The sequence below is a fragment of the Rhodamnia argentea genome, chromosome 6 (genome assembly GCF_020921035.1).
Source record: "Rhodamnia argentea isolate NSW1041297 chromosome 6, ASM2092103v1, whole genome shotgun sequence".
In the NCBI taxonomy this organism is placed as follows: Eukaryota; Viridiplantae; Streptophyta; class Magnoliopsida; order Myrtales; family Myrtaceae; genus Rhodamnia; species Rhodamnia argentea.
The window spans coordinates 14,470,855-14,603,110 of NC_063155.1; the positions used below are offsets into that span (position 1 = coordinate 14,470,855).

General features: G+C 40.1%; 9 protein-coding genes and 1 long non-coding RNA gene across 18 annotated transcripts; 4 read left to right on the forward strand and 6 right to left on the reverse strand.

Annotated features, from left to right (window-relative positions):
• The first annotated feature begins 19,564 nt into the window (after positions 1–19,564).
• LOC115748427 (protein HEADING DATE 3A-like) lies at positions 19,565–20,998 on the forward strand. 2 transcript variants are annotated; one of them, XM_030684905.2, is made up of 4 exons: positions 19,565–19,860; positions 19,957–20,018; positions 20,499–20,539; positions 20,686–20,998. In XM_030684905.2, the coding sequence occupies exons 1-4, from the start codon at positions 19,657–19,659 to the stop codon at positions 20,907–20,909; spliced, it is 531 nt and encodes a 176-aa protein (XP_030540765.1). In that variant the 5' UTR covers positions 19,565–19,656; the 3' UTR covers positions 20,910–20,998. The 2 variants fall into 2 exon arrangements, with proteins under 2 accessions (XP_030540765.1, XP_048137180.1); XM_048281223.1 differs by lacking the exons at positions 19,565–19,860; positions 19,957–20,018 and adding an exon at positions 20,094–20,427 and having other exon boundaries at positions 20,460–20,539.
• Positions 20,999–25,669: 4,671 nt separating this feature from the next.
• On the forward strand, positions 25,670–32,422 carry LOC115748359 (chromatin assembly factor 1 subunit FAS1). The gene is given in 13 exon segments (XM_030684822.2): positions 25,670–26,397; positions 26,817–26,916; positions 27,962–28,109; positions 28,185–28,308; positions 28,547–28,902; positions 29,019–29,348; positions 30,386–30,467; positions 30,549–30,683; positions 31,242–31,652; positions 31,794–31,931; positions 32,050–32,095; positions 32,173–32,237; positions 32,240–32,422. Coding segments are annotated over 13 exon segments (2,451 nt in total). The 5' UTR covers positions 25,670–25,908; the 3' UTR covers positions 32,267–32,422.
• A 441-nt stretch (positions 32,423–32,863) lies between these two features.
• Positions 32,864–43,295, reverse strand: LOC115748362. Its single transcript, XM_048281221.1, has 2 exons — positions 43,252–43,295; positions 32,864–33,622 (listed from the first exon to the last, which is right to left on the reverse strand). Exon 2 carries the CDS (start codon positions 33,604–33,606, stop codon positions 33,025–33,027), a length of 582 nt encoding a protein of 193 aa, XP_048137178.1. The 5' UTR covers positions 33,607–33,622; positions 43,252–43,295; the 3' UTR covers positions 32,864–33,024.
• On the forward strand, positions 36,661–46,679 carry LOC115748361 (beta-glucosidase 42). 2 transcript variants are annotated; one of them, XM_030684823.2, is made up of 13 exons: positions 36,665–36,848; positions 36,978–37,044; positions 37,140–37,198; positions 37,463–37,538; positions 39,886–39,960; positions 40,038–40,125; positions 41,169–41,394; positions 42,229–42,344; positions 42,908–43,122; positions 43,213–43,247; positions 44,989–45,091; positions 45,770–45,878; positions 46,368–46,679. In XM_030684823.2, the coding sequence occupies exons 1-13, from the start codon at positions 36,738–36,740 to the stop codon at positions 46,561–46,563; spliced, it is 1,476 nt and encodes a 491-aa protein (XP_030540683.1). In that variant the 5' UTR covers positions 36,665–36,737; the 3' UTR covers positions 46,564–46,679. The 2 variants fall into 2 exon arrangements, with proteins under 2 accessions (XP_048137170.1, XP_030540683.1); XM_048281213.1 differs by lacking the exon at positions 46,368–46,679 and having other exon boundaries at positions 36,661–36,848; positions 44,989–45,127.
• A 2,856-nt stretch (positions 46,680–49,535) lies between these two features.
• LOC115748381 (sister chromatid cohesion 1 protein 4) lies at positions 49,536–62,148 on the reverse strand. Of its 2 annotated transcripts, XM_030684854.2 has the most exons (16): positions 61,350–62,145; positions 59,655–59,916; positions 58,827–58,924; positions 58,684–58,733; positions 58,073–58,122; positions 56,291–56,393; positions 56,039–56,183; positions 55,870–55,944; positions 54,986–55,768; positions 54,697–54,841; positions 54,455–54,591; positions 52,897–53,942; positions 51,928–51,964; positions 51,661–51,766; positions 50,257–50,386; positions 49,536–49,904 (listed from the first exon to the last, which is right to left on the reverse strand). In XM_030684854.2, exons 1-16 carry the CDS (start codon positions 61,471–61,473, stop codon positions 49,806–49,808), a joined length of 3,390 nt encoding a protein of 1,129 aa, XP_030540714.1. In that variant the 5' UTR covers positions 61,474–62,145; the 3' UTR covers positions 49,536–49,805. The 2 variants fall into 2 exon arrangements, with proteins under 2 accessions (XP_030540714.1, XP_030540715.1); XM_030684855.2 differs by lacking the exon at positions 55,870–55,944 and having other exon boundaries at positions 61,350–62,148.
• Positions 62,149–64,700: 2,552 nt separating this feature from the next.
• Positions 64,701–86,403, forward strand: LOC115748380. Its single transcript, XR_004016214.1, has 3 exons — positions 64,701–64,713; positions 66,483–66,487; positions 86,268–86,403. It is a non-coding gene; the product is annotated as an uncharacterized LOC115748380 (long non-coding RNA).
• On the reverse strand, positions 64,798–72,438 carry LOC115748372 (mitochondrial proton/calcium exchanger protein). The gene is made up of 15 exons (XM_030684840.2): positions 72,203–72,438; positions 71,249–72,033; positions 70,860–71,172; positions 69,531–69,677; positions 69,360–69,448; positions 69,157–69,249; positions 68,821–68,947; positions 68,260–68,324; positions 68,010–68,184; positions 67,392–67,586; positions 67,245–67,292; positions 66,093–66,239; positions 65,908–65,990; positions 65,673–65,788; positions 64,798–65,272 (listed from the first exon to the last, which is right to left on the reverse strand). The coding sequence occupies exons 2-15, from the start codon at positions 71,824–71,826 to the stop codon at positions 65,190–65,192; spliced, it is 2,259 nt and encodes a 752-aa protein (XP_030540700.1). The 5' UTR covers positions 71,827–72,033; positions 72,203–72,438; the 3' UTR covers positions 64,798–65,189.
• On the reverse strand, positions 74,651–77,307 carry LOC115748378 (2-alkenal reductase (NADP(+)-dependent)). 3 transcript variants are annotated; one of them, XM_030684849.2, is made up of 6 exons: positions 76,857–77,307; positions 76,361–76,550; positions 75,777–75,974; positions 75,610–75,695; positions 75,432–75,514; positions 74,651–75,250 (listed from the first exon to the last, which is right to left on the reverse strand). In XM_030684849.2, the coding sequence occupies exons 1-6, from the start codon at positions 77,085–77,087 to the stop codon at positions 74,872–74,874; spliced, it is 1,167 nt and encodes a 388-aa protein (XP_030540709.1). In that variant the 5' UTR covers positions 77,088–77,307; the 3' UTR covers positions 74,651–74,871. The 3 variants fall into 3 exon arrangements, with proteins under 3 accessions (XP_030540709.1, XP_030540708.1, XP_030540710.1); XM_030684848.2 differs by having other exon boundaries at positions 75,610–75,974; positions 76,857–77,306; XM_030684850.2 differs by lacking the exon at positions 75,777–75,974 and having other exon boundaries at positions 75,610–75,776; positions 76,857–77,303.
• Positions 79,011–81,378, reverse strand: LOC115748379. Of its 2 annotated transcripts, XM_030684852.2 has the most exons (4): positions 81,164–81,378; positions 80,992–81,073; positions 80,763–80,871; positions 79,015–80,049 (listed from the first exon to the last, which is right to left on the reverse strand). In XM_030684852.2, exons 1-4 carry the CDS (start codon positions 81,333–81,335, stop codon positions 79,333–79,335), a joined length of 1,080 nt encoding a protein of 359 aa, XP_030540712.1. In that variant the 5' UTR covers positions 81,336–81,378; the 3' UTR covers positions 79,015–79,332. The 2 variants fall into 2 exon arrangements, with proteins under 2 accessions (XP_048137173.1, XP_030540712.1); XM_048281216.1 differs by having other exon boundaries at positions 79,011–80,049; positions 80,992–81,378.
• Positions 84,788–118,834, reverse strand: LOC115748376 (benzyl alcohol O-benzoyltransferase). Of its 3 annotated transcripts, none has more exons than XM_048281215.1 (3): positions 118,301–118,834; positions 116,998–117,905; positions 84,788–84,939 (listed from the first exon to the last, which is right to left on the reverse strand). In XM_048281215.1, exons 1-3 carry the CDS (start codon positions 118,736–118,738, stop codon positions 84,900–84,902), a joined length of 1,386 nt encoding a protein of 461 aa, XP_048137172.1. In that variant the 5' UTR covers positions 118,739–118,834; the 3' UTR covers positions 84,788–84,899. The 3 variants fall into 3 exon arrangements, with proteins under 3 accessions (XP_048137172.1, XP_030540707.1, XP_030540706.1); XM_030684846.2 differs by lacking the exon at positions 84,788–84,939 and adding an exon at positions 116,441–116,505 and having other exon boundaries at positions 116,963–117,905; XM_030684847.2 differs by lacking the exons at positions 116,998–117,905; positions 118,301–118,834 and adding an exon at positions 86,312–86,834 and having other exon boundaries at positions 84,788–85,832.
• Positions 118,835–132,256: the final 13,422 nt, after the last annotated feature.

Consider the following 132,256-nt stretch of genomic DNA (forward strand, 5'->3'; position numbering starts at 1 on the left):
ATTACCTAGCTGATTGCTACAGCAAAAGGTCATATCTCAATGCGTATAAGTTTATGATGCAACCTATTAGAAGCAACAAATACCGGGAGCCAACCAATCATGATGCCTCTGCACCTTTACCATTAAAGAAGCAAGTAGGAAGGCCAAAGCGGAGACGAAAGTTGCAAGAGGGAGAGATTTCAAGACAAAAGATGAGCAAGGCTGGTGCAAAGATGATGTGCTCGTACTGCCGTAAGCTAAGACACAATAAGAAAGCTTGTCAAGTGAGGAAGCAACATGAAGGGCAAGGGGTCGCTACAGATCCGACACAAGAATGACCAGAATGCCACACTGTGCAGCCAACCGAAGGGTTGCCGGAAGAGGACAATGAGTCAACCGTTCACCAACCGAGGATAAAATATCCGGTAAGATATTACATTGTTTGTTTTCTTTGTCCTCCTATAAGATGTGCAATAGCGTAACCTCATTTCTACATTTCAAGTGAGAAGAAGGGCAAGAGTTGACCAAATTGCCCAACCGCCACCACCCGAAGAGCCAACACAAGTTGCTACACCAGGGTATGTTATACGGCTACCTCAAGAGTCAACACAAGCTGCTACACCATGGCATGTTGTACAGCTACCTCAAGGACCAACGGAAGGACAAGTTGGACAACCAACCGAAGTGCCAATAACTCAGAGAACAGCCCGACCATCTCCACTGCACCACGCTGAATCTACCGTTAAGCAAACGAGGAGAAAATATCCAGTAAGATATACATTCTTTGTTTGTGTTACTTTGTGGCTCGTAGTGTAACTTTGTTTTCACATTTCAGGTGAGAAGAAGACCAACTTAAAGAACAGTCCACCCACTACCACTACCACCACCGGAGCCAAAAGAACCCGCCGCACACCCACCACTTCCCCGACTAACAAGAGGGGCTCTTGGAAAGAGGTTGAAGGAATATGGTTACGGCCTATTCACAAACGAACGCACCGAAATGACTATTTTGCATGTAAGTTTTGTAGGACTTATCCATTTAAGGATGGCAATTTAAAAATTTCTGAATCATTTGCTTCTGTTATTATGTTGTTGTGGCCTGGGAGAAGCTCGGAGATGCTTATTTCTGAAGGTGGGCCAACCCAAGAATCAACGGTTACCCCAAATAAGAGTTTGCGAAAGATGAGGACAAAAGCTGCAACTCTGAAGCAGCCACCAAGGAGGAAGCCAGCAAGAGTTCCATCTCAACCAGCACCAAATACGCCACTTGAAGAGCCAGAATCTGCACATGTTAGAAAGAATGCTAGGATAATAAACCAAGTCAAAAAGCCATCGAAAGGAAAATGAGCTAGAGTGATTGTTAATGTTGACTGATATGAATATAGGATTGGAGTGGAACTTGTATTTAGTGTTGTCATTTTTTGTTGGGAACTCGTACCGGTTTAGTGTTGTCATTTTTTGTTGGGAACTCATACTCATAATTTTTTTTAATGTAAACTGTAAGCTTAATGACGATGGAACTTCTTATTGTTGAATTATGCATTTACACTGTTGTGATTCCACTTCTTATTGTGTTGTTTGGTTGTTTGCAAATGGCGGCTAGTTGTAGTTCTTGGTTGTTGGCTGGTTATATTTAGTTGTGGTGGGTGGTTATATTGTTGAGATTTTGTTTTAGCACAAATTTGAAAACTGCAGGTTTTGATGCACCAGCAACTTGCTGGTACAATTTTAATGCACTTAAGTGATTGCTTTCAGAGCAAGTTGGCACTCAAGTAACCAATTTTCAGAAAAACTTGGCACTTAAGTGATCACTTTTACAAAAAGTTGGCATTGAAGTGATCACTTTTTAACCCCGACCGGCACTTAAGTGATCAGCATATACAACTTATAGCACTTACATTATAACCGATAACCAGCATTTGCAGCAACAAAAAATTACCCGCAAAAAGATATTTCCAACCTTTAAACGGCTCCAAATATAAAAGCTTACAAACATATGTGTCCCCAATACAACTTAACATACTAGTTGCTTCAACTCAAACAAAAAATGCAATAGCAAACCTTGAGCTCCAGCAAATTGAGCACCCAACATAGCAATGACCAAACTTTGTAGCAAATGAGCATGGTCACAACACAAAATAGATTTCGGGCTTCAAAAAATGGAGAAACGATTTCGACTCAGGTTGTAGTTCCATGTGAAGCAAATCGTTCACCTCAACATATGAACCAAAGTATTAGCAAACAAACATGTCAAAACCCTCTCCAACTAAATGCAACAGCACTAATAAAAAACACATAAAAAACCCGCAGCAAACTACCAGCCACTTTTGCAGCAAACCAAATAACTAAACGAAAAACTATGCAAAAAGTATTGACAATACACAGCTAGTCCAAAAACTAAGCAAACACTGCATTATAACCTCCCATTTCCAACAAAATACTTTAGCAAGCTCCTTCATCCATAGAAAAATCGTCAATTACTTATACATTATGCAATACAAATACATATCGAACTCAACTTCACCTACGAAAGACTGAGAAAGTTCCTCTCATCACACACCTTACACTTGAACATTACATAGGTTACACCACATAACAAAATGATAATTAAGGCTCGGTCACGCTTTCTTTGTTTTTGCATCGTTGACATTTCCTTCTTCAATTGATTCGCTAGAGATGTTACAACCTTCATCTCAGCTTCCCTTGAATCGACATCATCCAATTCGTCCATAAATGTACGTAGAGGTTCATGTCGTCTTTCAAGAAGCTCCAATATCACCTCTGTGGCTCGATCGGAGAATTTTTTTATCAATCCATTTGAAATATTTGCACTTCGACCCCTCTCTATACCTGCCACATCCCATGAATCTTCTCTCAAGATTCAACCGAGTCCAAGATGTTTTTATTGGACTCGGTAACCCACAATAACAGTAAATCTCAACATTATCTTTGGTTCGTCAAACGGAATTTGAGCTGCTATCGAAGCTCCTTCCTTCCATTTCGACCTAGGGCTATCAATTTTAGGACGAAATGAAAATGTGGGACTCAAATTTCCCTCACAACCGCGAGTAGGGTTTCTATAGGGTTCAATTTGGGGATTTAGGATTTATGTTGGGTGAAATCAATTGTAACGATGTCGTATTGCTCTTCAGAATGCTGAGTCGGCCTTCGGCGAGCTACGTTGTCCTCCTTTTTTATATAAAAAATCCACATAGGCTCCACGTACACTTTCCGGCGGCCACGTATGCACTTAGCACTGAAGTAATCGAAGTTACAAAAACTTAGAACTAAAGTGATCGATTTGAAAGTTTTGGCACCAAAGTAAGCACCGTACGTAACTTATGGCACTTGAGGTGTACTTAAGCCTTAATTAACTATACAAATGGACCAATTAAATAAGGATAAGTGGCTACCCTAGAGACCTAAGTTAATAACCTAAATAAATGGATCAATAGGAAGCAAGCTCATTAATAAAACTTGAAGATTAAGTTAGAAAAGTCAAATGGCATGAATGTTCTAAAAAATAAGATCAATGTCACTTTCATGCAATAAATAAGGTTCATTAATTAAGCAGCAAATGGACCAATCGAATAACAATAAGTGGCTACTCTAGGAACCTAGGATAATAGCTTAAACAAATGGACCAATAAGAGGCAAGCTCGTTAATGAAACTTGGGAAATAAGTGAAAAAAAGTCAAATGCTATAAATGTATTCATATATATAGAGAAACTTGGTAAGCAAGTTGTTAATAAAGAAAATTGAAAAAGAAGTAGAAAATAATAAATACATTCCTAATTGCCATGAATGAAATTACATTAGCTAGATCAGTAAAGATAATATGCTCCCTAATATAGTAAAATGAAATATCATTAATAACTGAATTGAAATTCTTTTTTAGAAATTTATAAAAGTGACGAAACTTGATGACATGAGGATGGATTACGGCACCTCAACCGGCTTGCCGGTGTGAGGTAACCGCCAACCCACATCATTATGAGGGATGGCATGAGATTGGACGGCGCCCTATGGGCAGCGCCGACGGCCATTGTCCCTTGATGGAGGTCGATCGTATTCCAAACTCGCTAGTCGTCTTTAATTAGTTAAGGTTAATTTAGAGATAATTAGCTTGATCTAATTACTAAACTAGTTGATTAAGATTGTAATTAAGATGATTAAAGCCTCTTGAACATTTGGACCAATGGAAAATTGCCAAGAACTTATCCCGGGACCAAGATGACAAGTGGACCAATAAAAAAATGATAAGTAGTTAGAAGACAAGCCTATGTGATTAGGCTTGCTAGGTGACCTCTTATTGGAATGATAAGTGGCTATTAATAAATAAGGTCTTGAATTCAAGAAGCTTCTTCATTAAGATGTTTGACTTTTAGGGAAAAATCTCATTATTATATCCTTGAGAAATTTCTAGAGCAAGATCATGGGATTGCCCAACTATCAATAGGATGGTCTCCTTCTTGACAAAGACTAGCCAACACTTTCTCTCTTCTTGCTCTCTTTTTGGCCGACCACCTCCCTCTCTTCTCTCCTCTTGTCGCTTCAAATTTCATCATCCCACCGCCTTACCGCCTCATCGCTCCGCACGCCTACACCGCCTCACCATTCCATCGCCTCAAGCCGCACGCCCGCCGCCTCATCGGCGGCCACGCATGCCACCGCCTGTTGTCATCATCATTCCATCACCGTTCCATTGTTATTACTTAATTTTATTAAAGCGGTAATCAAAAATGAGGTAAATGGGATTTCTAGATCTAATACGGTAATATCCGTTTATTACTTGATTTGGTGTTACATTTTCATATGATTGCATGCGTGTATGCATTTCATGGCATTAACGACAAGTTTTTAATTAAAATTGCATAGAAAGGAGTTCGAGAACGTCGAGCGGACAGATTGGGAGTTGACAAGGCCAACTGGATCGACAAAGGACCGATCCCGGACTTAGTCAGGCCTAGAATCAATCCCCCCTGGCCCGAATAGAACCGGTTCGGTTCTATCGGGCGGAACCGAGTCGGTCCGGATAGGGTCCGCACCGGACCGGTTTAGTTCAGATTGGTTGGACGCAAACCGGGGCTGATCGGCCCGATCTTGGATGGTTCCAATGTTCAACTTGGTTTCAAGCCCCGCCAAAATGGTTTGTATGATTTGAAATGATTCGATTAAACCATCGTCCCACCTTTGTCCCGATGTTTTGCACGTTGGATAACATGAAAAGATAATAACCAGCGCATGCGTGTGCTAGATTGTGGATTAGCAATAAAAGACATCTATGCACCTCTGTTAGCTCAAGAAGATATGGGGTAGGGGCTCGAGGGTAAACAACGTATTTATCAAGTAGCCATCGCTCGCGACAACGGAAAAGCAAGTGCCATCATCCGCTAAAAGTTTACTTGAGGTGATGGTGTAGACGTTATTTATCATTATCAAGTGATTGAACTCATGTGCCGTGGTCACGTAAAGTGTCGACGTTGCCCGGCATCAGAAGTCTCGATATAACCTCGGGAACAAGGATGCCCGACCGGTGAAAAGAAAAGTAAATGCATTGTTGCATATTTTCCTTACATGAAAAAGATTCGATTAGGAAAATTACATGCTTTATTGCATCTTTGCTTTACATGAAAATGATTCTATTGATGATGCTTGCCATTCTTGAAACTGATCATAAGATAGTCTCATGGCAAATGTTTTTACACCGCCGAGTTGAGTACTATTCTGATATTCTTGTCTTGGGCCTAGAAATTTCATTTACTAGGCTATTTGCTCACCCGAATATTTTTCGAGAAAGAAAATGGAGTTTCCACGGGATCCACTATTTGGTTATCCTACCCATATGACTCATCTCCGCCAAACTATAATTAATGTAGAAACCGGCATCACATACGTCCCTATCACTACAACCGTATGGATCGATGTAGGACTGGCACACCGGATACCCATTCGGTTCGTTTTGTGGAATGAACAAATGCGAGAGGGCATGACGAGAGGACCATTACGAAACCTTAATATCCATGGCCCATCGGGACCTTAAGGTAGAGCAACGTCTTGAAATGGATCTTGCTGAAGAAATAGGGTCATCTTGTACTCTAATGAGTAGATGGTCTAGCGGACTAGTGAGATGTATGAATGATCGGATAGCCTTCAATAATTTTTGGTGTATAAGATAAGTTGAATGGTGATACATTGTGGGTATACTAGGATGTGTGGCATGTATAGCTTTTCTAGATCTTGGGTTGTAAAATAGAATATGAGAGCTAAGTTTGATATGAGAAGTATTAAGCGATGTACAAATGGTATGGGGTGTCCACTATATATAACACTAAGAAAGTTTGTAAATGTTTTGGAAGCTGCTATGTCTGCTAAGTGAATGGGATAGTAAAACATCTACATTTTAGAATAAAGGTTTGCAGAAAAAAAAGGAATTAGTTAGAATTAAATTTAGTGTCCCGTAGTTGATAAGTCGATGGAACTAACACCTAAGGGTCCTTAGGCAACTCTATAAGAGAAAGAGACTCTTGGAAATTGAATTGGTAAATTAGATGTCTAAGATAAATAAATAATGGGGCAGGTCCTGGAGTTGTTACATCCCCACCTTAGAGTGGTATCAGAGCAAAGGTTTAATTTGGAGTAATAATGAGGCAATATTCGGAGCAATAAGGAGGCTTAGGTTGGAGCAATAAGGAGATTTCATCAATAAGGAGGCTTTTAATTGACATAATTTGAGGAAGAGGTCTAAGGTCATGATACGGTGTGCCACAAATTGACGAAATGGTGGGTGAATCATACGACGAAGGCTACATCAAATAGACGGCTCTCCCGTAAGTTGTTGTATAATTCTTGCATGCATTGATGATTGTGGATTGCATAAATCATTTCTTGCATGCATTAATAATTATAAATTGTGTAAATTGTCTAACGTTAGCCGAGTGACAGGGGAATGACATGGTCCAAAAAAAAAAAAAGACGACTAGGGTTCGATCCTCGAAAATGCTTTTGCAAATGAAAGTAATAATGAAAAGCATATTTTTGCAAAAAAAAATTAGGAAGAGTATTGGTTTTATTCATTGATTGGATAATTGTCTAACGTCGTGTTCTAGTGCTAGACACATTTATTGAAATAATATTTGACAAACGTTGTATTTAATGAGTTTGAGAACATATCTATTTTTTTTTAATATCGGACTTGATAAATTGTAAAGCTTGGCATAGGACGAGCTAGACGGTATACCTAACAACCGCAAGACTTGATATAGGACTTGTCAAGCGGGACTCCCTTTTTTGTAGGTGTATGATTTGGAAACGAACCAAGTAAAGACTAAGTGATCTTGCAACAAGTAAATCCAATGAGGGCGGGGAGTGATTGCCGGGGCCAAAAAGGCTCGGACAAAGTGCGGCTCATGGTAGGCTTCTAGGATAAAGATAAGGTAGGTAAGAACCAAGTCATACACTCAAAAATGTGAGTATAGGTATTGTGTTAAGCCTGGTTTGTTTTTCAAGAAACCCGTGTCGAATTAAATTTTTAAAGAAAGTCAGTACTATTTTCAAACTTAAAATATTTTTATGGGTTCAGTTACAAATTTTCAAAAATAGAGATGTTCTTAATCCTAAGATAAATTGATTCCAAGGTTTAAAACAACTTCAGTCCTTTGAATTACAATGATTCTAAGTTTAGCTTATTTGTGTTTTGGACCAAGTTATTTTCAAAGGTTAAGGTATTTTACACTTCCGAGCTAAATTGTTTTTTATATTCAAAATATTTTACGAATATGGTGTTTTAGTAACTGAGACGTTTTCAAATCGGGACTTTTCTCTTAGAAAAGTTACAGCATTTCTCGAAATTGCGAAAGTTTTTGAACTAAGCATTTTGAAATTTCTAGACATTTTTTTAAGTGCAAGACGTTTTAATTTTAAATTGCATACCCAATTGGAAGTTTTTGAATCAAAATATTTTGTATTGTGTGGACGAATGATTTTCGAAAAATGGAGTTGCAGTATTTCATAAGTTTAAAACGATTTTAAATTCGAAATGAAATTCCAAGATTATTTTCGAAAGAGGAGCCGTACTATTTCAAAGATTTGAAATGATTTCAAGGTTTGAACTAGAACTTTAAAATGTTTTCGAAAATGGTGTTATATCATTTCAAGATTTGAAATGATTTTCAAGTTCATATTGAAATTTCGAGTTTATTTTCAGAGCAAATTTATATTGTATGTGATAATTGATTGATTTGGAAGTTTAAACTAAAAAATTTTAAATTCTTTTCGATAATAAAATTTTGGCAATTATTTGAAATGATTTCGAGAACTTTAAAATTATATTGAATAAAACAGTATTGTGAGGATTTTAGAAGGTTATATTGGCGGTTTTTGCAACTCTTTAAGTAAATGGAACAGTTATTAAGAATAATGACTGTAAATGAAGTTCTAAGAAGTTTTGTAGGCATTATAACGGCTAGCGAGGTAAAGGTAAGGACGGTCGAAAACGGTTTTGTTCATATAACAATTGATTTTCTAAGATCAAGGAAAATAGAGGCAAAAGAATATTTATCAGAGTGGTGCAGCAAAGGCGTGGTGATTCGGCTAGAAGGAACGTTGGACTAACGAGAGGCAAGTATTTATAAGGTACCTAGGTATGTTTGAAATTTCGATGACGAAATTTCTTAAGGGGGAAGAGTTGTGACATCCCGAATTTTCATAGTTAAAAAGTAAAATAAACCCCAATTGATATATCTTTTGAGAAATTCTTCAAGAAAGCTATCTAGAAATTCTACATGAGTTATTTTGATATTTCATAAAGAAACGATTGCTTGGCTTTTTTAGGAAATTTTTGGAAAAGGGTATTAGAAAGATATAATAGGATGATATAGCTCATGAATTGTTATTCTAAATCAAATAAATCAATGTTAAGCTAAATTGAACTAATAGTAAGTCAATTTTCTAAAGAATAAGAACGGGATCAATACTATGTCAAGGATAAATTAATTTTCTAAAGAAAAGGATGAGGTCAATGTTAAGTCAATGCTAATTCAATAATAAGTCAATTTTCTAAATAATAAGATCAATGTCATTTTCACATATTAAATGAGGTTCATTAATTAATTATACAAATGGACCAATTAAATAAGGATGAGTAGCTACCCTAGAGACCTAAGTTAATAGCCTAAATAAATGGACCAATAGGAAGTAAGCTCATCAATAAAACTTGGGGATTAAGTTAGAAAAGTCAAATGTCATAAATGTTCCAAAAGATAATATCGATGTCACTTTCATGTATTAAATAAGGTTCATTAATTAAGCAACAAATAGACCAATCGAATAATGATAAGTGGCTATTCTAAGAACCTAGGATAATAGCTTAAACAAATGGACCAATAAGAGGCAAGCTCATTAATGAAACTTGAAAAATAAGTTAGAAAAAGTCAAATGCTATAAATGTGTTCATATCTATAGAGAAACTTGGTGAGCAAGTTGTTAATAAATAAAATTAAAAAAGAAGTAGAAAATAATAAATACATTCCTAATTACCTTGAATGAAATTACATTAGCTAGATTGGTAAAGTTAATATGCTCTCTAATATAGTAAAATAAAATGTCATTAATAATCGAATTGAATGCTTTCTTAGAAATTTATAAAAAGCGACGAAGCTCGACGACACGAGGACGGATTACAGTACATCAACCGGCTTGCCGATGCGAGGCAACCGCCGGCCCATGCCACTATGAGGGATGGCGTGAGCTTGAACGGCACCCTATGGGCGATGTCAACAGCCATTGTCTCTTAACAGAGGTTAATCATATTCCAAACTCGCTAATTAGTTTTAATTAGTTAAGGTTAATTTAGAGATAATTAGCTTGATCTAATGACTAAACTAGTTGATTAAGATTGTAATTAAGATGATCAAAGCTTCTTGAACATTTGGACCAATGGAAAATTGCCAAGAACCTATCCTAGGACCAAGATGACAAGTGGACCAATAGAAAAATGATAAGTAGTTAGAAGACAAGGCTATGTGACTAGGCTTGCTAGGTGACCTCTTATTGAAATGATAAGTGGCTATTAATAAATAAAGTCTTGAATTCAAGAAGTTTCTTCATTAAGATGTTTGACTTTTAGGGCAAATCTCACTATTATATCCTTGAGAAATTTCTAGAACAAGATCATGAGGTTGCCCCACTATAAATAGGATGGTCCTCCTCTTGAAAAAAACTAGCCAATACTTTCTCTCTTCTTGCTCCCTCTTTGGCAGACCACCTCCTTCTCTCCTCTCCTCTCCTCTTGTCACTTCAAATTCCATCATCCCACCGCCTTACCACCTCATCGCTCCACACTCCCACGTCGCCTCACCGTTCCATCGCCTCAAGCCGCACGTCCGCCACCTCATGCACCGCCACGCACGCTACCGCCTGTCGTCATCGTCGTTCCGTCACCGTTCCATTGTTATTACTTAGTTTTATTAAAGCAAGAATCGGAAAAAAGGTAAATGGGATTTCTAGATCTAATATGGTAATATCCGTTTATTACTTGATTTGGTATTTCATTTTCATATGATTGCATACATTTATTCATTTCATGGCTTTAACGATAAGTTTTAGTTAAAATTGCATTGAAAGGAGTTCGAGGACACCGAGCAGGAAACAATCAAAGACGGATTGGGAGTTGCCTAGGCCAATCGGACTAGCAAAGGACAGATCCCAAATCTGGTCGGGTCTCGAACCGATCCCACTCGACCCGAACGGAACCGGTTAGGTTCTGCTAGGAGGAACCGAGTCGGTCTAGATGGGGTCCAAACCGACACTGTTTGGTTCAACTTAGCTAGATGTAAATTGGGGCTGATCGGCCTGATCTTGGATGGTTCCAATGTTCGACTTGGATTCGAGCCTTGCCAGAATGGTTTGTTGGATTTGAAACGATTCGATTAAACTCTCATCCCGCCTTCATTCCGACGTTTTACACGTTAGATAACATGAAAAGATAATTACCGATGCATGCATGTGCTACATTGTGGATTGGCATTAAAAGACATCTACGTGCCTCCATTAGCTCGAGAAGCTATGGGGTAGGGGCTCGGGGGTAAACGACGTATTTATCAAGTGGGCGTTGCTCGTGACAAACGTTTACTTGAGGTGAAGGAATAGACCTCGTTTATCATTATCGAGTGATTAACCTCTTGTGCGATCGGTTACGTAAAGTGTCAACGTTGCCTGGTACCGAAAGTCTCGATATAACCCGAGAACAAGGATGCTCGAAAAGTGAAAAGAAAAGTAAATGCATTGTTGCATGTTTTCCTTACATGGAAAAGATTCGATTGGGAAAATCACATACTTTGTTGCATCTTTGATTTACATGAAGATGATTCGATTGACGATGCTTGGCATTCTTGAAACCGATCATTGTCGCGACCTAAAAATAAAATTTTCAAGTTAATGGATTATCAGGCTAATTTAATGACTAACCTAATACGGACTCTCCCAAACCCTACCAATTCGCAACTTAGGTGAATTCAAATGATTTTATCTTTGGAGTTGCCACTAACCATTTTTGGCAAGTTAATTAGAAACCTAAATAAAATAGCAGGAGAACTATTTTATTTCTACGAACTAGAGATTTAAGGATTCGGGGACTTGATTACATTAACTAATGAAGCTAACGCCCTTTCGGTACTTTAATTCCATGAAAATCCTAGGTTTGGCAACTCAAGCTTGATTGGTCTTTACTTTAAGCTCAAATGAGGTGTTTTTGTATTTTCATTCATTTGGAATGAATGCAATGGTATGAATGAATCAATGAATGCAATGAGACCATCTAAAATGACGAGATATGCAAAGCATGCAAATTTAGAGTCAAGTTACCCTATATGCAAAAGTTAACTACTCAAATTAAGGCACGCAAATGATATATGGCCTACATGCAATAACAATGGCTTTAAGCAAAAATCATGGAAGACGTGGATGGTGTGCAAGCAATCATAGAAGCGAACAAACTAAACGTGTAAGTTTAATTTATTAGCTTTAAGTGCATGAAGACTAAACATGATTTCTACATAGCATAACACATAAAAATGACATATCAAGTGATGCACTGCATGGTTTTCAAAAATTATAATGAATGATTATACAATTTTCGAAAATATGGTAGGTGAAGCATTGTACTCGAAAACATGACATATCATATAGCATGAAAATATGCATGGATGATATAAGATATGCAAAGGAAATATGATATGATAAGATATGCAAGATACGATATGGAATATGCAGAAGATAGGACATGAGAAATGGATAGGCATGATATATGCAGAAAATACGCAAGATACGTATGAGATATGCAAGACAACATGAGCTGATTTTTTTTGGGCTTTATGATAATCGAAATATGCATGAGATCAAATATATGCATGGATATAAATGATATATTAAAAATATGGAATGCAAGATATGATACTCGAAAATATGAAGTGGATATGCAAGATATGCATAAAATTTGAAATATGCACGAGAATGATGTGAAACATCCAAGATATGCTAAATATGCAATGAGATAATGCGAGATATGCATGGCAAAATTTTCTGATTTCCGTCCCTTTTCTTTTGAATTCTCAGCCAGATTAAGGGTATTTTGATTTGATTCTCTTGATTTAAATATTCAAAAAAAAAAAGATCCGATAAGATAAGGTTTCTAAGAAACAATATCTTCCTAAAACTTTAATTAGATAAGGCTTCTAAGAAACCGTATCTACTAAATTTTTAGGTATCTTAAATATATGGAATTAAGTCAAGACATATCAACCAAGAGGGCATATTCCAAGTAAAGAAAGATAGCATCAAGATCGACACAAATATCCACATCTTGTATTTTTTAGAAAATAGTGATATTCATAAATCTAAATACGGCTTTTTGAAGATAGCAAATCAGATCTAAACGGCGATAGATCAAATTAACTAAATTTCCATCTTTACTAAGTTGGAGGGTCGTATCCGAAAGGCGACGGATAAGTTTATCCAACTTAACATAGATGTTGCCTATTAGGAAAATAAAATTTCCTAATTTAGATTTAGAATTTTTTTTAATTCTGAAATATGTCCAATGAGTCCAATTAAAACCCAATTTTCGAAATTTGTGATAAAATTGGGGTTTTGATAATTAGATCATACAAAAATAATTGTTTCTCGAGTTTCCGAAAAAACCTGCGTTTTTGCCTCAATGACAATATCAAATAGCATCAAACGCACACAAAACAGCAACAAAAAAAGTCAAGGACTCACCTGTTTAGCTCCCGCAAAATTCTGCATAAGTTAACGATATAAAACATGCAAAAACAGCTCGATTCAGACAAACACAGCATGCAGAACAACATAAAACAGTATTAAAACAGCGAGTAAATCACCCAGAATACGTGCTTGAAATGTCCTACAAGTGTACTTGAGGTTACCTTGATCCGTAGGGCGAGACTCGAGCTAATTTGATGCAAAAACTCCACTAGACAACATCGAAATAGACCCAAATAGTAGCGTATTATCCTTGAGCAGCAGTCGATATTTTTAGACTAAACGGCCGCCAGTTTTAGGCACCAACCAGTAAAAAAAAAACATCACTAAGCAGATCGAAATGGCAACAAAACAGTATGGACAGCAGTTGAGTGCAGGTGCAGCGGGATCAACCACATCATGGGGCTAAGCGGAAGCAAGCGAGGCAACAGGATCGGACTCACAGCAACGTCGTCTCACCCTTTTGGAATTGCCTCTCTTCGCCTACCTCACATGAATTCTCGGTATGTCAGCTGTGTAGGCTCTCTATTTTTTCTTTTCGAAAATTCTGCTCCCCTCAAACCCTAGGCTAAGCTTCTTATTTATAGAGAAAATTGTTGTAAGCTTGGGGCCTAAAGTTTCTTAATTTTTGCAAAATAGTCCGGATTTTAAAACATGACTTAAATCAAGTCCCAAATGGCTAAAATGCATCAATTTGACTTCAATTTAAATCATAATTTTCGGCCCTCTCCTATGGATTGAGCTTGTTGAATTTCAAATCTAATTTTGGGCTCAATTGCACAATATTTTCAACTAAGTATGCATTTAAATTAAACCTTTTCCTAAATTAAAACATTAAAATGGATAGAATTAAGCTTAGAATAAAGATTCGGCACACACATTCTTACCATGGTCAAAAATTTCATGATGCATTCCAGTCGCCCATCAAATAGAGCACAAACCCGCACCACTAATCCCGATAATGCAAAATGTAATGCGTGATGATAAAAAAATAAAATATGCTATGCATGATGATTTTTTTTTTTTTTTTGCGAGAACTAAACTTAATTCTCATTTTTATGAAATATGTATGATTTAAGGAAAGCCAAAATTTAGGTGTCAACAATCATAAGATAGCTTCGTGTCAGATGTTTTTACATCGCCGAGTTGAGTACTATTCTGATATTCCTATCTTAGGCCTAAAAAATTCATTTACTAGGCTATTTGCTCACCCCAATATTTTTCAAGAAAGAAAATGAATTTTCCATGAGATCTATTGTTTGGTTATCCTGCCCGTATGATTCACCTCCACCAAACTATAATTGATGTGGAAACCGGCATCACATACGCCCATATCACCGCAACTATATGGTTCGATGTGGGACTAGCACACCAGATATCCATTGAGTTCGTTTCGTGGCATGAACAAATGCGAGAGGGCATGACAAGAGGACCACTACGAAACCTTAATATCCATGGCTCATCGGGACCTCAAGGTAGAGCAATGTCTTGAAATGGATCTTTCTAAAGAAATAGGGTCATCTTGTCCTCTAATGAGTAGATGGTCTAGCATACTGGTGAGATGTATGAATGATCGAATAGCCTCTAACAAATTTTGGTGTATAAGATAAATTGGGAGGTGATACGCTGTGGCATACTAGGATGTGTAACATGGATAGCTTTTTTAGATCTTGGAATGTAAAATAGAATAGGAAAGCAAGGTTCGATAAGTATTAAGCGATGTACGAATGGTATGGACTGGCATTATATATAATACCAAGATAATTTGTAAATGTCTTAGAAGTTGCTATGTCAGCTAAGTAGATGGAGTGATAATTATACTAGAATTAAATTTAGTGATCTATAGTTGAGAAGTCGATGGAACTAACACCTAAGGGTCCTTAAGCAACTCTATAAAAGAAAGAGGCTTTTGAAAATTGAATTAGTAAATTGGATATTTAAGATAAATAAATAACAGGGCAGGTCTTAGGGTTGTTACACACACCACATGCACTGCATGGAATCATATGCAATCCCGCTTGAAAATGGTCAATCGATATTCATCTCGGGTGAGATTGGGGTAGAGAAAGAGTCCACTTTTTGGGGGGATCGTGTGACATCCTAGAATTTCAATATCCATAGGAAATATTATAAATTCCAGCGTTGATAATAAATTTGGATTTTGAGGATTTAAGAGATGATGATTAGTCGTTTCGGAACATTTATCGGAGAAAGTCAAGTTTGAATAGTCAAACGTTGATTTGTAATGTCGAGAATCGTCGTGCGCAAATTTATCTTTGATCGAACCCTAAATGTGAAATCTCAATTTTACCCTCAATTGATTGAGCTAAATGACCGTTTGATATTTATTTGTTAAATTACCATTTTGCCTCTAGGTTTTATTTGTGTAAAACAAAATTATTAATGTTTGTTTTGAATTAGTGAGCCCCACTTCTCATTTTCATTATTCGGCCGCCGCCCCCCAAAAATTTGTACAGCCACCCCACTTTAGCTAAGGTGACATCATTGCCCACCTCATCACCCTCTTCCCCAAGTTTTCCCCTCCCCACGTGACTTCTTCCCTCTCTCCTTTATCTCTTCTCTCTCTCTCTCTCTCTCTGTACGTGGTCAAAGCCCCCTCGCCAAGTTTCTTTTCTTCTCTCTCTCTCTCTCTCTCTCAGAGAAGCCCCCAAGGACGTGACCCCACCCTCTTTTCATCTCTTCCTTCTGTCTTCGTCTTCTTCATATTCATATTCAACCTTCATCTTCTTCTTCGTTTTCCCCTTGCTGCTACTAGCGCGACCGCCCCCCTGCACACCAATGACCGCCACTCCGCCTCCGCCTGTCGTTGCGCCATCCGAGCATCACCTGGTTTCAGCCGCTGGTTCACACTGCGTCGGCCACCGCGAACCTCGACATCGGACCAGTGAGATCCTAAAGCCGTGAGCCACTCGAGACCAGTCAAGAACCCGCGACTCCAAACGGCCGAGAGACCCACTGCAGCCGTCCATTTCGCTCGTCGCCAGCTACTTCATCCCAACGCGTAGCGCCCTTCGCAGTTAGCCACGACCCGAGCCTTGACGTCTCCGTCACTCGACCGCCGTTTTACAGCCGCACCCGCTGCCCATTGTCGCGTCGTCAGCCAAGTTGGACTCGCGAGCCTACCGTCCTGAGCCCTGTCGAATACCCCCGCCGCCCATCCGAACCAACCCAGCTAGCTCAACGGCCGCCCTTCGCGACCCACAAACCAAACCGCCGGTCCCTCAACGACCTTAGATCCGAACCCACAGCCCCTCCTCCGTTCCCTCGTCTTGCCATCGTCCAGGCAAGCTTCAGTCTGTGACATCGTTTTTCCTTCGGCCTCCTGCACCCAAAGCCATGTCTCGCCTAACCGAGCCTCCAGCCGCTGCTTGTGAGCTGTGAGCTCCGTATGAGGTCCAAAATCCCAACCTGTAATCCCTAAACCTGACCTTGGACCCCAATCCATGAGCCTCCAACTCGATCCGGCCCAAAGACGTGTCGATCCGATGCTCGAATCGTTAACACCGCGCCGATTCAAGAACCCAACTTGCGAATACCGTTGGTTACGACGGGCTTGAACTTGACCTTGAACGTGGATTTGAATCCGAATTCGCGTCACCATCGTGCCTAACTCAACATCGACCATCGGAGTTGGTGAGTTAACCCCTAAACTCTTAATAGGGTGTTAACTGCGTTTAAGGATTAGATTAATTATTGTTAATTGTCAATTTGAATAATTGACTAGTGTCAGATATATTTATTTAAATCGTGATCGAATTAATTATCTGAAACCGAACTCGTTGTATATTTTGATATTATTAACTGGAATCTGGATTAATTAATCAAGTCGGATTAATTAAATATAGTCCGGTTAATTAATTATTGTCAATTAATTATTATTTTACGATTATTATTATTATTGGGTGATTATTGTATTTTTTTATTGTTGGGTAATTGTATAATGATTGATGCTTGTCTAGATTAATGTGATTGATCACCCTGTTTATGGTAGCAAAGTTTTATGGATGATATGTATATCTATGTGACCACGTGTGGACCGAATTTTAAGCATGAAAATGGTCTCGAGCCAAGTTTTGAGTACGATTGTTTGTGTATGTGCATTGAATTAAATGCGAAGATATAAATTGGCTTGATTGTTTGGTGTGCTTGTATGGTCACATGAGGGTTAATCTGATAAGCTCATGCCGTGACGATCGGAATCACACGACTTATTAGATGCACGCCGGTTCGTGACGCCGGACCGATCGAATGCCGGTCGTAGCTTGTGACGGACCGATGCTCCTTACAAGAATGCTTGTTAGCCGTACCGTGACGATCGGAATCACACGGCTTAACGGTCGCCGCCGCCGAAGGAATGGGACGATGTCCGATCATGCCAGTAGAGCACCAATCGACTAGTGTGCCGGGCACCAACCGACTAGTGTGCCGGACCTAATGGCCTCTAATAACTGGAACACGTGTGGTGCATTGCGTATGCGAGTTGTGATAAGTGTTCTAGTTATTTGCCTTAGCCGTATGCAAATGATTGCATGTACACATACAAATTGTTCGTCGTGTGGACCAAGGCAAGGTAAGTTTGCATGTAATTGAGGATTCACCGTGATATTGTACTTGATCATGTAGTAGTTATAGCGTGGCACGAGTTGCACGCTATTGATCCGCCATTAATATTATTTTGCATGTTTAGGATGCCTTGAGCGAGTCGGTGTCCTATTCGAACTTAGGCGTTGACTCACGGAGATTTTATATCTCACTCGTTGCTGTTAACCATTTTTTAGGCCTTAGTTGTGGAAAGCTGGACGTGAGCGTGGTCTTTTTTAGTAGTATGGAGTAGTGTTAACCCCTAACCCCGAACCGGTAATTTTTTTTTTTAAGGACTGTAGGAAGTGGCCCAGAGGTAGGGTTTGTGTATATATATTTTACCGGGATTAACAAGATAATTAAATAAAAGTGATTTTTGGTTAGTGTTGATTGATTTGACTTCCTACTATTCTATCCCCGCTTTTAATTTATTGTTTGGGAAAATTATACGTTCCACATGCGTTATTAATAAGATAAAAATAATGAGTCGATGACGTGCTTGGGACGTCGTCCTTTTTGATCCGATGCGATTTGGTAGGGTTGTTACGGGCTCGGGGATCGGGGCATGACAGGCTGGATGCATCCAACCCAGGAATGTGGGTCCACTTGGGAAAATAAAAGAAACGAAAGGGGTGAGGAAAAAACAAAAAACAAAAAAAACTATGCAGTGTCCGGATAGGAAGACGTCAATTTCACGAGGCATATATCAAAAAGAAAAGCGCTTGTTTCTGGCGCTAAGAAGCAACACACCTTTTTCCCTTGCTTTGCTTTTTGGAGGGAGTGGCCCGGGACCCCGCGCCCCACCTCGGGCTCGCAGAGGTCAGTAAAGCGGGGATTGTCGCCTAATTACACTGCCCAGTGGGCACGAAACGGGGATTCGATCACCGTCATCGGCTGTCGTCGAAAACTCTAACCTGACATGATACCCTAAGCACAGATACGCATGCGATGAACCCGAATGCCATGAAAGAATTTACTTTAAGATTGGGGAGACTGGACTAATATGTGCAGCGAGACGTGTCATTTATCCATCTCTTAACTTGAAATGAAACTGGGTTTGAAAAAAGATCTTAGAATATCTAGAGATTGATCAGGAGGGTCTCTCTATTTAGCGCCTTCTTTTGTACTTCTTCTTATCTGGATTATTTCACAAAAGGCTTGCCACGGTACGGAAGGCGGGGGAGAAAAAGCACCCCTCCTTTTTAGCTAGCAATTCCAAAGTGACCCCTACCTTTTTCCCATCCTCGGACCGTGCAGGGTTAAAAAGCCTTTGGTGACCCTTTTGCTGTACGAGGTACTTTCGCGAGATGCTCAGCTGACAAAAACCAGCCTTTGGATGTTATTGCTCTTTTTTCTTTTTCCTAACAGCCGAAAGGGCAAAGATTCAGGCAGCAGGGCAGAATAATGGGATGCTCTCTGACGGATCCCTGGACGGTGTTTGTGTTCAAACGTTACGCTCCTCCTCCTCCTCCTCCTCCACGGTCTCAGTTGTCTGCCTCGTCTGGGGAATTTTAGCGAGGGACTGACGTATAGGTCCCCGCAAACTTTTTGCCAGCAACAGCTTTCAATGGCTGAAAAAGACACCAGATGTTGGTAATGGTACCTGGTGGGATACAGGGGAAAGATACCATCCATTCTTACTACATATAAACCTGGGAAGTGCATCTTAGCTTCATTATGTATTCAGAGATAGAGCGACATAGTGTGTCGTGCGAATACTTCACCATCCCCCAACAGATCGCGAGCCGTTGTTCCGTGTGTCCATATATAGATCCGAGAGAGGGAGAGGGAGAGAGATGGCGAGGGACAGGGATAGAGATCCATTGGTTGTGGGGAGAGTGATAGGGGATGTGTTGGATGCATGCACCCGGTCCGTCCCTCTCCGTGTCATCTTCAACAACCGGGAGGTCAACAACAGCTGCGAGCTCAAGCCCTCGCAGGTCGTCAACCGGCCTCACATCGTGATCGGGGGCGACGATCTCCGTACCTTCTACACCCTGGTGGGCCAGCGACTCTCGGCGCTCGTCGCCTGCTCCGTTTTGAGTATAGATTTAACCCTTTTGATATCATGCGTTGGTCTCCGGGTTGTGTTGCAGGCCATGGTAGACCCTGATGCACCCAGCCCTAGTGATCCTAATCTCAGAGAATATTTGCACTGGTGACACAATATCTCTCTCTCTCTCTCTCAGACGCACATACAAATTTCTGCTGCATATAGGTAACTTTATCAAGTGAGAGACTTGATCGAGTAGGGCGAGAAAGAGAGATCGGCGAAAGAACCCGGGATTTCATATTCACCTTTTACCTCTGTTCCTCAAATCTTTTGTGAGCTTGAACTTAGTCTAGCGATCTGAATCATCTGAGAAAGAAGAAAAAAGAAAACCCGGGACTAATCATCCGTCCAATATTTAGGCGAGATACGTGTATATGCGCCTAAACATCTCGGATAGCAGCACTCAACATTATGTGTATTCTGCATGGAAGGAAAGAAACTTATGCGTGATTCCTTTGGTCCCTCCTTTTGATTCCTTTCTCACTTATTCTTGCCCTTTACTTTCTGCGACAGATATACCGGAATCTTTCGTCTTGTGTATATATTTATAAAGTCCTCACTTATCTCTTCTGGATCGCCTCTCAGGTTGGTTACTGATATTCCAGCTACGACAGGAGCGAGCTTTGGTGAGTATGAAAATTGCACCAACTATTCATTTTTATCTGGAGTTCGTCATCTGCAAGTGACTTATCTGTCCTACGTATTGCAACACCTGTGGAGGGAAAAAACCCCAACTAGAGAAGGGGATGCTGATGTAATTCGGGCCGTGCAGGGCAGGAGATTATGTGCTACGAAAGTCCGATGCCGTCGATGGGGATTCACCGGTTTGTGTTCGTGCTGTTCAAGCAACTGGGGCGGCAAACCGTGTACGCCCCCGACTGGCGCCAGAACTTCAGCACCAGGGACTTCGCGGAGCTCTACAACCTGGGATGTCCGGTCGCCGCTCTCTACTTCAACTGTCAGAGGGAGAGCGGCTCCGGCGGCCGACGAAGATGACTTCCGACGTGTTACTCGAATCGAATCCGTAAACCTAGAAGCTCTATATATATGTAACGAGGCAGGAGTCCCCCTACGTGGTTATGAACTTAGATGCAATCAGCCATGCATGGATAAATGGAGCTGTAAACCTAGAAGCTCTAAATATATATCTGTACTGTATTTACACATATAATCAATGACCGTCTTCGTATTATCTTCTAATCTGTGTGTACTGCTTCGCCGGTGGACACCACCGTTTCGCTATGAGACGAAACTATCATGGAATGCATGGCTCGTCCACACCATCATGTAGGAAATGGAAAACGGTGCTTTTCTACTTTATATTAGAGGTGTCAATATGGTTCCATAATTCATTTTTGACCCATATTTTATATAAACGAGTTCTATATGGATTGTAGACTTTTAGAAGGGCCCACTAAAAATGGATCCAAAAAATTGAAGCTAAACTGATGGGTCGAAAATGGGTTCCATGTATAACTTATTTTTTACTCATCAAAAGATTAAGTCATCGTCATACTTGGGTAAAGTCACAAGCCGCCAACTACCACCACCCACAGCTGCCACCCGCCAACTACCACCCACCACCGCCCGACCGCCAACCACCGCCTGCCCACCGCTCTCCACGTAAGAGAGAAGACTCTCTCTTTCCCTGAAATCCTCAATACCCTCCTCAGAACTGCATAATGCAAACCCAAAAGCAAAACACAGACGCCATCCCAACTTCGTCACTCTCAGGTTCAGCTCCATTCTTGCTTTCGCCTCTCTCTGCGGAGGTCCTCAAGAACCATCCTTTGCTTGGGTACTTTTCACTGCTAGCACCTCACTCGCACCTGGGAAACAATCATTCTTCACTGGATTACTATATGGGGAAAAAAATGGAACCGAAGGCGTGTTTTTTTTTTTTTTTATATATATCAGACAAGGCTGGTCTAGGCGTGGTTGTCTTGTGGCTACTTCGATACTTTCCACCACCGCACGACTATAAACAGGATTTATTACAATCTATTAAGGAAACTGGCCAACCGTTCGACAACGAGCTCAAGGGAGGAGAGAGTGAGGCGTTCCACAAAGAGGAACGCATGCAGGGAAGAAGGAAATGGGCAGCTGCTTCCGACCATGTTTCGACGGCCAAACTTTGTCACGGTGGACCACGGTAGCAGTGGTGGGCGGCAGGCAGAGGTGGGCGGCGGCGGTGTAGAGATTTTATATTAGTGTGTTTTGGTAACATGAGTGAAAATGAGTCGGGTCGAGCATGGTCAGGTGCGGGTCGGGTTGAATATGTGTCGAAACGGGTTGGACGGGTCAATATGGGTCGGACCATGTTCGACCTAACCCAAATCCGATCCAATCCACTCATTTGATACATTTACTTTCTATATATGAACATACACACATGTGCGTCGGAGCTAACACTTCATTCGAGATGGGCCCATGATACGACATGTCGTCCCAAGATATTTCTAGCACGGCACGAGCTGTGCTAGGGCTACCAAAAAATGTTGCAAAACTTATACATATTGCTAGACCCATCAAACGGGTGGGTGGGGTTGGATTTAGATCAAAAATAGTCCGATACATATAGATCTATTTAATCCGTTCTCATGCAATTCAAATTTAGTGACACATATCTGCTCCAACTCATATTCTTAAAATAATTCCATATTTAACCAAGTTTAGGAAAACTCATATCCAAACTAAGGTGAGAGTGCAAAGGAGATAATTACCACAAAAGTCCTACAATTGTGCCAATTCAATTTTAAACTTTTTTTTATTTTTGTTAATTCAATTCAAACTTTTTGCATTTATGTCAATTCAGTCCATCCAATCAATTGTGGGTGAAAATCGATTATGTGAAAGTCGGCTGTCTTACATGGCACGACCGACGGTAATGTGGATTTTTTTAATAATAGTTTTAGTATATTTTGAATTTTCTATGCTTTATTTCTTTACCTGTAGTTAGGGCCGGTGAGCCCTCACCCAAATCCGGCGAGGGCCAAGACGCCCTCGTGAAATTTGGTCAGGCGAGGGTGTCACGGCCCTCGTCAGCCCCGATCAAGGGCGTTGGGGCCTTCAATGGTTCTAGACGAGGGCCACGACAACCTCGCCCTATATGGGTGAATGAGGACGTCATGGCCCTCACCCCAGACCGATGAAGGCCACAATCCCATTGCCAGTTGTACGCACAGGCGATGGCATGAACTTATGGCCGGTGAAAAGAAATAAAGCAAGGAAAAGAAAAAATTATATAAAAAATATTCAAAATTATTTGAAAAAGTTTATGTCAGCGCTGGCCATGCCGATGTGCCATAGAAGGTATTCATGTATGTGATTTTTAGTCAAAATTGATCATATAAATTGAATTAGCACAAATGCAAAAAGTTTATGATTGAATCGGCCAACAAATTATGATTGAATTGTCTCAATAACAACAGGTTTGGAAACTTTTTGATAATTTTTTTAAGCGTGGAGTGAGTGAGCATGAGATCGAATAAAAGCTAAAGAGAATGAAGAGAGAGAATTATAGAGGTGGATTGGGTTTAAATAAAGAAAATTGCTAGAAAAATCCTAAATCTATAGCGATTGTGTCAATTCAATCCAAATTTTTTTAAGCAATTCATTTCTTCCGACCAACTTTAGTTTCCATGACATACCTCTCAAAAAGTAAATCAAAACAAAATTCGCCAAAAAAAGTTTTCGGAAAGATAAATTGCGTTGTCCGTAAGATTTTCCCTATGAAACTGAATGCAATAGGACGAAGAGTGGAGAAACGCTCGAATAACATGGTTCCTTCTATTTTCGAAAAATTTTGTGCTTTTCATGACATCCACTCGAAAATTTTAAAAAAATATACATATATTTTTTTTTTCAAGCTTAGCTCTGGCCCTAAGCCAAAAAAAAAAAAAAAAGGTAAAGAAAAGAAAAGAAAAAAGAAAAAAATTATGAAAAAATTCAAGATATGAAAATATTAGCATGAATTGCCATTTTAGCACCGGCAGAGCCACGTCAACGTCAGCCAGTCAAAATTAGCCGGATAGACTGAATGACATAAATGCAAAATGTTTAAGGCTGAATTAGTAAAAAAAAAATTACGACTGAATTGCACAATTGCAATAGATTTATGACTTTTTTTTGGTAATTTTCCCTATTTAAGTGAGTTTTAAACCCATTCAGGATCCATTAAACATATATATTATATTTAAACATATTTATTGACTATAACTAACTAGTATAACAACCCAGTCTATCATTTGGGGATTAAACAAATTGAATTCGCGACCCATTTTGACAACTCTGCGTTTCAAAAAAAAAAAAAAATGGACATAAACTTGTGTTTTTCAACGTAATGCGTGCGGCCCATCGGTCTCGCGGAAGAATAAAGACACGTAATTTTCAATAGGAGATTGTCATGGACCATAGTGAGTCCAATGTGATCGCTTGAGAATGGGGATCACAATCACTCGTGAGAAATTCGTAAACGGATTGTCCAGGCGGGACATAACAAAAGTGATCAGGTCCCAGAGAATGAAAGATGTTTTCGTGGTCGATTCGATTAGGTGACTTTGTAAGAATTTGATTATGCAAATACAAATTTATGTGAATTTTGAACTGCGAAGTTGGATTTAACCTTTGTTAAGCTGTGAAAATTTGGGAAAATGGTAGTATAGAGTATTGTGGAACCGTGGAGTTTAACGGTAAGTAATTTGGAATTACGGTTTAATCGGTTTTATATATATAGTTTCGCTCGAAAGCTTGGCATAATGATCGGCAAGAAATATATGCTTTGGGACAAGCATTTTGTTGCCGCGTATGAGTGGTTTTGTCGATAGTAATTGAGGTGTCGTTCTACTTGATTTAGATATTATTTTCTGCTAAATTGATAGGATTTCAAGTTCACCGGCTTAAGATAACTTTCGAGTGCTTATCTCTTTTTTTGAATTAGCAAACTCAATGTGTTATGTAGTGACCATGGTTAGATATTAAGCACGACACTAATCAATGGATTCAACCATTAATGTTTGTTCCGACATTAATGATTAAATAAATATTTCGGACACATATATCTATAGTCATGTCGAAGGGATGTAACTCATCATGAATTCATGATTGCACGTGTATCTTATATTGGATTTACGATAAGTCGGTTATGATAAATGTGCGTATGACCGCTCAGTCTACTCGGAAGAGATTTGTATGACTCGCCGAGATGTGATTGCTCGCCCCATTCGTTCAAAAATATTAACTCGGGTCATTTAGTCGGCAGTAAGCAAAACGAGAGCGCTATCAACTAGGCATTTTGTTGATTGGATTTTAGACCGAGGCAATTGTACATACACGCACGCCGATAGCCATTGCAAGAATCGGCTTTCTATCTTATCACACATATAGACGGATATATTACTTTGACGGCAGGTTTTATCTAAAGCTGTTATGACATTGCACATTGGATCGAAGTTCGGGTCAGTGTCAGCTTTTCCGGTGACTTCGTCTCGTTTATTATCGGGGTTATCCCATGGTTGGGCCTGTGGTCGGAGCTCGTGATGGGCCTTCTCTTTCTTTCCCCGCGACGGCGATGGCGAAAAAGGCGCGAAGCCGAAAGCCGCCCCCCACTGAAAAATTTTCGCAATCTCCCGCGCCACCTGGCGGGAACTGCAAATGCATCCGCCCTCCTTTCGAAAAAAAATTCCCACTTTAAAAAAAAAAAAAAAGAATTGGAGAAATGAAGCGATTTTCGTTTTCCTTTGGCTTTTGATGCGGTGAAGAAGGGAGTGGAAGTCGTGGCGGCGTCTTCTTTGCCTCCAAATCTTCCCAGTCGTCGACACGCTTCGTCTCCTCCTCAGATCGACACCTCCTCCAAACCCTAGATTCTTGCAGGCCGACGACCACCCTCTCCCTCTCTACTGCATCTCTGGGTCGCAGGCTCTTTGGGTTTTCTTTCCTCTGTGTGTGCGCGTGTGTGGGTGGGTGGGTGTTTTTTGGGGGTAAAGGAAGTGGGGAAATGGTGGATGCTGGGCCGACGGCAGTCGACGCCGGCGACGGCGCGAACGGGCCGACGCTGGCCTCCCACCCCCGGGAGACCCTCAAGCGCAAGAGGGGGGTTTCTCGTTCTCTGCTCAAGAACCTCAGCGCCGACGAGCGGCGGGACCGAGTCGCGTCGCTCAACGCCGAAATCCAGGGGCTCTTCTCTTACTACCGCGAAATGATGGGTCAGAAGCTCGCCCTGGACTTGAGCTCGGCGGAATGCGGGTCCACCAACGGGGCGATCGCGTGCTGCTTGGAGGAGGCCGCCACGCCGCTTTCCAAGCTGGTGGAGGAGGTGTACGGCAAGTTGAAGGAGAGAAACGCAGGAGGAGGAGGAGGAGGCCTCACGCTGGCGTCGGTGAAGAGTGGAGTCGTGTTCGTTGGGCAGAGAGTGATGTATGGTGTCCCCAATGCCGACGCCGACGTTCTGGAAGATGATTCTCCCTCCTCTCTCTGGTGTTGGGAGGTGCTCACTTCCTTCCCTCATTGCTTATTCATGATTTCGTTTTTCCTGTTTTGTTTCTTAAGCTCGTTAGAAAGGTCACGTCTTGGATTGGATCTCTCTCTTTTGCTTTAATATCCAATGTTTGTGCAAATTTAGTTCCAACATGTGCTATGGTAGTTTGAATCATGATTTTGCGCATGACCCAGTTGCATCAACCAGGTTTGAATAGTATAAGAGCACAAATATGGGTCAACGCAAAGTCCCTCATTTGAATGAAAAATCGACACAATCTTAGCTAAGTCAATTCACCGCGAATCCACATGGTTTGAGACACAATTATGTCACACTAATGCAAACCACGGCGACTTCTATCTTGCTACCCTTTCAATTATCCAGTCCTTTCTTAGACTGATGATTTTTATTTTTTTGTACATGTCCAGACCAGAGAGCTGAAGTTGTTGCCCAAGTCCGTGCATGGTCTTATCAAGATTCGACGCACATGTCGGAGAAAGATTCATGAGAGATTATGTGCTGTTTCTGGTGATTGAATCGCTTCCTTTTTACATTTTTCTTTATTTGGCGCAGCTATTAGTTTTTTAACTTAACGTGGTATAGAGCAGTTCTAAATATTGGACACTTAATGCTTATGGTGAAGCTAAGAAACTTCTTTTTTTTATTTATTATTTTGCTAGAATAAGTTGGAACTTTTGCCTTTAGGAACAGAAAAAGCATTTAACAAACATGTCTCCTCCTCCTGTGGAGTTAATTGTCTGTTGGTCCATGTCATCGCATTCACGCCACACATAATTGTCATTGGATTTTTAGTTGGCAAAAACAGAGAAGTGCTGGGTCACTCATTGAAGAGGAACAGAGGAATGGTGGGCTATCTTTTGGCAACTCTTTATAACATTCCATTTGATTCCGTAGCATAGCTCCATTTCTTTACATCCATGGGGATTGGTTAAGTTTTCCATCTTTCTGTATTTATGTTTGTATCGTGATTCCATGTGCTGTGGTTAGCCTCTGGCTACTGCCATTTTTGCTGGATACATCTTTTACAATATGCATTTAAATTACTCTTTATTTAGTAAGGTGGTCGTTATTATCTACAGCAATCTAATGTAGCCAATTTATTGTACACGGGAAGTGTTACTTGGCTGCTCAGAATCCTTTGTCGTTATGCTTCATCTCTGTGTCTTTCTAATAGATCCTTTGAGACTATCTCTCAGAATCCATTCCCTCTCTATTCTCCATGTTTCTGGAGTTTTATCTAGACTCTAGAGTGGTGAAAACAAGACCTCTCAGACTTGTATTCTTATTATTTAAAATCTCGTCAGTTGACTGTATTGGCAATGCAGAACTATTGCTGCGTGGATTATTACAGTGCAGTTGAAAGTAGAATCCTGTGATTATGCAATTTGGCTTTTCTTCCTCTGTGCTGTACATAATGGAAACTTGTTCCTCAGATCGTATTTAGCATTTTAGTTAAACAATCATGGAGGCGGTGATGGAGGTGCAGCTTTGGGATTGTATCTCTTGCTTGGTGACATTTCTTTGGCTGATTATGGTACACGTCTTCTTTCAGCAATGTTAAATGCATTAGAGAAGTCAGAGTATGATCCGGATAGCGAGCTTGATTTGTTGAAAGCCTCAGAGATGCTCCGTAAAGCGCTAAACGAGACAGATTTACGCTTGTTACAGGACAGCTTGCTGCAGAAGAATCGTGCTGACACGTATGCATCTAAAGATGGTCTATTAGATTCACTGCAGAGTATAAATGTTAATTAAAGCATTTATATAATTTTCAGGGCTGAGAAGGAGGCAAAACTAGATCCTAAAGCTTACATAAGGCAATTGGAGAGAAATAAACGAGAAATTGAGAGAGAGAAAAAGAGAATTGATCGTGAAGTTCAGAAGGAAAAGTTGAAAGCTGTAAGTTCGATATCTTTTTAGTTTCTCGCTTGTCTTTATGATTGAATTGTTTTACTATGATCTAGTTGTTATTCTAATGGATGCATCACAGTTAAAGAGTTGTGACATAATGCACTATGGGTTACCTGTTTGGAAAACTTGTCCTCCCTAGATCTTTGTTAATTTTGTGTATAGACAACGCATGAGTTCATTTGCGCCTTAATGACCGCATGGCTTTTCTGATCCATGTCCATCATAGGAAAAGGAATTGAAGCGCTTGCAAGAGGAGGCAGACAAGGAAGAGAAGCGTTGTGAAAATGAAGACCTTGAGTTGAAGAAACAGCTTAAAAAGCAGGAAGAAGCTAAGAAAGATCAGCGTCGGAGAGAGAAGGAGGAAGCTGAATTGAAGAAGCAAGTTGCCCTGCAGAAGCAAGCGTCCATGATGGAACGGTTCCTCAAAAGAAGTAAGACTACTTCACCTGTCCTGGATGACAAATCCTCACCCGGTTTGCCTTTGTCCAGTAATGCAAGAGAATGGATCCATGAGTCAGTTGCATGCTTGATGGATTCTGCTCTTACCTCAAATCAAGAAATTACCATTGGCCAAATCTGGAAGTAGGTTTCAACGTCCTACTGTTTCCTTTCTATCTTCTCCACATTCTTATTTTTGTTGTTTCTTTCTTCACTATGTCATCTAAGTGTGTCGAGATTAATGTTTCTGTGGTTGGCAGTTCTCATTTATCATCTTGGCGTTGTCTGGGTCAGTCCATACGCTCAAATCAAGAACAGCATTGGGGAATACGCAGGAAGCCCAAAACTGAAATATTCAAGGAACTTAAGCTCACCACAGCTAACTCCATTAAAGGGGTAGCACAGGATGATGAGTTGAACCTTGAAAAGCTAGTGAGTGGATGGAAGGAGAGGATTTCTGATGACATGTCAACATGTAAAGCTGGAGATAAGTCTCATCCGGGCATGAGGAAATGTGTCAGAAGGAAGCAATTATTGCAGTTTGATAAGAGTCATAGACCTGCATTTTATGGTATGTGGCCAGCAAAAAGGTAATTCTCTTTTGTTGTTTGAGACTTAGTCCTCCCTTTGTAATTCATTTTAGTTGGTGGGTTATCAGATGTTAGCTTTCTTTGATGGTTCCTTTTTTATTTTATTTTATCAAAAGATATTCATCAAATTTTCCTTTGAACCTTTTCTCAAAAGGAAAAGGTTTTTCTTTTTGTGTGTGTGTGTGTGTGTGTGTTTTGGGGGGGGGGGAGCAATTATTGCTATGTCATAAGTAGAAAGAATGCAGTTATATTCGTGCAAAAGTTGGATGTACTTCATGTCTTTAAAAGTTTTCACATTTCTCTTGGAATTTTAGAAGATTAAAGGGTGGAGATAGCAGTAAGCAGTTTCTGTTTTTTCTCCTGTTCGAGCATAGTTGCCCTCCAACATTTGATTTGCTCTTAGCATTTATGTCGAGAAGACACCAAGCAGCTCCTATTGCTTCATGGTCAACACCACAGAACAGTCTATCCCTGAGAAGAATATAGATAAGATTGATTTCTCCAGCTAGGAAGCTGTAGATGTATCTGCATTTGTCTTCAAATTATGTCTTGGTTGACTCCCTCCTTTTCCTTGATGAAAATAGTGAAGAAAAAAATGAGACACTTTCGTAAAATTCCTGCTTAAAGCTCTGTTGCCCCTCCTCCCGCTTATTTGTGGATGAGGCATTTTTCACTGCCTATGAGGAACACGATAGCCACATGATCGTTAAGCAATATTTGGTTCAAACTTAGGCAGTTGGTGAACTAGATTGAACATCAAATTATATTGGGTGACTTGTGCAAGTTGATTTCACAGTGACACATCAAGTCTTGAAATGTAGTTGGTGGTAGCTGACATTTCTATTGCAAGAAAATTTGGGTTTCTACTAGATGGTTGGATTGATTTCCCCTCCCCATTTCTAGGATATGTTCGAAACTGTCTGAAATCCAAGCAAAGATTGAGCTTCTTGCAAATAATTCAAGTTTTTTTCTGTCGCTGCCCTGCTGTGTCATGTGCTGTTGCATATTAACAATTTGTGTTTTATGGATCTCATCAGTGAAGCTGTTGGGCCGCGCCACCCATTAAGGAAGGATCCAGATCTGGATTATGATGTTGATAGTGACGAGGAATGGGAAGAGGTATGCATCTTCATAAAATCCTTAACTTTCGTGGTATCATGATTGCATCAGCTTTTATTATATGGATGCCATGTTGCATAGGAGGATCCGGGAGAAAGCCTATCTGATTGTGATAAAGATGATGAAGAAAGCTTAGATGAGGGCTGTTCCAAAGCTGATGAAGATGAAAGTGAGGATGGGTTTTTTGTACCTGATGGTTATCTCTCGGAAAATGAGGTACAATACAAAACACCCTAATTTTTAGCTTGTATCTTCTTTCTCTTGCAATTATTTTGTTTGCCAAAGGTATGTCTTCATTAATGGTGCTGGGTGATCAATGAAGTAGCACTTTGCCAGTGGTTAATAATGATCACTGATATTTCACCTGGTCGTATGCTTAACCCTTTTCAACAAGTTCTTTTGTTTCTGAATCTCTTTGTCCGTAAGAGGGTTCAAGGCTGATGAATTTACTATTGCATAGCGCATTAGGTTGGGATAAATGTTTATTAAGTTGGGAATTAGGATGCATTTTATATTGGGATAGCTATGCCAAGTCTGGATAGAGGCCAATTTTTCTGGTTTACCATGTTATATAGTCGATGCCATTAGCTGAACATTCGAGAGTGTCTTTGCTCATTTTTATCTGAACTCTCGGGTAGACACTATCTTTGGGCATGTGAGGTCGATAACAAATAACATAAAGTTCCTAATATGCTGGTTGGTGACACAGCGTAAATAAACCCAAATTCTTTCATTCTATAGAATGTATCGTCTAAAGAATCTGTTTGATGGAAGGGTGTACAAGTTGACAACATGGAGATTGATGATATTCCAGTTGAGGGCATGACTTCATCTTCTGAGCAAGACTTGGGGCATGTGATCTTCTCTGCGCTGCTTCAACAGCAGAAGCATCTACGCAATGTGACAGAGCATGCGCTTCGGAAAAATCAGCCCTTTATAATTACTAATTTATCCCATGAGAAGTCTACTAAAAAAATGGCTGGAGAAGTAAGTGCTGCTCAAAAGCTGGAACAGATGTGCTTGGAAGTGTTAAGCATGCTTATCTTGCCAGGTGCCAAACTTCCAGAATGTCTAGCTGACAACATCTTGGATGAGGATGAAGAGGATTGCCCAACTAACAGCAAGAGCTGCTCAACACCAGCAATGCACGCTGTAGATGTACCTGATTCCGAGTTGCCAACCATTGTAAGCTTACTCTATTAAATGATTTTAGCTTCCTTGTTTGCTAGCACGACTTGAACAGACTATTAAGTCATCTGCACTATTCAAGTGATACTATTTTGTGTTTCCTTGGGTTTAATTAATGGTAGCTTGTTGATAATTCAGGTATCTGCTATACAATCATGTTCACAAGGTATTAACAAGGTGGTAGACTCTTTGCAAAAGAAGCTTCCTGCTATATCTAAAACATCGTTGCGGAATAAAGTTCGTGAGATATCAGATTTTGTGGATAACCGCTGGCAGGTCTGTTTGAATTTCCAGTGGGTCTCTGAGCATATTTGATTTTATTTTGCTTTCTGTCTGGCTTGCAAAAGCTTCAATTTAGTTTTTGTTGCTTTAAAGCTGCTTTTTGTTTTGACAGGTCAAAAAAGAAATCTTGGACAAGCTTGGTTTGTCTGTTTCACCAGGTATAAATCAGTCTGGACTTGTTACAACAAGCTCTCTTTATCGTAGCTTAATCTGTTTTTTATGTTCAAATTGGTAGAGAGGAGCGGTGGAAGGGCCAAAAGTGCTTTTTTCTCGAAGAGGTGCTTGCCGCCTGCTGGTGGGAGAGTGTGAATGCAGATGAGATTTTGTAACCATCGTGGAGTTCTGCTGTCTGTGTGAAGCAGATTGCACATAAATCAACTCATCTTACTAGGATTTCCCATAAACACGTGTTCCATTTTTGAGCTATGTGATGTATCAGTTGTGTAAAATGGTCAGAAGTAAGACTGGCCAAGTCTAATTGTACTGACTACTCCTTGACTATATGGGGTGAAGCAGATTGCATATAAATCAAATCATCTCTCAATAGGATATCCCATTATTCATCTCTTTTTGTTCCAATTTTGAGCTATGTGATACATACCGGTTGCGTAAAATGATCGTAAGTCAAGACTGGCCAGGTCTAATGTACTCCAAGAGGATTATGACGGTGGTCCAACTGGCTATTGTATTGTCAATGGTGTACGAATGCCAAATTTACCAATGGCTATTGTATTGTCAATGGTGTACGAATGCCAAATTTACCAAGGGGCCAAGGGGCGCTGCTATTGAGTTCATTACTAGTGGGCTATGGAGCTGCATTTGCCATTTGGGGTCCTGCACAACAGCATCGGTTTTTCCATACTAAAGAAGAGTCGGCGAGTTAATAAGAGCAACAAAAGTGGATCGGATTTCACATCGACATATGGATGTTATGAACAAGGTTGAATAGCTAAACCGATACGGTATTAGCAGTGACAATCACCATATTACTGATAAGCAGAATGAATAGAAAGAAGATACATGGATCATATATGCGAAAACAAATGAACGAATGAAGGGGGGAACAGATCGGATCCCCAAACGCTTTTTAGACCTGGAAGGGCCAGGGCCAGTCACTCATGCTCTCCTCCTGCACCTTGGCACTCCTCTTCAGAGGGTTGCTGCTGCTGTTGTAGTCGCCTTCGACGGAGGCGTAGTACTTGAGGAAGAAGGCGAGCGTGAGCACGACCCACTCCAGGCAGAACATCAGGATGCACAGCCCGCCAGCCAGCTTCAGGATGATGGCCCCGTCCTCTTCCCTGACATAGGACTTGAGGTTGCCGAGGAAGTCGCCGGTCCTGGTGAAGATGAGCACGGACACGGAGCCCTGGAAGATGGCGGTGAGGACGGTGGCCACCATGTGGGCGGCGTACCACCTGCCGCTGGCGGCCCCCCCGGAGGAGGAGGCGGCGGCGCAGCCGGACACGGCGCCGGCGATGGTGAAGACGTGGAGGAGGATGAGGAAGAAGCCGCAGATGGAGGGGAGGAGGCGGAGGGAGAGGGTGAGGAAGATGCAGCTGGAGGCGGCCCCGAGGAGGACGTAGTTGCACAGGAGGAACACCTTGTGGGTGTGGTAGTAATGGGCGGACGACGCCGACATCGACGGCGAGGTCGTCGCAAGCATCCCCATTTCTCTCTCTCTCTCTCTTTCTTGCTTCTTTCTTTTTCACTTGACAAATCTGCAGTGTTCCAAAGCAGAGCCTTTGCGCTGGTGGATGATACAGAAGAGAGAAGGAATTTTGAGGAGTGGGATGGGGGATGGATGGATGGATGGAAAGATCAGAGAGGTTGGTGTTTATATCGGCCGAGAAAGATACTCAACGGTCACATTCAGCATTGCGGAGCAAAATCCGACCGTTGCAAAAAAATAAAAAAAAATCATAGAAATAAAAAGAAAAAGCAGACCTTTGATGCTCAGTGGGGTCCCACCATCCGCATTTGCTTTAATTCTAATTTTGACTCGTTGCCGGGACTGAAACGGCTAGTTTTATTATTATTAATTTGTTTTTTTTTTTGCCCTAATCATCAGGACCATTGACCAACAAAAAAATTGCACTCGCCAACCCCCCCAAAAAATTTATAATCCCTCGCGTTATCGTGAGCTGTTTTCACGGCGTTATTTTTAACTCCAGACTCGCTCCGGTGATCCATGCCTCGTCTGATTTCGTGCCGATTAAGGTCTCGATACGTTCAAAGGTCCATCCAGTCATGAAATCGGGCTAACACTTCTGTTTAGCCGTGAGTTTCAGTGTTGTCTTCGCCTTCAGTAGTTACTCGTCGAGCGTGGGGCGCGGACAAGAGCCCCCGACTTTCGATCTCCCTGCCTTTCGAGACTTCCGCTTCCCCGTTTCGACATGTTACGAGTGAAGAAGGAGTGATCCCTCCGCCGGTGCAGACAACACGATCTTTCCAACGTTATCTCGTGTTAGTCTTGTTCATCAAATTGAATTGCGCTTGAATGGCGGGGATCTGTCTGATACTTTGCTCAGTGGAGACATTCCATACTCCGTCTCTAAGCCGAAGCAACTCGAGTTTTTTCCTCTATTGGTCTCTCTTATTCTATCCGTAGGGATTTCGGAAGCTGTCGGTGTAATAGTCGATTTCAACTGCAAATATTATGAATGACAAAAAAATAAAAATAAAAATAAAAGTCATGACAGGACCCACTTTTGATCTTATACCTAGTATTTCACCGTGATATTATTACATTGTCATGCTAGCGCGACTATGTAAATGTTGAAAATGTGACAAATTCAAAACGGTCCGTTTTGGTTGCATTTGGTGATTCACTGAGCTGGTGTAGCGTTGGGAAGTCATTTGTTGGTGCTAATAACAAGCGTGTCGGATTCTTCGCTGATAAGTTGTCCGACGTGGTTGCAACTTCTAGGTGTTCTCGAGATGCTTATATCACACAAAGTGTTCCAATAGGAAAATAAATTTGGGAGGACTTAATCTCCGTTTCTCTCGCAAAAAATTGAATGATTCAAAAAAATATTTTCCTAAAAAATAATAGCATGTGTCGCTTGAAATAATTGATCAATGAAAAATGTTTTCATTACCGATAATAATTTGTGTCTAAAACATTTGTACAAACGATAGAAATATTTTTCGTTCATCAATTTTTTTTGTCGGCGATATAGGCGATTGTAATTTGAATTTTTTTTTCCAAATCACGAAACATACGAAACCTTAATAAGTGAAACAAATTATCGTTTTGGTTTAACCGTATTTGGTGAAAATTTAATCTAATTGTAAAGCTAATTGGGCAAAGAAGAAGACCCAAGTTTAGAAAAAAAAGAGGAAAAAAGCCACTAAAAACCCTAAACTATGCGCATTGTGACAGATTTACCCCAAACTTTTCTTTGTAACACAAAAAGCCCTAAACTTGTACGCATGTGACACATTTACTCCAAACTTGTGATCGTGTGACACATTTACCCCAAACTTTTTATTGTGACACTAAAAACTCCAAACTTATAGGCATGTGACACATTTATCCCAAATTTTGAGGTAAATGTGTCACATAGATATAAGTTTAAGATTTTTGATGTAAAAAAAAAATATTTTGGGGTAAATATGTCACACGGGTACAAGTTTAGGATTTTCGATGTCACAAGAAAAAGTTTAGGGTAAATATGTTACATGAGTAAAAGTTTGGGATTTTTGGTATCACAAAAAAAAGTTTAGGGTAAATATGTCACAATTGACATAGTTCGGGGTTTTTGGTGGTTTTTTCCACAAAAAAAAAGTGTAAGTACTCGCTTCCCATTTAGAAAATTGTACTAGGTGAAATTCCTGACTTGTCCTTAATGAATCAAACTATTATGAATGCATGGTGTATAGATTTCAAACACCCGAAGTGCGATACCCAAACTATTGCCAAATCCTTCTTTCTAAATCATTCCGAAATTAGGTTAAATATGAAATCGTTCTAGTAATATGAGTCGGGTTCGAGTCGGGATGAGCATGGATTGCTAAAATTAGATTGCATTACATGGCGAATTTTAACTTCAAGTCACTTCGGTGCTCGACAACTCCTCTTTGTTTAGCCAAATAAGCTCGACACGTTCAAATATCGACTTTTTACCATGACATCATCAGAGCCGGTACGTCGACCAACTCATGAAGTTAGGGTTCGTACTACCGATTCAAGTTGGGAGCGAAATGCTCTGTGCTGGAGAGGTGGACAATGGGAGAGGATTGAACTTGATGTCCCATGTATGACATTTTTTATTTATTTTTTTTCATACGGGCTCCCATTATTTTGTGAAAAATGAGTAATTTAAAAAATATTTTTTTAAAAATGATGATTCATATCGATTAAATAATTAGCTAATAAAAAATATTTACATTCCGATGATGATTTATATCTAAATATTTTTGTGAACAACGAAAATTATTCATTTATTTTCGTAAATGACACAAACTATAATTTATGAAAAAATATTTCGAAAATCGTTTCTTTTTTCGCGAAATAAACAATTTCTAAAGTCCTTATTTTTTCCGCTCACAAATTTCAAAAATTAAACGAATCAAATCAAATCAAATCAAATTTCGGCTAGGAAATTGTATCCTCGCACTTATCAAAAGGTCCACGTGGACTCCTGACAATTTTTGCTATTTTTTTTCATTTAAATCCAATCTTTGCCAGAGCATAAAAAATTAACGGGTGGCCAATCGCTGTCGCTGACAATTCCACTTTATCAGTCACTCCCACTCCCCCGACGAAGCCCATCGTCGAGTCTCGCTCGAATCTCTCGCATGGCGGAGGAGGAGGAGCTCGAGGCGGAACGCAACTCCGATCGCCGCCACCTCTCCCGCTCCGATTTCCCTCCCAACTTCGTCTTCGGCGTCGCCACCTCTGCTTATCAAGTACGCACCCACACACGCACTCGCGCAGTGTATCTCTCTCTGATCGGAGCACGTTCGGATCAGATCCCGCGTCGATGTTGCATGGAGCTCACTTCATCTCTTTTCTCCTTGTTTCTTGTGTGTCCGTAGATCGAAGGAGCTTCCGGCGAGGGTGGGAGAGGCGCCAGCATTTGGGATGACTTCTCACGTGTCGAAGGCATGGGCTTTTCCTCTCTCCCGCAGTTTTCTCTCTGAAAGCGATCGCGCTTGCTTTCTTCACGGCTCTCCCCTTTTTTTGCTTTTTTTTTCTAGGAAGGATCGTGGATGGGAGCAATGGGGATGTGGCCGTGGATCACTATCACCGCTACGAGGTTTCCGCTCTTGAGAACCCGTTTAACTTTATCAGTGGCTCTTGGACGAAGAAACGTCGTAGGGAACCCACGAGTCGTTGCTTCACGTTAATCTAGTCAAGCTTGTATAGGGTTTCCATTCTTCGGTGCGCGCACACCAACTTGTAATCTCGTCACTGTCTCATGTTGCTGGTCTTCCTCGTTTGAGGGTCGTCCTTGATCGTTGTTCTTCTATTATCTATCCCTAAAAATTCCTTTTCTCGGATCTGATTATTGATTATGCAGGAAGACATTGATCTTATAGCAAAGCTTGGGTTTGATGCTTATCGATTTTCCATATCATGGTCTCGCATATACCCTGGTATGCTGCGGATTAATTGAATTTTATATAAAAAAATGTCTTTACTAAAATAAGAAGATTGGTGCTTAAAGGTTGAGCTGGTTTGTTTTGTTAATATGAAATTTCTCGCCTATCAAGAGTTTGTGTACCAACAAGCACACGATCACATCCTCTTCATGTGCTGGTTATATTAAGTGGGCGCAAATGGAGTGCAGTAACTAGGTGTTGAAGATGATTTATGGTTACAATAAGTTGTTGAAGATCCCTTTCTGATGTTGATTTATTCCACGTAGAATTGCAGAAAACTTTAGATGTCGAACTTGTTCTCTGTTTCTGTATGCTATCCTTTATTGGGCAGATGAGGGGTTGAGTGCAAGATGAGGTCCATGTTTTGGTTTCAACTTGGAATTGCAGAGAACTTAGCACATAACAAACTTGTTCTCTATCTCTTTATTGGGCATATTGGATGTTGAGTGGAGGTGGGGTCCATGTTTTGGTTGCAACATCATCAGATGCTCACACCCTTCCGTTGTCAAATGATCCTCTAGGGACATACGAAAATCATGAAAAATCTAATTTTAGTTATTCGATTCCTAGGCTCCATGTCATGCCATGGCGTATGCATTACGTGTAACTTCTCTTTAGCAGGATTGGAATTCTATGATTGCATAGTCAATGACTCCTCTCTGGTTGAACTTTTGAAGTAAAGAAATTCTTAAATCCTTCAAAACAAGAACAACAATCTTACTGGTTGACATTAGTAAAGCATACAAAATTGGCAGATCTTCCCTGGTGACGCCTATTTTTTTTTTATAATACTGGTATCTCTATCCTTCATCATTTTTTATCAGCATAGTTCATTTAAAATGGTATTACCTGATTTAAGAATTTGAAACCACAGGAAAGGTTGACTATTAATCATTACTAATTCTTTCCGGTTTAGTTAGGAAGTTCTCTGTATTTCTTTGAGCTGCTAAATTAAAGGGTGAATTCCCTATCAGCAGCAACTCATCTGATTATTTGTCTTCTCACACTAGATTCGCCGTCTTGTTGCCATTGGTTTGACTGTTGTGACCTTGTCTGAGAACAATACATTCTGCCCCTATATATATTTTTTTTAAATTTCATTTTTTATTTTGACCACTGCTCTAAAAGTTTCAAATAAAGTACATTTTATTCTAGATTGCTTTTTAAAAAGTCAATTACCGCCTAAACTTTGATTTTTCTCAATTCATCATCTAAACCTTGCCGATTTATATGTCTTACCTTGCATACGTGTTGTGAAACTTAAAATCGTCAATTCTATTAAACTTCTTTTCTTCATATAATAGCAGGTAACTAACTGCTTTTCCAGGCACAAAGTCTCAAATGTTTCAATCAGCTATTGGATTTTTGAAATGGTTTTTGTTAGGGTTAAGTATATTGTTTGCTTACCCCTTCAGTAGGGGACCAAAAGAGTAACTAATATTCATGTAATGATCGCCAGTGAATAATATACTGTTAATCTAGGTGTTGGTAATCCAGTCTTTTATTCACATAAGCTTTGTTGTGGTTCTTTTTAGAATTCTCTCCTGCCATTTGTGCCTTCTCACCATAAAGAATTATCAACGAGGACTAAAAATGAAGTAGAGGAAAATATACAAGGATATATTAGACGAATGCAGAACAAGTAGTTAAAGTTGAATCGTACGTATGTACTTTTATTTGATGCCATAATTTGGACTGGATTTTGCAATTAGCCCTGAAGTGTTATGCGTGTCTCTTGGTACACTTAGCCATCCCTTCAAGTAGTGGTAGATTGACAAAAAAGGTGTTCTTGATAGTCTTTGGCCAGGCCTTACTGCAAGTCTTGGAAGTGCACGATGGCAGTCCCATAGTCACCCTAGAAGAGTGGGAATCATGATAAATCAGCCTAAATGAATTTTTATCAGAGAGGAATTCAAAGGAAACATAATACCCCGCAAGATTAAAGATAAAACGAATAAACGGTAAATTTTGTTGTTGTATTAATCTTCTTTGAGACTGAAGATCCTATAAAGGGTAAAATGTTTACACTATGAGTTTTTTGAAGGTAGGTTGAATTAAATGAGAATGTATATGGTAATTTGAGAATTTGGAGAAATTACAGAGGTTGGATTTCAAAAGTGAAACTGATGAGAGAAAAATGTTCTAGCCATTATTCTTTTAATCGTGTCTTGTGGACATCCTTAACTTACTCCAACTTTTTATGTGTATACATTTTCACAGAATTGTGCTAAATATTGCAGTTTATTTTATTTTAGTTCCTTATACATAAAGTAGTTTATATTAGTGGTGGCCTTTTGTCATCCTAACGAGGCCATATTTGGCGGCTAATCTATCTTCTCAGATGGATTGGGTACTCAAATCAATATGGAAGGGATTACATATTATAACAAACTAATTGATGCGCTTGTTAAAAAAGGTATGGACTCATTTGTTTTGTTGGCTTGCTTTTGCTTCAAGTGAAGCTAATGGGACATATGTTTTTCTTCCTTGTAGGTATCCAGCCGTATGCGACATTGTATCATTGGGATCTTCCTTTGCATCTTCATAACTCAATGGGAGGGTGGTTAAGTAAGCAAATTATGTAAGTTCTATTTCCTTTTCTTGCTGGCAAAGATCAAGCTGCGGCTCCTCTGCAGAAGCATACATCAGTGTAACCAACAAGTTAATAGCTTTTAACTGTTATGATTTGATTTTATGATATCAAATTATGTTTTTGACTTTCAGATCCTCATTTTTTTACTGTCCGTCAACCTCAAATAGGATGAGTGAGTAGTCAGAATATATTCCAATAGGTCTAGTATGTAATTGTTTGCGATTGTTGAGATCATATGAAGTAAGAGGTGGTAGCAATTGCAGCAGTGTTGAACTAATGCTGGATGTGATAGACGTGTATTTGGTGGTGGTTAAATAAAGTAATCATAGATGGAGACTGGATAGAGAATATGTCATTAAAGTTGCATAGCAACATGAAGGAATGAAAAATTTTCGTCACTCATGAAGATGAATCAACTTGAGGAGCCTTCCGTACCGTGACCGCTATTTGATTAATGTGTTTTGAAGGACCTTTTTAATGGTGTTCTTCGTTTTCTTTGTGTCCTTTTCTTTTTCCACTTTTTTTATGTAGAAGGGGGAGGATTGGTGAAATTAGGTGTAATCATTGTGTTTGGCATTGAGTTGCTTCTCTCAAGTATCAATCTGTGGGATGGTCGCTTTTCTCTTTTCTGTATGACACTATATGAACTACTTTTCAACAGTGCAGACACGTTTTAGAAGTCTTTGACAACTAAGGTTTGTTCTTACTCAAGGTGTGCAACAACCAGGATATGTAATATGGCAATCCTTATCGTTTGAGGCTTGTGACTGGCTAAAATATCCCTTGGGGGCCATCAAAAGCCCTGTGAATCACATAATAAGTTCTTTGAGAAAATCGCCGGACTTGCTTAATTTTCCTGGAGACATATTTGGTCTAAATATTTGTTTGGTTCGCTTCCCTTCTGTTTCTATTTAACTCCAAGTTGAATGTGAGACTGAGAGTCATGTTCATTATGATGTTCAAATATTGGTTCAAAAGATAAGTGTGCATAAAGTGATTGATTCCTGTTTTTGTTTCTGCCGGACACCAAGAAATTGGTTTGCAACATATGCGGAAACATGCTTTGCAAATTTTGGTGATCGAGTAAAGAACTGGATTACGATCAATGAACCCCTCCAAACTGCGGTCAATGGGTATGGTATCGGCATATTTGCTCCTGGAAGGTGTGAACATTCCAATACTGAACCATACTTGGTCGCGCACCACCAGCTCCTGGCACATGCTGCTGCTGTCTCAGTGTATAGGAAGAAATACAGGGTAAACACTTTCATACTATAGCTAGTGTATGTCTGTGTGCTTAGTCTTAAATGGTGGTGTCTGGCGTCACCTATTTCCCTCCCCACCAACCCCTCCCCCAAAAAAAAAAGGGAAAAGTAAAAGGGAGATCATTCTTTTTATGGGCCAAAATATACTGGAGCAGATTTGTGATTAGATTTTGCTACTCTTAACAGAGATGACAGGGAATGCCCCAACTTTGAATGGTATTGAACATACAGAAGCAAAAGTTATTAACTGTTTTACTGTTGTGCCGAGCTTTCCTAGTCTGTTTGTGGATTTAGAGTTTGAAAGGGAAGGTGACAATTAGACTTACTTTGAGGAATGGGAGAAGTTTTAGAGGAAGATCTAAGTACCGAAAGGGAAATGGAGTTTGAATTAATATCATTCTACATGCACCCACCATTCGATAGTAGCGACCTCACCACGCATCATTGCCACCAGCCATTTTACTCAAATATGTAGTAAGCAATATCCTTCACAACTAGAGGAGAAATATTCTTCTTTTCTTTCTCTTTCTTGGTATCAACAACCTTAAGGACCATAGGTGCACCAACCGAGGCAGAGATTGGGGTGCAGTGACCGTACCCAAGATAGATTTGAACCGATGGTTGCGGAGAATAGGTGCAACAGGGATTCTTTTCTTTTGGCTCTCATCCTTCATTCACAAGTGCCTACTTCTTTCCCTCTACACTTTTCCTACCGACAAATCATTAAAACAGGGGATAAGAGAGATACTATCGACTCCTAAATTTCTTGAAGAGAGTTTTGTCCTACAATTCCTCTCTTTATTGTGCCTGTTATAATTCACTGCAGGACCATCAAGGTGGGCAAATAGGTTTGGTGGTGGACTGTGAATGGGCAGAGGCTTACTCACAAAAGACGGAAGACAAAGAGGCTGCAGCAAGGCGTCTTGATTTTCAGCTTGGCTGGTGATTCTTCTGACATATATTTGATCTATTCCACAATGCCTGGCTTAATTTTTAAAATTTTGTCTTCAAATTGACATCTTATTGATTAGCTTTTGGTTGGAGAGTGGCCACTTCTGTAGGGTTGTGTAATTGGTAACATGGCTTTCTATTCTTCAGTTTTATTCACAAACTTAAAGAAAAGGAAGATGAATGTTGTTGGTGAATATCCTTGACTTTTGGACCACCATCCAGAACATATACCACTAAGCATATTGAGATAACTTCAAGACATGTAATGTACTTGTATATGGGCCACATGACACCGTCAACAACCTATCTAAAAACATAAATTGATCAATGGAAACGTGGTTCAGTATCTAACCATTATCCAATCCTTTTATTAAGTAGGGGGGACAAATTAACTTAAGCCCAGAGGGTCAAAATTGATTATAAATGAAAGACAATCAGGTAGCCTTGACGCTCCCCCTCTCTTTCACTCTAGTGCTGAATGGTTATTTTGTGCTTCTTCCATATTTACTTTAGGGCTCTTATCCTCAGTTTAGCATAAGAAAAAGTTCTTGCAGGTACCTCGACCCTATTTATTATGGAGACTATCCTAAAGTCATGCGTGAAAAACTTGGAGATCGGCTTCCTGAATTTTCTGAGGAAGACATCGAGTTGCTTAGAAACTCGGTGGACTTTGTTGGTCTAAATCACTATACAACCAGGTTTATAGCTCATGCAAGTGAAAGTCCTGAAGAAAGTGATTTCTACAAAGCTCAACAGATGAAGAGAATTGGTAATGTACAGATTAGCTTAGTATTTTCTTCTTTCGAGTGATGTTAAGATTTCAGATACTATACTCCATTTTAATCTCTTAATTTTACAGAAAAAGGGGAAGGAGGGGAAACTATTGGTGAAAAGGTACCTCTCTCTCTCTCTCTCTCTCTCTCTCTCTCTCTCTCTCTCTCTCTGTGTTCACGCGTGTGTATATGTTCATGTTGGCTGAGAAGATAAGTCATGCTACTTGGCTGGCTGAGTTGCTCCCAAACAAGTTTGGAGTTGCTGTAGCTCTTAGGTATGCGCTTGATTGAAAATTCTGAGCATCTGGTGGGTGTTAGAGACGTAGTGGCCAGTTCCTTTTGTCAGAGCTATCGGAAAGAAGTTATGGTGTACGTGTAACCTGGTCTCTTTTATATCAAAATAAATAAAAAGGACTCGCCTTCTTTGGGAGGAAGCTCTCTTAATTTGCTTTTCACGACAAGCTTTCCTATGCACTGAGCGGGATGTAAAGCCGACACATAGGTGAAAGGTAACCTAGGGAGAGAAGTCAAAGAGGTGCAGCACCATTCGTTGCCAGAAAAATATTGTGTGATTCCACTTTGCTGAATGATGATCTTGCCTTTCTGTGGCGCGGGAGAGGGGGAGTCCGAGTGCACGTGAAAAACAGGAATCCACTATTATTGGTATAGTAAATACGTGTCTAAACATGCTCGAATTCTTTGGGTTTGGTGGATTACATCTTTCTGTTTGTTAGGATTAGGATTAATAGACCCATAATGTACCGTGTTTTAGTCTGTAAGCACCTTGATGATACGATTTCGTTCTTTTTAATTGAGACTTTGCCTTGGGAAAGAAATCAACCTTCACTAGTGGCAAAGGAAGGTTTTAGTTGCAAATTATAACTTGAGATGTAGTTTCATAAATCTCATTTTATTTTGTTGGCTAGCTCGGTAAATCAGTTGAAAAGTTTCAAGTGAGCGGCTCAGGCTTGTAAAGTTTCACCATGCCCTGCGCGCACCTTTATTCAATTTTGTCTCTGGAAATTTGATATTACATGGACATGAATGATAATTTGATTCAAAATTGACCTTTCAAGTTGTCATCTAGCAAGTCTCAGAAAATCACATGCTTGTCCATTTGTTCGATGACATGGACGCCCAGATTAAGTAGATGAATCTAGAGCCCAGGAAACTCGCAACCGAAGCCAAAACCCAAATGTACGATTTAAATGGAACTCCAAGTTCGAGATATTGTTTTGTTTTGGTTCAGGGAAGTGAATTAGTTAAAGTTGATTTGGTCTTAATTTTAACTTCTCCCAAAATGAAAAGAAACAGGATAACCAAACTAGGTTTACGTGATTTTTTATAATTAATCTCTAGTCACCAAACTAGAAATAACTATTTCTAATGGTAACTCACTTGCAAAATCCTTTTCCTTTTGAACTAAAGTTCTACCTGAGCTGGTATAGTTCCACTTTTCCTGCTTTCACAGGAGTGAAAGCCAATTGATGATTTGTATGCATACTTTCATGTTATGGTCCGATTCTTTTTGCTTAGTTAGTCTGGTTCTACATTGCAACTTTTCCAGATTGATAGGTTCGGGTTTTTTTGAAAACTTTTACTAAGCAATCGAATGAACTATCAACATCCTAATTCACTGCGCCAGATGAAGTGTTCAAAGAGGTTTCCGACTAGGTATGCTTAGTATTCTGTTATCTGGCCTTGATGTGATAGTAGAAGGTCTAAAAATCAAGCTCGAACAACTTGATCTAGAGTATCTGCCTTATCTTACAAGGGATAATACAATTGATGCAATTACCTGTTTGTGCATCGAGACATGTTTCATTTGTTTATGTTGTATTAAGAGTTTCTACATGTGGCAGGCAGCATCAGAATGGCTTTATGTTGTTCCATGGGGCATTAGAAAGGTTCTCAATTACATAGTGCAGAGATACAATAATCCCCCGATATATGTCACCGAGAATGGTATTGCTAAAGGATGGGAGCTCCTCTTACTTATTTGTTAATTTATGTTCCTTTTTCTTGGAGTGTGTTATCTCATATTGTTTATTAATGGGATTTATTGTGGTCTTACATGCTTGTAGTCTCCTTCCTTTGACCTTATGATTTACATATTGGGTTTGGACTTTCTAGCCCTGTAAGAGAGTCAACTTCCAATTCATCATCCCCATTTAAGTGTATGTAGCATGTGGTTTCCAATTATCCAGTTTCACGTGTATATGGTTTGAGTCCAGTTTGGATGTGGACAAGCGTGTTTAAAGTGTGCTATCCTTTGGTGCTTGTTTACTGGTTTTATCGTGGTCTTGTTTGGTTTTTGGTTGGTCTTTGTAGCATTTTTCAATTGATAGAGGAGTATAATTCTGAAGCAATTTGATATTTCTTCGGGCTCAGTATCCTTTTAGACTATGTATAAGAGGATAGACGTGTTTCTGTCAGCTGGACATATTGCATCCTAAAAGAGGTTCAGGCATTCTGAATGGCTAGTACCTGAATCTCTTTAATCACAAAAAACAGATATATCGTAGAGATATATCAAAATCTTAGTTGTTAATTATCCTAGAAAAGTTTTGAGCATCAAATATTGTTTCACATTCAATGCTTTAGTTTTCAGAAGTTATTTTGCATCTTTGGTTGTCATTTCAGGAATGGATGATGAAGACAATGACCTTTCACCTCTCCATGAGATGCTAGATGATAAACTGCGAACTACTTATTTTAAGAGATACCTGGCTGAAGTTGCCCAGGCCGTCAAGTAAGTCACTTTGCTTTTTAGTATTGCACATGCATATAGCTAGAAAATTGTGAGGCTGTGTTGGTTAGCAATAGATGCAATGGGGTCATCTGTTGATGTCTTGACCAACCAGGAAAAGAGGATAGAAGAGGAGAGAGAACTGATAACTGCTCATGATTTACCGGCCACATAAATGTCCAGTTGTTGATGAGTAATTAGACATTCGATATGTGACCTCTCTGAACTAGACAACATTGTCGACTTGGCATGCAGTCAGTCATTTCCCTCACTTACAATGCAAGACATTTATCAAATCTATGTGGTTGCATCCCAGCTTTGTTCCTGGCGAAAATAAGCAAAATTGTCCTTAGAACTGTGACATGCATAATAATTTGTCTTTCTTGCTGTCTTTATCTCCATTTTGTTCATTTTGATTCCTAGTTCTTGTCTCTGACTCCCAAAGTAACCACAGTTGAAAAATAAAAATTTTCTTGGATGTGTACTTGACAGGGATGGGGCGGATGTGAGAGGATATTTTGCTTGGTCGCTTTTAGACAACTTTGAGTGGGCTCAAGGTTATACGAAACGCTTTGGGTTGATTTACGTCGACTACAAGAACGGGCTATCTCGACATCCCAAGTCGTCTGCGTATTGGTTCTTGCGGTTTTTGAAAGGCGACGATGGAAAGAGTGGGAAGGAGGAGTAGTCGATTAAAACTTTCTCCTTTTACTGTATCATCATAAAGCAATGTATTGGCATGTAGAAAGAGATTCTATGCTTTTCGTCGTTGGTTGTCCGCCAGCCGAGGAGCATAAAGGCGATAGACCGTGACATCCCTTACGGCCTGTTTCCCTTGTTGTGGGGTGTTGCATCATACGATTAAAGGTCATTGTGCTTGTGGGACAAAATGTCAAGTGCCTGCCACTATTATGTTTTTGGGATATGTATACTAGAAGTCTTAAAATATGTCAATTGAGTCTTAAAACTCGCAAAAATTGCAATTAAGTTCTAAAACTTGTCAAATTGGTGCAATCGAATTCTTCCATTAATATTGTCAACTTGTCTAATGGAAAATATTGACGTGACATTTTAAAACTAATTTCTCTCCTATGTCGCATTTTTTAAAATTATTTTCCTTTTCAAATCTTGTTTAAATATTTAAAAAGCCAAGAGAAGGCTAAAAATTAATTTTATAAAGCAAAAAAAAAAAAAAGAAGGAAGAGCAGCTGGGCAAGGCCTCGCTGGTGAGGTGAGGTTAGGCCACCGCCACCGCCCTTCGCCAGCCCTAGCCAAGGGTGGCTGGCTATCGCCACCTCCGGGCGAGACCTCACTAGATCTAGGCGGACGCATATTAGCAAAAATCGTGGTGTTCATTTCGGTTTTTTCTTAGGTCTTCCAATCACCTCATCGTTTTTTGCCAAAAGAAAGGGAATAATCATCAGTCATCCGAAGCGAAGGGGAAAAGTATCCGCCTTTCTTGCGAATCTCCTTTTCATGGCAAAATGGGGCAAGATCTTTCGCTCTAGTTTTGTCGCCCAAGGCATTCCAATTCCTCATGGTTTTCTGATTTGTTATTCCCTCCCTCTTCTTTGAGCTTTTTTCAAGATTTTTGTTACTTTTCCTCAATCCAGATCTGGGCGAGATGGGTAGGCGACGGCTGGTCATCCTCGGCTAGGGCCGACAACCTCCGCCGGCTCCTCTAGCGAAGGGTGGCCACGGCGACCTAGCCTCACGGGCGAGGCCTTGCCCCTCCTCTTATCCTCCTTTTTTTTTTAAAACCTTTTCAAAATTAATGTTTAGCCTTTTCTTTTTTTAATTAATTTAAATAAAATTTGAGAAGAAAAATATTTAAAAAAATGTCACATAGGAGAGAGAAATTAATTTTAAAATGTCACCTTAGCATTTTCCATTAGACTAGTTGAGGGTGTTAAAAGGACTTGATTGCATCAATTTGCAAGTTTTAGAACTCAATTGTACTTTCACGACAAGTTTTATGATTTCTAATGAATATATCACTATGTTTTTAAAGCATCCCAGTTATGCTTTTGCATATGTGAGCGCATACTCTAATATGTAGTAAAAGTCATGAATACACTTCAGCTCGGTCCGACAACTATTCGACTAATTAATTAGGTCACTTTTTTTTTTTTTGGTTAGAATGACTTAATGAAGAAATAGAGAAAGAAAAGTGATAGTTATACAAAATCAAAGCTAAAGAAAATCGTGCCTTAGCAAAGTTACGTTGAAAGGGAATTGTCATCGGCTCTTTTTGGGAGAATTATTAAAAAAATCTTAAACCTATTGTTATTATGTCAATTCAGTTTTTAACTTCTTTTTTATACTAATTGAATCATAAACCTTTTATATTTACGTGAATTCAATACATTCGTTAAACTTTGAATGGAAATTGTTGATATGGACGCCAATTGTCCAATATGGCGTGGATAATTTTAGATAATATTTTAATATTTTTTAGTCTTCCTTTTGTTTTTCTTTTTTTTTTCTTTTTTTCTTTCTTTCTTCTTCCTTCGGTTGGTCGCCGGACCTCCATGATCGGCCAAAGGCAAGGGCCAGAGAGGTCGACCTTGTCGGTCTCTAGCGAAGCTTGCCCCCATCGGCCACTAGAGAGGGGGCATTGCCCAACCATGGCAAGGCTCGACCTAGCCTAGATCCGGCAAGGTCGAACCTTGCAAGCGGCTAGTGGAGGCAAGCTTCGCCTCAAGCCGACGATTGGTTAGGGAAAGAAGGAAAAAAAAATAAAAAAAATAAAAAAATATATATATTATTTAACATTTATCCACATCCGACCGCGCCTTGTAGGATGGCTGAAGTCAAAGTTAGCGATTTGGGCAAGGTTGGGCCCCAACAGTGAGATCAAGCCTGACTAGTGGCTGGTGAGGGCAAGCTTTGCCTGAGGCTGGCGAGGTACTTGCCTCTGGCTGATTGCCCAAGCCCAATGATTGATTTGAGGAAAAAGGAAGAAACGAAAAAAATTTAAAAAAATGAATTTCGAAAAAAATATTATTAAATTTTATCCACATCAACACCGACTACATTACGTAGGATGGCTAACGTTAAAGTTAGAGATCTTCAATCAAAATTGACCAAATGAATTGAATTGAAAAAAATGCAAAAAGTAGACTCAATTAGCCAAAAAAAAAAAAAAAACTGACTTAACATAATTACAATAAATTTAGAATTTTTTTTTATAATTTTGCCCTTTTTTTGGTCCCATAAACTAATTTTGATGTTGAAATGTTAGACCAGAAGGTTATTAACTCCTTCACAGAGGACGCTCAAATTTCATCATCACGCCTATGAATGCCAACACTACTTTCGTTTTGGATTGAACTTCCACCATCTTCCGACCAAAAAAAAAAAAAAAATCTTCCACCATCTGATGCTGTAGATTTTTTATTTTTCATTTTTTCGTCGAACATCTGATGCTGTAGATTGCTTGCAATCAATTTTCGCGAAAACGAATTCTTTGCACGATTTGGCCCACCTTTAGCATCCGACATTGAAACAAGGCATGCCAAGTTCGCATTTTATCACAAGCACGCCAGCGTCCCCTCGCGATAAGGCCGGAAAGAATCGAAATGATAAGAAAAATCAGTAGTAAATAGATCGAAACAAGAGTCAGTTCAGGACAAGCAGGCATATAATGTGGGACTAAGATCAAACAAACAGGTAACTTAAAACTTTCTACTGCAATGGCAGACTGAACTATTTTTACATATATATACAAATTATTACAGGATTACAACACTAGCTAACATGTCTACACCACCCAGTTATCTAACAATATAAGGGTTAAACAACCAAAGAGTGAATATATAAAGTTAAAAACAGATTTTCAAAGAGGGAAAGAACAGCCTAAATTGCATGCTACGCACCACCTGGATATGGATAGGTCTTGATAAGTACACGCCTTTCATATATCAGAGATCAAAAGTCAGATTTCATCAACTTGACCCCAGGCCGGATCCTAATGTTATCGAATGCCATTTCCTGCTCCACATGGATGTAATCCCTTGTTTTAAGAACCTGCAAACATGTTTCTTCCACACATCAAACAGGGGACCAGGAAATATATCATTTCCAACATTCTCAGTTGCAAAGTAGTCACTGGAACACCATATCCTTTGCAACATTCCCAATTGAGAAGGAGTCATACGATTTTTTGACAGCATCATGTATGATCTTAGAAAGTACGAATAATGCCTTAACAGAAACACCAGATGCCAGAGGAAAAAGATACACTAGCAAAATCGTTGTCTTTAAGCAGTCATCTTGTATGATCTAGAAAGATGGAGTGTGAAAACTATGAATTATGCCTTAAAAAAACTTGAGATGCCAGAGGAAGAAGATACAGTCAGAACGAAGTTTTTCAACTTACCAGTGATTCGAAAAACAACCTTGATGCTTCTTTACGAGTTTTACCAGCCAACAGAGTATCCATCACAAGACCCCTTTTAGCATGTACAGCTTCTTTATGAAATAAAGTTTGAAAGTACTTCGCAACAGCTCTGCAAGCACAAGGGAGAGAAAACAAATTATCATAAGGAGATCACATGGTATATGAGATGAAACAGCAGCATGAATTGTAAAAAAGACAAACAAAGTTAAATTTGTGATTTTCTAAGAAATCACTTTTAAGAAAGCAGAGAGCCAGATGACCCATATAAAATGAACTCCAACATCACAAAAATTGTGAGTGCGTATGCGTGTGCATGAGAGAGAGAGCGAGAGAGAGAGAGATCACCAGTGACTAAAACTCACTCATGCAGCGAAATTAGAAACATGACATTCCAAAAGCTTGTCCTAATTGTAGTAAATAAAAAAGGGACCAGCCAATTCTGAAGGGTATGGAAAATGGGGTGGAGAGGGTAATAGTACAGCATGACAAGATAAAAGGGACCAATGTACTTTTTGTAGACTATAAATGAGAAAAGCCAGCAACGAGTGAAAGATAATATAAAAATTAACAATGCCAACATAACTGGATCCATTCTCTAGGAGAATGTGAAGATTATGAGGTCTTAGAAAATGCACGAGAGCAATCAACATGTATATGACAGAAAAGTCCCAAGTATCAGGAGGCGACACAGCGTTTCTCGCGAAAATATATAAACCCTGATAATGGAGGCATAAATCAGCTCAATACACCAGATGTGGATTAACTTCAAATAAATGAGATTGACAGAAAACCTCTGAGATGAGATGCGTTCCTGTCAATTCATTTGACATTCGTTTAGCACTTTTCTGGCCCACGATTTTCACTCTAGTTTCTCGCTGAGCGTTCAATGAGATCATGTGATGAGCTAAGAGAGAATACACACAGCTCAAAACATATAATTTTTTTTTTTTTTTTTTTTTTTTTGTATCTAGAAACAGGCACCACTAACCAAGTTGACAGGTCAAAAAGAAACAGATCCAGGAACTTCCTGAGAGCAGAGAATGCATTCAAAGCATGAAACTCAGCTTTGCAGAGGACCATTAGCATTCTCAGAGAAATCTTGGGAAAGCAAGAATAGGACAGATTGCTCATCCACCTAATTAACCTAGAGATAATATCAGAATATATCTAGGGGATTATAAAGGTTCCTGGAGAGAAATTATTTATTCCTTTTCTTTAACCCTTTGTCACGTATTTTATTTAAAAGGTATAAATATTGGTATCACCTATTCATAATCCGTAAAGCAAAATAATAGGCAATCACAAGATATATTTGAATCGAATAAAAATTCCGAGTTATGCATGAAACATATCCTGATAATCATTTTTTAATGAGAGAGAGACCTTGTGCGGGAAGACCATCCACTGTTTTCGAGAAGCTGCGACTCTTCCGGATCAATCATGTTCTCATCTTCTGCTAGTTCATCATCATCATCCACATTCAAAAATTCTGAAACGAGACGAATGATAAATTTAAGTTAGACCTCTGTGATAACATGTCAACTCTAGAGGGCCAAAACAAAAAGAAATAAAGAATAATCACAGATGACTATTCCAGAACTTTACTTATTTCACAACATAGTAAAAGTAGAGTCCAGAACAGAAAATAACCTGTATCATTAGGAGCGGATGTCATATATTCCAAATCCTGCAACAGTTAGCCAAAAATACATCATTTATGCTTCAAATTAATTTGAAATGATAAATAAGTCCAGCCTTCAAGATCAAGAGAGGGCATCTACAAGCAATCACCGGCCATTAGTTTACCATATTATCCAGTATAAAACCCTGTAGCATGGTAGCCAGAGAGAATTATAGTCATGCAAACTTTCGTCAACAGATGTTTATGGACTTTTGTGTACAGCTTTGACCACAAATTACAATATGAGCAGATATTGTACTCTTCACCCATCCAAAGTTCACCCTCTGCGTGTATGCTATCCTTGTCGTGGATGAAAAAGTGTCCTTTTAACCTATCCACCATTAGTTCTATCACATTCCGCAAAAATACAAACCCATCGGTTTTTTCAAAAAGATTCCTAACAAGAAAAAGTCGCAAAAATAGCAAATAGCATATCTTAATAGTCGTTCCCGATCTAAATCAAACAGGTTTTACATGAAGAAGATTTGGCTCAGCATGTTCTATTCGATACGGATAGGAAAAGCGGTATTCTTAAAAAAATAGAGAAATCAGAATCAAGTCACGATGATACGGGTCAACCCCTGCTTCTTGCGCCAAAGATCTTACCATTAGACCACCAAAATCTAGCAGTCCCTAGGGTTTTGCTCAAGTCTCCCAATACACACTCCTGTCATTTAGATGACGGCCTTCCTCAACAAATTCACAAGGTAACTTCTACCGATCACACCACATGGATATCATACGAAGAAATAAAAATGGCGAGATTCTTACACCGATTGCCAGTTAATTAGCTGGGCAAATATTTTCACAGTGTAGCATCTGCTAATGGACCAGGGAAAAAAAACACTAGAATGGGAAAAGGACAAAAGATAGGGGTATCAGTGAGAGAACGTAAACACGAGGTTTATGAAGTTAGATGAGAATCAGAAGCAACTTACGTGTTGGTCATCAATGACAGTGCCGTCAAGTACAAGAAATTCTGTATCCTTTCTGCGCTGAGAATCGTAGGTGCCTGTAGTTTCCTCATTAATCAAGGAAGCACTAGAAACATGCCCATTATCACCCAGCGAGTGAATAAAATCAGCTTTTGGCTCACTGGAACTCCAAATAGACGACTCTTCAATATTGCACTCCACCTGCACATCTTGAAATTTATCATTTGAAAATTTACTGATTTCATCAGCCGACGTGCTGCAATTTCTTAAAACTGGCTCATCAAAATCACCAGCTACTGCCACCACAGACACCAATGGTACATCTGCATCATTCCCAGTTGAACAATATTCAGTATCAACTCCTGCATCAGATGTGGCACCACACTTCTGATCTTCCGTAAAACCTTCCTTTATTATATGAGATTCAATTTCAACACCAAAATCGATAACACTAGCTTCGTCTATTTTAACAGTGTCAACACCGTTTCCAATCAATGCATCACCTTTAGAAGAATCCTCCTCAGCATTCAACATGTTAGATGAAGGACACAAAGCATCCGCATGAAGAGATTCATGAATGTCGACCCCTTTATCCATGAAATCTGACTTCTCAACAGAATCAACAGAAGCATTCCCTGGGTTTTCTGGAAATGGACTTGTTAAGTCTTGTAAATTAGCCTCAGAAACAATAAGGTGATTTGCTGCATCACCATCTGCAATTCTCTCTCCCTCTACTTCCATTTCAGTCATCATCACCGAATGTTCATGTTGAGATTTCGAATCAACACTTGGATAATTGCCAATACCTTCACCTTGCTGGTTCTCTGTATGTCGTAAAGTCTCAAAGGCTTGCTTCTCTGGCTCATCTCCAATGGTCAAAGGTTCCAGGGCACCACCCATTTCAGTCTCTTTATTGAAGTGAGGCTTGTCAAAAGAATCTATTCCAGCTGCAGCTATAGGATGAGTGCTACCCTCGTAATGTTCAGAGATTTTCGTTCTGCTCAAATCATAGGCTTCTTTATGCATATAAAATAGATCCGTTGACAAACCTGAAAGACAACTCCAAACTTTCATTCCTTTGTCACTTACACGACTCTCATCGAGCAAGACCAATGTGTAATGATCAATAAACATCCACCCAATGACATAATGTATCTTTATGTATTAGTGCATGCACACAGATTACATGTTTCTTTAACACCATTTGAGGGAAAGTGCTAGGCCATCGACATGAAATCATTGACCAGTAATGTTTCTCAACAAAAGAGTCTGTGGCGCCACAACAAGGCTATCCAATCAAAGGGGAATGTGATAGCAAGCAGGACTGAACAGCATTGCTCGGAACAAAAAATAACTAGTAGAAGACTAGCAAAGGAAGGGCGTGACACAAAAAACTAAAAGAAGAGAGAGACAGCAGCATAACAGGAAAGCAGAGCACATAAGAATGGCATTGCGAGAGAAACTAGTGGCAACACTTAAAAGTTGCAGTGCATGATCCACAACTAGAGCCGATAGAGAAAAAACATGGTCAGGGACCTCTTATAACACATGATGAACTTACCAGTATGTATAGGTTCATTAAATATCTCATCTCCCACAAAATTTCTTTGAATCACTGATATCTCAGGAAGGGTGCATGGTGCTTTCCTCCGAACACGACGCAAGTCTTCTGTGTTCATCAACTGTTGCCGGATCGCACTACAAGGCAAAAAGAAATCTACTAAGGCGAGGATGTTACAGGCTATAGAACTATCTTACTCCATAGATTGATTAAAGAATATACAACATCAAACTGTGACATACTCGCCATGTAAGACCATGGTATCATCTAGCAGAACCTTCCTCTTATAAGCACTAGCCCGCTGAGCAGTCTTCTGACGTTTAGATAAGGTGACCTCAGTTGCTGCTGGACTAGGTTTCATTTTCAGAACTGAAGATCTTCTTCCCACTAAAAAAAAATATAGCTTTTCAGTCATAGAACGCTACAAAAAAGTAAAGTCCAAAAAGATCCCAACTTTGGTAAAAAAGAGAAGGGACAGTTTTGACTCATCATAATAGAGAATGGAAAATTCACGCAAATTCACTTCAATACCTAATATGGAGGACAATAGATCATCATCATCAGGGATGGACTCAACCGTGTTAGAGAAAGCCAACCCAAATGAATCCGAATTAATCTGCAAAGTCACTGTACTTTCAGTAAGACTGCGTTTTCTTCCCGATAAGTGTCCAATGCCAGCTCCACCAAGTCCACCTTCAAGAGACTCCTTATCTGGTGTTGACTCTTCTAGGAACTTATTTGCTCCATCAATAACCTCATCTCTCACAGAGAGCAACTTCTCTGGAGGTGGCAAGGCTGAACCCGCTGAGTTCATATTTTCTGATTGGCCATTCAGAGCTATGTCCTTAAGTTGCCCATCCAAATCCCCACAATCTTGTGAAGGTTCTGCTATACGGTTAGCATCTAACACTGATTCAACAATAGCAGCTGTAGGGAACTCATTTTCGCCTCCGACATAAGATATGCCTTGGTCACTCATGTTGGAATCACAACATTGACGGTCATGCATGTGGTTTTGTTGAATCATGTCAGGCAAAGCTGAGTTTTTACTATTCGGATTCTCTGTATCCTCACAAGCATCATGCTCAACAACAGGTGATGCTTTTTCAAGGGAACATGCCTTTTCCACATTTCCAGAATCATCATTGGTATCGTTTTTCTCTGGTTCATGAGGTATCGGAGACAAAGCAGAAGTTCCAACAACTTCATCAGGTCTTTCATCTACTTCTGAAGATTTAATATCAGCTCGACTGTTGATGCATCCACCTCTATCCTTGATGCTTCCAACCGCATTATCAGTACCTCCCACCCTATCTGAAACCATCATTACAATATTTAGACATTTTCAGGCCAATAATAGCAGACTGACTGACTCAACAAAATTGAAACGGGAGTATATAAACAAGATGAATGACCATCATTTCCTTCTCTATTAGCTTGTGTGACCTCCATCTCGCTGACGAGAAGGCCGTTCTCTTCGGCAGCCATCCCTAGAAGAGTATTGCAATTAAAAAAACATGCAGTGAACAATCATCTGCGCTTGTAACATAATAAATTTCTGACCCACTGGATAGAAAACCCTACCTTCAATGGCAATTGATTCTGCTATATGATCATCAGAGACAACAGTGTCCTTAATGCTATGCAAGTTTGCCTCTCCAACTAATCCAGGAGTTGATGGAGCCTCAGCATACTCGATGAATTCAGAATTGGTATCTGGAGCTTCTCCCTGCTTATAAGATTGTGGCAGTTATTACATGAAAATACTTGAGAAAGAAACAGTGCATGACTTTTAATTGATAAAATGCCAGGTAGCTGAGCCAAATGAAAGATAACCTGATGTCCAATGCAATTTTCCAACTGTTCTTTCCGGATTCTATCATCATCATCGTCTCCTTCGAAGGACACCATAGATTCGGTGTGCCCATGAGCATGAACTCTGTAATAAATTAATCAAATATCACTAGAGTCATTGAATAGCCTACCACAGATGAGGTTTCAATGAGACTGAGCAATGTTGAAGAGGCCAACATCAGCATTTAACAGGATAGAAGATATTATAAAACAAATCTTTGTCAAGTAATATAATCTCAACAAAAACAACCTATCATTGTTAAGTCAATCATCCACTTCTGAGCCAACAATATCAAAGTTGATATGATGACCAAGCCGGGCTGTAGCAAACTCCAGATAGGTTTTTGACAAGTCAAAGGATAAAAAGGTACACATGAACCCTGCAGAGTCAAACTCCCCTAACGACAGCACATTCCAAGAGAAGCAAGAATGCTACTTTTTCTTTTATTAGTAAGTGAGAATACTATTTTTATCCATCCATCAGCACTACCACTAGCAAGAATCCATTCATCAAAGCAAAACCGGAAATTTTCCACCTCAGAATTATAAATGGAAAAGTCAATGAATCGACAGAAAATGACAGCACAAAGGCAGGTACCGAATTGCCAATGCCTAGAGTCTTTGCCAATGAAGGTAGGTTCAATGCATGCTGCAGTTTAGCAGGGAGTATTGAGAATGGAGTGTGAGTTAAGTGGTGGAAGAGGTGTTATAGGTTGTTTTTTTAAGTCAGGTGTGCTGTGAGTCAAGTCATGCATAACATAGGTTAAGTGTGCGTCTTAGGTCAAAGGATGAAAGCTATAAGTTTAGGTTGAAAAGCATTAATGTCTTTGTACTACCTCTGTATGGTCTATAGATAGAGCCACATATTAGGCTTTCATTACATGACAACAATGTAGCCTCGTTGTGTTTTCCTCACTCTCTCTCTCTTGCAATCCTAAAATTGTAACAGCCAGAAAACACTGGCCCATAGAAGATGTTCCAACTCAACACCTAAGAAGTTCAAAACAGACTATATCAAGAAGAAGTAGCTATATCATGTTTTTGACTTTGACTACGATGAATAACTCGATCAATTGCTTATTCACATTCAATAAGGTGATAACTGGCGAAACTTACTGCAACAGAGTCAGCCAATCACATTCAAAGAATATCAGGAGTTCACATGCAGCCACTAAAATAACATTAGCCGATGATATTTCTACACTGTTATTAGCTTCTTAATGGTGCCATCAGCATTCAATAGACTACATCCATGCAACATTTTCGCCAAAGCGAAAATTTGAACGTGAGGCTTCACTCAGTCAAAACCGCTATTTGGAATTTTCCTTGAGAATAGTTTATCGCAAGTTATAAAACTACACACAGGACCGATTTTTTTTTTTTTGGGTTTGGGGGTGGGGGGGGGGTTGGTTGTTGGAGAGAAAGGAAGCTACTCGCTACATCTATGTAGAAACTTCACATCACAAAATCTAACGTTAGTAATGAAGGACTGACAAAATTGAGAGCATAAAGTTTGCACATTTATAATTCTATATGTAAAACTTAGAATTAATGCTAACATCACCATACAACTCCAACTTTTGACATATCTTACCACCTGATGCTTTGATTCAATTCAGAGAGAGAGAGAGAGAGAGAGAGAATTAGCACAGCCTCAGCAAATACAAAACAGAAGCACACAAATACATTATCAGCAAAGTATAACGGGTACATGCATGAATTTGAAATTAGGAGAAAAGCAGAGTAAGCAGAAATAGAACTTACTCAGTTTCTCCATCAAGCAATGGAGCTCCAACCTTCTCTGCCAAAGAATCCTGTTTGTGGTAAATATGATAGCACAAGCCCAAAAAGAAGTCAGAAACGCTCAGTTCTCATTGAATTGCGAAAGGTATGACCTCAAGATCTTGTGCATGTCAAGTCAGATATCATTTTCTTTGACAGAATTTAGGATTGCAAGCCATATATGTGTTTCTATACCATCAATAGCAGAAAATTTTCAAAAGATTATACCATATCCGCACACTTTCTTATGGGCCTACAGAAACAGACACTCAATCCTAAGTAGGGATGTTTTCTGTGCAGAGTATGCCAAACTATGTCTAACAAATAACAACAAGAACTATTATCCCACTTAAGAATAATAAATATAACTTTTTATCCAGCAAGTATAACCAACTTAAGCAGACATATCAAACATTCAGATCTAGTTTACTTGGCACAACTATTGGATCAGGCTTCCTTGGCACAATTTCTACCAATAACTTCAAGAAATCACAAAATTTACGAAGTCAACTACAAAAAGATATTGCTAATCTATTAAACTTCAAATCTGCAATCCAACCTAAACTCAGTAACACAACATTCAGGGAAATTACCTGATCAAGATCGAAAGAGATTTGACAAGTATCACCATCGCCAAAGCGCTCTGCAACCAGAATACATAACGCAACAAGTTTACTACTCAGATGAGCACGATAATTCAGAAGTTCAACATGAAGCAGATGTAAATGACACTAACCATCCAGGCCAAACTGAGAAGTGGGGTAAACCACACCCTCCATGGTGTCTTGGAGAGTAATTTGCTCCCTAGCACTAACATGATGGTCAACATAGTTTCTGCGAAACAGTAGAAAATTAAAATTTTCAGTACGCTGGTGAGTTCAAGGCATCAGAAGATAGTAGTCATTGTTTGCCCAATGGCCAAGCGGGGAGAAGGAAAAACAAGAGGAAAGAAGACTCGCAGGGAGTAAGAGGGAGCAGGAAGGGGGAGGGGGATGGTTGAATTGGTTGTTCATAGGACGAGCTCAGCCATGAGTCAGCCAGACACATTTGTGTATATCCCTGTGATCCACAGCTAGTATGGGGACCAAAAAAAAAACCAGCACAAGCACATGCACATAAAAGGAAGGAAGGAGCCAAAGGGTTTCTTGGTAAAAAACTCCTCGGAAGAAAAAGAATATCAAGAGAAGAAAGTCACAATAACTGACTCCAAACCAGTCGCCTCACAATTCAGTCCAGACAAAGAAAGGGTTGGCTTATGGTCAGAGAATCTAAATCAAGAGTTTGAAGTAACAGCATTAGATATAGCACAAAACACTGCATGCTTAGCACACATGGTGGACACAGAACTTTGAGTCAGGGTGGGAAAATTAAAAGATTTGCCTAAAAATAGGATAAAGTTCTACAGAAAAACGTTTCTCGTCGGGGATTCATCAGACTTATTGCTGTCACCACCTGTAGGCCTACCACTCAGTATTAAAATTAAACTTTTTTCTGACATAGCAGGGAAAAATCAACAACAGGGTGTCAATACATACGACATCAAGCAAAAAGTTTGAGTACCAACCCCTGCAAAATTTCATTGTCTGGAAGCTCAAAGTCATCAAGGTCAAAAGTCTCTGGCAATGTGATAGAGTGATATGGAGCAGTAGACTCTTCTGGAGGCAAATCAACAGCAGTGGATCGGAAAGCCTGCTTTACCTTTAGCAGAGCTTCACTGCAGTCATCGAAAAGGTAACCGACCTTCCTAGAATATATTCTCACCACTCCAAGCAAGAGATGGCTAGAAAGCCGGAGGGCAATGGGTACTTCAGGGAAAAGAATTGAATCTGTTCAAAGAAAACAGAATGTGGAGTTATGCAATTTAACCACATAGTTTTCGGTCTTACAAAGGAATTGACAATGGCACCACCAAGCAGGTGATAACCCAATGCAAAAACTTTGATCATTGTCACAAGGCTTAAAGGCTATAACAACTAAAAGTCGACCAGTCTTTTGGAGATAACTTGATGAGCTTTGTGTAATCTATTTTATGCCGGCCGGGACTGCATTTCTCCTAGTAATTAATAGATTTTTCACCTCACACGAAAAGTCTTCGTGATAGACTCCGAGAGAAATATGAACCATGTCAAAAAGTCATATACAGCCGAAGAATATAAAAAAATAATTGTTTTGCTACTCATTATTGGCGTTAACAACTCTGCATCTGATTCCCACTAAGACCATCACTCCATTCTTTAGAACCAGACAGTATCGAGGAATAATATATTATAGAAAAGATGTGAAATGATGTTCTTTCAAGGTAGGGAAACAGGATATATATACATGCAGGATTTGTTAATATCATATGCTTATCAATTCGCAACTTAACTTGGCTTGAGGGATGACCATGAGTTAAATATAGCATAGATTTCTTTCTTTTTCCAGAAGACAATTGGTTCTGAGTAGATTTTACCAGTGATCTTCACTAGTTCAAATAGCAGCTTGCCTCTGGTCACAGCATTCAAAGTGCCGCACATAAATTTTGCCAAAGAACAGCTTCCCAAACATGCTTCTAAAGATTGCACAGCTCCCAACACTTCTACTCATGCAGTCTTCCCATTCTCGTTAAAAAATGCTGTTTTAATTGTGCTATCGTACGAATAATGATTCTAAACTGACTGAATGATCTCAATCGTCTCCAAAATTCAAAATCACAGTAATATCATGACTCAAGATCATAAAACCGGTAAGATCGGATAAATTCATAAATCAAACAGACTGTAACATCTATTCATTTATGATGCGCTTAGCTCCCAAAAGAAGAAAATTGGTCCAAACAAGTTAGACTCCCAGCCTATTTTGTAATCTTAAAACAACAAAGCATATCTTGGATACGAGAGCTCAACTAGCTCAACTAATACTATCCTAGGTATCCTAGGATAGTTCAGTAGATCAAATCCATCAGAAATGTATTTTAAATCTTCTTATAGAAGACAATCGTCAGATTCAATTATAGTGTGTGGGTAAATTGTTGCTAGACAAGTTACATTAAGATGGGCAAACCTCAACTATTACTGTAGCTAATTGAAAAATCTGCCACAGTACCATCGCCTTGCTGGCAAGGACAGATGCAATTAAATAGCCCTTCCTCGCTCAGTCATGTGACAGCAGGGGTTTCATGCGAACATTAGATGCGAGAACTCTGATAATTTATCTTGCCTGGGAAGATATGAAGGAAGAAAATAAAAGCCAAAAAGCTGCCAATTATAAAGCCACTGACCTACAGAGACGCCGATGTCGGTGTCAGCAACCTGGTTCTTGCGAAGCTTTCTCTCCAAATGGGCAGCAATCCAAATCGTCCCGAGCGGACCTTTCTTGGCCAATATGAACTGTGAATAGAACATCCTTTTCTCCTAACCACTTACCCACCCCTACGATTCATATACACCTATGGAACCAAAACAATAAAAATAAAAGAAAAATCTCCTCTTTCACAATGGTTCTCCAAATTGAGCACCGTGTACTAAGACCTATCTCCAACTCAGCTCGTGAGCCATCCTCCCAAGCAACCAAAATACATGATTCAGCTCATCCTATTGGGCACCCTAAAAAACCCTAACTTCAAACCACCCACTTCCCTCCAATTGCTCAACCGAAACCCTAGATAACCACCAAGAACCCAGAAGAAAATTGAGCGAAACTGACCGAAATTGGACTCGTAGAGCAGCAATTGGACACGCTAGCACCACATTGAAGCCCCGAGCTCGTGCAAGAAAGCCACTTCAGCCGGCGGACGACGAGCAAGGGGACCGGCAGTCAGGAGCGAACGGAGGAAAGCGAACCAGAGAAGACGCGGGAAGCGAAGTGAGGAACTGGGTAAGAAACGATTCGAAGGGCGGAGGCATAAATTCAGAAACTTTGGTTCGCGATAGAGTTGAGTTGAAGAAGAAGAAGAAGAAGAAGGAGAAGAAGAAAGGCGAGCAAGAGAGAGAGAGAGAGAGAGAGAGAGCGAGCAGAGAGAGAGAAGCGCCTTTCGGATTTTCGAACTGAGGGGCGAGTTAAGGTGCAGCACCACTTGCGTGAACTCGCTTCTCCACTTCATTGACTTGCAAGTCTCGGTCAACATTTCCAAGGCGTGGGCTGGACCAATAGCAAGGTGCCAAGTCATGCATCCCTCCGCACCGGAACGCTGCTCAGCCACAGCCGTAGCCAACCCCAAGAGAGAGAAAGAAACAGAACAGATACCGACCGGACCGCTTGTCCGAATGAGTTGTAGGAAGATCGAGGACCAAACCGGCGGCTGAGTCAAGACCCACGAAAGGGAACGAGGTTTGAAGGCAAAAATTTAAATTAGGATTTGAAGTAGCAGAGCATAAAATATCCTTATTATTTCAAAAGCTATTTTCGTTATTTTATATTCTCTGAATTTTTTCTTTTTTTCATTTTTGCTATTTCTTTTTCTTTTTTTCTCTATCGGGTTGGCATGGGATTGGCGAACCTCGTCAGCTGAATAGCAAAAGATGAAAAGAAATATAGGAAAAAAATTTCCAAAAATATCAAATGACAAAAATGCTATTTTTTTTTTTTTTGGTCCAATACAAAAATGCTATTAGTCGGGACTTTCTTTGAATTAATGAGGTTAGTTTATGCTATTATTTGAAATGAGGTCCATTTCAAGCTCTTATTAAAATTTTCCTGAAGTTTTCGTGACTATGTTATTAGATAATCCTTGAATTTTCCTTCCTTGATGATATACCAAATCATGTGATTCTGCCTTATACATTGTTAAGAATTCTTTACTAGGGTTTATTTACCGAGTGATTTGATGGATTGGATTTGATGTTTAAGCAAGTGATACCAATTCTCATGATTCATTTTGATGCTATAAAATCAATTTATTTCGTGAAAAACGAATGAAACGAAAAAGAAATTCAAAATATGGAATTAAATCTATGTCGGTCGGAAAAATTAGTTAACAGAAAAATTTCATTATTAACAAAATAACTTGTAATAGATGCGATCTTTTTTATGTTTGGGTAATTTCTAGGCTGAAGTAGTAACTTACATCAAGAGTCCATTTGTTTCAAAGAAAAACAGTTTTCGGGAAATTGAATTCTAAGTGTTCGGTGTTTAGAAGATAAAAAACTAAGGGCATGCATGACAACCATTATGATTCTCTAATTCTGTTCTCTATAGCAAAAAAGGATGAGAATTATGTTTGGTAACCTAAATAATTTTGTAGCAAAAACAAGAACAAAAAAAAAAAAGTTTGTTCTGAAAAAAGAATCACTTTTGAGAATCACAAAATAGAATGAAGTAATATATCTCTCACTTTTCTCACTTTTCTCTTTCAATTCTCTCATCACTTTTCACTCGACCTTCTCATTTCAAAGAAAAATTAAGAGGATAAAAAAATAAAATAAAAAATTAGAGAAAAATTCTAAAAATAAAAAAATTCAGAAAATACCTAAAAATAGAAGAAGCTTATATTAGGCTAGTCTGACCTCATTTTCATAAATTTGGGCCTAGATTCCCTAGGTTTCATGGATTTTATTATTTTTTTAGTAAAATCATAAATTCCTTCGAAATTAAACCCGAACCACATTTCTTTTAGCCCTTAAGGCTTCATTAGGGTTTTATGATACAATTTATCAATGCCATGAGTCCTTGATTGCACACTTAATTGCATTGGTTGTGATTTGCCTAGGTTTAAGTACTTTAAACTTAGTTTAGTTTTAGATAATTTAGAAAAAGACAAAAACAAACCGCGTGAACACTTAGTATTGGCTTACCTTCTAGATTTAAAAATGAATTAAAAATTTGCATGATACGCATTTAGAAAACACTCAACTTAGGTGCCGAAAGGGCATCGATGCAAACATCGACATAACCAAGTCCTTGGACTTTAGATTACTACGGCTACGTAGAATCGAATGGTTCCTCCCGACCATTTGATAAGGTTCTCAATCTAACTTTCTCAAAGACTAGTGACGACTTCATTTGTATGTACACATACACATGCTAGTGATCACATTAAGATCGAATTTATATTCCTTCGTTGCAATTCGATATAGGCCTACGAGGGCCCAAAAAATATTATATGCAATATGTTACATAAGAGAATTAATATGAATTAATCTTCAATTAATTCAAAATGTAGGATGAAATTTCACAAAGTGACTATGCAATTATTTAACTTAAATGACACACATTGGGAAGAAAAATTATTTTCGAGAACAAAAATTTTGTACAGTAACCAAATACGTTTCTGTTTTATGAACAAAAGTTACCAAACACATTTTGATTCTTTAAACTCATTCATGGAACAAAATAAATAAAAAATTAATCAGAAGCACATTTTCGAATTAGAATCGTTGCCATGTAAGCCCTAAACGATCTACGCAAAAATACTTTTTACTGATTGAAAACATCGAGTTTGAATTAGGAAGAATGACTTCCTATTTTGACAGAAAGGAAATCACTTTTCCTAAATCACAAAATAAATAAAAACTAATCATTTTCTTTTATCACGAGATTTTCGGGATTTTTGGTAAAACAAACGCAGCCTAGTATTGTAATTAAACTGGGTGACCTGCTATAGGTGGTCACTATAGGCACGAATTTTTTTGGTAGGAGAGGACGCAGTACGATAGAAAGGCGCTGAAAATTTGTTCAACCGTTGCACAGGTCCCTCTACCTTTCTTGAATATTTGGCGCAAAAACAATTGTAATCAAAACTGCTACAAGCAGAATAATTGAATTCACAAGTAGTTAAAACATCCCTTCTATGAATTGAGGGTTCTTTTTGAGAATTTGAGCTTAGCCTGTATGAATCAAAGGAGTAAGATTCAGTCCAAAAATTGACCTCAGGACGATATTATGTTTAGGTATGAACAATGTAAGGAACCTCTTCAGAAAACCCCGGTTGATGTTGTGAACCCTGAAAGGCAGATGTTCTTCTCTGATCTCTAATTCCATTGCCAAGACGAAATGTAGTCTCAGTATTATTCAACTATCACGGGCACCGCTTAAGGTTCTGAACTTCGCCACACCATAGACAGGATCGCGAACTTGAGTGGACAGGTCAACCAATGCCGGTAACCAAATTGGAGTATGTCTTCTAAGCCCTTTTCTCGTCGCCTGGATTGTCATCTTCCGCTTCGCTTCCCATCCGAACAAGGTCTTCAACAAGAATTTTCCCTTCTGTGCAAGCAAAACCAAAAAACAAAATAATACGTCCACAACTCTTCCATGTGTAATACCGACTGACTGACCATTAAATACCAGTAGAAGATGTTGAATATATGGAGAGCCCAATCATTCATCAAATCTTCGCAACGTGTTCTAAAACAATCTCCTATCGACCCAAAAGATGAGGGACTTCCAAACGATGTCGTCTCTCCCTTTTGTGCCAATCTTAGAGGAATAGTTAGCTATGGTGATGCATAGATGAAAACATACTTCTAATTGATAGTTGCCTAGAACCGCAATAGCAAAAGATGTGGAGAAGCTTTGAACAGCTTCCAACACCTCAGATATTCCCTGGCCACCATTTAATATGCAGTCTGTTTGGAAGACAAAACTGCAATCTTTTATTACTAACCTCTGTCTTTGGAAAGGTTGCTAATAAGTTCTTGGATGCCGTCTTTACCGAGGGTGTCCTTGAGGTACATAGCTGCAGATGCAACCTCCTCCGGAGTAACTTTACCATCATAATCCCTGGCAGATGAAGGGTACAATTGGGGACTTGAGAAAGCAAGGAGAAACAAGAAACCCACTATAGAAATCTAAAGCTTCCTACTAAAAGGGGTGTTACTAAATGCAAGTGATTAACAGACTTGTCAAGCAGTCTCCAGCGGTTTCCAATTTTTGCATCGACGTCATCAATTTCTTTTTCAAGCTTCTGGAGCATTTCATCAACCTAAGATGAAGAGTCACACATGAAGAGGAACACTGTTAAGTTGCTGCAGGGTGCATTAAAAAAACAAAAGCTAATATTAGAATCCTTCAAAACTGCCATTACCCTGTCAATTAGGACAGAGGAAGCCTTGTTTCCGATGGTCATCCCAGCAGCACGGTCACTATCCTCTCTGGCAGCTATATATGCCTGTTTTGCTGCTTCTTCACCTTCCGAACCCTCTTTCTCCACCATAGTGTTATATAAATCTATCTGGGGGATGATAACAAAGAGTTAGGAACTATCCTGTGAAAAGGAATCTAAACAAGATTGTTAAAGCGTATAAAAGAGGACAAATATAACTTCTCCAGGTTTTGCTTTATCTTTTTTCGTCTTAATGCAATGCTAGATAATTAGATTTGATCTCACCAAGAAAGGTTACTCCATTTTTTGTCAGATAAAAATTCAATAAATTCTATTGATACCAAATAGAAGGAGAATTACATCCCTGACAAGCCCAAGTCAACAAAGAAAGTTTACCCCATTTTGTGACAAAGACCAAGAGAAATTAGTCCCACCATTCATTATGAAGAAAGTAATTATATCACGCTGAGAAAAAACTGTCAACAGGGAACACAGATACCCTATCCTTTATGTATAACATACTGTTATACTTCTGACAGCCAGAGAAAATGCAGCATCTGCATTCAGCTCAAAGAAGGGGAGGGAAAGAGTCGTATATAGACACTTAATCTGAGAAGGGGCTCTTGCAAAGACATAAAACACCTTTTGATGGATCAGTGTAAACAGCAGATGCATTGCGAAAGAAAGTTCAAAATCCATGGAACAGGGGCCTCAAACCTTTAACACAAGTGTATCACACATCACACTCGACTATGCAGTTGTAAGAGAAAATTAGATCATGTACCCGGTACATTATGGAAGACGAATCACCAACTAATATTCTTGTATAGACAAAAGGAAATAAGAGCTATTTAGATGAAATTCTTGGCGCCATATGCAAGACCAAGGACATAAAGACTAAAGATAACAAATTGGATATGTGCATAATTATATTGGTTAGTTCTGTCTTTGATATATGTCCAAATAAAAGTACATATCTGGCATGCCAGATCAAATGCCAAGAAATTGCGAAGAGATGCTCTTCAGAAGTTCTATCTAAAGCAGTCTTCAGAAATCTAGGGAAGCAAAATGAAAATCTACACATGCTGAAGTATTAGATGTAGACTTTCATATCAACGACTGAAATTGGAATACCTCCTTCTTAACAAGCCTCAGAAATTCTTCACGCTCTCTACTCACTGACTGAAATCACAGAAGATATAAACAAGAATCAGATGAAACACCAAAAATCAACAAAAACTGCGTCATCTGTGTGGAAACAAGTAAAGTACAGATGCATACAGATGCTGAAGCTAGTACTGCCAATGCTTGGCTAAGCTCACAAAGCTGTTCATGTTTTTCCAATGTTTTTGCTTTTGCCTGTTCTACCGCTTCTCTGGATGTAGAAGTGGCCATTTTGTCCAAATCGACATCCTTTTGGCTACTAACTGATTCTTTCATCCTAGCCTGCTCCTCTTCTTCCTCTTCTTCCTCCTCCTGGACATCAATCATGACATTATAAGTGAAGAGCTAAATTAAATATTTGATATAATTTTCTCGTTCTTGTGGCAGAAGAAATTTTCTAGCTCCCCCACACCCCCCAAAAAAAAAAAAAAAAAAGAGAGAGAAAAAGAAAAGAAAAACATGTATCCAGTTTTGCTACATAAATCAACAGCAACAGAGAGGTCAGAAATTACTTAAACTAAGAGCAAAGTGTGAGTCGAAAAATAAATAGACACTGCATCAAGGACATTAAGGGAGAGACCTACTTCCAAGCAGAAACATTAACCATATGGACTCTCAAAGCCAGACATAACGGCAGAATTGGACATTGCACAAGTAACTGCCACCAGCTAGCTTAGGTGGTAAACAGCCTTGACAACCTTGTACTAAATGAAAACCTCAAGAAGGCTAGTCGACCTTGATCAGTTCTTCCTGCATTTCTAGGAACTCCAATTTCCTCCTCTTTTCTGAAAGAGAATCTTCAGATGGCAAAGTTGTCACTCCAACAGTGTCCACAACCTCGTCCGGAAGAGATGACAATGTTGCTTGGACAGCTTCCTCTGGCCTCACTTTTCCAGACACAGAGAAGGCTCTGTCAAAATGAGAACGTCGCAATGAAGAAGATGACATGACACACAATGCGACATCCAAATGCATGAAGGTTTACCTTGAAAGAATTAAAAGAGAAGATGGTACAGAATGGTTGAGAGATAAATCCAGCCAATCACGCAGCTGAAAAGAGAAGCCACAGTTTAAACATCTAGACAAAACATTAAGATCATATACCCAGGTGGATAACCAAGCATGATGATGTATCTAGGCTCGGTAACTCTTATGCAAAAACTCGATGACGAAAGAATTTCCATGCAAAACTATTACTCAAATGAATAATCAACCTAGCTCAAAACTATTACTCAAATGAATAATCAACCCAGCTCAAAACTATTACTCAGATGAACAATCTACCTAGCTCGAGGCATTGAGTGTTTGAAGTGACTTAAACTTTTAAGATTTCAGTTTGCTTCAAATTTTAGAGTTCAGGACTTTTTATTAAAAAAAAAAAATGAACCATCTCTCATTTAAGTTTTCTTCCACAAAAATTTGAAACAACTTGGTATATCAGGCAACCTACAGCAAGCACATATTCAAAGTGGTCCCAGAAACCTCATACACTGTTCATACAAAACCCCACTTATTACAAGAAAGTGAATTAACACAGAATTGGCACCTGTTGCCGCATTTCATCCACAGAAAGTAATCCCAGCAAACCTCGATCTCTGCAAGCTTGACGAAGCTCCTCCTCTGAAAGAGACTCCACACCTTCTGCTTGAATCATCTTATCATCATTCTTTATCCTACCAATTTCAACAGATAAAAGCTACATTACGTCCTCAATCAACCAATAGTCCAGTTCCCTCCTATATGACTCACAGCAGAAGTTCTCACAGCCACATGAAGGATTCTATGTACCAGCTAAAAATTGAGTAAAGGGAAGTTATTAATCAATGACTGTCACAATTATCTACAGATGAGTTAAATTCCTGTGAAGAACATATTTTCTCACTGTTGCAGTCGCTTCCGGAGCATAAAACGAAGATATGCATCTGTTCCAAATGGGCTAATTCCCATATACTTGCACATGTTCACTAGTCGAGGCCTGTAATCACAACAAAATGGAATGACAGCTATGTGAAATTTCAATTAGCTTGCAAGCAAAGCCAATCTTAGACAAAGGCCAAGAATGCCAACATTCAAAGAAACACCCACCTGCTGATGTTATCTAAGGTAAGTTCGTCATTAAATAACTTGGCAAAGCCCAAAATTTCATCATTGGAAACACGAGCACCTGTTCTTACCTGTTTAAGAGAGAATCTAAATATACCTGCAAAATGGGAGTGAAGTGACCTAATCAAAACTGTAAAGCAAGTAACTCTTCACCTTGTTCAGAAATTTATCCAGATCTTCTGCGGTCTTCTTAATTTCTCCAGTTCGCGAACTTTGAATTTCCTTTGCCATTTCTTTGACAGTGTCTTGAAGAAACTTGGCATATTCTATCCTAGCAATGAGCCGTCTTTTCAGTGCCTCCTACAAACAAAATTTTTTTCTGAGGCTGAAAGTTCACATGACTGGAATAGTGCAGTTGCAAGAATAGTGGAAGATGCACATCTGCAGTTCCCATCTTATGGCTAAATTTAGATGCAGGTTCATCCTGACAATGGCTTATGAATCACCAAGAAGCAGCAATACAAGCAGGTTTAGTTTTGTCCAAGGGACAAGACTAATATTGCTATACTTCCAATCATCCAGCAGCATTTGGAAACCCTTGAATGTGTTTCGGCTCATCATGCCAATATTTCATCAAACAAAATATTTGCATAATACGGGTGAAGAAGTTTAATTGGTCATTTTGCTGCCCAAGTAAAGCATTAGGAAACAAGTGGCAGCAATTTATCAGGCATTGTAGAAGAGGACCGAGCTTACAAGATTTGAGGAAAAACTCTGGAACGAAAAGGTAAAAATAAAATGACATACTATATGCACATATAATACACATATATAAGCCTAATTGCACTCTCCATCAAAGTTAACAACCTAAATACCATTATCATGCGATTGAAGCACAGTTGGTTCAGGCCAAAAATTTATTAAAAAAAATAAAGCACTTTTCTAGCAACCTAAATACCTCTTTTTAAGGGGTGACTCTCAAGTTCTACATGGAGCTGAAAAGAGGCTGTGGAATGATACATATGTTAAGCCCAACCCAAAAGTCATGCATAAGAGTAATTCTTTTGGCTTTGAAAGGAGGGTTTTGGGTGGGGGAAGGGTGGGGGGGTGGGGGCTATTGGTGGCATTCTAGAGCACAGAGGAGCGCTTCATTGAGATGGCACATTGGTTTGTGCATTAATGCAACATAGTAGGCTTGCACTCCCCAAATCTTCCCTCCCCCTCCCCCCCAACCCGCAAACACACACAGATTGTGAAATGGTTTACACAAGTAAATATTCACCCCCCAAAAGGTCACGACTTGGAAGTACCCTTTCCAAAGGCTTGGCCTCGTATTTCAGCCCCAACAGCTACCATTCTCGATCAGGGGTAAGTGCTAAGTAATTATTTGTGCAAAATTGTTCAAAGGATGGTTGATGCTCTTTATCTTACGCACCACGCTTTGCAGAATCTTCTTGTGAACTGTAATTTTAAAAGCCACCTATGCAAGTATAATAGAAATTAAGATGATTACGAGAGGAAGCAAGCATAAAGCAAGCTCACCTCTTCTTTCATTTTGTCCTGGAATGTTGATGGCAACATGTTTGGAAATAGTTTCAAGAACACAGGCAGCAGAAACTCCATGAATGGGACTATAATAAAAACTGCAACAGGAACTAGCCTGAAAATATCAGCTGTAGTGCGCGTAAGTTGTTGTCTTTCCCTCCTAGAAAGACCCTTCCCATTTGCAAGTTTTATGAGCAACCGCGAGCTAATCCTAACATCAGCCCATAACAACTTTGTGCCCAACCAATAATGCTGCAGGGTAGATATAAATTCATCCTTCCAATGGATAAGCTTTTTAGCCCAGTCCTCCCTGAACAAATCATAGATGATAAGAGACACCAATAAGGTCTTGAACTAGTATAGCCATGAGGCAATAATATATAAACCTGCTCATGGAAGCAATGGCCCTCAAAGCAGGACCGATTCCCAAAAGTGTAGCCCACATTCTCTTCAATAAAGGTTCATCACTCTTCTGGGGTTCTAGCATTTGTTTAGCCTTTGCTTTCGCTTTTGCTGTGCTCAATCCTTCAACTGCCTCGTCGCATTCCTCAGGTGAAGCTTCCTTTACCTGTTTAGCAGCCTTTTCCTTGCTTTGACCGTTACCACTACGAGTTTCAGGCTGGCCAGCCGTTGCCATAGAAGCATGCCGCACCAACTCTGCCATCCTTGTTACCCTAAAAGAAGAAACGAGATCTTTCCTATCTAGTACGTGGTCCAATGTCGGGACCCCATGTGGCAAATGTCTGAAAAATCGTTGCATTTCAAAAGTAGACGGCTGATGTTTACTTCTGTTAAGATCAGTATTAGCAAATTCATGGCTTGGTGTACGACCCAAATCCTGAGAGCCATCACATAGGGGAAGTTGGGCATGCTCAGAAAATGAGAATGCCCTGATTAAGCAAGTGGGGTGATTGAGGAGGTTGACGAGATACTTTTGCTTGCGCAAGATTGCTTTGGAAGCCATTCCAACAATGTCAGGCAATGCAGCTACCGAAGAGAAGTTGTGGGCATATCCTGATCATCAAGCCCCTTGAACATTCCAGGTAATTGAACGGGTCATCAAAACCACTTCGCCGGAAAGGTTGGAGAGACTGACCCAGCAGAACTATAAACACGTTTCCGACTTGGGAAACCGCAACTCGATCATCCGCCTATGTTTCCTATTTGCAGTCTGCAAATATAATTAAAAAAAAAGAAACGATTCATCCAATTGGATTCGCCTTGAACCAGACACCATTTGCAAACAACAGGCCGAATCAAATCCCAAGAACAGAATCCCTACTCGTGCGGGAGCAGGAGGATGGAGAGGGGCGACGCAACACATGAGGAGGAGCACTTACCCGAGAACGGAAAGGTCGTCGGCGACGCTAACCGATCGAAGTTCAACGAAGTTCTCAGGTAGGTAGGGAGGGAGAGAGAGAGAGAGAGAGAGATGGAAGATGGACAGCGGGGGTAGACGAGTCAGCAGATACAGGGCACTGTGCGCGGAAGATCCCCCTGCTTTCTAGTTTCCACTCTTGGGTTGACGATGAACAGACAGTAATAAATCCAAGTCATTTTGGGCCGAGAAGATGCGAATATGTTCATGGAATAAGTGCATCAAATGTCTAAGACTTGTAACATGCATGTGTACAAGGTCTTAAAATTATCAAATCTTGCAATTAGGTCGTAAAACTCGAAAAATTCATGCAATTAAGTCCATCCTTTTAGCTCCATCTGCATTGATGGGCGAAATATAATGACATCGATGTTTTTATTGAAGGACCGGGTGGTCTCGGTTTCCGGTTCAGAAATTGTGAACCGATCCTTCTAGTCCGATTCTAGGTTCTTGAGTGGGACCGAACCGTTTCGAATACCGATGATCACTCCTAGTTGAGTCATCCGAGGTGAACTAAAAAACCTGTTTCTATCTCTTACGCTTGGGATGTCTTCACGCGAGCCCTAATTACAAGGAACCGACGACAAGGAATTTTCTCTCAACATAGCTTTCAAGTTGGATCACCCTTTAAATACATAAGTGGAAGCATCGCTTGTGTTGGAATATACTTTAGGTAATGGTTCACTCAATCGCACAATCAACACTTTTATGGTTTTGGTTGGGTATAAAATAAAGGGATATGTTTACTAGAAGTCCTGAAATTTATCACGAAAGTGCAATCAAGTCATAAAACTTGTCAAATCGGTGCAATCAAATTCTTCCGTTAATTCTATTCCACTAAGCCAATAGAAAATATTGACATGATTTTTTTAAAAATATTTTATCTTTCCTAAGTGATGATGATGTGGCTAAAACAAAGTCGTTTTGGGTACGGATCTGATTTTTTATATAAATTTACCTCTCCCCCTTGACCATTCCCTCCACCATCGCTAGGCGACGGTGGCGAGTGCCTCGCCGCCTAGTGCTAAGCTTTTTATTTATTTATTAAATTTAGCTTATTTCTTAATTGAGATTAACTAAAAATTATATCGAAAATCAAATCTAGACCAAAAGGACGTCGTTTTAGCCACACAGGATAGAGAAAATATTAAAAGAAGTCGTGTCAGCATTTTTCGTTAGCCAAATTGGAACGAAATTAACGGAAGGACTAGATTGCACAAATTTGACAAGTTTTATGACTTGATTGCACTTTTTACAAGTTGTAAGACTTAATTATACTTTCTTGACAAATTTTAGGACTTTCGGTGAACATACATCCCTAAAATAAACAGAATATTTTACGGAGTTCCCGGAAGTAGCGCTCTCAAAGATGGCCTTAGGTTTCAAAGGGCAGCTCTGATTTGAAAGATCTATCATATCATCATCTCCAATAGGAGATTTATTGACTTGCATGTGTAGTATCATGGAGACGAGATAGGGGCAACTCGAATCAAACTGGATCATTTCATTCGAAAGAAGGGTAAGGATCTAACTTTTGAGAATAAGAGATTGCCCATCGCTTACTTTAGCCAAGCACAGACCCTCACGTGTACAATGCCTAAAATCAGTGCATCTAAGTTTAAGAGGCTATAGCTTGAGAAGAGCTGGAGGTGAATGTCACAGTGAATCAGTGGAGAATAACAGGACTGAGATGAGAGTCTTGGAGAGACTCCATGGTGGCTAAGACAAACGAATTTTCATATATTTTATGACTATTTGAAGGGAGCTTAGCACTGCAAGCATTACTGGAAGAAAATTTGGCAGTGATCAATTTCCTACTCTCTCTGTCGATAGGGCTTACGTATGCTTTGATGCATGCCGGAGGCGGAAATGTTTTCTCGGCACGGACTAGATGGTTGTTGCTTGAGGGGCTTGATCAAGGGCTGATTGTCGTGTGCTGTAGGGAGGGATGCCGACATCCAAGTGGTATCTAGTGGCATGGGCGATGGTAAGAATCATGAATAAGGAGGATACATATGGAGCTGGTTTATCAGCTTGTTGAATTCTGTCTTGAATGTGGATAATGGTAATGGCGAAGCGAAGCATTCATGAGTGACCAACAAAAGGTGTGAAGCGACATTATGTGCAATGCTTGTCAGCTTTAACGCTTTCTTTCTTTCGTATATCTCGGGGTCTCGGGTATGTGTGATTTCATACATTTGTGGCCAAACTTTCTATACTACTCATCCTCCTGATTTCATACCTTTTACTACCAAACGTGGGATCTCTTCTTTTTCCAATAGGTGATTTTCGCATGCGCCCGGGGTCTTCATGATATTCGACCCGGGGTCAGGCAATAGAGCCTGGAGTTTTCCAAAAACCCGGTTGCGGCTAGGAAGGCAACCGTACTTGCCACGAACTCGAGACATGTACCAGCACCCAAGAAAGACTATCCTTATTGCACCAGTATTTCAAGCTGCTCAATGTTACAGTATCAACGTCAGAGAGATGGAACTGAAATGCTGCGATCTCTTGCCCGGCTCACCAGTACTTTTATGCCGAACTGGGAAAGGAAAAGATTCTCAACATGGTGCTTGGATGGGATAGGCCCTCACACTTCTTCCCTGGTTTCTGCCAAATTCATTAGCCATCCTATGGATTGGCAACATGAATGACCTGCTTGCCAACATTTCTACCGGAAAACAGGCCGACGAATGCAGCCGGAGCATGCTCCAATCCCTGAGCCACGTCTTCCACATAAGTGATCTTTCCCTGCTTGTAGTATTTCAGAACTTGATTGAAGAAGAGAGGAAAGAGGTGCAAATAGTCGCTTTGCAGGAACCCCTGCATCCTGATGCGCTTCGATATCAGATTGAACAAGTTGTGGATCCCTTGTGGATCAGTTTGACTATGCTGCGATACCATGCCGCAGACCGCAATGCGCCCACCGACACACATGTTGAGAAGCGCAGCATCCAGCATGTCTCCCCCAACATTATCAAAGTAGATGTCGATGCCTTGAGGAAAGTACCTGTTAGCCCACCACTTGTTGTTCAGCCACTCAATCGAAAAGACAACAAGGAGGAACGTACATAAGTATCTATGATCTTTCCCAGAAAGTATATAAGGAGAGATGATCAAGATGATTTATTTGTCTCGCGGTTAGCCAGTCAACAAGAAACAAAAGCAATGCAAATACTAGTAGCACTGACCTCTTCAAAGCCGCATCCAGGTCTGGCTCTTCTTTATAGACAAAAGCATCATCAAATCCAAGTTGACTCTTCAGCAGGTCAACCTAAACAGTTTGAAGTCGAACTTTCAGATGTTTCTATCTGCAATCTGCAGTTAAAAAAGAATGACACTGTAATTTCCAAAGGCTAACAGACTTGCCTTTTGCCTTGAGCCAGCACTTCCAACTACATAGCAGCCATGCAATTTAGCAAGTTGGCCAACGAGCTGTCCAACTGCTCCGGAAGCTGCAGAGACGAGGACGGTATCTCCTTGTTTAAGGGAGCATATCTCATGAAGTCCCACATATGCAGTAAATCCTGGCATACCTGCGCAAAATATATTTTTAGGAACCATGAAGAGGCTTGTGCTACCATGAAGATGCTTGTGCTGACTATACACCAGGGAATTTGTTATGCCATGAAAATTTGCCGCATCATTGAGTTGAATACGGTTTGTTTCACAAAACTTACCATGAAATTTCACGAAACTAGTTGTGCAGTGGGATTGTATAGGTCCACCAAATACTGTAATAAACAGCAGCTACTGGAATCTATGCTGCAAAACAATATGCACCTGTAGGCTGTATGACGATCATAATTGCACATTTGATGGCAATTTAGAAACCTCTGAACAAGCCATTCGGCTTTCTAAACTTTAAATATCGGCCTTTAGCAGCAAATTCTACTGAAGATGGTATCAATATCCAAGCGGTGCTGAAGCGACCATATGATTAACTGATGAAAGGGGCTATGAGTCGACCCAGAATTCTGATTGACCAGAAAGATTATGGATTCTCATGCGATCGATTTAGACAGAAGCCGATAATGAAAGTTTATCCTGAGAAATGTATCAGACAAACATGTCTGAGAGATGCTTCATGAAGTAAGCAGGCATGGTAGGAGAAACATACCAAGAAGTCCCAGGTGATACGACAGAGGGACATCATGCTGCTCGATTTTTCGCAACTGGTTTGGCAACTGATCGGTCTTCCTCACCAAGCTGTATTCTTCCCAGCCAGTTAGCCCGGAAACTAAATCGCCAGGCTTGAAGTCCGGATCGTCGGAGTCAATAACCTTTGAAACACCGGACCCTTCGATGGGCTGCACCAAGTAAACTGTTCGGTTGGTCACAAGCCCCGAAGTTGAATTTACAAAGCATAGGCAGATGATCACAAAACAAGCATTTGGTATTTTGTCATTTCATAGCAAGGATGGTCCGGGCACCGATATGTTGAGGAGAAGCTGATCCAATTCGGAGCCATCGATGTTTATACCGGTGCATGGACAGCTATCTCTCGAACACAGGTGTAAGTTTCCCACCAACCGAAATGACGTGGTCGCGGGATTCATGGACGTTAGTATCGAACACGAGAAGAGAAGCCAGGATACAGACCGGAGAAGTTATACCTGACCAGGAACGAAAGGGGGGATATAAGAAGCGCGGGAATCGCGCATACGTCCCCTCATGTAGGGGTCGCAAGAGAGGCAGAGATTCTTGACCAGGAAAGCACCCGATCCTGGAGGCGCCTTGAGGCCGCCGCCGATGCTTCCCACCTTCAACTCCATGTCCGTCTCCCTTGGAGCTCTGTCTATGAACCCCTTGAATATCACTTGCCTGTTCTCCATCTGTTGCTCCATCTACGTCGGCCAGACTCGGTCCAAGACCCACTCTCTATTCAGCTTGCTTTGGATTGCGCACTATAGTCCCGAAGGCCTGCATTGGCAAAGTTTGGTTGAACCCGAAATTTCAGGCTAGAGAGTGAGAGCGAGAGAGAGGGAGTGTGTGTTCAATACTGATCCATTTCCTGAACTTTCGAGGTCAGTCCCACCTAATTCTAGCATGTCTTGTACGAACTAGAATGAATGGTAGAAAAACACTCTCGAGAGGGTAGGTGGAGAGGAAGCTGCTAGCTCGATAGTATGATAATACCGCTCGTTATTTCTGACAGCACGATCTCTTAATCAATGAACGCTTTAATGCAAAACATACGATAATAATGTATGGATCTACAGTTGAGACTAGCAGGAAGTAATTCTCAGATAAGAATTGTGGTGTTTAGATTAATTAGAAGTAGGTTGAATTACTGGCCAATGAATGGCCAGCATGCAATGTTCAGAGATATTTTGGTGACGAACGTCGGTCAAAGTAAGGCCTACACAAAAGGCAAATAGCGTTTTGACTGATCGCGAGGAAGAAGCAGACGATGCACAAAAAGCTCCTTCACTAGCAATAAACTATCCAATAAAGTTTCCCATCTTTGCTCCCTTCAGTACTTTGCTGTGCCATTGCCATTTTGCTCTCCGCTTTGAAGTGCCGAGTCTTGTCCTTCCTCAACGAGTAACCCCCAAACACACATCAAACACTTAGCTGAGAGAGAGAGAGAGAGAGAGAGAGAGAGGACGTGTAGCGTTAATATGACCATGTGAGAAGCTGTCAGTGTCAGTGGTAGCTGCAAAAGCAGAATGTCCCATGAGTTAGGTTTGCAATAATGCCCATCACAGCAAGATGGTGCTGAAGGCATTAAATCCCAACTAATGTGAAGATGGGGTGTTAGACCACCAAATGCCCGCTTAAGGCACACATGACAACACTTCTGACGCAGAAATCCGCTTGATAACGCAACTTATGGAGCAGAAATCTGATTAGCTATACAACTTCATTTTTCTACTTTTGGAGTTTTTTTTTTTTGTTGCTCCAAAAGTAGTTTTGGAGTCACTTGAAGAAGTAAAAAATAAATTTACTTCTTTTCGGAAGTTAAAATGAGAAGTAGAAGTACAATAATCAACTTCTAGACAAAATTTGATTTTTAGAGCAAAAAAGTATCCTTGTGAACACGTTTGGTAACACTTTTGGAAAAGTCTTTGGAAAAATGCAAAATATATAACAGAGCTATTCCAAAACGTAAATACTATTGGGTAGAGTGTATGTTAAAAAACACGTTGGGATTGCAATTTTTGATTAAATGCCGTTTGGAAAAAAAACTACACTTTGTAAAGGACTTTTTTTTTCCTTTTTGTTTTCAAGAAAAAATACCTCAACCCTTTGCCAGTGGAACTCAGGCCACCGATGAGCCAAACCGGCCGTCAGCTGCTTGCCTATGACCGAGTCCTTAGCCAGCAACGTCACATAAGGCGAGTCACTTTGAGGGCATTTTCGTAATAATGAAACTTTAGCAATGGTAAATTTGGAAGGAAAGAAAAATATATTTGCATTTTGAAAATGCTCAAATCCTAAAGCACCTCCATCCCTGCCTTGGTTTAGAGGCCTTCAAAGGCCTTTGAAAATGCGATTGTATCTCTCTAAAGCTCTAAAAGGAAAATTGCCAAACAGTACTTGTATTTGTCCAATGGCCTTTATAGCCCAGTGGGCTTAGGAAAGTGATTTCCAATCGCACCTGTAGTATTCATTTGACAGATATCCTCGAACCTTGTCCGTTCATTGCTGTATTTCATGCATGTCATCACCGTATTTTTCTGCAGCTTTGAAGTACTTTCATACGGTCCTTCCCTGAATAATGCATTTCAAATGCATAGCCCGGGCTTGGAGATGCTTAGCGTTGCATGTTGCTTATATAGAATCATAAGGACTACCGAAACGAAGTGGATGGTATACGAGTGTTCATCCTCTTATGTTTCAGAACCGAAACAAAAATAGGGGGTACTAGGAGTGTCCACATTTTCATATTAATCACTCTTCGTTCTCGTAATCAAAACGACAAATCGTACCGAGGTAATATCATTGGTAAATCGAGTCTGCGACATTGATGGCAGGATACAGTCCAAAACCTGCTTTGTTTTTCTGTTGGTTTGAGGGGTTGTGTCCCTTCTACTGAACCTCAAGTGTCAAACCTTGTTGGGGGCAGAGCATGAACAGCCACTCGGTTCATGGGAAACCAGCATTTGGTCCTGCAGGCTTGCCTGCTTTTCGAGCATTCAATACTTTTTCCACCATTCTGCTCCCTAGTAATACTTGTGAACCCTGCCTTGTTTGACTGGTGCCCCTCTGATGAGGCTGCAACGATGGTGCCGTGATCCCTGTGACGTTTCCAGATTTGGGTTCCAGTTTCCGACCCCGGGTCACACTTGGCGAGCATGATTGTCTCCTTTGTGCTGCAGAGGGTTCCGGTGGTTGAGGAGTTACGGATGGTTTCAAATTATTGCTTGGCCGGCCACGTGAAGTAGATGCCGGGCGATCTTTTCTAAGATTAGAGGGAGTTTCGTTGGAGAAACCCGGAAACTGGGCGGGTATCGTCGACCTTGTTAGTGGCGACATGCCTCTCTTATTGTTGATACTGCTCGGCCTAATTGAATTAAGGTCTGCTCCCGTGGATTTGGTAACGCAGCTGAAACGACCGAATCTGTGGCTCGCACTGGCACGCTTTGAAGCGTTGGGAGCTGCCTCCGTCTTTTTGGCAAGTACCAGCTCTTGAGCCATCTTCTGATTCAGAATAAATAAGGATGGAGAACGATTAGTGCGATCAGATGAAGAGAGACTGTTCTTTTGGGTTACTGATGCAGATGCCGGAGGCGTCTTCAGCATATTTCGTGGAGACTTCTGGGTTCCGTTGGTTGCTTCTCTCCCGCCCGCGGCTCCTGCAAACTGGTTAGCATGTTTACGAGTCGTCAGGCTCCTATACTCGACATTGTGAACAGTATAATCCTTTGATCACAGCATAGTACAATGGGGTTTATAGTTGCGCAATCAGATAACTAGGCGAGTTTAAGGTTGATTCCAGGAATTGAAACCGAGTGCTACTTCTCATAGGAGTAGCCTATAAGAGCAATCTTTATGCTAGAAAATTTCGTCGATTTTCTTTAGGCTCGTGAAGATGACTCGCAAGAGATTGCCATGCGATTAACTAGTTAGTTTCTGGCAGAGGATCTTACGTGTGAAATTGTTCTCCATCAGGATCAACCCGACAGAAGCTGCATGCCTTCATACAATGTTGGGGCAAATAGTTGTCATTTAGCTGCTTACCCAAAAAGCGACTCGCGCGCCCATTTGTTTGCAGAAGACTAGCTACATGTTTGGAAAAGTTTCCAGAACCTTATTTACAGAGTGAACTGGCAAAACCCGATACGGTTGAATCAAACAAAACCATCCGCGCATTTTGTGCGTCATGATTTTGCAAAATCAGTTTAATGCTAAGTGCATTGCCCCCATAATTCATGTCAGAATGTCCACGAGGCGACAATTTGAACATGGTTAACAGATTATCCTACTTCTGGTTCTAGCAGGCATGCACAGAAGAAAGAAGTAATATGTTCAAAATAGAAAGCTGAGATGGCCGTTGTCATCGATAGTACCATTACCCGCGAAAGAGGCTGCAGAATCGGTATTTCCCGCTGCATCGGGTAGTCCCCAGCGTTAGCTTCCATCTCCAGGGATGGGAATAGAGGAGTTGCTGGAGGGGTCTTCAACCTTTAAACAGAGTTCAGCAGCTTCTCGTGAACCATAATACGTACGAGCAATTGTAGAGGGCACATATAGGAATGTGTTAAAACACAAGGACGGTCGAGGGAAGAAGGGCGACTAACGTACCAGTCGTAATCATTCTTGTCATTCTCGGTGAGGAATTCGTTTCTACCCGACCCGGCTTTGTAGGTAGGTAGAGGATAGTTACCTGTATCGAGATCGAGCCGGAGAAGTGTATAATTCACAGTGTACACAGAGAAACAAGACCAACTGTCCACGGAGCGGGACGGTGGCGTACCTGGAATCCCGTTGGGCTCGAACTCATCGGAAACAGGCAGGAGGAGGTTCATGGCGCGGTCCTTCTCGCGGCGATGCAATTCCCGGAAGAGGAGAAGGTCCTCGTCTTTGTTATCCTTGCGGCCATTCTTGGGAGGCGGTCCGGCGCCTCGGTTGGATCTTCTGGTGTCCATGTGGCGTGGTGTGTGTGTGATTCCTCAGCTGTGCTTGGTTATATGCTTTGGGAGGCCGGCAGTTATGTAACAGTACTCAGATAGAGAGAGAGAGAGAGAGACAGACAGAGGGGCCAAAGGGCAAAAACAAACGGCATTGGGAAGCAGGAGGCTCGGTCAACCACCGGTCTGTACAAGAAAGTGGGGCGACACGCCTTGATGACATTTGGACACGTTGACTTGGAATCATGGATGAGACAGTTCCGGTCCGGCCAGCCCCACCTCAGCCTTGTGCACACAACTTCATCATTTTCTTAGGTGATAGTTTTTAGGGTGCCGTTGGAGGGAGGAGGAAGGAGGAGAAAAAGAGAAAAGAAAATAGAAATAAAAGACACCTTTTAAAATTCTTTTAATAAAAAAAATTCACTAAATTTGTATTGGATAAAAGTTGTCGCGACCTAAAAATCAGGTTTCTAGGCTAATGGATTATCGGGTCAATTATTTAATTAACCTAACTCGGACTCTCCCAAATCCATATCAAATCGCAACTTAACATGCAAAGGTATTTGAATTGGAGTCGCCACTAATCATTTTTGGTAAGTCGATTAGAAACCTAAATAAATTAGCGGGAGAACTAAATTACTTCTACGGACCGGAGATTCTAAGTCCGGCGACTTGATTACGCTAGATTACTTTAACGCCCTTTCGATATCATTTTATTTCATGAAAATTTTTTGTCAAGCAACATTAATTGATTTTAACCTAAGTCACTAACACAGGTTATCATGTGACTGCACAATCAATTAATTGAACATCCGTAAGTCAAAGTAATTGCAGGAAGCATACGCCAAGACAAATTGTTTTCACTTTTGAATTTTCGCTTTTTAGTGGGATAAAGACTAACTTATATATAATGCATGAATTTAATCTAAGATGCAAATGAATTAAATTAAATGCAAGGAAATCCTAAGCATGGATATGAAATTAATTTAATTGACTAACCTAGATGACATGCAATTAAATGAAACTAATGTACAAATGATGTTACGGTCTAATTAAAATGACTACATGACTTACGAATTAATTGAAGACCTAAACATGCAAATTCTATATGATCTAAACCTAGCATGCAAATGACATGGCAAGTTTGTTTTATTTTTTTGTATTTTCGGATTAATGAATGACCCTAAATAAAAATATGCCTAAAGATAATTATCTTACATATTTTAGGGTATAAGTTTGCCTAATCCCCAATAAATTAAAGATAAATTATTTTAGACATGAAAATCTACTCAAATATGTTGATTCTACCCTAGAATGCAAATCTAAATTAACTTATTCTAAAATTAAACTAAACGTGCAAATATCTACATGATTTTAATTTAAGGATGCGAATTTATCTAAAATGCAATGCAACATTTTTTAGAATTTTAAATTTCACGCAAGAGAATATTTATTCTAAAGATATTATGCCAATCAAATCAATCAAGAAAATGATTTTTGAGAAACATTTTGCGAATATTTGAGTCAATCTTTAATTCGTAATCCTACGATTAACAATTGAACTCAAATCCTTGCTCGTGTGACAAGTTGCGGATTAGGAAAAGATTCCTAATCGATCACATTTTGAAATATTTTCTTGGATATCCTGAGTATCTTGAATATATTTAGTAGATTTTTATCGAATTAACCGACTATCACCAAGACCCCAAGAATATCCCAATCAAATCATAATTTTCAAATTGTGCAAGAATCCTTCAAGTTTCAAAATTGTGGCAATCTTTTGTTTTTGGCGAGAGATATATCAAGATACTCAAACATATTCAACTCTACATACACAGTATTTCCAAAATGGCGAATAACACCTCACCCGATTCTTCTTGAAACATTGCCACAATACTTTAGCCCTCTCTTTTTTAGACAACTTTCTGGACAAAATTAAAATAAAATAATAATAATAATAATAATAATAATAATAATAATGAAAAAAAAACGTGAAGTAGTCTCCAAAATGTCTTAATCATCCGAACAAACACCACATGGTATGCAATATGACCTCAAGCATGGCAAGTCAGCAAACGATTATTATCTGATATGCAAAATAACGTACAATCGACAAGCAAATATTCAAATGACGAAAAGGTATAAGATTTACCTAATCTCACGAAGTTGCTTTTTTTTATTTGAGACCGAACTCGGACGATCTTGTAGACGAAATCCTTGGACTGATCGGCCAGATGATCACTTGCATTCGGTTTGTAGTTGCATCGGACTTTCGGCGGAAAGGGGAAGCTCACGAATTGAGTCTGGACTGCTGGTTCTTCAGAAACAAAAGTGTTTTTGTCACCGAGAATTCACCGAACAGCAAGTTTTTTTAACAAAAGGACCGCAGCAAAACAGCAAGGACGTGTGTTTTTCTATGAATTTTCTGAATGAATGTAGACCTCCCTCTGTCAAGCTCGTGTATTTTTACTCGCGCACGTTCCAAGAGCTCATTTTTTTCTTTTTTTGCCTAACAGAGCTCCCTTTCTTTTTGGACTTTTTCTTTTCTCTCCTTTCTTTTTGACTTCTCTCAGACTTCTCACTTCGAGGAGAAACTTCTCACACTTCACCTCGTTGAACGAAGTGGTCCTCTCCTCCCTCATCAAGCTCTCACTTTTTCTTGGTGGACCTCACTGGACAACTCCCTCTCTTTTCTGCACTATAACACTGTCAAAAGCCCCCCTTTCCCTTCTGTAAAGGATTCTTTTATAGGCAAGAGAGCCTAACAAACCATACTGAACCAAATCACCTTTTCCGATTTTTCTGCCTTGATCGATGTTATCTCATTCAACTGTTTATATCCTCTGAAGATTCTGGACAACCACCTCTAACAATCATTTCAAATTCATCCACCGCCGGTCCGAATCGAAACGTGATGCATAAAATAAACCATTTTATATGAAGAATGATTTAAATATTTTTCTAAGGACCAAGGGTAGTCCTTAATTTTTATGCAAAAATTCATGACTAAAAAGAATAGCAAAAATTTAAGTGTCAACAAAAGTGTTTTAGCAATATCGTTTTTTTCAATCAAATTATAAGAAACAAGTATTGTATTATTTGATTAAATATAGCAATGCTTAAGAAATATGGGTCGTCAAATTTGTACCGCATAAAAATGGATTAAAATGGATTAAATTGGTCAATATGAATTGGATCATATTCGACTCGATCTACCCGTTTGACACCGCTGAGCCATGGCTTGCACCATTTCTTTTTCGAGACTTACATGGGATCAATTAGATCGAACGAACTTTAGTCCTTATAAATACAACACATTGGACCAAACAGTCCTGCACTGAGTGTGCTACATTGGCTTATTGATCAGGGAGTGGCTATCACTGCATCACTTATCACCACTTTGAGTTCTCTTACACCCCCCCTCTTTTGGTAACTAAACCAATTTACGACCGCAGGCCCACGTTAAGCTGAAGGAAAGCCTTGGTCTCTCATTTTACGGCAGTAGAGTAGCAGCATGAAAAGGTGAAAACTTAGAGGTCATTCCACAAAACGAAGTTGGAATTTTGCTTGGGCGGATGCAGTTCACAGGGAGGAAATGACGAAGGTCGACTTGGTGGTGGTGGTAGGTGGCGGATCGTTCAACAAGGCGTCCAGCTCCCGCACGAACCTTCGCATGGCTGGGGCGGGCAAGCACACCGGGACGACGATGCCGTCCTCACCCTGCCGGTTCCGGAAGGGGATGTAGAAGCTGGCCACCCCGGGGATGGCCCCAACTCCCCCCTTGGCAGGGCCACCGTACACCGGCTTCCCCCACCCGAAGTCCACGTTCCCGAACCCGGCCTTGGTCGTGTCCGACACCAAGAAGGACCGCACCACGGTGAAGTGGGGCCTCCCCCTTATCACCATCAGATCCGCCAGGGACCTCATGTACTCCTCCGTCACGTCCGCCTTGGCCTTCTTCACCAGCTCCAGCGCGTACCCCAGCGGGTTCTGGCACAGCTTGTCGGCGGTCGTCACCGCCACGGGGAACGCGAACGCGTTCCCGTAGTAGCCGACCGGCAGGGGAGGGTCGAACTTGGTCCGGGCGTTCACTAGGCACAGCACCCGCACCTCCTCCTCGGGGTCGGGCTGGAGCGCAACGGTGCGGCATCGCCAGAGGCACGCGGTGAGGACCTCGAAGGTGGAGCTCGCCCGCTGGTGGGGAGGCAACCGGCCGCGGAGGGCGGACATCTGGGCAGCCCCGAAGAAGAAGGAGCGGTGGTCCATGTCGTCGAGCGGGATGAGGGTTCCCTTAGTGTCCTCCACCTGATCGTACTCCCGGTGGGTGCACGTGATCCGGGGCGGGTCTCGGGCGTCTAGAAGCTCCCTCTGCCACACGGGGAGGACTGAGGGGGCGTCGGCTCCTCTCGCCATCTCCCCCACGGCGTTCATGAACTGGACCAGCCCCGCCGCATCGCTCATGGTGTGGTTGAGACGCAGCGCGAAGATGAAGCCCCCGCACTTGAGACGAGTCACCTGGACACACACACACAACATTCCACCATTAGCACCCACCATCAAAACCAGTTGGGGTCGGAGTACTTGAGTTCCCATTGAATTTCCAAACCTTTCGTGGCATCGTGATGCACGAAATGTTCTGTGCATGATTAGATTTTTACCCCACATTCCTCGGCTTGTGGATAAAACGGGCCTGGGGCCCACCACTCAGAACATGGAATTTTCCTTACATAAAAATTGGTTCTTATGATTATAAAAAACGGTTTATGTTTGGACAGTGGTTCAAACTTTTAAATTTATGACAATCGTTATGGTCCTAACGAAGGGTAGAAGGTTCAATAAAATGAGTTAGGGGACCATGTAGCGTTTTAAGGAGACTGACAAACTTGGTACTTCCATGGCTGGACCCATCATGTTCTTTGGATCTCTGCGCCAAGCAAAAGAACAGGAGAGAAATCTGAGACGACCCACATGCGGGGTCTCTCTCCGTACGTTACCTGAATGAGCAAGAGAGGGGAGTCGAGGACGGCGGAGGAGCCGGGGACGTCGAAGAGCAGCTCCTCCAGGCAGGGGAAGGGAGGCTGGAGGGCGTCCCCGAACTGGTCGAGGGTCACGTCCGCCTCCGCCTCCACGAACATCGCCCCTTCCCCGTTGCAGTCCACCACCAGCTTCCGCCCCGGGAGCTCCCTCAGGCGGCCCGCGAAGGGGTAGTAGAGCACCAGCGCCCTCGAGAGCCCCTCCCGGACCGCCCGCGCCGGGTCCCGCCCCGTGCCGTCCCCACGGTAGAACTGGATCGCGGGGATCTGGAACCGGAGGCCCTCCTGGTCGTCCACGTCCGACAGCCTCTTGAACTCGCGGGGCGTTGGCGTTGCCGGGCGGACCAGCTCGGCCTCGCGCCTCCGCACCTCGAACACCAGTGGATCCTGAGGTGCCATCGCCGTCGCTCCTGATGGTGGCTCTTACCAGCGCTACTAGTGCAGATATAATGGCCCAATAGAAATCTGCGTGCAACGCTTTTGAGGTTCACTCGCCCGCGGCCCCTGCTTTTATATACTCGGGGGAGAGCGAGTGCGAGCCGGTGGAGAGGCGGGGCCCTAGGGACAATTTCGCTGGCGGGTTCATGGTCGACTTGACTCGAGCGGATTGTATAATTGCACGGAAAGTTGCCTCTAACTTTCTTGGTTGCTGCCACCTCCATTTCCCGGTGCTTGGACTGATTTGACCAATTTGACCTTATTTCCTAGCTCGACGGCTAGCGATTGTCCGTTCGAATCTAACGGATCAGTCGCAAACTGCTCTGAATCAGGACCATTTATACAGATCAAAGACCCGAGCTTAATCGATTTACGAAACCTATAGGATGTTTTGCGGTTCTTCGATTAGCTCGGAGTCTTCATGTCTGTGCTTCCGAATTAAAAAAAAAAAAGATATATGTTAATGGTTACAGATTAAGAGCATCAACTACATGTATCTAAGTTAATGTCTATATAAACGACTTACCATTGACCAATCATGTTGAGATATGGTTCATACTCCCAATCGACAAGAAACACATGAATCTCATGAATTTGGGCTTGGATAAGTATTTTATTGATAGTTTGGGCTTGGACCCATGAATAATTACTGTTGCACGTAATCTCTTTCTTTTATAATCGATAGTTGTAATAGAGAGATGAGAAGTGATATTTATAATGGAAAATCTCTACAGTCCTAATTTAAGAATGAACCGGGATAAACCCGTGTCTCGATTTATGATATTTATAGTGGAAAGTCTCTGTTCGATGTAGCTTTAATTTAAGGATGAATCGGGATAAATCTGCGTCTCGATTTCTCTCTCTCGAGTTTACTTGTTTCTTTCTTTGTATTTGCGCGCTTAATCTTAATAAATCAAAGACGTGATTATCGACAATGGGAATCCGACGGGGCGGCGTCGTTCGTGCTCGTGCTTCACGGCCCTACTCGCGTAACTACCGACCCAATTTCCCTGCACGAAGTCCCGTCACAGTTCACATTGCCTTTTCGTAGACTGGACCGGGCATGAATGGGACATCATACGACTTCACACACACTTGTTTCACGTATCAGATTCGCCCAACAACTCCCCACCCTCTATTTTAATATGGCTGTCCGCTAAATATTGTTCGGTAACAACGGATAAGCCTGGCTGTCTTTCGGACGTTAAAGAAAGGCCAAGAGGTCTTGGCTCTCTCTTTCACATTTGTTTTCCGGGTTAGGAAGGTGGTCACGGTCGTCTAAGCTGTATGGAATCTGATTTGTTTTCTGTGCCCAAGTCTTGGTCACAGGAACGGTCGCTTTTCATAGTTTATGCATACTTATGCTGAGCTCCGTTGACTCCCACCGTCCGAAGTCGCCGTTCGACTACCTCCGAAATTACGTGGATGGGCTCACCATCGCATTCCCCCGCTCCCGACCTGGCTTCTACTCGGTCGAAGCATGGATCCTATATGCCGGACTTGCTCGTTCAGCAGTCGATGTGACCGCTTATATCTCTTATAATTTGGGATAAATTTATTATAAGTGCGTCAAATTAGAGTTTTTGGTGATTCTGACCCTTAACGGACCACAAATACACTTTAAAAATTAAGAATCTTCATCTGGGAATATTTCGATTGATGATTACACATGGTTGCCATAAAAATTGTATCTCATGCGGTGAAAACTCCTCAATTCTAGCATGCTAGTGGAGATAGATAATATAGTGATTGGCTCATCAACCACAAGACCTTTGGCTCACAAGGTGGATAATTGAGTAATTATAGGTTAAACTAAATGTTCCTCCCCAGCATGAGACACCCAAAAGAGTAAATGCATCGGTCATCCCTCTCCACCTTTTCAATATAGTAAAGAGAAAACGTATTACTAAGTTATTGGCAAAAGTACAGCATAAGTGACAATATTTGTGTACGGCACTCATTTTAGTACCAATATTTTGTTTGGATCACTTCGATGCCAAATCGAATAAAAACGATCACTTAAGTGCCAATTTCGACAAAAAAATGATTATTTAAGTGCTAATTCCGGCCAAATAGTACACATGACATTTTTTTTATTAATTTCTTACTATTATGTGGAATTTTTTTTAAAAAAGTTTTTCCACATGGCGTCCATGTGGCAATTTTTCTTTTGAAATCTAGTCCACATAGATGCCACGTGGACCTAAAAATTAAGTTAATTTTTTTAAAAAATTAAAAGTAAACAGAAAAATAACTTTAAAATAAAAAAATAATAAAAAAGCTTGCATTTGCGGCGACAAGGGCTATGAGCCCTTGCCGCCGCCGCCCACCATTGCCGATAGTGGCCGGCGATGGGTGGGGAGTGCCCGGCGAGGTTGCCGATCCTCGGCGACCCTCGCCGCGGCCTTACCAGGGGTCCGCGAGGCCCGATCATGGTAGCCATGGCCAAGGCCTCACAAACCCCCCGACGAGGCCGGAGTCGTCCGGGCACCACTCGACGTGGTCGTGGCCGGGCGATTTCGGCCTCGCCCAACCATGGTGAGGCTCGACCTTGCTCATATCTAGGCAAGGTCGGCCTCGCCGTGGGGTCTGTAGGGCCTCGGCCGGCCACAGCATGGCCTTGCCGACTCCCGGCGAGGGTCGTCGAAAATCGGCGACCTCGCCGGGCACTCCCCCCCACCCACTCATCGCCGGCCATTGCTGGTGATGAGCCCTCGTCGTTGCAACGTTAGATTTTTTTTTAATTTTTGTTTTTATTTTTTAGCTTATTTTCAGCTTTTTATTTTATTTTTAATTTTTTTAATATTACGTGAATTTTTTTATTGATTTTTATTTTTATTTTTGTTGACTAAGATGCTTCGGCGAGCCACGTAGACGCCACTTATACTTTCGGGCAATGCTCACCGGAGTTGGCACCGAAATAATCGTTTTTCAAAAAATTTGGCATTTAGTGATCCAAAAAAAAAAATATTGCCATTAAAGTGAGTGTCGTACATAAATATTGACACTCCTATTGTACTTTTGCCCTCAATTATTGTTATGAAATGGAAGATCCACTCTTGATAGACAATATTAAGTCAAATAAACTTCATTGTTATTGTCTTGAAGTATGTAATAAAAGCATACGATACGATAAAATCAAATTATGATATCTGATCCACCGAAAAGGAGTCAAGTATAACAAGTCTTCAATTAGATATTCATTTTCAGGTCGTAGCTAGACATATTGACATCACACTTACAAAGAAGGAAGTGCAACACTAACACCCCATTTTTTTTTTAGTGATAAATTAATAATTAGAAACTATTTTCTTGAAATTGATCGCTTTTATTACTTACAAAAATGAATGATGAAATATATTTTCATTGCCCATAAAAATGATCATACATAAATTATTGTCGGTAATGATACATATTTCATAGTCCAATTATTTTTAAGCGAAAGGAGCATCAATTTTTAGGAAAATATTTTTGAAATCATTAGTTTTTAAATGGAGCCTACTTGGGTTTTAAAAGTACAAAATTTATAAATTCTTCAAAAGTATGCTTTTTTTTTTTTTTTTACCATGAGTTTATCTCATATGCGCTTACAATTCAAGTAAGAAAACAAGCCTATATGGGTGAAAAAAATGATAGCAACTTTTCATTAGGTGCTCCTATTGCTAGAGGTGTGCAACCGGATCGGGTTTACTCGTAAATCGGATCGGATCACCAAGGCTTGAGAATCGGTTCGTGTTCAAATTGGTCCGGATACGGGTTCTAATTTTGGGGAACCTATTAGAACAAGTCTGGTACCGGGTTCCAAGTGATGACCCACTCGAGAACCGTTTTTTAGCTACTGTTAAAAAAAAAGAACCCTAGTTTCGCTCGCCTCACCTCTTCTGTTTTTGGTGGATTGTAATTTCTATTGCTCATATTAAGGATTGTTGCTTTTGGCAGATATTAAGCTTTATTATCCAATCTTTTACTTTGAATTGCTTCATTGCTACTTATGTTATTTTTCTGAAAAAAATGAAATTAGAAGAGGAAATAAATAAAAAAAAAACAGGTTCTTGGATAGACCTGGAACCGGATCGAAAAAATACGGTAGGTTCCAAAACAGGTTTTAGAACAAAAAAGGTAGGTTTGATGTTTCAAAAATTGAGAACCAGTTATAACATGGTAGGTTTCAGGTTTTAGATTGGAAATCTATCCATCCAGATCATGCCCACCCCTACATATTGTGTGACACTGTAATTTTTGTGGACACACTAAATTTAGAACTTTGTTTCTATACATTGGTCCACGTGGAGATCCATACGTGTGAAGTACCGCGACCTCCACAGACGTGATGGTACGAGATAAACATCCTTTGTTCATGCCTGTGGACTCGTGTCGTGTGTAGGATGTCACAACTAGGTGGGAAATTGTTATGGAAAACTTATTCGATGAGTTCTAAATCGGTCGTGCGGATGCAATGCAGTCTTAATTTATTTGATTTTGCCAATTGCGTCCTAAATTATTGTGCGAATTTCCAATGTAGCCATTTCAACCAATCTTCACTGGAGATTGTTGAAATGGCAGAGTACCACGCAAGATAGCGTACGATGATTGGATCGTTACATCAGCGATTTTCGGTAAAAAATTGACCGGAATGGTTATATCGAAATTTCACCCTAGGGTTTAAAATTAAATAAACAAAATCGAAAAGTTTAGAATTGAATTGATATTCATACAAGATAATTTTTCTAACACTGGACGATTTTGAATGGATGGGGTAAGCTTGCGGGTGCTCCGGGGAAATGAATGGACGGTTGCAAGATCAACTACAGAAGCTGAAGCACGACCGGTACTTATCCATCACAAGGTTCACGAAGAGAAGGCAACAGGTCGAGGCCAAAGCGTGTGATTCATGCCTTTGCCCTTCTCTTTCGTCCGCGGTTGTATTTGCTTCTATAAATTCTCTTCCCTCATCGCGATTTGATGTGTACCGGTGTCGACGAAGTACCATCCATGTGCACCTCATGACGCCCAATTTTAGTACCATCAATTATGTTCAACGATCCAAACATGATTTACATGATCTCTCGTCACTTGTAAGCTGAAGACTTTACTTGAGACCCGATACCTTCATTTAGTTGATCTCGTCCTCAGGGAAAATTTGATACATTTCGGCACATCCTTCACGCCCGTCTTGATAGTCGGGTGCGAATTTAATTTAGTTCTTTGAATCTCCACCTCGATTTTCAGGCGGATATTAGAGAATCAAATGTTGTGTGTCCCCTTGGTTGATGTTACATATTTGTGAGTAATTAAACTTAAAACACGGTCGGCAGTAATGATTTGGGTTGATGAAATGTTGCCTTGTGTCAGGAACACATCCGAACATGATAAACCAATGTCCCATCCTCCACCTAATTAATATATTGTCTCGTCCTCCACCTAATGTTGGAATCTTTACTCGTGTACATGCTTGTCCGATCCGGTTTGTCGACTTCTCCGACTCACTTTCATGGATGGCGAACGCATTGCATCGATGGTTAACACCGGTGAAAATCTCACAACCGGTATGCCATGACACGTTAACTAAACTAATAATCGTCTCGCAGAAAATCCAAACTTGGTATCCTACTTAGTTAGCATTGCGTTTAGTACTCGGTTCAAATGTACATGTCACCAGACGAATGCCAGATGGATCTAATTGTGGAAAAATTGAACGGAGTGCTAACGGAAGGTTAACATTTGTTTTAGGGTACTAATTTATATGTTTTTACATGACGAAATTAGATTGCGGGTAAATGTGTTGTGAGGAGAAGCGTCAAGAAAGTCATAAATCTATTGCATTGGTGCTAATTTAGTTATAAACCTTTTATTGATACCAATTTATTGCTAAACCTTTTGTATTTGTGCTAATTCTGTCCTAAACCTTTATTGGTACCAATTCAGTCATAAACCTTTTGTATTTGTGCTAATTCAATTGATCAATTTATGATTGAATTGATACCAATGCAAAACGTTTATGACTAAATTGGTACCAAAAAAAGATTTAGGACCGAATTAGCATCAATGCAAAACGTTTAAGACATCTGCAAGATGCTTGCAGATTTCCGTAAGAGAGTCTACATGATGGAAAATCAGCAGCTCCATCACCATTACCTAGAAGACCGGACTCCTCAAATAGAGAAGCTGAAGAGACAGATCCTCATTCTTGAAAATCAGAAAGCTCAACTTGAGTACCAACCACCTTTCTCCTCATTTACTCCCCCTATTTCTCCATTTCCCTCCCATACACGTCCTACTACTCGTTCGTCCCAAGCTTCTAGCCAAACTTCTTCGACCCCTTTCCAAGAAGTTCTAGAGACAGTACCTTCAGATTCGGGTATAAACGTACTCGTTCTTCGAGCTCGTCTCAAAGCAATCAAGAAGGCTCAAGCCGATGCCGAAAGAACAAAATTCTCCGACACATCATCATCGGTTCCTACTTTTCCAATTCCTCCCACAGCACCGCCGTAACCTCCCGACTCACCTCCACATTCCCCTTCACAGAAGCTACCTTCATTCATGGTTTCTAATCCCATTGAAAGTTTTTTGAGGAAACAAATTCCATCCATTTCCACAATCCAAGCCACCGAGCAAGATGATTCCTCCTCGACATCATCTATACCACCATCAGAAACATCTCCTTCTTCGGAATCCGAAAATGACCCTCAACACATTTCGGACCAAATCCCAGCCATTATGATGGCCGCGGCAATCCCAAAGGAAGAAGATGAAGAAGTGGAATTTGTCAATCTTAAAACCCCTTCGGATCCAAGTCCATCATCTCGTCCAGCCCATTCCTCATCAAGCACATACTTTACTCTTGATGATGTTCCTTACCATCGTTGGCCCATGAAAATCCAGGAGTTCCATACATGGCTTGTTGCCAGAAACCTAGCTGAACAGAGCACTTATGAGGTTCTCTTAGAATTCACTAGCAAATTCATTGGAACCCCGAAAGACTGGTGGACCTCCATCTCAGAACAAGACCAAATTGCTTTTCTCCCGATGAACTTCAACCAAGCTATGCGGGTCATTCACCCGTATTTTGTTGGTCAACCCACTAGTGAAAAAGAACTCAAGCGAAAGGAGTTCTTTGAAAGAAAATGTTGCTCCACTTCTCGAAAGGACCTTGACGGACATTTCAAAGAGATGATTCGACTCTTTTATCATCTCGGAGCAGACATCAATCTAAAACCGATCTTTTTAGCCTCCATTCCTAAAGAGATTGCAGATGAAGTTGATAAACATCTTCAAAGGCCTCTCCTTGAATCCACACTCGGAGAAATACAGCAGGCTGTTCATATTGCCATTGAAGAAAAATGCAAAAGAAAAAGACAGTTCGACTAGTTCTTAAAAGAAAATCGCAAGTATGACAAGAACTGTGAAAGGCCAGAATGGAAGATCAAGTGCACCGTAGATCGTAATGATCCATCTTGCTCGGGTCACAAGAAGAAAGTTCATTTCAAGAAGTTTTCATTTGCGAAGCCTCGCAGAAGCAAGTGGAAATTCCTCGGAAAGAAATCACGCGGTCGTTTCGCAAAGCACCGCAAAAAACCCAAGTCGGACAGATGTTATATTTGCAACAAGAAAGGTCATTTTGCAAAAAAATGCCCCCAAGCAAAAAAAACAGGCGGTTACATGATCCGGAAGATCTCTCAAAACACTGGGATCTCTCTCGGTGATGAAGACGTTGAATCCATCTTCTCCATTGAAGAAGAGCCGTCTCCGGACACCTTGTGTGCCATTGAAACTTACTCTTCTGATTCGGACTCAGGCCCGGGAGATATTCTCTCCTTCTTTCCTCTTGCTGATTCCTTCGTAATCCACTCCCCAACATTCCATCCCCCACATTTTCTAGTCCAGCTCCACCTTCCAGACAACACCAAATCCATCCAAGTCATTGCCCTAATTGATACCGGCGCAACCGCATCCCCGCTAGATACCAAAATCCTCCTAGAAGAATACTTGACACTATATACCGGATATTTCCGGGCAACTTCGGGAGAAACTTTTACTACCAAACTGCGAAGTAAACCTCTCACCATTCATATTCTCCCCGGCTGTGAAATCACCACCCAAATCCTTGGATGTCCATCTCATGACAAGGATCTCATCATTGGTTGGGATATTCTCTCTAAACTTCCACAGCTCAAGATTAACCCTAAGGGGTTAAAATTCCAAAAGAAGTTCCAGGAGTTTGTTGAAATCCAAAGACTCTTTCTCATCCAACCGGAAATCCTTGATCCCATCTATCAATCTCTCTTTTCTCATTGTTCAGAATCTCACCAGCGGTTTGCTCGGATTTGCTCCAACCCTCTTTGGCAAAATTTCGACTTTTTGTCAAAATTCCCTTCAAGAAAAATGGAGAAATCAATCCCACCAAGGCAAGTCATTCGGGCATGAACCCGGATCACCTTGCTCAAGCACAAGCAGAATGTGCTCGCCTTCTTTCTCGGGGACTCATTGAGCCCTCTGACTCCCCTTGGGCATGTGAGGCCTTCTATGTCAACAAAAGAGCAGAACAAAATCGTGGAAAGCTACGGTTAGTTATAAATTACCAGCCTCTTAATCTGTTCATCCAAGATGACAAATTCCCATTGCCCCATAAGAACTCTTTGTTCTCCGGCTTTGCCCAGGCCAAGATCTATTCCAAATTCGATCTTAAGGCAGGCTTCCGGCAATTAGGAATTCATCCCTCGGACAGATTCAAAACTGGTTTTTGCATCCCTAACCAGCATTTCCAATGGAGAGTCCTTCCCTTTGGACTTAAAACTGCTCCGTCCTTATTTCAAAAGGCTATGTGCAAAATTTTCCAACCCATCCTTGCTAATGCCCGGATCTACATTGATGACATTCTCCTGTTTTCCCATGATGAACATTCTCATGCAAAACTCCTTCAACAATTTGCTGAAATTGTGCATACTCATGGCATCATGCTGTCACAAAAAAAGATGATCATAGCTCAACGAGAAATTGAATTTCTCGGCATGCGATTGAAAAATGGAACCTATTGCCCAGGTCCACACATTGCAGAAGATCTCCAGAAATTCCCGGATGAAAACCTCTCGGTTCACCGGATCCAATCCTTTTTAGGAATTGTCAATTATCTCGTAGATTTCATCCCAAAAATTTCTCGGATCCTTTCTCCTCTGCAAAAGATGCTGAAAAAGAATCCTCCTCCTTGGTCACAAAAACAAACCACTTCCATTAAGACCTTAAAAGAAATACCGCAGAATTTACCCCCTCTCCGGATCCCTTCCATTGGAACCGGAATCCTTGAGACGGATGCCGGTGACAAGTACTGGGCAGCTATCCTCCTTGAAGAAATTAAAGGTAAGCGAAGAATTTGTGCATACAAAAGTGGAAAGTTTTCAGCAGCAGAAATGCATTACCACTCCACTTTCAAAGAAATTCTTGCAGTAAAAAATGGAATCAAAAAATTTGAATTTCATCTCATTGGTCATCATTTTCTAGTCGAAATGGACATGTACTCTTTTCCTCGGATGCTCAAATTCAAGCAGAAGCAAGTTCCTCATCCTCAACTCTTGCGTTGGGCGGAATGGTTTTCTAAATACTCCTTCGAATCAAAACACATTTACGGAAAGAAAAATATTTTGGCTGATTTCTTCTCCAGGCCAAAAGAACCTTTCGAGTCCATAAACATGTTTATTCGAAAAGAGTTTTCGGGATCCTTCAAAACTCGGAATATGCGTGAACACCAGTGGCCATCACACCAGTATCCACCTGATATTCCTCCACTCCTCAAACAGAATTCCCTCTCTGATAATTTTCACAGATTATTTTGGAATTATCACTATGTCATCTTTAAAGATTATGGTGGATTATTCCTCAAACCAGGTCTCAATTGTGATTATCCGTTCATACATCCACTCGGATGGTCTTCTACCATCCCTTTCCCTTCTGATTTAAAATGGATGTTATGGTTTATGTTTCACCTCTACCAGGTTGCCATAGAGTTCCCTTTAGACGAAATCATTAAGGTTTTGTCTGATTCTCTTTCGGAAATTATCGGGACCATCCCCGGAAGTTCTTCCTTGATATTCTCACTTGGTTCCAACCCCTTCAAGCATGGAAACACTTGTTCATTCTTCAAAGACAAGTTGGTCGACCGTAACCCCGCTGACACACGGTTGTCCTTTTTCATCATCCCTGGTCATTCATCGGATCCTCGGGAGATAAAAGATCCAATGCTGTAAAACAGGCACCACCACCTTCATGCCCGTACTCCAAGATCAAGTCTTCAAGATTCACAAGACGTACCCCAGGATCGTATTTGATATTCCTTATGAATACAGAGAACTCCAGCGAATACTCTGCCAAGAGAATAAGGTTATACCACCCGAGATATGGCCTTACGACTCAGTGAGTTACTCTTGGGATACACCCAGGACCCATCCTCATGTATTCGAAGCACTCCAAGAGTACAACAACAATCAACCAAGCTCTTCCATGGACACAGATACTCGGTCCTTTGATCCATGGGGCGGACAGATGTCACAAGATCCATACGGCTACCCACAACCCGTCATGCCTAACGTCCCTTCCTCATCTAGAAGCACCTCGGGCGTTCCACATGATCCGCACTTAGACCAGATCATCTCGGACTATGAAAAAGAGCAGTTATTGCGAGCTTACGGAAGTCGGAAAGATGGCCCTTCTGACTATGATGGACGAGACGGCTCTGACTCGGACGACGCCAATTATCATCCCGACCCGGTCAGGAGACGATAATGCCACCTGCTCCATCGGACATGGCCACCTGCATCTATTTTCTCCATCCGACACCACCTGCTCCATTAGACAAGGCCATGTGCTCCATCAGAAATCTAAGAAGAAGACGCCGTGTGTTTACCCACTCTCCTGCTCCACTTTGTAAAAATGGTCAAAAAAGGCAGCAGAGTTTGTTTGTTTGTGTAATAGTGGCTTCCACCGAAGTCGGTGTTTGTTGCGTTTGCTTGTCGGACCTCAATTATAGAGGTTGCTTTGTATGTTCGCCTATATAAGGCATGTCTATCCCCTTGTATGGTTAAGACTTGGCTTCCTTTGTGAAATCCAAGAAAAAAGTTTGCTTCATGAGTTTCTAAAAACTTCCTCTTTTCTCTTCGAGCGGATTCTTCGGTGCTAAAATGTCTCTACTTCTCTATTATGATGGTTGGTTCAGTATGCTCTCCACTTGCCACGAATTCTGTAATCATCCAGAAAGTTTGTTAGATCCAATATTGGGTTAAAGCGCGCGAAGAGTCCGGCGGGGCCTCTCTCCACTTGTTGATTAACTTCGCAAGTGAGCGCTGGATCTATCCAATGTTTGGTTTATGACTTTTTTTTTTTACACTTTTCCCTATGTTGGGAGAATACCAAGTTTGTAACCATTAAGGTCGCGACACCAGCAGCACCTCGCCGCTTCTCTGTCTATCTTTATAAATTCTCTTTCGATTCTTAATTTTTTAATATTTTCAAACATTATCTATTTCGAAATTATTTTTAGTTCATTTGCCACGTGGAATGCCATGTCCGCATTTAAGGGGAGCTTAATGGTCACGTCGATATCTCCGTCCACAATTTCAATAGGCTAGCCCGAATTGAACAATAAAAAAAAAAATGTGGTACTTTGAGGGACCCAATTGCATGAAAAATTAAGTGGAGGCATCTGGTTAAACAATTTGAAAACAGTTCAAAGCTATCCGGTGCCTTCATTGTACATTCTTTGGTTTGAGACCCCCCAAAAAGGGAAAAATAACGAAATAGTCCCTAAATTTTGATCTGGTATGTAATGTGATTCTTGAATTTTTAATTTGTTCAATATCGTTCCTAAAGTTTAGGCCAATGCGTAATATGGTCCCCGAACTTTTAATATATTCAACGTAGCCCTTCAACTTTTGGTAAATGTTCGATTTAGTTTCTAGACTATATGAAAATGATTAACATCGTCCGTAATCTTAAAATAACGAAAGGACTACATTTAACATTTTGATATAGTTCACGACTACATTGGACATGAACCAAAAGCTTATGGATCAAATTGAATAAATTAAAAGTTCAAAGACCACATTGCTCATTAAGCCAAAGTTCATGGACCAATTTGTGTCACTGTCCTAAAAAAATGCGGTCAATCCAAGACCAAATGTAACCACCTGTTAAATTTACCTATATATAAATATGGCGAAACATTGCAATTGCACACTATTAGACCGGAGGTATTGTTGCGTTCTTGATGAAAACGAAGGGCTCCGGAGCAAAGTCACATCATGATCATACCGTGTTCATGCCCATCTGCTAGAAAACACGCCCAATAACCGATAGAACTTGGAAGGCATTTCACGGCATCATATCAAATCAAGTCCCAAGAGAATCGTTTAAAACGTGACAACCAGCTTTCCTCGTTCTTGTCCGGGTACACTCATGGCGAGACCCTACATGGACCGACCTAGGACGATCTCTTGCCTCGTCGTGTTGCGCTATCTAACTCTTTCTTCGTCCTTTCATTTGTTCTTTTCTTTTTCGTAGAACCCAATTTCTTTATCCATCCCGACCCTGCATCGACAGACAATGACTCGTCGTGTAATGTGCTCAGAAAAGGAAATGATAAGAACAATAGTAGCGCCAAAACTTTCATACGATGTGGAATTTTTCGCTCATTTAAATGTCGCATCATAGTAAAATCGATCATTTAAGTCTCATTTTTAGCAACTTAATTACGTGAATTTTTTAATTGATTTTTCAATCCGACGCGGAATTTTTATATATAAACGGAAGCTTCACGTGAAAATTTTTGTCCAACATAAAACGACGCCGTTTTTCTTTGCTCTTTTTTTTCTTCTGTGCCGGCGATGGCCAAGGGCTACCCTCGACTACCGCGAAGGCCTCTCTCAGAATACGTGTGGGTCGTTAAGGCCTCCCCCAGATCCGGTGAAGGATTTCGAGCCCTCGCCCAGTTTCGGCAAGGCCTTTGCGGCCGACGAGGGTTGTCGGCACAAAAAAAAGAAAATAAAGAAAAAAATAGAAAAGAAAAATGAACAAAATGGAAAATTCAAAACATAATCAAAATTTAAAAAACTATCCATGTCAGCATCGGCATTCAATGTGGGACAACCAACGTTCATGTTGGATTTTCCAGTGTGACAAATTGCCGATGGTATTTAATGTTGAAATAGAACACGGAAGCTAACCCGGATCTTGCAAATAAGTCAATGCAAAATTACGGAAAAAATAACGAGGAACGATAAAGGACACCAAAGATTACGTGGTTCGGTCCGAATATCGGTACCTACATCCACGGGAGAGCTAGCAAGAACAATCCACTATATCGGAGAATTGGAATTACAATCGCTCAATACGCTCGTGTTTCCCGCACCTAGATTATACCCAAATCCAAAGTGTTCACAAATAAACAACTTAATTGGATATAGTAAAACTCACGAAGCACAAAATTGAATCGCGTTCAGCACTCCTCGCAATCAAAGAGAGAACCCAAAGAAGAGCGTCGTCCTCTTATCCTCGCGGCGCGAACCTGCGGTTCCGTTTCTCTGCAAAGAAAAAACTCCTTTTTTTTCTTTTGTACGGATATGCAGCATCAGAAAACCAAAGAACAAAACCCTTGCTTTTTACTTTTCCTCTAATGACTATTGGGGCCCACAAGCTTTCTTTGTACGACCACAAAGAGGAGAGTCACAATTCTTCTCAAAGTCTGACCATGCTTTTAAATATAATAAAATATGTGAAACCCTTTTGTCTTGTAGTGGCTAGCATTCCGTTTTTTCTTGTGTAGTCGCTCAAGATGCCCATCTGCAGTAGAACTTATCCAGTGCACGAGGTGATTCTTCTTCCAACAGAAACAAATCTCCGCACATTTAAATCTAATCCCAATTCAAATTCTCAGATTTATTTCTTAACAGATTCGAAGCGGTTCTATAAACGGTTTAAAATTCGAGACATATTTAACATTTAAGCAATCGATATTTCAAATTTATGGTACTTCAGTGAGCAAAAAAAAGAAGAAGAAGTTTTGATGTTTAAGTGAATGTCGTACGAAAATTATGACACTCCCGACGTTCTCATCCCGAAAAAAAAAAAAGGTTGCATGATTTCCGAAACACACCTCCCTTCGTTTGATAGTCTTGAGATCTTTTAAGCGGAATATATCGGCATGGATGTCATCTTCGTGATTGATGATTCGATTCGACTCACGGGGTCTTTGAGCCTTTCTCGATTTCCAATAATTTCTATTCGGTTCATCGACCGTCTTCTTTTTCACCATAGAGCGTCGGTTGTTAAGTTCGAATCAATTGGCGCATACTTTTCGATCCACGGACAACTAAATCAGGTGGTCTGAAGGGAGCGTCCAAAGACCGGGAATGATCGAGGTAGTCGAAGCCATTTTGCTAGGATTTACGAAGTCATTGTAATATTGACTGTTGTCGTGGCTATTTCTATCGCGCCCCAAAATCGACTTATGTAAAATTTCACTGTTCCACGACACCCCGAATATTTTTTTACAACATCATTTCACAGCTCGATTGTCAACCCAGCAACTCAGAACTCATCACAGTCTGAAATTATAGCTTTACCAAGGAATTCTCTTCTTTTTGTCTTGTGAAGAACACGATTTCCTGAAGCTCTGGTTTTGCCGACTCTCCTCTGCTCTTCTCCTTTTCTGTTTCATTGCACCCTGCAATGATGAGATGTCTGGACTAAAGAATTCAGTTTGTGGGCTTGAGAAAGGAAGTTGGGCTTAATCATGTCTTTGGGCTTTAATTTTTTTTATTTTCTTTTGTTTTACATGCCCATGTGTTATGTTATAACACAACCCGCCCTTTATATATATAATTCGACCAAAAAAACCCTTTTCTTTATAAGAAAACTCTATCCTCGAAAATTGAACTTACTTTAATTATTAAGCAAATGAAGGTATTTACGTCTTATCTCCTATGACGCACCGACACTCTCTGGGACCTACGTATCGTATCGTGTCGTGTCGTGTCGTGTCGTATCCAATACTCTCCGACATGTAACAAACACGTGGTCGGTCCTCCGGATATGCCGATGACATATAAGTCTAGCATTTCAATATGCCATTATGACATGCACAAAGTCAATTTTAAGCATTTTCAATAAATTAGGGGTCAAAATATAAATTTATCAAATATATATACTTAAGTCATATATTCAACCATTCCAAAATTAATACACCTAGCCATGAAAAAAAATAATTGTGAATCCCTAAAAGAAGAAAAAGAAGAAACTCACCGCTGATATTTTTATATATGTATGATAATTTATCTCATAAACATATATATACTACATTTAATTACAACGTGTCTTAATGTGTTAGGATTCTTTATTTTTTGAGAAATAACATGTCAGCTTGTCATGTGTTGGTGTCGATGCTACTTAGTTTATCTCTTCATCAAGCTCCCAATTGGCCGCTCTCTCAATATAGTTTTTGCCATTAGATCTTCACATAAGGAATAGTTCAGCGTCGCAACACATTTTTTCTATCAGTAATACGAATAAGTTGCTCCTTATAAGTTGATGTCTCTTTTACTATTGAAGATATAAAATTTAGTACATGTTTACGGCCAAGCACATATTTACGTAATAAAAACACATGAAACACATTATGTATGCCGGATAAAGCTAGTGAAAAAGGAAGTTTATAATTAACATCGACAATCTTCGTTAAGGTCAAGAATGATCCCATGTGTCTTGGACATAAATTACCGTGTGTGCCAAATCTCATAACGCTCTTCATATGAGAAACTTTTAGAAATACATGATCCCCCAAACTAAATTCCACCCTACGCTTCTTAGGGACGTATAACTTTTTTGACGACATTGTATTGTTTTGAGAAGCTCTCGGACCAACCTGACTTTCTCTGATCCTTGGATAAACTCTGGGCTAGTTAACCTCTTTCGACCAATATCAGCCCACCAAATATATGTTTTTTTTTCGCATTTTCAACTATAAATTTTTTCTAAAGGAGTTCTCTTAGTGCTCGAATAATAGCTATTATTATAAGAAACGTCCACCAAATGTAAGTATTCATCCCGAGAGTCGCCAAAGTCAAACACGTAGGATCTCAGAATGTCCTCTAAGGTGTGAATCCTTCTCTCTAACCATCCATCTATCTTTGGGCGAAAAGCTGTAGTGTATTTTAATACCCAACCTTTCTTGTAAACTTCAGCAAATATTATGGTTTGAGTATTTTCTTTCAGCAAGGACAATTTTCCACTTTTTAAGTCTTCTTTCCAAGCCAAGTTGTGTTTTGTGCAAATGCATAGTCATCGAAGAACATTTCGCCCTATTCTTGTTTCTACACTCTTTCAACCTTATAGCAACGTTAGTTTGTTTATTTGTTCTGACTACTTTGGGTTGACAAATCTTACTTGCTCACATTCTTGTTCGATCTGGTATGTCGGCTTATGCTCCTCACTTTCATCGATGGGACACATTGAATTAACAATTGACACCATTTAAAATTTCAAAGTGATACGCCATAACGTATTTGATAAATTAATTATTGTCTCGCAATAAACTCCAAACTGATAATCTTGATTCATGTCTATCCTCTATTAGCATTTCGTCCAATATTTCGTTAGTCAATATGCATGGAAGATAACTAAAAGACAGATCTAACGCGGAGACGTGGAGAATGCATTGGGTTAGAATACAAATTTGAGGTTTCTTGTAAAACTAAGATAAGTTTGGGATAAATGAGCCATGAAAATGTATAAATTTGTAAAGGTGTTAACCCATGAGTTTGACCAAATGACCAACTTGAAAAGAAACATGCAGTTTAGGAATTCAATCGCACGAAAAAAAAAAAAAGTTCACGCATCTGATTTAACAATTCGAAAAGGTTCAACAACCTCTAGAGCCTTTATCCTTATGTTCTGTGTTAAGTTTCATCCCTTCGAACACTGCATTCAACCGAAGGATTCCACGGTTAAGTTGTGGTGGTCATATGACATCGGAGAATCAGAATGCAGTAGTTGATCCGACGCAAAATGTAAATCCCTACACAACTTCAGGCTCGTCTAAAGTCAAGATTGACAGAGCAATTGCGCACACCGTAACGCGAGGTATCTTTTTGCCTTCTCAATGAAACACTGAAGGGTTTAGGAGCAAATTAGCTTCACGCACATGTGCTCTATGTGCTAGAAGATGAAGGTGCACTTCATCAGATCATTACTGTAAGTGATAGCAGAGGACGAGGAAGAAGAACTGACAGCAGAAGAAGAAGGAGAAAAAGATTTGCCTTCAAATGCAACAACTGTTGGCAAAATATGTGATATATTATGAAAAAGAGAATTGTTTGAAACTTGTTGGAAAAGATGAGAAAAATAACATCAAATGTACGAGGAGTGCGATCAATCATTTGAGGCGTGCAGGCACCGTTTATAAGGATAATTCCGCCCCTCGTGGTACGAAACTCGCTGCGATAGGCTCTTGTGGCTATCCTTCTCAAGATACAACCTTTCTTCTTTATTCCGCACAGAATAATAGAAAGAACAAAACAAGTCATGGGTATGACTGTTGACCCCCCCCAAAAATGACAAAATTTTGGTTGTTATTGGCAAGTATCAGACTTAGACGATAATAATAGAGTTTGGTTAACAATGAACAGAGTTACCGACAACTCGAAGGGAATCGGCAACTTACTAGTAAAGTTACTGGTAACACAACGTGAAGTTGCCAACGAGAGTCTTGAAGTTTCTCTTAAAGTCATCGGTAGGGACGGTGAGCAATCGACACAAAGATAACTATTGACGCCAAGATAACCATCGACGTGAAGATAACCGTTGGTCGGTTATTGCTTATCCGTTCTTGAAGTAACTTCGGATAACCACCGACGTGAAGATAACTGTTGGTCGGTTATGTCTTATCTGTGTATGCAGTAACCCCCTGTAACTACTAAAAAGGAGTTATTCTTTCTAATTTGGTAACTACCATTTGTAAGAGTTATAAATACTCCAATTATACTCTTTGTAAGCCCCTTCAATCAATGATTCGTTATTTTTCTATCTTTACTTTCCGCAATTTATCTTTTCTGCAACTTTGTATTCTCCTACTTTTCAATTCTCACACTTTCGTTGTAGTTTCGGATACTTCGTCGTCGATTAAATTCCGGTGTCGTATCTCTATCTCATGTTGTCGTCATTAGAATTCTGGCAAAGTGTTTTGTGCTTTGTCGTTGATTAAATTCCATGAAGCATATTCGTTCCTTGTGATTTGTTGTGACGTCCTATCTGAATTGCTATAGAACTCGATTCATTCTAAAAGCCGAAGACCACACTATTCGGTGAAAGATCTTTCGTCGCAGACATTTCCAGTGAAAGAATAACCCAGCAACCTAAGAAAAGATATGCGAAGGAAATGAAAACTCTCTTTTTAATTCGGTGATCTTTAAAAATTGCCTTTTGAAGTTTAATTTTATATTCAAACAAAATAAAACCGTTAAGAAACTGTTATAAAGCTGTCGTAAAATAATGGGAGATTTATGAAAAAAATAAATCATACGTTACACAGGTTATATGACTGTTAGAAAATCGTTATATAACCATTACAAAGCCATTATATAGCCGATAAAATAATGATGGCTTTCATTGTGGTCGTAATTTCTATCGAAGTCATTTTATAATATTTCAAAACTACTGAAATATCCAACTCTATTGATCAAGTATTCACCTAAGAACTCAAGTGGCAAGAACAAATAGAACGTGAAAACAAAAGTGCCCAAGCGTAAGATCTTCATGATCTCCAACTACACGATAACTAATTTGACCTAGAAAAGATCAATTCCCAGATATAAGCAAGATAATTCATAGAAACAAACCGGAAATTCTGCAACCTTCAAACACCCATTTGCCCAAGAGGAAAGGTAAATGTGGGAATAGCGATTTGTCATACTTACCAGCAAGACTTGTACCAGCGGAAGAGATTGAGTCCAAACGTGAATGGTGAGGATGTGTTATGTGTTCACTGTCTCCAGGCGAGGGCTCCGAGGGTCGCCATGAGCCCAGGAGAGGGCTTCGAGGTCGTATGACCTAGATGTCGCTCGTTCGTTCCTTCAATGACAAGATCTCCACGACCCAAATTTCCCCAATGAGCGTGCTGATGAACGCTTCCTGGTCTGGGAGGGAGGACGCTTGGCCAAAGAGAGAGTCTAGGGCTTCTAGGGAGGAGGAGATGGGTGATTGGAGGTTCGATTGGATAGAGTGGGACTTCCTCGTCGAGGGAGTGCCGGAGAGAGGGTGGCAAAGAGGCGAGTGCGGGCAGAGAGAGGGCGTTCATCTGGGATTCGAGGTCGATAATAAACATCTGGACTCGTCCTTGTTGATCACCAAACTCTCTCGCCAATTATCCCTCCCTCACTCTTACTAAGTTTCCAAGGGAGAACATGAAGAGTTGCATACGAGAGCAAAATATGAATTCGAAAATCCTAATAAGGCCAAAGTTTGAAAAGAACATTATTGATCGTGGAATTTGCCTTGAGCTTAGCCATGCTAAAAGCTCAAGGCAAGAGACTTTCCTCGGGCTTTTAACTTTGCTAAGGCTGGCATTTCCTTGAAGTAGTCTAATTTTTTTTTTTTTTGACCAAATCCTTTGCCTTTCAATCAATGGGCTTTTAAGGCCTGTTTGGCAATGATTCTGATAAAAGAAAATGATTTTGATTAGAATTATATTTTCTAATTATGTTCCCTAGATGATTTTTAGAGAATCAAAACTGTGTAATAACCGCACAAAATTTCTGTTTCCGATGGTAATCGCACAAATTTCTGTTCCCTGAAACAACTAGGTGGCAAGAATTCTTTTTTTTCCCTCAAATTTTCATTTTTTAAATATTTTTAAATTTTTAACTTCTTTTAATTTTTTAAAGTTTTTTATGTTTTTTAAATTCCCCCATTTTTTCATTATTTTATGTTTTTATATTTTTAATTTCCCACCTTTTTATTTTTTTTAACTTTTTTTGTTAAATTTTAAATATTATTTTTAATTTTAATTTTTTAAAAATGCATTTAAAAAATTAGTTGTTAATAAATTTTCAAATCTAATTTTTTTTAAAGTTAAGAAGTTCACTGGGAAGCCTACGTGGACTTAATATTTTTAAAATAACCGAGACTTTGTTCTTTTCTGTGATTCTAAGAAACGATTTTTTTTTTTTCAGAATCAACTTTTTTTTTATTCTTATTTTTGCTCCAAAACTGTTTTCGGGAACGGAATTAGAATTATAATTATTTACGTTACCAAACTTGCGTTTGATCCTTTTTTTGTTCCCGAAAACAGAATCAGAATTGTTGCCAAACAGACTCTTAAAGGCCCAAAATTCTTTGAGAAAGCTAAACTAAATGCATTCTAAGAGTTCCAGCTTATTTAATCATTCAATTTTTTTTGTTTTTGGAGGACCGAGATTTAAGCAATGATTTAGCTCATCCTATCTCACGCAGAAGAATGAATGCTTCAGGATAAGGAAACTTGGGAGACCTGTTGCAGCATCTTCTCAAGTCTCAAGAGAAATGTTTAGACCAGAAAATCCCCTTAATAAAACTCAAAATGAGTCTCAAATAAACCCATAACGGTATCAAATTCTAGAATTTACCGATAAAGAATCATGTTCTTTCTCACTGAATATAATCTAATTTATTTTTCACTTTTTTTCCTAGAACTTAGCTTTCTTTGGGAAAATTATCCAATCAATCTTAAACCTATTGTAGTGATGTCAATTCAGTCATGAATTTTCAATTGCCAATTTAGTTCTAAACCTTTGCGCAAAATTTTAGTGTTATCCTTCCATCCAACTTTCATAGGAAATCACTAACGTGGAGATATGCCACGTGTGACAGCTAACTATAGTTGAAAAATTGACCGAAATGATTATATTGAAATTTAGTGCAAATGTTTAAGACAAAATTGACAAATTTGAAAAGTTCAATACTGCATTAACATCTACACAATATGTTCACTATCATTGAATAGTTTCGCCTAACTTTCTTTGGTGGGAGTAATGCAATAAGTTGGGACTGAAACAATATTTCCAATACTCAGTTCTGATTTCACACCAACAAGGTACACAGAAAAATAAGTTTATTTTTTTTAAAAATTTAAAAGTTCACAGAAAAATAATTTCAAAATAAAAAATTAAAAAAACTTGCATTTGCAGCGACAAGGGCTGTGAGCTCTCGCCGTCGCCGCCCACCATCGTCGGCTGGTCGGCGATGGGTGGGGGAGTGTCTAGTGAGGTCGCCGATCACCAGCGACCCCCGCCGCGGCCTCGCCGTGGGTCGGCGAGGCCCCGCCGTGGCTGGTTGAGGCCTCGCAGACCCCACACAAGGCCATTAGATTTTTTTAAATTTTTTTTTGTTTTTTGATTTTCAGCTTTTTAGTTTATTTTTACTTCTTTTTAATATTCCGTGGATTTTTTTTATTGATTTTTATTTTTTTTGCTGACTAAGATGCTTCGGCAAGCCACGTAAACACCATGTATGCTTTCCGACGAGGCTCACGGGAGTTGGCACTGAAATAATCATTTTTCAAAAAAATTGGCACTTAAGTGATAAAAAAAAATATTGATACTAAAGTGAGCGTCGTATATAAATATTGGCACTCATGTTGTACTTTTGCCTCAAATTATTATTATGAAATGGAAGATTCACTCTTGATAGACAATATTACGTCAAATAAATTTCATTGTTATTGTCTTGAAGTATGTAATAAAAGTATATGATACGATAAAATCAAATTATGATATCTGATCCATCGAAAAGGAATCAAATATAACAAGACTTCAATTAGATATTCATTTTCAGGTCATAGCTAGACATATTGAGATCACACTTACAAAGAAGGAAGTGCAGCATTAACACTCCATTCTTTTTTAGTGAAAATTTAATAATTAGAAGCTATTTTTTTAAAAAATTGATCGCTTTTATTGCTTACAAAAATGATTGACGAAGTATATTTTCATTGCCCATAAAAATGATCATACATAAATTATTGTCGGTAATGATGCATATTTCATAGTCCAATTATTTTTAAGCGATAGGAGCAGCAATTTTTAGGAAAATATTTTTGAAATCATTAGTTTTCATCGGCATATTAAATGGAGCTTACATGTGTTTTAAACGTACAACATTTATATATTCGTCAAAAGTATGCCTTTTTTTTAACATGAGTTTATCTCATATGTGCTTACAATCCAAGTAAGAAAACGAGCCTATATAGGTGAAAAAAATGATGGGCACTTTTCATTAGGTGCTCCTATTGCTAGAGGTGTGCAACCGGACCAGGTTTACTCGTAAATCGGATCGGACCACCAGAAAAATAGACCCGAGAATCGGTTCGCGTTCAAACTGGTCCGGATACGGGTTCTAATTTTGGGGAACCTATTGGAACGGGTCCAGTTCCCGGTTCCAAGTGATGACCCACCCGAGAACCATTTTTTAACTATTGTTAAAAAAAAAGGACCCTAGTTTCGCTCGCCTTATCTCTTCTATTTTTGGTGGATTGTAGTTTCTATTGTTCATATTAAGGATTGTTGCTTTTGGAGGATGTTAAGCTTTATTATTCAATCTTTTATTTTGAATTGCTTCATTGTTACTTATATTATTTTTCTAGAAAAAATGAAATTAGAAAAAGAAATAAATGAAAAACAGGTTCATCACTTATCACCACTTTGAGTTCTCTTACACCCCCCTCTTTTGGTAACTAAACCAATTTACAACCACAGGCCCACGTATTAACGTGGGCAAAAGCTGAAGGGAAGCCTTGGTCTCTCATTTTAGGGAAAATTCCAAAAAAGGACCCAAAGTGCCTTTATTTTCTCAAAAAAGGGCCCAGAGTGAGCCTTGTTTCATATAAGGGCTTGAAGTGTCCAAATTTATTTCAATTAAGGGCCTGAAGTGTCTAACCATGTTTCAAATGAGGACCTGAGCTCGCCGGCCAGCAAGCATGTGATATTTCCGACGATCGGAACAAGGGCAAATTTGTCAAAAAAAAAAAAAAGAAAAGAAAAAGCCAAAACTTTAAATTAAAATCTCAAAACCCTCGTTCTTGTCCTTTTTCCATCAACCATGTTCTTCTCCAACCCATGTTCTTCTTCGTCGAAAGAAATTGTTGCCTGAACGAGAAAGTGTCGACACGGCAAGCACCGGCTAGAGTTGGCGGAGTGCGACCGGGAAGCGGCGTGAATCTACCACTGCCGGTAGCGATGACGATGCAACCCACCTCTTCCAAACGAAGGCCACCCCTCCCTCCATAACAAACAAAGATCCGTGAGTTTATTGCACCGTGCTACTATGGATGGAAAGATTAGAGGGAGAGAGAGAATCACGAGAAAGTGAGAGACACAGTAATTGCATTCCCTCATCTCTTTACCAGTTCGACACAAGGATTTCGAAAGAAACTTAAACGAAAAAACTCTGCTCCTAGGGTTCACATAGTCTTCGCCCTCTCAATTCGAAGATCGGTTTGCTTGTATCGTTTGTTTTGCTTTCGTAATTTAGCCGAGGTCAGTTTTGCAGAAGTGAATCTCTTAGTCATAACACTCATTGTCTCGAATCCTCTAATTTCTTTCGTTTTTATGAATGTTAGTTTCAACCAATACTTCGCTCGTTCAAGACAAGGCCATTACACCTATTGAGTAACATGTCGATAAGGAGTGAGTGTGTGGTGGAACACGACATTGATAGCAACAACGAAGACAGTGAGTTTCATTTTCTAACGACAAGTGGTATTTCTTGTGCATTTTTTAATTGTATTTGTTGTGTTTGTGGTCCATACATGTTGTTCGTGGTCCATGTTTATCGATTATTTACTATTTTCAACTTGTTTTTTTTCCCGTATGTTCCGTTGTTAACATTCACAGATCGTGGCCCACTATTTGCTGTTTTCATTTTGTCTTTTGCGTTCATGGTCCCTGTTTCCCAAATATTTGTTCATGGTCTACAAATCTTAATATGTTATTTCCATAGATAAACTAAAATGCCATGCTACAAGACTGTTTTGGCTGATTTCACGTGGGATGTTGTTCAAGAATTATAAGGGTAAGGTGAAGTGTTTGGAGGACAAAAATTGCATTTTAGAGGTTTGATTCATTGTATAACTTGTAGCTTGACGTTTTTTTTTTTTTTGTCCCTTGTGATGAGGATTGTAATTGCAGCTTGACGCTTTTTTTTTTCCCTTCCATTTGCACCAGGTGATGGATGTGAAGAAGTGGATTATGCCATGCCTGGGTGTACTAAGGGTGTTGACGAAGATGGATTTGCCATTATTGATCTTGATGAGCTATACATAAGAAATGTGCAATGTATGGAAGGTAGTTCAATGTAGAGGGATAAGGAGGCTGGAGACATCAGCTTGTATGTAGATACATTATCTGATAATGTAGATTTCCTGAATATGGGTAGTAAAGTTGAGTATACACATCCCGAGTTTAATGCTGAGGTGGATATGGAGAATCCAGCCTTTAAGTTGGGGATGTGCTTTAGCAATGCTAAGGAGTTTAGAGAAGCAATTAGGAATTATGCCATTAAAAATGGGAAACAGGTGAGGTTCACTAAGAATGCGCCAAACAGGTTGAGGACAAGTGTGTTCGATGGTTGTGAGTGGCTTATATATGCTTCCAAAGTGCAAAGGGAGCAGACTTTACAAGTTAAGACCTTCAAACCTATACATACATGTTATAGAGCTCTACATGTCCCTCAAGTAAGCTCTAAATGGTTGGCAAACAAGTATTGCGACCGGTTGAGGAATAATCCAACATGGCCATGTGCTTCAATGAAGAAAACAATGGAATCTGAGAATGTTTTGAAGTTGTCCAAGACAATGGTCTACAGAGCTAGGGTTACGGCAATGAGTGTGGTCACGGGGAATGAGAAAGAACAATTTGGGATGCTTAGAAGTTATTGCCAAGCACTTCTTGATTCCAACCTAGGATCCACTTGTGTAATCAAGAGTGAGCAATGTCAAGACCAATTCAAATTTGAAGGAGTCTACATATGTCTAGATGCATTGAGGAGGGGTTTTGTAGAAGGATGTAGGCATTTTGTGGGGTTTGATGGTTGTCATTTGTCATCAAGATACAAGGGTATACTTCTAGCGGTTGTGGGCCTAGATGGAAATGATCAGATATATCCATTTGCATGGGCGATCGTGGGACAAGAAACATACAAGACATGGCATTGGTTTCTTAGTATGATCGCAGAAGATTTGGGGATCACGGACCCTGCAAATTCTAAGTACTGGACTTTCTTGTGTGATAAGTAGAAGGGATTGGTGCAAGCACTAGCAAATTTGATGCCTGAAGCGTAACATAGATTTTGCTTGAGGCATCTTTATGAGAACTTCAGGTTGCATCACAAAGGATTGGAACTTAAACTTTTGGTTTGGAAGGCTGCCATGGCAACTAGGGTATGTGATTTCGACTTGGCCATGGAAGAGCTTAAGGCAGTTAATCAAAAAGCTTATGATTGGTTGTCCCAAAAGCCTCCAGTACAATGGAGCAAGTCTCACTTCAGAACAAGCTCAAAATGCAATGCTTCCTTGAATAATTGGTGCGAAAGCTTCAACAAGAGCATCATTGATGCCAGAGACAAGCCTATCATCACATTGCTTGAGGCTATAAGAGTGCGACTCATGGAAAGGATTCATAAGCAAAGAGATGGATTAGTTAACTACAATAGTGTGATTTGTCCTAAGATCCAGGAGACATTAGATCTTCAAAAAAAAAAAAAAAATCAGCCTCGTGGATTCCTACATGGAATGGGGAGGATGAGTTTGAATTGAGTGGACCATATGGAGACAAGAGGGTAGTTAATTTAAGACACAAAACTTGTAGCTGTAGAAAATGGGACATTAGTGGAATCCCTTGTTGTCATGCTGTGGCAGCTCTTGTTTACCTAAAAGAACAACCTGAAAAATGGGTTCATACATGTTTTAGTTTTGCAACATTCATGTGAACTTATAGCCATGTTGTGCATGTTGTAGATTCCAAGGACACATGGCCTGCTAGAGAGCATTTACTTCCACCAGATATGCCTAAGCAAGTTGGTAGAAAGAAGAAATAAAGAAGAAAGTCGGTGAATGAAACAGCTGAAAATAATTTAAAGAAGACTTTACCCAAAAAAGATAACAATTTAAAGAAGAGGAAGCAGAAAGTTATTCAAGAGCCCGTGGGAACCAAGTTGAAGAGACAAAATACTACAATCACTTGTGGGAAATGTGGTGGGTTAGGCCATAACATGTATTATTGCAAGAATCCATCAGTTGCATCAACAACAACAATAATGGCAACATCTACATCTGCCTCATGCGCACAAAATGTGGTAGAAAGCACTCCATCAGCCCCAACATCACAAATTGAGACAGTTGAACTGCCTGCATCATTTTTTAGCAATATGGAGAGCTCAATATCATCTATGGGAAGAGAGAAGATGCAAGTATCCATCTATGCTTGACTTTGTCATTAAAGTGTTCTAGTGATTGACTTTGTTTTGACTAACAATTTATTTTTTAATTCAACTATAGGTAAAGAGGAGGATATGAAGACCGAAACATGAAAGCAGTCAAAGACAAGCAACTTTTTGAGTTTTGCAAGAACCAACAACTTTTTGGGATGTTTGTCATGTTTTTCTTTTCCATCAAACAAGTAAGTCTGCATAGGGTCCTGTTTCTCTTTTTTGGCATGATAAGCGATATGAAGATGTAAGGCAATTAGTTGAAGCTATGAAAGGTAAATGTGCATCTCTTAGAGTGATATTGCGGCTCTTGGTTTTTGTTGGGGAGGTGAGTAGCTTTGTTCTAAACGATTCTTCAAAAGATCACTTTTCAATGCCAAGAATCTCTTAGAGTTGCTGCGGGAACCTTCCTACGCACATTTTCATGTCTTTTCATGTTTGAAGGGTCAAGGAGCATCTGCAATTTTTGTTGGGGAGGGTAAAAGTGCATCTGCAATTGGAGCTTCTGACTTTTGTAGGGGAGGTGAGTAGCTTTGTTCTAAATGATTCTTTAAAACATTACGTTTCAATGCTAAGAATCTCTTAGAGTTGCTGCAGGAATCTTCCTGTGCACATGTTCATGTCTTTTCATGTTTGAAGGGTAAAGAAGCATCAACAATTTTTGTTGGGGAGGGTAAAGGTGCATCTGCATTTGGAGCTTCTGACTTTTGTTGGGGAGGTGAGTGGCTTTGTTCTGAATGATTCTAAGATATCTTTTCATGTCTTGGATATGATTTTCAAGCTATTAATATCGTGCAATGCTCGTTAAGTATGATGTCACTGATGAAGAGAAGCAATGAAGTGTGTCGAAGAGGTCCACTGGGATATGCTAGAGTGGTTTGCAAAGTTTGTCAAGCGAGGGAAGTTCTGGCATCCGTTGAACCCCTGCTCTTTGGCGTGTGGCACTTGACAGCTTGTTGTGTAACAATACCGATGTGTTTACTTTCTACATTCTGTGATTGCCAAGAAAATGGGGATTTTATTTTCTGTTTTTGTATCTCGACTCAAGTCTCACATAAAAATTAGATGAGGAATTGTTTATGTAGAATCGAGCAAGAAGGCTCTTACTCGAGAGCTTTTAAAAATTTTATTTTAAGATGTGGCCGCAAATTCAGTTTTGCTTGTATTGTAGTCCATTTGCTTGCAATCGATGTTTAGAAGAATATATATCGCTAGATTCAGAAGAATATACGCTTTGTTATGCTAGTAAAGCAATGAGATGGCAAAAAAAAGTCAGTCTTGCACTAATCTTAAGTTCAACGTTGGAACTTGCTATCTGCTAAGGAACAATCCCAAAAGAGGATCGAAGTAAAGGGACACGAAAGTTCTGTGTTTCGCAATCACAACAAGCAAAAAGAATATGTTCAGCAAGGTACAAAAGAAATATCACAACCTCTAACTTGAGATGAAGCCATTCGATAAATATCTTTAGTAAGGTACAAAAGAAATGCCATACCCTCTAGCTCGAGACGAAGTGATTCAGCAAGGTACAAAAGAAATATCACAACTGTGCATTACATAACATTGAAATCAGAAGAAAAAGAAGACTCTAAAGGTTCAACTTCCTGAGGAATCTTGCTATCATTGATGTTGAAGTCGATGCCTTCCAAGGAGCCGCGCATGTCAACGTATAATTCAGAGCCAGATCATTCCCTACACTATTAGAACCTTACGCACATACTCCTCTGACGGAGTCAACATTGTCTCAATTTGTCTTCTCTTTTGCACATTGTCTTCATATAATAGAAATTATGGAAATCGATTTCAGGTTCAATTGAACCGCTAGGTAGAAGTTTTCTTCAGCTGATTTGTTGTCCAAACTGTACTGTACTTGAGTTTCTTCAGATTGCAAAAATGAAGGACAAGAATAGTTCTGAAGGTCAAAGCAGCGTTCATGTGGATATTCCTACGCTTCAGAATAAACATGAAATCATTATTCCACCCACCACAATCTTTGAGCCGCAAACTAATGCTGGTAGAGAGATGGAAGCAGCAGAAACTCTATTTTTGCTGCATTATCAGTTGTTCTCACCCAGAGCAAAAGCTAACTCTGTTTCCTCTCCACCTTACGATTCATAAAAAGCTGCCACTGGCCGGGGAGCCCTTAGTTTTATCTGGGCGATGGTTGTACTTTTGGGGGGCTTTGCCATTACCTGGTTCATCGCCATCATTTTATTAATCACTTAATTGAAGGAGTATGAAAATTCAACAGGAGTCATGAGCTGGAATGGCAATATCAGTCCACTTGATCAATATCTGATGCCAGAATTAACAGCTTCTAAAAGATAAAGCTCAGATGGGGCTATAGAGCTCTATTTGAATACGTGAAGGATATACTAAGTCCCGTAAGCTCTGCTATGAGGAAGCAAAGGGGAAATTTCAAAAACATAGAGACGAAAAATGTTAGAGAGTAGACATTGTAAAGGAAGTTGACCCGATATGGACTTCTTCGGAAGTTTCTAATTTAGGAAAATTAGGGTTTCGTTCAAAATCCCTCACCCTTCGCACGTCGCTGCCACGAGATTGTATGGCGCCGCCGCCCCAATTGCACGCCACCGCCGGTCACAAGCCACCGGTCGCACACCGCCAATGCTAACCGACCCTCGCTCGGGCAACACTTCCATAATCCCTCACCCTTCGTAGGTGCGAATCGTGAGAGGAATTTTTTCGTTCAAACTCCCTCATCCTTTGCACGCCGATGCTGCCCGATCGTATACCGCCGCCACCACCGGTCGTACCTCGTCACCTAGTCACACTCCGCCGGTGACACTCCCTCTATTCAGGTTCGTTTGTTCACGAAGTGGGGGAGAGAAAGAACCTTTGAGATCTATAATTTTATGGATTTTCTTTTTATTCAAAATTTTATGAAACAAAAATGCCCTTATTTTAGCAGCCGGAAAAATCACATGCTTGCCAACTGGCGAGCATTTGACCGGTCGGCGAGCTCGAGTCCTAACTTGGAATATGATTAGACACTTCAGGTCCTTAATTGAAATAAAATTGGACACTTCATGCCCTTATTTGAAACAAGGCCTACTCTCGAGCCCTTTTTGAAAAAATAAAGGTATTTTGGGCCCTTTTTTGAAAATTTCCCCTCATTTTACGGCAGTAGAGTAGTAGCATGAAAAAGTGAAAACTTAGAGGTCATTTCACAAAACGAAGTTGGACTTTTGCTTGGGCGGATGTAGTTCATGATAGCTGCGATTTATACCCTTATGCAACGACCCAAGATAATCACGTTTAGATACACGAATCACAGATTCATAAAGTTGAAGCATTGACGCACCTTATTTCGGATCCATCATTCTTGATGCGGAATTTGCGATGATCCGTTGCTCAAGAGTTTCTCCTCTATGAACCCCCTTGATCACCGACTTCAATGAGACGACCCCTCACGTATCGTTTCTGACGACTCTCGATATGAGGTTATGTGGACATTAGGGTTTAGAGGAGGGACTTGAGCTCTATTTATAGAGATTAAAACCTTATCCCCTCATTATAGATAAAGTTTATCTCGGCACATACTATCCAGTTCCATATCCAGTTAGAATTAGGAAATCTTTTATCTATCTTTATCAGACCAATTTATATTTACAATAATAATTAATAAAGCTCACATTGAATATTAAATATATATTCTAACAGTTCACAGGGAGGAAATGACGAAGGTTGACTTGGTGGTGGTGGTGGTGGTAGGCGGCGGATCGTTCAACAAGGCGTCCAGCTCCCGCACGAACCTTCGCATGGCCAGGGCGGGCAAGCACACTGGGACGACGATGCCGTCCTCGCCCTGTCGGTTCCGGAAGGAGATGTAGAAGCTGGCCACCCCGGGGATGGCCCCAACTCCCCCCTTGGCCGGGCCACCGTACACCGGCTTCCCCCACCCGAAGTCCACGTCCCCGAACCTGATCTTGGTCGTGTCTGCCACCATGAAGGACCGCACCCCGGTGAAGTGGGGCCTCCCCCTTGTCACCATCAGATCCGCCAGGGACCTCATGTACTCCTCCGTCACGTCCGCCTTGGCCTTCTTCACCAGCTCCAATGCGTACCCCAGCGGGTTCTGGCACAGCTTGTCCGTGGTCGTCACCGCCACAGGGAATGCGAACGCGTTCCCGTAGTAGCCGGCCGGCAGGGGAGGGTCGAACTTGGTCCGAGCGTTCACGACGCACAGCACCCGCACCTCCTCCTCGGGGTCAGGCTGGAGCGCGACGGTGCGGCATCGCCAGAGGCAGGCGGTGAGGACCTCGAAGGTGGAGCTCGCCTGCTGGTGGGGAGGCAACCGGCAGCGGAGGGCGGACATCTGGGCAGCCCCGAAGAAGAAGGAGCGGTGGTCCATGTCGTCGAGCGGGATGAGGGTGCCCTTAGTGTCCTCCACCTGATCGTACTCCCGGTGGGTGCACGTGATCTGGGGCGGGTCTCGGGCATCTAGAAGCTCCCTCTGCCACACGGGGCGGATGGAGGGGGCGTCGGCTCCTCTCGCCATCTCCCCCACGGCGTTCATGAACTGGACCAGCCCCGCCGTATCGCTTATGGTGTGGTTGAGACGCAGCGCGAAGATGAAGCCCCCGCACTTGAGACGAGTCACCTGGATACACACACGACATTCCACCGTTAGCACCCCCCATCAAAACCAGGTGGGGCCGGAGTACCCCCATTCCTTGGCTTGTGGATAAAACGGGCCTGGGGTCCACCACTCAGAACATGGAATTTTCCTTACAGAAAAATTGGTTCTTATGATTAAAAAAATGATTTATGTTTGGACAGTGGTTCAAACTTCTAAATTTATGACACGTTATGGTCCTAACGAAGGGTAGAACGTTCAATAAAATGAGTTAGGGGACCATGTAGCGTTTTAAGGAGACTGACAAACTTGGGACTTCCATGGCTGGACCCATCATGTTCTTTGGATCTCTGCACAAAGCAAAAGAACAGGAGAGAAATCTGAGACGACACACATGGGGGGCTCTCTCCGTACGTTACCTGAATGAGCAAGAGAGGGGAGTCGAGGATGGCGGAGGAGCCGGGGACGTCGAAGAGCAGCTCCTCCAGGCAGGGGACGGGAGGCCGGAGGGCGTCCCCGAACTGGTCGAGGGTCACGTCCGCCTCCGCCTCCACGAACATCGCCCCTTCCTCGTTGCAGTCCACCACCAGCTTCCGCCCCGGGAGCTCCCTCAGGCGGCCCGCGAAGGGGTAGTAGAGCACTAGCGCCCTCGCGAGCCCCTCCCGGACAGCCCGCGCCGGGTCCTGCCCCGTGCTGTCCCCACGGTAGAACTGGATCACGGGGATCTGGCACCGGAGGCCCTCCTGGTCGTCCACGTCCGACAGCCTCTTGTACTCGCGGGGCGTCGGCCTCGCTGGGCGGACCAGCTCGGCCTCGCGCCTCCGCACCTCGAACACTAGTGGATCCTGAGGTGCCATCGCCGTCGCTCCTGATGGTGGCTCTTACCAGCGCTACTAGTGCAGATATAATGGCCCAATAGAAATCTGCGTGCAACGCTTTTGAGGTTCACTCGCCCGCGGCCACTGCTTTTATAGAACCTGTAGGATGTTTTGCGGTTCTTCGATTAGCTCGGAGTCTTCATGTTTGTTCTCCCGAATTCCAAAAAAGAAAGATATATGTTAATGGTCACAGATTAAGAGCACCAACTACATGTATCTAAGTAATGTCTATATATATATGACCTATCATTGACCAATCATGTTGAGATATGGTTCATACTTCCCATCAATAAAAATACATGAATCTTATGAATTTGGGCTTGGATCAATATTTTATTGATAGTTTGGATTTGGGCCCATAAATAATTACTGTTGGACGTAATCTCTTTCTTTTGTAATTATAGTTGTAATAGAGATGTGAGAGAAGTAATATTTATAGTGGAAAGTCTCTCTTGAATGTAGCCCTAATTTAAGAATGAACCACGATAAACTCGTGTCTCGATTTCTGATATTTTTAGTAAAAAGTCTCTGTTGGATGTAGTCCTAATTTAAGAATGAATCGGGATAAATCCGCTTCTCGATTTCTCTCTCTCTCGAGTTTACTCTTTTCTTTCTTTGTATTTGCGCGCTTAATCTTAATAAATCAAAGACGTGATTATCGACAATGGGAATCTGACGTCGGCGGCGGCGTTCGTGCTCGTGCTTCACAGCCCTCCTCGCGTAACTACCGACCCAATTTCCGCACGTGAAGTCCGTCTCAGTTCACATTGCCTTTTCGTAGACTGGACCGGGCTTCAATGGGACATCATACAACTTCACACACACTTGTTTCACGTATCAGATTCGCCCAACAACTCCCCACCCAATATTTTCAAATGTATTACTAAATTATTGGCAAAAGTACATTAGGAGTATCAATATTTATGTACATTACTCACTTTAATGTCAATATTTTTTTTTATCACTTAAGTACCAAATCGTAGAAAAAACGATTACTTAAATGTCAATTCTTACAAAAAATGATTACTTAAGTGATAATTCCGGTCAAACAGTACATGTGGCATTTTTTTATTAATTTCTTACTATTATGTGGAATCTTTTTTAAAAAATTTTTTGTCCACATGGTGTCCATGTGGCAATTTCTCTTTTGAAATTCGGTCTACGTAGATGCCGCGTGGACCTAAAAATTAAGTTAATTTTTTAAAAAAACTAAAAGTAAACAGAAAATTAATTTTAAATAAAAAAATTAAAAAATGAAAACAAGCTTGCATTTGCAGCGATAAGAGCCGTGAGCCCTCACCACCACCGCCCACCATCGCCGGTAGTGGCCGGCAATGGGTGGGGGAGTCCCGGCGGGGTCACCGATCCCCGGTGACCATCACCGCGGCCTCGCCGAGGGTCGGCAAGGCCCCGCTGTGGCTGGTCGAGCCCTCGCGGACCCCACAACGAGGCCGTTAGATTTTTTTAAATTTTTTTTAATTTTTTTAGCTTATTTTTATCCTTTTAGTGTATTTTTACTTTTTTGTAATGTTACATGGATTTTTTTATTGATTTTTATTTTTTTTGTTGACTAAGATGCTTTGGCGAGCCACATAGACGCCATGTATGCTTTAAGCGATGTTCACCGGAGGTGGTACTGAAATAATCATTTTTCAAAAAAATTGGCACTTAAGTGATAAAAAATATACTAACACTAAAGTGAGCGTCGTATATAAATATTGGCACTCATGCTGTACTTTTGCCTCAAATTATTATTATGAAATGGAAGATTCACTCTTGATAGACAATATTACGTCAAATAAATTTCATTGTTATTGTCTTGAAGTGTGTAATAAAAGTATACAATACAATAAAATCAAATTATGATATCTGATCCATCGAAAAGGAGTCAAGTATAACAAGACTTCAATTAGATATTCATTTTCAGGTCATAGCTAGACATATTGACATCACACTTACAAAGAAGGAAGTGCAACACTAACACTCCATTTTTTTTTAGCGAAAAATTAATAATTAGAAACTATTTTTTTTTAAAAAAATTGATTGCTTTTATTGCTTACAAAAATGAATGACGAAGTATATTTTCATTGCCCATAAAAATGATCATACATAGATTATTGTCGGTAATGATACATATTTCATAGTCCAATTATTTTTAAGCGATAGGAGCAGCAATTTTTAGGAAAATATTTTTGAAATCATTAGTTTTCATCGGCATATTAAATGGAGCCTACATGTGTTTTAAAAGTACAACATTTATATATTCTTCAAAAGTATGCCTTTTTTTTACCATGAGTTTATCTCACGTGCGCTTAGAATTCAAGTAAGAAAACGAGCCTATATGGGTCAAAAAAATGATAGCAACTTTTCATTAGGTGCTCCTGTTGCTAGAGCTATGCAATCGGACCAGGTTTACTCATAAATCGGATCGGACCATCGAGAAAAATACACCGAGAATCGATTCGTGTTCAAACTAGTCCGAATACAGGTTCTAATTTTGGGGAACCTATTGGAATGGGTCCAGTTCTCGGTTCCAAGTGATGACCCACCCGAGAACCGTTTTTTAGCTACTGTTAAAAAAAAAGGACCCTAGTTTCGCTCGCCTCATCTCTCCTATTTTTGGTGGATTGTAGTTTCTATTGTTCATATTAAGGATTGTTGCTTTTGGTGTATATTAAGCTTTATTATTCAATCTTTTATTTTGAATTGCTTCATTGCTACTTATATTATTTTTCTGGAAAAAATGAAATTAGAAAAATAAATAAATAAAAAACAGGTTCTTGAGTAGACCTAGAATCGGATCGAAAAAATATAGTAGGTTTCAAAATAGGTTCTAGAACAAAAAAAGTAGTTTCGATGTTTCAAAAACTGAGAACCAATTATAACAGGATAGGTTTCAGGTTTTAGATTTGAAATCTATCGATCCAGACCATGCTCATTCCTACCTATTGTGTGATACTGCAATTTTTGTGGACACTCTGAATTTAGAAGTTTGTTTCTATACATGGGTCCACGTGGAGATCCATACGTGTGAAGTACCGTGACCTCCACAGACATAATGGTGCGAGATAAACATCCTTTGTTCATGCTTGTGGACTCGTGTCGTGTGTAGGATGTCACAACTAGGTGGGAAATTGTCGTGGAAAACTTATTCGATCAGTTCTAAATCTGTCGTGCGGATGCAATGCAATCTTAATTTATTTTTGCCAATTACGTCCTAAATCATTATGCGAATTTCCAATGTAGCCACTTCAGCCAATCTTCACTGGAGATTGCTGAAATGGCGGAGTGCCACGCAGGATAATGTACGATAATTGGACCATTGTGCCAGCGATTTCCGGTGAAAAATTGACCGGAGTGATTGCGTCGAAATTTCACCCGAGGGTTTAAAATTAAACAAACAAAATCGAAAAGTTTAGAATTGAATTACTATTCGTACAAGACAAATTTTCCAACGCAGGACGATTTTGAATGTGTGGGGGTAAGCTTGCGGGTACTCTGAGGACAGGAATGGACGGTTGCAAGATCAGCCACAGAAGCTGAAGCACGACCAGTACTTATCCATCAGGAGGTTCACGAAGAGAAGGCTACAGGTCGAGGCCAAAGCGTGTGATTAATGCCTTTGCCTTTCTCTTTCGGCCGCGGTTGTGGTTGTGGTTGTGGTTGCTTCTATAAATTCTCTTCCCTCGTTGCGATTTGATGTGTACCGGTCCCGATGAAGTTCCATCCATGTGCACCACGTGACGCCCAATTTGAGTACCATCAATTCTGTTCAACGATGCAAACGCGATTTATATGATCTCTCGTCATTTATAAGCTGAAAACTTTACTTGGGACCCGATACCTCCATTTAGTTGATCTCGTCCTCGGGGAAAATTTGACACGTTTCGGCACACCCTTCATGCCCGGTCATGATAGTCGGGTGCAAATTTAATTTAGTTCTTTGAATCTCCACTTCGATTTTCAGGCTGATATTAGAGAATCAAATGTCGTGTGTCCCCTTGGTTGATGTTACATATTTGTGAGTAATTAAACTTAAAACACGGTCGGCAGTACTGATTTAGGGTTGATGAAATGTTGCCTTGGGTCAGGAACACATCCAAACATGATAAACCAATGTCCCATCCTCCACCTAATGTTGGAATCTGTGCTCGCTTACATGCTTGTCCGATCCGGTTCGTCGACTTCTCCGACTCACTTTCATGGACGGCGAACACATTGCATCGATGGTTAACGCCAGTGAAAATCTCAAAACCGGTATGCCATGACACGTTAACTAAACTAATAATCGTCTCGCAGAAAATTCAAACTTGGCATCCTACTTGTACTTGGTTAGCATTCCGTTCAGTCCCCTGTTCAAATGTACATGTCACAAGACAAATGCCAGATGGATCTAATTGTGGAAAAATTGAACGAAGTGCTAACGGAAGGTTAACATTTGTTTCAGGGTACTAATTTATATTTTTTTACAGGATGAAATTAGATTGCGGGTAGATGTGTTGTGGGAAGAAGCGTCAAGAAAGTCCTAAACTTATTGCAATTGTGCCAATTTAGTCCTAAACTTTTTATTGATGCCAATTTAGTCTTAGACTTTTTGTATTTGTACTAATTCAATTGACCAATTTAGGACTGAATTGTCACAAATACAAAATGTTTAGGACTAAATTGGTACCAACAAAAGATTTAGGACCGAATTGGTACTAATACAAAACGTTTAAGACCGAATTGGCACTAATGTAATAAATTTAGGACTTTTTGACACTTTTCCCTCGATTGTGAGAGTACCAAATTTGTAACCATTAAGGTCGTGACGCCAGCAGCACCTCGCGGCTTCTCTATCTATCTTTATAAATTCTCTTTCGATTCTTAATTTTTTAATAATTTCAAACATTATCTATTTCGGAATTATTTTTAGTTCATTTGCCACGTGGAATGCCATGTCCGCATTTAAGGGGAGCCTAATGGTCACGTCAGTATCTCCGTCCACAATTTCGATAGACTATCCGAACAGAACAATAAAGAAAAAACCGTGGTACTTTTAGGGACCCAATTGCATGAAAAATTAAGTGGAGGCATCTGGTTAAACAATTTGAAAAAAGTTCAAAGATATCCGGTGCCTTCATTGTACATTCTTTGGTTTGAGACCCCCCCAAAAAGGAAAATAACAAAATGGTCCCTAAATTTTGATCAAGTATGTAATGTAATTCTTGAACTTTTAATTTGTCCACTGTAGTCCCTAAAATTTAGGCCAATGCGTAATATGATCTCTGAACTTTTAATATGTTTAACATTGCCCTTCAACTTTTGGTAAATGTTCGATTTAGTTTCTAGATTATATGAAAATGATCAATATCGTCTAGAATCTTAAAATAATGGAAGGACTACATTAAATATTTTGATATAGTTCACGACTACATTGGATATGTACCAAAAACTTATGGATGAAATTGAATAAATTAAAAGTTTATGGACCACATTGCTCATTAAACCAAAGTTCATGGATCAATTTGTGTCACTGTCCTAAAAAATGTGGTCAATCCGAGACTAATGTAACCACTTGTTAAATTTACCTATATATAAATATGGCGAAACATCGCAATTGCACACTATTAGACCGGAGGTGTTGTCGCGTTCTTGATGAAAACGAAGGGCTTCGTAGCAAATTCACGTCATGCCATGTTCATGCCATCCGCTAGAAACACTGTCAATAATCGATAGAACTTGGACGGCATTTCACGGGCATCATATCAATCAAGTCTCGAGAGAATCGTTTAAAACGTGACAAGCAGCTTTCCTCGTTCTTGTCCGGGTACACTCATGGTGAGACCCTACATGGACCGACCTAGGACGAACTCTTGCCTCGTCGTGTTGCGCCGTCTAACTCTTTCCTCGTCCTTTCATTTGTTCTTTTCTTTTCTGTGGAACCCAATTTCTTTTTCCGCATCGACAGACAATGGCTCGTCGTGCAACGTGCTTAGAAAAGGAAAGGATAAGAATAACAGTAGCGCCAAAACTTTCATACGACGCTTATTTGATTGAAATAAATTTTTTTTTCACTCACTTAAGTGTCACGTCAAAGTAAAATTGATCATTTAAGCGTCATTTTCAACAACTTAATTATATGAATTTTTTACTTGATTTTTCATTCCAACGTGAAATTTTTATATATAAACGGAATCTTCACGTGGAAATTTCTATCCAACATAAAACGACGTCGTTTTTCTTTTCTTTTTTTTTTTTTCTGTGCTGATGATGGCCAAGGGCTATCCTCACTTGCCGCGAAGGCCTCTCTTAGAATAAATCCGTTAAGAAACCGCTATAAAGCCGCGAAGGCCTCTCTCAGTGTATCTTTAAAAATTGCCTTTTGAAGTTTAATTTTATATTCAAACAAAATAAATCCGTTAAGAAACCGCTATAAAGTTGTCGTAAAATAATGGAAGATTTATGAAAAAAAAATAAATCATACGTTACACTGGTTACATGACCGTTAGAAAATCATTATATGACTATTACAAAGCTGTTATATAGCTATTAAAATAATGATGGCTTTCATTGTGGTCGTAATTTCTATCAAAGTTATTTTATAATATTTCAAAACTACCGAAATATCCAATTCTATTAATCAAGTATTCACCTAAGAACTCAAGTGGCAAGAACAAATAGAACGTGAAAACAAAGGTGCCCAAGCATAAGATCTTCATTATCTCCAACTACACGAGAACTAATTTCACCTAGAAAAGATCAATTCCCAGATATAAGCAAGATAATTCATAGAAACAAACCGGAAATTCTGCAGCCTTCAAACGCCCATTTGCCTCAGAGGAAAGCTAAATCTGGGAATAGCGATTTGTCTTACTTACCAGCAAGACTCGTAACAGCGGAAGAGATTGAGTCCAAACGTGAATGGTGAGGATGTGTTATGTGTTCACCGTCTCCGGGCGAGGGCTCCGAGGGTTGCCACGAGCCCAGGAGAGGGCTTCGAGGTCGTGTGACCCAGATCTCGCTCGTCTGCTCCTTCGATGACAAGATCTCCGCGACCCAAATTTCCCCGATGAGTTTGCTGGCGAAGGCTTCCAGGGAGGACGAGATGAGGGATTGGAGGTTCGATTGGATAGAGTGGGACTTCCTCGTCGAGGGAGTGCCGGAGAGAGGGTGGCAAAGAGGTGAGTGCAGGCAGAGAGAGGGCGGGCGTTCATCTGGGATTCGAGGTCGATAATAAACATCTGGACTCGTCATTGGTGATCAACCAACTCTCTCGCCAATTGTCGCTCCCTCACTCTTGCTAAGTTTCCAAGGGTAGCAAGGGAGAATATGAAGAGTTGCATACGAGAGCAAAATATGAACTAGAAAATCCTACTAATGCCAAAGTTCGAAAAAAACATCATTGATCCTAGAATTTGCCTTGAGCTTAGCCGCGCTAAAAGCTCAAGGTAAGAGACTTTCCTCGGGCTTTCAACTTTGCTAATGCTGGCATTTCCTTGAAGTAGTCTTTTTTTTTTTTTTTTTTTACCAGATCCTTTGCCTTTCGGTCAATGGGTTTTTAAGGCTTATTTGGCAATGATTCTGATAAAAAAAATGATTTTGGTTAGAATTATATTTTCTAATTATGTTCCCTGGATGATTTTTAGAGAATCAAAATGCGTTTGATAATTGTACAAAATTTCTATTCTTGAGTAGAAACGCGTTTAGTAACTGTACAAAATTTTTGTTCTAAAAAATAACTAGGTGGCGAGAATTCTTTTTTTTTTTCCCTTTCAAATTTTCATTTTTTAAAAATCTTTTTAAATTTTTTAACTTCTTTTAATTTTCAAAGTTTTTTAAATTTTTTTAAAATTTCCCCATTTTTAACTTTTTTTTCATTATTTTAGTTTTTATATTTTTAATTTCCCACCTTTTAAAATTTCTTTAACTTTTTTTTGTTAAATTTTAAATCTTATTTTTTAATTTTTAAAAAATGCATTTAAAAAAGATTAGTTGTTGGTAAATTTTCAAATCTAATTTTTTTAAAGTTAAGAAGTTCACGGAGAAGCCTACGTGGACTTAATCTTTTTAAAATAACTGAGACTTTGTTCTTTTATGTGATTTTCAAAACTGATTTTTTTTTTCAGAATCAACTTTTTTTTATTCTTGTTTTTGCTCCAAAACTGTTTTCGGGAACATAATTAGAATTTGAATTATTTAAGTTACCAATTATGTTTTTGATCCCTCCTTTTTTTTTTTTTTTTTGTTCCAGGAAACATAATCGGAATCATTGCCAAACAGACTCTTAAAGGCCCAAAATTCTTTGAGAAAGCTGAACTAAATGCATTTGTAGAGTTCCAGCTTATTTAATCATTCAAAAAAAAAAAATTTTGGGACCGAGATTTAAGCAATGATTTAACTCATCCTATCTCATGCAGAAGAAGAATGAATGCTTCAGGTTAAGAAAACTTGGTAGACCTGTTGCAGCATCTTCTCAAGTCTTAAGAGAAATGTTTAGACTTGAAAAATCCCCTTAATAAACTCAAGACGAGTCTTAAATAAACCCTTAACGGTATCAAATTCTAGAATTTACCGATAAAGAATCATGTACTTTGTCACTGAATATAATCTAATTTATTTTTCACTTTTTTTCCCGGAACTTAGCTTTCTTTGGAAAAATTGTCCAATCAATCTTAAACCTATTGTAGTGATGTCAATTCAATAATGAATTTTCAATTGCCAATTTAGTTCTAAACCTTTGCGCAAAATTTCAGTGTTATCCTTCCGTCCAACTTTCATAGGAAATCGCTAACGTGGAGATATGCCACGTATGACAGCCAACAATAGTTGAAAAATTGACTGAAATGATTACATTGAAATTTAGTGCAAACGTTTAAGACAAAATTGACAAATTTGAAAAGTTCAATACTGCATTAACATCTGCACAATATGTTCACTATCATTGAATAGTTTCGCCTAACTTTCTTTGGTTGGAGTAATGCAATAAGTTGGGACTGAAACAATATTTCCAATACTCAGTTCTGATTTCACACCAATAAGCTATGACACGTTCTGTAACATGAAAAGAAACATTAACCTGGATGAGATGAAGAGTATTTAAAATCATAGGGATGGGGATGTTAATAGTGAAATTCAGCCAAGCTTGTTATCTGGAAAGGCAACGTAAGTTTGAGTATAAAGCCGATCCCCTATAAATGGATGCTTGATCTGTTCACTATTATCACTCACGCTGGTCATTTTCTCATTTGGTCTAGGTTGCTAATTACCGTGATACATTCCACAAAAGTTATTCATTATCCTCTGTCAACTTATTCAACCCCCTTCTAGGTTACATTATTAGCCCCAATAATTTTTTTCTGACGACTTCACGCTATTTTGACATAGCTTTCCAACCAACCTGACTTTTTCTTCCGATTGTTGAATAAACAGGAAGTTACCGATTCAATACTAAACATATTGTATGGATGTCAATTCAATCTTAATTTTTTCAATTATGAAAGTTCAATCCTAAATATTTTCGCAAATTTCAATAGTCATATAACTTCTGAAGTGTAAATCCCTTTGGTAAATTTTTTGCTTTTGAAAGAAATTTCCACTTCAAAAATGAATTTTCACTTTTGTTATTTTTTTCCCAATTTGAGGAGTTAAAAAAAGTTACTTCTCAACTCAAGAAATACTTCTTTGAAAAAAAAAAAAAAAAAACTCAAGTAGTACTTCTCGCATTTCCCTTTTTTCAATTACGTCCGCCTTCGCCAACCTTGATTGCCGACCACTAATGTCCGCGACGACCACCACCCACCGCCCCCCGCTACTAACCGTCGATCAAAGCTGGCCGCCACCCAAGACTATTGCCTGTCGCCAACCACCGCGAACCTTTGCCAGGTGCCACCTGTCAACCGCCTCCCGCCACCAACCACAACCAATCGCCGACCACGGCTCACCGCGGACCTTCGCCAACCACCGCCCACCACCACCACCCGTCGACCGCCTCCCGCCGACCCTCCCCCATCATTGCTCGCAACCACTGCCAACTACAACCCACCGTCGACCACCGCCAACCATCGTCTACTACCGCGTTGCCCACCATCGCAATCTACCACTGATCCCCACCTACTGTCGTCACCAAGTTACCATCTTCGACAGCCGAAGTAAAAAATAAATAATATTTTTTTATATTTTAAAAAGTAAATAATATTCTTTAATAATGCAAATTATTTTTAAATAAATTTAAATTTTTTTAAAATGAAGTAGAAATTTTGGCCGTCGATAATAATTTTTCAGAAGTAGAAATTTTCAATCATCACTAAACGAATTTCTCGGATCAGAAATCAATTTATGGAGTAGAAGTAGAAAAATCAACTTCTGCTTCAGAATAAAAGTAGGAAAATCAATTTCTAACAAGAAGTTGATTTTTGAAACAGTGTTGTTGCCATGCACGCCCTTAGCGTTCCTCTTTGTTGAGGAACCAAGCCCGTCTTTTCATTGGGCCATTTTAACTTCTCATGGCCCATGCTTCTACAAGGATTTTGTTGGGCCATATGACACAAGCAACCTCTCTTTAACTGGTTAATGGAGCTTGTCAAAAAAGAGAATATTTCTCTCCGGTCGGATCGAATAAAACTCCCTCCAACTATGTTATCGACACGTGATTGCAAATTAAATATCGCACATGCAAATTTAAGCAAATTTAAGCATAAGTGGCGTCCAAACTTGTAACCTCTCTACCTTACCAAAAAAAAAAAAAAAAACTTGTAACCTCTCTATCAGAAGCCCGATCGGCATGATCGGAGCAAACTCCCTCCAATCTAGTTATTGGAATATGACCGTCCACCGACCCCATTTTTCCATATTTGTTTCACGTACCAGCCGTAGTTCAACTGGTCGCATGTATCATTTCATCTATTGCCAAAGAAAAAGATGATACACAAGCACCACAAATGTGCCCTCAAAGAAGATATAACTTGTCAAACGGAACAAACCCCGTGATCGGCACTCAACGAGCTCCGTCTGTTCGTCCGTGAACTAAAGAGAGATACGAAATTTGAATTGGATCACTCAGATCTGATAAGGAGGATCACTGGTGCAGATCAAAACTAGTCGGTGAAGCCCGGACTCAGCACTGGCTTTTTTCTAAAGCTAAAATTGGCAACATGAAGCAAACCAGGTGATGGATTGGGTTGCAAAGGCTCAATGGAAAAGAGCACCTTCTCCAAACTGGACTTTGAACCCTCCTTGAGCCCTATGGGCTCTTATTTGCCCTGAGGCATCATCGATGAATGCTCAAACTCTATATTAATGAAATTTTCTTTCAAACCCAAAAAGAAGACGAAGAAGAAGAATGATGGGCAAGACAGATCACTTCCTTGACCCACTCTTTCCTTTTTTTGCAAAATTTGCCCCAGCCATCTTCTACCTTTTGAGTTGTTCAACTTTATACTCTTGCAAAAATGGACTAAAAGGGTTAGCTGCCCAATCAATCTTCGTAATTGAAGTCCGTCAACTAGTTAATCATAGACATATTTTAATTAATGGTTGTATGTTGAAATCCTGCTTTTATTCGAATTTGATATCGATTGATTCTGACTTTAAACATTGGACTCCTGTTTCAGAGATCACCATGATCGATGCTATATACTTTATGACATAGGCCTTATCCATACTTTGGGATTTGATGCTATATTGTTGCTCAATACTTAGGGATAGCGAGTTTTTATGCCATACATACTCCAATCTGATTCCTTTTGAATATGCAACGACAGGACACCATGTAAATAAATAATCTACTACGAGCTTAGGATTACTATGTTCGAAGGGTATCGGCTGCTTCAATGGAATGGAAGCAGTCCACTTTCACGAAACAATTGGCTGCTTCCATTTCAATCAAATGATGGCTTGAAGAGGACTTCTTGAGGATTTGCGTCTAGCATTAACATATTAATATGATTATTTGCATTGATGGATGAGATGAGATCTTTACGCTAAGCACTCATTTGTGAACAAAATTGTATCTAGTAAGCTTTATGTGACATCCCATATTTCGACCCATTTTCGAAGCTCCGAATGAATGAAATGTCATGTCGATATATTTCGGTTAAATCTCACTCGTAATTGATCCCTCTTGAGAGAACTAACCAAAGGGGAATGGCTAGCTAGAAAAATCAAGTACGTGGACCTAAGAACTTGATCTTGAATTGACTCTTTGACCATAAAAATTGTTGAGGGGATATTTTGGACCATTATAGGCCGATCCTAGGACGGTTAAGGAACGATTTGTCGATACCCTATGATTGGAACATGGGTGATTCCGTTTGACCATGAATGGGTTCCGAACGTCCGTAAATCATTTTCTAATGATCGCGTCTGTCAGAACTAGTGATTGACCCTCGCAATTACATGACAACCAAAGTCGCCATGGGTTGAGTAATTCTTAAACGTGATATTAGTCACGAGTCGATACACGTGACTCCTAAAAGCCGCCCGTTAGTTTGAGATGCATCGAAATTTTAATTGATCGAGATTGATCGCGAATCGGGCTTCGAAATATGACGTCAGAGTTTCAAGGATTCCAATAATAATATTTTGGACGTTGTCTCATCCGACATATGGGTATTTCGCGGTTCGCCCCAAAGTGTTGAGAGTGAAATTTGATTTGGAAATGGGAAAGGACCTATTTACCCCTGGAAAATGCCCATCAAGCAAATTCGGTCAAAAGACATTCAGGTCTTTTCTCCCTAGTGGTCGAAATTTTTGACCAAGTCAAATTGAGTGGGAATTGACCAAAACGCCCTTTTTGGATTTCAAGAGCAAATTGAAGTGAAATTATTGGTGGGTCCCACAAGTAGCTTTCTCATCATTTCAAATCAATAATTTAGCCCTAAATATCTTCCTTAAAACTATCCTAACCTATTATAATCAATTATCTCATCTTCTTCCTCATAAATACCCCAATTTTCTCTCACTTTATGATGACATAATCATGTGGTCCTGATTAATGGTTACTTTAACATAATTTAATCGTGGGGTGTAGATTATTTAATGCTTTAGTTTAATTTAATCGAGTGGTCCCGATTGTTTATTGCTTCAGCATGAGTGGATCGTGTGGTCCCGATCGAGTATTGCTTCAGTATAATTAGATCAAGTGGTCTCGATTGGGCGGTTGGGATAATTAGAAAGATCGTGTGGTTTCGATTGAGTAATCGGAAAAGTATAGTGAAATCGTATGGCTCCGATCTTCTATTCGGGAAGTTTAGTAAGATCATATGATTTAGATTGATCAATTTGAGGGTTGGATGTGAGGATGTGGTTCCACTTGAGGGAGCGAGAGTATATTGTTGGCCTATGATCATTTTGGAGGAGAATTGAGTGTAATTGTGAAAGTTAGGCCCTGAAGCATTATTACGCGGGGTGGTTGAGCACGTGAGATTATATTATATCCTAAGGTGTTATCATGTGGGGTTTGTATATTTATCCTGAGGTGTTAAACGTGGGATGCTAACATGAGGCGTTAAACGCAGG

Excerpts from the sequence above, each read along its gene's own strand:
- LOC115748427 (XM_030684905.2), top strand. The coding sequence starts at position 19,657 with ATGGCGAGGGACAGGGATAGAGATCCATTGGTTGTGGGGAGAGTGATA. Across the intron at positions 19,861-19,956 it reads TCCGTACCTTCTACACCCTG|GCCATGGTAGACCCTGATGC; the intron begins GTGGGCCAGCGA and ends GTTGTGTTGCAG. Across the intron at positions 20,019-20,498 it reads CTCAGAGAATATTTGCACTG|GTTGGTTACTGATATTCCAG; the intron begins GTGACACAATAT and ends ATCGCCTCTCAG.
- LOC115748362 (XM_048281221.1), bottom strand. The coding sequence starts at position 33,606 with ATGGGGATGCTTGCGACGACCTCGCCGTCGATGTCGGCGTCGTCCGCC.
- LOC115748361 (XM_030684823.2), top strand. The coding sequence starts at position 36,738 with ATGGCGGAGGAGGAGGAGCTCGAGGCGGAACGCAACTCCGATCGCCGC. Across the intron at positions 41,395-42,228 it reads TGTATAGGAAGAAATACAGG|GACCATCAAGGTGGGCAAAT; the intron begins GTAAACACTTTC and ends AATTCACTGCAG. Across the intron at positions 42,345-42,907 it reads CTTGATTTTCAGCTTGGCTG|GTACCTCGACCCTATTTATT; the intron begins GTGATTCTTCTG and ends AAGTTCTTGCAG.
- LOC115748381 (XM_030684854.2), bottom strand. The coding sequence starts at position 61,473 with ATGTTCTATTCACAGTTCATATTGGCCAAGAAAGGTCCGCTCGGGACG. Across the intron at positions 55,769-55,869 it reads TAATAGAGAAGGAAATGATG|ATAGGGTGGGAGGTACTGAT; the intron begins GTCATTCATCTT and ends TGATGGTTTCAG. Across the intron at positions 54,842-54,985 it reads TCTATTGTCCTCCATATTAG|TGGGAAGAAGATCTTCAGTT; the intron begins GTATTGAAGTGA and ends ATTTTTTTTTAG.
- LOC115748372 (XM_030684840.2), bottom strand. The coding sequence starts at position 71,826 with ATGGCTTCCAAAGCAATCTTGCGCAAGCAAAAGTATCTCGTCAACCTC. Across the intron at positions 71,173-71,248 it reads GCCATTGCTTCCATGAGCAG|GGAGGACTGGGCTAAAAAGC; the intron begins GTTTATATATTA and ends TGATTTGTTCAG. Across the intron at positions 68,185-68,259 it reads TCTCTTTTAATTCTTTCAAG|AGCCTTCTCTGTGTCTGGAA; the intron begins GTAAACCTTCAT and ends TCATTTTGACAG.
- LOC115748378 (XM_030684848.2), bottom strand. The coding sequence starts at position 77,087 with ATGGAGCAACAGATGGAGAACAGGCAAGTGATATTCAAGGGGTTCATA. Across the intron at positions 76,551-76,856 it reads CCCCTTTCGTTCCTGGTCAG|CCCATCGAAGGGTCCGGTGT; the intron begins GTATAACTTCTC and ends TACTTGGTGCAG. Across the intron at positions 75,975-76,360 it reads GTATCACCTGGGACTTCTTG|TATTTGGTGGACCTATACAA; the intron begins GTATGTTTCTCC and ends TGTTTATTACAG.
- LOC115748379 (XM_048281216.1), bottom strand. The coding sequence starts at position 81,335 with ATGGACACCAGAAGATCCAACCGAGGCGCCGGACCGCCTCCCAAGAAT. Across the intron at positions 80,872-80,991 it reads GACAAGAATGATTACGACTG|GTTGAAGACCCCTCCAGCAA; the intron begins GTACGTTAGTCG and ends CTCTGTTTAAAG. Across the intron at positions 80,050-80,762 it reads TTCTGCAGCCTCTTTCGCGG|TTTGCAGGAGCCGCGGGCGG; the intron begins GTAATGGTACTA and ends CATGCTAACCAG.
- LOC115748376 (XM_048281215.1), bottom strand. The coding sequence starts at position 118,738 with ATGGCACCTCAGGATCCACTAGTGTTCGAGGTGCGGAGGCGCGAGGCC. Across the intron at positions 117,906-118,300 it reads CCCCTCTCTTGCTCATTCAG|GTGACTCGTCTCAAGTGCGG; the intron begins GTAACGTACGGA and ends GTGTGTATCCAG. Across the intron at positions 84,940-116,997 it reads CCTACCACCACCACCACCAC|CACCACCACCAAGTCGACCT; the intron begins CAAGTCAACCTT and ends TCCGCCACCTAC.